We start from the raw sequence: 141497 nt of genomic DNA on the forward strand, positions 1-141497 counted from the left end.
CAGGGACAGCTCGTACATGCACTGCCAAAGCGACTGCCCTAAAGATCCCCATTCCGCGTGGCACATCTGGGATGTCTGAGGCCGAGCAAAACCCCGCCGAGGAGCCAGGTGTGGGAACGGCCGCTCCCGACTCAAGAAGTTGGCCAACGTCCCATCTTTACAGAGCTCGCCATCAGGGCTGGGGACGAATTAAAGACAATGTTTGATCTGTATTTGGGGACAACGGTTGCACACAACTGATACAGGGTTCAGGGAAAGACGGGATTTGAGCATAAGGTAAATTTAGCACAAGACCTAGCAAGTGGTAGGCAATCGAAAAACGTTTCTTCCAGCTTTCCCTGAATAAACTCAATATAGGAGTGTCCAAGGGGCTGCATTTTCTGAAGTGAGGTTAGACAAGTGTCCCACTTGATGGAGTACGTAAACGTATCTGGTGGCCCCTCCATCTGTTTGGTCCCCTGTTTCATTAAGATAAGACCACCTTGGGGCGCCTGGGTGGCTCAGGCAGTTGAGCGTCCGACTTCGGCTCAGGTCATGATCTCGCTGTTCGTGAGTTCGAGCCCCACGTCGGGCTCTGTGCTGACAGCTCAGAGCCTGGAGCCTGCTTCAGATTCTGTGTCTCCCTCTCTCTCTGCCCCTAACCCACTCGCATTCTGTCTCTGTCTCTCTCAAAAATAAATAAACATTAAAAAAAAATTTTTTTAAAGGAGGGTCTAACCAACATCACCAGACTCAGCAAAAGGAGACCAATGGGGTGGACCGGGTTCCAGACCCAAAGGTCTTTCTAGAAACATTTTAGACCTATTTATAAGGTAAAGAAAGGCAAAGAACATATTGAGCTTTACTGTCCTTCACATAAAGAAGAAATGACTTTACACCCTGAGCATTTCACAAGACCATCTGGAAAGTACTAAGAGAAAGATACAACGGTGCATGATTTCAAAGTCAACTTCCCTGATGTTTAGAGTCGGTAGCTAGCAGTAAGATACATCCAAGTTGTGCTACAGAACTCCAGGACCTTCCCATCGTGTAAAACTTAAACCCCGTACCCAGTGAGCAACTCCCAGACCCTTCCCCGCCCCTCCCCGGCCCCTGGCAACCACCTTTCCACTCTCCGCTTCTATGACTTCAACTCCTTTAGATACCTCAAAAACATAACCATACAGTATTTGTCTTTTTGCGACTGGATTATTTGACTTAACACAAGGTTCATCTACATCATGGCATGTGACAAGCTTCTCTCCTTTTTAAGGCTGAAGTAACACTCCATTGTATGCGTAGACCACATTTGGTCTATCGATTCTCTATGATGGACTCTCGGCTTGTTGCTCCCACCGCTCGGCTGTTGTGAATCTGGGGGCACGACTATCTCTTTGAGCCCCTGTTTTTAATTCTTTTGCACGTGTACCCAGACGTGGCGCTCCTGGATCATGTGGTAATTCTATTTTCGGTTTTTTTGAGTAGCTGCTGTACTCTCTCCATAGCAGGTGCGCCGTTTTACGAGGCTTTCCCTTCGTGCGCATCCTTGCCAACACTTCCCTGTCATCTTTGTGGTAACAGTCACCCCAACAGGTACAAAGGCATATCTCACTGTGGTTTTGGTCTGCATTTCTCTAATGATTCGTGATAGTGAGCATCTTTTCATAGACTTGTTGGCCATTTGTATGTCATCTTTAGGGCAATGTCTACTCAAGTCCTTTGCCCACTTCCTAATTGGGTTACGTGGGGTTTTGTTGGGCAGTTGTAGGAATTCTTAACCAGTTCTGGAGACGAGCTCCTTATCGCATATATGAGTCACAAACGTTTTCTCTCTTTCCATTGGTCGCCTTCTGACTCTGCCGATTGTATCCTTCGTGGTACAAAGGAGCTCGGTGTCATCCCATGTGTTTGTAACTGCTCTTGCTGCCTGTACTTTCGGCATTGCAGCCACGAAATCATTGTCAAAGCCAAAGTCATGAAACTTCTCCCCGTGTTTTGTGATAGAAATTTTGTAGTTTTAGGTCTTGTGTTGAGATCTTTAACCCATTTTGAGTTAATTTTTGTGTATGGTGTAAAAATAAGGGTCCAAGTTCATTCTCCTGTACGTGGATGTTCAGTTTTCCCAGCACCACTTGGGGAAGAGACTGTCCTTCCCTCATTGAACAGTCTTGGCTACCTGTTGGGAGTCATTTGGCCACAAACAGGAGGATTTATTTTTGGACTCTATCCTGTCCCATCGATCTATGTGATGGTCTTGAAGCCAGTATCACACTGTTTTTGTAAATCTGTAGTATGTTTTAAAACCAAGAAGTGTGAAAAAAAAAAAAACCAAGAAGTGTGAGTTCTCCAACTTTGTTCTTGAAGATTGTTCTGGCCATTCAGGGTCCCTTGTGATTCCACGTGAATTTTAGGATGGCTTCTCTATTTCTGCAAAAAAAAAACCCAAAAAACAAAACAAAACAAAACCCTGCTATTGGCATTTTGATAAGGATTTCATTTAACATATAGATCACTTTGGATAGTATTGACGTCTTAACAATTTTGAGCTCTAATCCGCGAACACAGGATATCTTTCTATTTACCTATGTCTCCTTTAACTTCCGTCAGGAAAATTTTATAGTTTCTAGTGTATAAATCCTTTACCCCTTTGGCTAAATTTGTTCCCCCCCAAAATGTTTTTAAAACTATGAAAAAAAAGCAAAAATTAAAAAAATAATAAAAAATAAAAAAAACAAAAATATGTGCTCACTTCATTCAGCAGCACATACACTAAAACTGAAATGACTCAGGGGCCCCCGGGTGGCTCAGTCAGTTGAGTGTTGGACCCTCGATTTCGGCTCAGGTCATGATCTCACAGTTCGTGGGATCGAGCCCCATGTCAGGCTCTGCCTGCACTGACAACATGAAGCCTGCTTGGGATTCTCTGTCTCCCTCTCTCTCTCTGCCACTCTCTCTCTCTCAAAATGAATGAAAATAACCATTTTTAAAACATTTAAATGATTCAGAGATTAGCGTGATCGCTGCATGAAGATAACACACAAATCAGTGCTTTTCCTTCCTTTTCTAGTGCAGACGGATGGGGAAACAGGCTCTGATAAGCCACACAACTTACCCAGTCGAGGGCCTTTGGGCTACAAACCCCACCCCAGCTGCCTCTCAAAACAAAACAAAAGTACGAGGGTGCTTTCTTCAGTCTTCTTTCCTCAGTCAGTGTTAATCTAAGTCACTTTCGGGTGGTCTTTAACTGTTCCTTTCCAAGGAACTGGATTCACAAGCCATGATAGCCGTAGTAATTGCATATTGTCAGCTCTCTTTGAAGGAGACCCCTTGCGGTCCCAGGCCAAGGGCAGGGCCACTGGGGACCCGGACGAACTTCCACTCTGAAGACCAGCCATGTGGTAACCAGACCCACTGATGCAGTGGAGATAAGGGGTCATATCTTCCTGGAATTTTCAAGCACAGATAAGGCAGCCGAGATTGTTAATTACAAGGAAATGGGCAGATAGCAGATAACCCCAACCCCTCATGACACCTGTCCCGGGAACAAAATAGGAGCAATTATATCTCAAGTAAGTCAGCCGCGGGGCAGGACCGACTCCTTGTGTGAGGCCAGATTCTTCCCGGCGTGTTGAGCGGCTCGTGGCCCATCATCTCTGCGAGGAGCAAGTGCAGGTCCGTGTATGTGCCTCGGGTCCGAGCCTGGGTGGCAGCTACGAATATCGGTGGACAGACGGCCACGGCCACACCCGCAAGAGCATCTTCACGCCTGATCCCCGAACTTGCTGAAGCCTGTACCCCAGCCTGACGCAGGCTCCATGAGTGTGCTCCACTCCACGAGGAGCGCCTTTCAAACTTGTGTGTGACGCCCCGACTCTCCCCGGGGCAGCTCAGCGGTCTGAGCGCTGTTACTGTCCCCACCCCGGGGACCTGTGCATAAGGGGAGAGGGTCGAGGGGGGTGGAGGAGGGTTTCGACTGTTTCCTCTTGGCACGTATTGAGTGACATTCTGGCCGAGCGACAAGAAGTCATCCCCCAGGACAGCCCAGGAGCCAACACAGAATACCCGGGGCCAGGTGTCACCACGTGCCCTGCAGGGACCCCGCACTGGGCGTGAGCGGAGCAGGCTGGCATCCCCAGTCCCTCGGGCCCCGCGAGGCTGCTGTCCTGAGGCAGCAGGTTGCATGGACGGGGGGGCCCTGCCCCACCTGCCTCCCCATGAGAGCAATCTGTCAGTTGGAAAACACCCCCTGGGAGATCTCCCCACCTCCCCAGACAGACTGACCCTCACGGGGTCACCCGTCACCCAGCATGCGGGAGAGGGGACTTACCAATGGACCGGGGGGCAGGTGCCTGGAAGACGGCCGGCAGCCGGGCAGGCCCCCCGCCCTCCAAAAGGGGTAAGCATCCAGGGGCTGCGGTGGTGGAGACTGGAGGGGACCCGCCAAGGAGGGGGAGCAGCCCGGCACGGGCGCCCCGAGTCGACGGGGGAGGCCTGGGCAAATGCTAGCACCTTCGTCACATAGCAGCCACACGTGGGTTCTGACTTGTGAAGGACGGACTCTGGGGGCGCAGGCAAGACGAGAAGCAAGCTGCAGAGAAGGACACGTGGCCCTGTCCCGCCCTGTCCCACCCAAGCTCTTGACTCTGACTTGGAAGTTGCCAGTGTGAGAGCTGTCCAAGATCCCAAGCAATTTATAAACCGTGTCTCTCAAATAAGGTACACACGTACCCAGGTAGGGAGCAAAGGCGAGTAAGGATTTTTTCCCACACGTGCCGTGCGCAGTATTTTCTGCGTCAGCCAGCCCACATTGACAAACCCTGGATTGGTGGGTCACAGCTAGCCACCGCTGCTCAGTTAGGTCACCACAAGTTAACTGTCCTGTGGAAGAAAGACGGTTATAACTAGACCCATGGGGCTCAGGGGAGCTGGGGTCCCCAGGGTGCTGTCCCTAGGATGTAAGGAAGGCCATGTAGACCGCAGCCCCTTGTAGCCGGGGGATAAGTGGATCAGCTCCGAGGGGGGCCGCCACCAGGAGCCGCTGGCCACGTGGAGCAGCAGCCCAGGGCGCAAGACGCAAAGCTGACGTCAGGGGCAACCTCAGGGTTCCGGGAAACTAGAACACGTGAGGACCCAGGTGGAGTCAGCCGGGGGGGGGGGGGGTGCTGCAGATGACAGCCCCCACCTGTAGCCCTCGGCCAGGCCAGCACGAGCTATCGGGGCAGCGAGCAGAGCGTGGGAGCTGGGGCTGCCCGTTGACATGGCCCTGGCCTCGGGTGGCTTTCTCAGCGAGGCTGCCCAGAGACGTGCTGATGGCGGGACCCAGGTTTCTGCTCCCACCCCGTGTCTCCCAGACCCCTGGGCTGCCTGTCGTGGCCTGCTTTGCCTCTAAGACCCCTCGTCCAAATGCAGTCCGCTCGTGGGGGACGGGGGGAACTTCCTCATTGGAGCACCTCCTCATCTGGGAGCGTCTCCCAGCCTGGAGCACTCCCTCATCTGGAGGACTTCCTTGTTGGAGTACTTTCTCATCTGGGAACACTTCCTCATCTGGGAGCATTTTCTCATCTGGGAGCACTTCCTCATCTGGGAGCACTTCCTCATCTGAAGGACTTCCTTGTCTGGGAGCACTTATTGTCTAGGAGCACCTACCAGTCTGGAGCTCTTCCTCATTGGAGGGCTTCCCAGCCTGGAGCATGTCCTCATCTGGGAGCACTTCCTCATCTGGGAACACCTCCAAGTCTGGAGCATTTCCTCATCTGGGAGCACGTCCTCATCTGGGAGCACTTCCTCATCTGGAGGACTTCCTTGTCTGGAGCACCTCCTCGTCTGGGAGCACCTACCAGTCTGGAGCTCTTCCTCATTGGAGGGCTTCCCAGTCTGGAGCATGTCCTCATCTGGGAGCACTTCGTCACCTGGGAGCACCTCCCAGTCTGAGGCATTTCTTCATCTGGGAGCATGTCCCCATCTGGGAGCACCTCCCAGTCTGGAGCACTTCCTCAAGAGGGTAATCCCGACTCCTGCCTGCTGGTTGCTTCTTCTCAGCACCCGGGCCTGGTGCTCCTCACCTCCCCAGCATCCTCTGTTGGAGAGCCTGGCCTCTGGCCCTAGGCCTTTCTTCTGATCCAGCTGTCCCCCACCGGCCCCCTGTGGCCCCACACCGTGTTGCGTCTTTGCAAACGACGCCTGCGTTCCATACTGACAGCCCCCAATCCAGCCCCTCCACCCGGATGTCCCCGAGCTGCCACAAACGTCACCAAGTGCCGGCTCACCTCCACCCGACCATCTGGCAGGTGCCTCCAGCTTCGCCCAGAACCCACCCCACACCCTCCTCCGTCTCTGGGAGCGTTGCCCCCCACCGCCCCATACAGGTGCACAGCCCTGGCCCCGGGATTCTTCCTAGGGACCCCTCCTCTCACACACCCCCGGGATCTGGGGGCTCCGCCTCCCAAAGACATCGGCACCTGCACTGTTGGCCCCCCGCCCGAGCCTCCATCGCGTCTTGTCCAAATTACCACACAGCCCGTCAGCACAGGCACCGGCACGATCCTTCTCAAAACCCTGCAGACCACCCCACCTGGGGTGACCACCCAGCCCTGACAGACCCTCGGGCCCGCATCCTGTGGACTCGGGGCTCCCCCTCCTCACTCATTCCACTTCAGCCTCACCAGCCCCGTGCTCTTCTAGGCACTGTCAGCCCCACCCCTGCCCCAGGGCTTTTGCACGGGCAGCTCCCTCTGCCCAAACGCACTGCCCCACAGCTCACTCCCTTACCTCCTTCAGTCTGTTCTCCCGTCACCTTAACGAGACCTTCCCTGATCCCCGAATCAAAAACTGTCATTCCCACATGGCCTCCCTGCTCTGTTGTCCTGTGACACTCTGCAGGACGTCACATTTGTCTCTCACCTGTGTCTGCCAGTCAGAGTAAGGCCCCTGAGGGCACGCACCGCTCACGCCTCCGTTCCACCTACTCTAGCCAGCCAGTGACCCCGAACCCCCAAAGCTCCCCATGCTTGCCATCTTGGGTGTGGCTCCCAGTGTTAGCCCTCCTGTCCGACTTCACACACACACACACCAAAGACTCAGCCAAGCCATCCCCTCCTCCGGAGAGCTTTCCATGACCAAGCCTCACCCATATGGAGCAGCACCCCTGCGTCTGAAAGCGCCCGGGGAACAATTCTACCTACGCTTACCACCTTGACTCCTGATTACCTTTCCCTCTTCCCATTGCCGCCCTGGGCCTGAAACCCACAGGTCAGGCAGGGTGCGATCGTCAGGGTCCCAGCACCCGGAACCCAGCAGCCTCAGTTAATGCTTACTGAATGACTCAGCTGGAGCTCGTTCATACTAGCATGTAAGGAACTGCTATCCGTCTTTTCCTGACAAAACTCGATGCGGGCAGACAGGGGAAAACCCCAGAGCCCTGTGTGCGTGCAAAGAAGGGGAGCAGCCCCCCCGGACAGGGACAGACCCTCCGCCCAGCTCTGCTCTGTGCACTCCCACTCGGCTCAGTCGGAGGGCAGGCGTGACTCGCAACCAAACACGGAAAAGGCACGTAGGACGGCTTCTAAATGAAAAACTCCCTGGGGACGGGGAAGCTGGGCAGCCTGGGAAGTCAGGCCACGCGAGGATGGAACCCCAGAAGTGACGGGGACATTGGAACTGCGGCCGCTTGGAGCCAGGCTCGCACCCCACGATGCTGGCGGCTTCACAGAGACCAAAGAACAAACATCAGGGCAATTACCTCCCGTGGCGGCGTTTTCTGACCCTGACCCTGACCGTGCCTGCAGCCGCCGTGGGGTACGGGGGCGAACCTCAGAAGGCGTCTGGGTCAGGTGAAGGCACCGCTCGCCCCAAAGGAAAGGCCCCCCGCCAATCCCGGCGCTGGTCCAGCCCGTGGAGACAAGACGGGGACACGCCGGCCGGCCCTCCCGGGGGAGGAGGGTGGACAGACGGTGGCCCGAGTCTGGTGTTCCAGAGCTTAAGGAGCCCGTCATGGCAATGACCTGAGGCCTTTGGGCTCAGAAGCCGGCTTCTCACTCTGTGAGCTAGAACCCCACAACAGCGTAGCAGCGAAACCACAAACGTCCACAAAGGACACAGCCTCGCTCGCTCGGGACACCCCCATGTGCCACAGGCCGTCCACGGGGTGTGGTGCACACTTCTTTCCGTCCCATTTCTGCCACTCTCTACTCAGGCAGCCAAGCTCCCCCAAACTCACCAGAACTGTTAGGATGGTTCGCAATAATCTGTCTCACGACGTTGCGTATCTTCAGTTTGATCAAAATCGGTCAAGACCCGAGAAAATCCCAGGAGGGGAAGGAGGAAAGAGTGACCCGGAAAATGTGGGCGGATCAGAGCAGTGGTTGTGACCACGATCGAAACACGGGGAGCCGTACCAACCGGAACTCATGTCTCTCAAAGCCAGCCTGGAGGGTTCTAGCACACCCACACGCACACGCGTGCACGCGATCACCTCACTCGGCCACCCGGTGACTTTCCTCTGAGGTGAAAACACTCCTTTGCACATTCGACCTCCTCCCCGGTTACATGTGAAACTTATTAATGTCACAAGATAAGCTCTTTCTTTTATGGAAATGGTCTTCTGCATGCGAGTCGTAATAACCTGCGTGGACGTCTTCCTGAGAATGGGAACGGAGGGGGACAGTCACTGGACGGACGCACGGGTGGTGTGTGGGGGGGAGCGAGGGGCTGCCCAGAGGGGGACAGGGTGCGCAGAGAGGGGCTCTTCCCGATGAGGGCAGCACGATCCTCACCCCGTCGGGTCCCTGCTTTCTACCAGAAGTATCCTCATGCAGAGGTGACCTCACTCAGCTCCAAGCAGACCCTGTCCCTCGAACGTACCCGCCACCAGGGTCTTTATGAGGTCGCCGTGAGTTAGACACACCGGCTTGGCAGAGGATGGCGCCCATCCCTGGAGCCCCTCGCCTGCCGGCGCGGGTCACGAGCCTCGCCAGACGCACCCCAGCCCACACCGACCTGCCCCTTAGGCCCCGTGTCACCAATGCGACCCGAGGCACTCGCTGAGGTCCGTGAGGGGCCACGCGCAGAACATCAGAAGGGCGCAGGCCGCATGCAAGGTTCAGTCCAAGTGTCCAGCTGAGACACTGGGGTTCATAGGCTGCGAGAGCGCCACGACCCCGCTTGTCTTCACCGGACAACCGGCCCGGAAAGTTCCCGTCTCTTCCTTTCGGAAGGCGGGTGGAAACCGTCATCTGAAGCCGGACGTGTGCTGCCCCTTCAGTAGCCCAGGTTGTGACGGGTGTGACGGCCGCCCACGCTTGAGCCGAGAGACCACGTGGAGGCTGCGCGTCCCCACGCGGCGCTCGGGCCGTAGCCTGCTGGGAGCTGCTATGCGGTCCGTGCTGCGTGTGCCTCGCCGCACGCGGGACACGGCAGGGCACTGCTCCCATCACTCACAGCAGTGCAACATCACTGTCCCGATTCTGCCTAAAACTCAGGGCACTTTGAGGGGGGCACAGTCGGGCCCCTACTTTCTAGGAGAGGATGGCACACGGTGGGACCTGGTGCTCCTGGCAAATGTGCTCCATCCGCACTCACGTCAGTCCCACCAGCACACGGCTCCTGGGCGGGGGTCCTGGAGTCCGCGTGCAAAGAAGTCCCGTGGGAGAGTCTGGGGCAAAGCAGACCGTGGTCTACGAGGTAAGCGCACACGGGGCCCTGCGTCAGACGTGCACAGACAGGCCGTCCTGGGTCACAGACAAGCTGCCCTCAGGCACAGAAAGGCCGTCCTGGGACACAGACAAGCTGCCCTCGGGCACAGACAGGCCGTCCTGGGACACAGGCCATCCCGGGACACAGACAAGCTGCCCTCAGGCACAGACAGGCCGTCCTGGGACACAGGCCATCCTGGGACGCAGAGAAGCTGCCCTCGGGCACAGACAGGCCGTCCTGGGACACAGACAAGCTGCCCTCAGGCACAGACAGGCTGTCCTGGGACACAGACAAGCTGCCCTCGGGCACAGAAAGGCCGTCCTGGGACACAGACAAGCTGCCCTCGGGCACAGACAGGCCGTCCTGGGACACAGGCCGTCCTGGGACACAGACAGGCCGTCCTGGGACACAGGCCATCCTGGGACGCAGAGAAGCTGCCCTCGGGCACAGACAGGCCGTTCTGGGACACAGACAAGCTGCCCTCGGGCACAGACAGGCCGTCGTGGGACACAGACAAGCTGCCCTCAGGCACAGACAGGCCGTCCTGGGACACAGGCCATCCTGGGACACAGACAAGCTGCCCTCGGGCACAGACAGCCCGTCCTGGGACACAGACAAGCTGCCCTCAGGTACAGACAGGCCGTCCTGGGACACAGGCCATCCTGGGACACAGACAAGCTGCCCTCAGGCACAGACAGGCCGTCCTGGAACACAGGCCATCCTGGGACACAGACAAGCTGCCCTCAGGCACAGACAGGCCGTCTTGGGACACAGGCCGTCCCGGGACGCAGAGAAGCTGCCCTCGGGCACAGACAGGCCGTCCTGGGACACAGACAAGCTGCCCTCGGGCACAGACAGGCCGTCCTGGGACACAGGCCATCCCGGGACACAGACAAGCTGCCCTCAGGCACAGACAGGCTGTCCTGGGACACAGACAAGCTGCCCTCGGGCACAGAAAGGCCGTCCTGGGACACAGACAAGCTGTCCTCGGGCACAGACAGGCCGTCCTGGGACACAGGCCGTCCTGGGACACAGACAGGCCGTCCTGGGACACAGGCCATCCTGGGACGCAGAGAAGCTGCCCTCGGGCACAGACAGGCCGTCCTGGGACACAGACAAGCTGCCCTCGGGCACAGACAGGCCGTCCTGGGACACAGGCCATCCTGGGACACAGACAAGCTGCCCTCAGGCACAGACAGGCCGTCCTGGGACACAGACAAGCTGCCCTCGGGCACAGACAGGCCGTCCTGGGACACAGACAAGCTGCCCTCGGGCACAGACAGGCCATCCTGGGACACAGACAAACTGCCCTCGGGCACAGACAGGCCGTCCTGGGACACAGGCCATCCTGGGACACAGACAAGCTGCCCTCGGGCACAGACAGGCCGTCCTGGAACACAGGCCATCCTGGGACACAGACAAGCTGCCCTCGGGCACAGACAGGCCGTCCTGGGACACAGACAAGCTGCCCTCGGGCACAGACAGGCTGTCCTGGGACACAGGCTGTCCTGGGACACAGACAAGCTGCCCTCGGGCACAGACAGGCCGTCCTGGGACACAGACAAGCTGCCCTCAGGCACAGACAGGCCGTCCTGGGACACAGACAAGCTGCCCTCAGGCACAGACAGGCCGTCCTGGAACACAGGCCATCCTGGGACACAGACAAGCTGCCCTCAGGCACAGACAGGCCGTCTTGGGACACAGGCCGTCCCGGGACGCAGAGAAGCTGCCCTCGGGCACAGACAGGCCGTCCTGGGACACAGGCCATCCTGGGACACAGACAAGCTGCCCTCAGGCACAGACAGGCCGTCCTGGGACACAGACAAGCTGCCCTCGGGCACAGACAGGCCATCCTGGGACACAGACAAACTGCCCTCGGGCACAGACAGGCCGTCCTGGGACACAGGCCATCCTGGGACACAGACAAGCTGCCCTCAGGCACAGACAGGCCGTCCTGGAACACAGGCCATCCTGGGACACAGACAAGCTGCCCTCGGGCACAGACAGGCTGTCCTGGGACACAGGCTGTCCTGGGACACAGACAAGCTGCCCTCGGGCACAGACAGGCCGTCCTGGGACACAGGCCGTCCTAGGACACAGACAAGCTGCCCTCAGGCACAGACAGGCCGTCCTGGGACACAGACAAGCTGCCCTCGGGCACAGACAGGCCGTCCTGGGACACAGACAAGCTGCCCTCAGGCACAGACAGGCCGTCCTGGAACACAGGCCATCCTGGGACACAGACAAGCTGCCCTCAGGCACAGACAGGCCGTCTTGGGACACAGGCCGTCCCGGGACGCAGAGAAGCTGCCCTCGGGCACAGACAGGCCGTCCTGGGACACAGGCCATCCTGGGACACAGACAAGCTGCCCTCAGGCACAGACAGGCCGTCCTGGGACACAGACAAGCTGCCCTCGGGCACAGACAGGCCATCCTGGGACACAGACAAACTGCCCTCGGGCACAGACAGGCCGTCCTGGGACACAGGCCATCCTGGGACACAGACAAGCTGCCCTCAGGCACAGACAGGCCGTCCTGGAACACAGGCCATCCTGGGACACAGACAAGCTGCCCTCGGGCACAGACAGGCTGTCCTGGGACACAGGCTGTCCTGGGACACAGACAAGCTGCCCTCGGGCACAGACAGGCCGTCCTGGGACACAGGCCGTCCTAGGACACAGACAAGCTGCCCTCAGGCACAGACAGGCCGTCCTGGGACACAGACAAGCTGCCCTCGGGCACAGACAGGCCGTCCTGGGACACAGACAAACTGCCCTCGGGCACAGACAGGCCGTCCTGGGACACAGACAAGCTGCCCTCGGGCACAGACAGGCTGTCCTCAGAGCGGTTGGTGGCAGGCCCTCCTCCCGGTCAGGAGGCCTGTGACGCAGGCAGACGGTCTTTGTTACACGGCAGGGTGAACGGGAGGAGGCAGACGCGTGTGGGGGGCTGGAAGCAAATATTTATTCCAGGAACTCTTGCCGCTGGCCCAGGAGCAGATAAGGTTAGCGTGACAAGCTACAGATAAATGAAGTCCAAAGTCACCTGCAGCCCTCGGGCCGTGCACACGCAGGAGTGGCCCCAGGCTGCAGGCCGAGCCCGGGAGGCCTCCTTGCCCCTTTGGACAGGCAAGCCCCCCTCCAGCCCCAGGGGGGCAGCCGCCAGCTGGGAAGGACGAGGAGGAAGCGAGGGCGGAAGGGGTGAGGTGAGGGAGCACACGCGGGGGGCCCTCCTCGCTCTGCCCCCTGGGGATCCCCTCCCCCATGAGCCTCGGAGCCCCAGCCTCCCCGCCTCGGCTCTGCCTTCCTGCGCCCACCGCCGGCCCGCGATGGAGCCTCTTTGCCTCCCTTCACTGTCCCCACCTGACCTCCTTGCCAGTCCCTCCCCGGTCACCCAGGAGCCCCCCCACCCGTCAAAGGTCTCTGACCGATGCCTTGTAGACGCGTCACACCCCCCGCGTCCCAGCCCTGCCCCCACCCCCAATGCAGTCTCTCCCTCCCATTTTCTGTGCCAGGGAAAGGTCCCTCCGTTCCGGCAGTGACCTGGAAGTTCTCAGGTCCCCGGCCGCGCTCCCGCCCTCACACCCAAATACACCGCAGCACCCCTACCTCGCCGAAGCTGCCTGCAGGCCAGCCCACCCGGCTCCACCGGCCGCCCCCTAACTGGTCTCCCCAACGTCAGTCCTGCCCCTTCCCCAGCCAAGCCCACCCCCCAGTTCATGCTGAATGCCCGTCAGAGGGGGTCCTTCTAAGCCGTGAACCAGGTGGGCTTCCCCACCCCCACCCTCACCTCTCTCACCCCAGACAGCCCAGAAAATGCAGAAGGCCCCTCCCCCTGCAAGATCCACCCACCCGGGTGCCAGCAGGGCTCAGGGCATCGCTTCACCCCTCCGCACAAGGACCCCCCCCGGGGCCCCTAAAACCCCAGCTTGGTGGGAGGAGCCGGGGCAGGGGGGTCTCGCTGGGGCTGATGCGCAGAAGAAGGAGGGAGGGGGTCCGCTGAGGAGCGCACGATCGCCTCTGTGTCATCACAGGTGCCCCTGACCGTTCTGCGGTTCCTAGGGCTGTGCGGGGTGGTGCCCATGGGTAGCCCAGGCCATCACGTGGGGGCTGCGGGGCCAGAGGGGACACGGATTTCCACTGGGTCTTGTAGATCGGGTACTTAAAAAAATGCTTTAGGGGCGCCTGGATGGCTCAGTCGGTTGAGCATCCAACTCTTGGTTTCAGCTCAGGTTGCGATCTCACTGTTCGCGGGATGGAGCCCACACCGGGCTCTGCACTGACAGCCTGCCTGGGATCCTCTCTCTCCCTCCCTCCCTCTCCGCCCCCCCCCCCCCCGCTCATGCTCACTCCCTCTCTCAAAATAAATAAATCAACTTAAAAAAATAAATAAATAACAATAAAAAGTGCTTTAGTTCTTTAGCTAAAATGCTTTTAAGAATGTGTTTGTGAATAGTGTCACCTCCGTACAATGGAACACCAGGGGGCCGAGGGGAGGAAGCACTCGGAAGGCTGGCTGGTGCTTCCTGTTAAGTCTACACGGAGTGTGGGGCGGTGGGCACGGCTTTGCCCCTTACGCTAAATGGTACAGGAGGTATATACAAATATACAATTAAGTTTTATAATAATATATATCATATGTGTAATACAGTGTATACCTCCAATAAACATATAGTTATATGTCTCTTTGACACTGCGGGCTATGTTGAAGGCATGTGTGTGTGTTTGTACACTCACTGAAGCCTCGTGGACAAGTAGACACCAAGTTTTGTGGGAAGGATGTGAAGGGAAGGAAAAGTTTTCAGCTTCTACTCTCTAGACGGTTGTTCTTTGCCACGAGAATGTATTTCATTAGTAGTTTGTAATCAATAAAATGTTTGGCCAATCTTATGCCAAACGATTGTATTGGTATTATTTCATATACATTATACAAAAGAAAAGCCAACAAGAAAAACCACGGCTGGCCGGAATAGAAGGGCCTAGAGTATTCATACGTGTTGAACGTGAGGCGGGAAAACCCTTTGAAGATCGTGTGTAGAAAACGTGTCTGGCTTTCCACCCAGCGATTCCAACCCTTGACTGACATCCTGGAAAAATTATCAATGTGCCCCAAATCATTGACCCAAACGTTCATCCCAGCACTTTCTGGAAACCCACACTTCACTAAGTTGAGAAGGATCCAGGAACACGGTAAATTCACACGGAGGAGCAAGCTCCAACGATGAGCCAGGCAACAAACAAACCTGAACCTGTGACCCAACGCAGGCAAATCTTAAAAACGGCATTGAAAGTGAGCTGAAGAATTTCAGGTCAGAACAGAATGATACCATCTACACAGAGTTTTGAGAACAGGCAAAATAATATTGCCCGTTAATTATAGAGGCAATGTTACCAGGTGAAGCTATAAAGGCGGCCAAGGGAACGTCACACACGAATTCAGAATGTGCTCTGAGCTCGGGGAGGGAGGGGTGCCTGGATACGTCAGTTGTACCTGTAAGGTGCACTTCCTGCAGCTGGGGACGATGCCCGTTGTATTTTTAGCTCTATGGGTCGTGTCTGAAAAATTCTAAATGTTAAAAGTCCATTCAAGAGCAGCCGTTGACACACTCATAGAGACGGGAGGTAGGACAGAGGGTGGCAGGTGGGGAGGGGGCGGGAGCCCCTGTGTCCCGGAATGGGGCTGATATTGGAGGTGGCAGGAAGTCCCGGGTAGAGGTGATGGCTGCACAGTACCGTGACCGTATCCAGTGCCGCCGAATTGTACGACTGCGATGGGAAAGATGGCAAATGCAACGCTGTGTTTTACCACCGTAACCCAAGGAGAGACAGATAGTCGCTGGATCCTCGCTGACCCAGGCTCTGGGGACATGAGGTGAGATGCCGTCCCCATTCTGGAGACACAAAAAGAAGTCTTCAAACCCACGCAGTCTTCCAGAAGCTGCCCAAGGCCAAGCCCAGACGGAGGACGTGCATGTGGTCACATCCAGAAATGCCCTGCCCAATACCAGCTCTGGGAAAGACACCAAGCAGTGGCCGAGCCCCCGTCCACGTGGTCCAGGGCAGAGGGGATACTGATGGCCAGTGCCTTCAAGGTCACTGCTGTGAGCCTCCCTCGGGCTCCCCGCCCAGAGCGATTCACCTGTGCAGAAAGGAGACCTTGGAGCAGTCAGGCCGCCGCTGGCAACAAGGACCTGGGAGGCCACCGATGTGTGGGGGGGCAGCGCGGGGGGGTGGCTGACACTGGCCTTGCTGCCTGGCGTGCTCCCTGTCCCTGAGCTGCCTCTGAGATCCAGGCGAGTGTCAGAACAGTCTGATGGGTAAGCAGGTGGTTTACTGCACAGTAGCCCGAAAGGTACCACCTAGAAGAACCGCCCCCCCCCCCACCGCCCGACATCATCCTCAGCAACCAGATCCCCTGATCATCCCCACCACGGCCGCAGGCCTTGGATGCCAGGCCATTACTGAACCCTAATTTTAAGTCTGCACCACGCTAAGCACTTTACCGGTGTGAATCCACTCACCCTCGGGCGTTCCATCTCCCCCACTTCACAGATGAGGAAACCAGCACACAGAGCTGAACAAACTGGCTGAGGCCACCCCCTGGTGCCCGGGGCACAGGGATTGGGGCACCAACTGCCCCGTGCCAGAGTCCGTGCCTTTGACTGCAGAGTCAAATGGGCGTCAAATTTTGCCCGTTTATATAAAAATGAATCTGGGGCGGGGGGAGGACACACATCAGTTCACTTTCCCTTGTAACTACCTCACCAGTGGGCAAATGACGCATGGTAGTCGGCGGATGGCCTCTCAGCAAAGCCCACGGGTTTGGGAAGGAAGGGGAAGGAATAGTCCTGAAGCAGGGAGGACTGCGAGGCCTCGTGACAACCCAAGCGCCCAAAACAAAGGAGCCGTTTTGTGCGAGGAAAACGAACTGCTCAGAGGGCGCCGGGAGTCAGACGGCAGAGGGGCGGCCGTGGAGGCTTGCAGCCCTGGGGGCATCGATGGGTACCCGCTGCACACGGTGCACACAGCGGTGTGTTGAGACTCACGTTTAGAAATTTACATTTCAGATCTGAGCACGGTCGTCACGAAAACACCGCTCAGCTAGTGACCAGAAGACTCGGTTTCCAGGCCTGGCTCTGCCAGTAACCGACAAGGACACCAGACGAGCTTCGTCACCGCAGGGCGCCAGGTGCCTCTTGTGGAGCCGTGGGTTGAGTGCGAGGCGCAGGAGGGACCCGTTGACCCGGATACTCTGCCTTCCTGTGAGTCACCCTGGGCTCCAGGGCTTTGTCACTGGGCTCACAGGGAACAATCAGAGTCAGAGGGTAGAGTCCATAGGGCAGGTGGGCTCACGGACCCTGGTGGCAGAAGGCACTGGGACACCGGTGAAGGAGTGACTCGGGGCAGTAGTTTTCCAGTATTTGGATGGAAAAGTCCGCCGGACGCCCTGTCCCCGGGATGTCACGGGGCTTAGATCTGCCCCAAATGTGAAAAGAGCTGACGTCCCTGCTCGGCGTTATCAGCATGAGGCTTTGGATTCCAGATCAAGTCTGGTCCTGCTTGGAGAGAGGAATCAGGACTCACTGGTTAATTTGGTTTGAGTCACCACCAGAACTCTGCACAGGTCGTGATTAATGCTCGTGCTATTTAGGGAAAGAGTCACAAAGCAACCAAAATGCTTCTTCCTCTTGCCCTGCCTCCAACCCCACTTGGCTGGCACTGGGCCTTTGTTTTACCAGAATAACGCAGACAGAGCTCGACCGTGTGGGCCACACAAACGGGAGCCTCAAGCAACCGGACCGTCTCCCTGCGGATTCCCTGCGACCAAGAGGCACTCGGCACAGAGCGGGCTTGGGCTACAGGTGCCGGGTTCCAGCTCTGTGCCTGGCGGAACAACAAAATGGTTCTTCAGCAGCCCCCACGGCTTGGCCAGATGCTCAGGATCTGACCCCAAGGTCAGGACCGACAGGCTCGGCCGCCTTCTCTGCCCTCCGTGATGATTATCTAGGACGACAGTCCCCTCCTCGTAACCAGGAGATCGCAAGCTGAGGCTGATCCTGCAAAGGCAAACAGCCACCAACTTCCAAAAGAAGGAGGTCTGAATGAACGTTTGAGGACAGACTCTCATAATTTTTGCCTGACTCCTTAAGGGCTCATTTTTTATTTTTTAAAGTGTTTGTTTCTTTTTGAGAGAGGGAGAAAGACAGCGTACGAGCCAGGGAGGGGCAGAGAGAGAGCGGGACACAGAATCCGAAGCAGGCTCCAGGCTCTGAGCTGTCAGCACAGAGCCTGATATGGGGCTCAAACCCACAAGCCGTGAGATCACGTCCTGAGCCAAAGTCGGATGCTCAACCGACTGAGCCACCCAGGCGCCCCGGGCTCATTTTTAATGAAATATGTCCACAAGTATCAAGCTGGGGTAAGAAACGAAGAAGATACCCTGACACTGAAAGTGCAGCATTTCTGTCTGAAAAACCTCCAGTCGCTCCCCTGCCACTCACACTGGGAGTCATGGCCTTCACCACGCCCCCACCACCTTCCCCTCTTCTCGGGAATGTGATCAAGAAACAGGCTGTAACCCAGCTGTCTCCCAAGCTGTACCCATCAGCAGTGTTTGGGGGACAGGGCCCCCAAGAGAAAGAGTCCCGAAGAACCATTCTTGTCCGCTTGTGAGGCCACATGAATGCAAGTATCTCTCTATCTGGCCACCAACTGGAGCAGAGATGAAACGTTCACCTTGGGACATCTTCTGTTTCACTTGGAGCAGCTTTTTTGATTTTTTTGGAGCCTGTCACTTGGGGCAGAGCTCAGCCCCACTCACCAGGTGCTGAAACATGAGTTTACTGAAGGCCGGTGCTACAGGGGGCTCAGATATTAGCACCTAAAACCCAGAATAACTACAGTGGGGTCATTTTCCATCACCCTTAGGTGTCCTCCTAGAAATAAAGAAAAAATGAATAGATGAAACACAAAAATATAAAACATCTGGGCAAAATCAGAGTCTTGAGAACATGCCTGCAGCACGTGTGGTAAGGAAAAGTGGGTATCCTCTGTGAGCCGCCGGTGGACGCAGAACTGACACGAGAGGAAGTCGAGCGGCCCGCAAACACCGACTTTGCAACCAGGCAGGTCTTGCACACGCAGCGAGCCCCGTGCGCTGTGTGTGCACACGCCCTGTGGGGCGGGGGTGAGTGTGCAGTGTAAACGTTTGTGCCTCCAATCTTCTGCAAGATGATTCCACGACACCCGCCATGCGGCCTTAAAACCATTCGTGTACTTCGGTCCACCAACTCTGCTTCTAGAAATCTATGCCGAGGACGCAACAAAATATTGCTAAGGAAACCATACAGCGTTGTTGGCAGATAAGAACCAAAACCTTGTTTGTAACAGATAAAATTCAAGGGGCCCCTGGGTGGCTCACTTCGGCTCAGGTCGCGATCTCGCAGTTCGTGAGCTGGAGCCCCACATTGGTCTCTGTGCTGACAGCTCAGAGACTGGAGCCTGCTTCATGTTCTGTGTCTCCCTTTCTTCCCCTCCCTGCTCCTGCTCTGTCTCTCTCTGTCTCTCAAAAATGAATAAACGTTAGAAAAATTTAATAGAAAAACATTCAAACCAAAAAAGCATACCCAAATCATAGCCCGTTATTCAACCATTAAGACAAATCCTATTTACAAAGAATCTTTAAGAGTCTAGAAAACATGTATGAAGTAAACATGGGAGAATGCTATGTTTTAATAGGCTGTATAGCTCAACCATTTAACATACGTATAAGAACAGAAAGGGAGGCAAACATAAAAGACTCTTAAATACAGAGAACAAACTGAGGGTATGCGGGGGTAAGGGGTTGGGGAAGGAATACATTAGCAAGTCAGAGTGGACATTACTGTGGTTTTCGTTTTCTTTCTTTTTCCCCCTTTTTAAGTTTCAATATTGTATAAATGTCTGTACTAGACATTTACAGTTCATAACATTTCTACTATTAGACATTGACCCCTATGACCTACACCCGTGTTTAGGTGGTGTCCCGGTAGTGGTGATGGCACGTGCCGTCTGGGTGTGGCAGGGCAAACCCGAGTTCGGGACACCTTGAGGATGCAGGTTACTGGGATCTCGACACAGCAACCCAGCAGCCGCCCCCTGCCCTCCCGCTGGCACGGGCCACCCCTCTGCCTCAGGCTCTTCTGGAACGCAGAAGCCACTAACCTGTTTGTGTCACTCCCCTCGACTAGACGCTGCAACTCTTGGGAAACAGGTCTTACCCGTCACCGTGCCTCCAGTCTAGCCTGCCTCCTGCAACGTAGTAAACACTCAACACATGCATGTTGAACAAATAATTGGCATGTGACAGGCATCAAATACCCCCTTGTCGAACACATAGGAGCAAGAACAAAACGGCACAAGAAGGGAGCAGGCGGGGGGCTGGGATAGTCAGCGAGCTGTCTCCAGGTCAGGAGTTGCCATCAATCACGCACCCCAGGAACCTCACAGCACCTCCAGCGGCAACCCTGGGGGGGGCAGGAACCCCCTCCTTCCAAGGCACCCCCCCCCCAAGCCCCGCACCCTCCCACCACTGCACATGCTTCGTTCTGGGAAGGAAGTGGAAAACACATTCCTTTCATCCCTCAAATGGTCAGGTCTCCACCTCCATCCCAGGGTGATAGATATCCTCGTGTCCCTGCGGGCACATCCCCCAGGCTGCCCCACGGAGCTCGTTTGGAGGAAAGCCTAGAAGGTGCAGGCTGGGGTGGGCACCCTGGGCAGCTCACACAAGCATGGAGAGCTGGAGGTCACCCAGCCACCTTTGGGCATCTGGTCACCTACTGCCACCTCAAATGAAGACTTCTTTACAGAAGGGCCCTTCTTGCCATGATAAGAAATGTAGACACACAGTCTGATGATATTTTAAACCTAGTCTATTCTAGGGGCACCTGGGTAGCTCAGTCGGTTGGGCGTCCGACTTCGGCTCAGGCCCTGGTCTCACATTCTGTGAGTTCGAGCCCCACATCAGGCTCTGTGCTGACAGCCCAGAGCCTGAAGCCTACTTGGGATTCTGTGTCTCCCCCTCTCTGCCCCTCCTATGCTCATGCTCTGTCTCTCTCTGTCTCTTGATAATAAATAAACGTTAAAAAAATTTTTTTAAATCTAGTCTATTCTAGAAAAACCAAGAGCATGGTTATTAAACTTGTGTAATAACCTGTAAAATGCAGAGACAAGAAATTAAAAAGTGAGCCCTTCATCTCCTTGGTTATTAGAGGGAGGAAAGATACTTGCAAGCAGTGGCCAAGGTCATTGCTGTAAGTCGCAAACTTCACAAAAATCTTGGAGCTGGTCTGCAGAATTACAGTAAGAAAATGTTCACCTTGTTGAGATCCCATAAGGTAGATTTTTCTCAGCAGGGTCAAGACGCCTCCACACCACAGCCCAGGGCTTGGTGGCTAACAGGCAGCTGCGTGAAGGCTCTGTTTGGGAGGAATATCCGGGCTCGTGTCTCAGATGGGAGGACGCGACTCGGGGGGACGTCTTCACTGTCATCAGAAAGGAACAGCGTCATTGCCACATACTAAGCAGCGGGTCACGGGCCTGACGCTCACCTCCGTTTTGTGGCAACATCTTCCAGTCCTGGTCCCCTGTGATGTACAAGCAGTGCCCTGCCCCCCCTCCCTCCCCCTGACCCTGCACGCCCTTCATCTGAACACCAGGAAGGTCCAGTGCCCAACGCGGGATATGCCAGGTCTGGGCAGATTCTGGACAACTCGGAGCCTCGGGAACAGCACAAGGCACAAGAAAGGCAACGTCGGCCCTACCCGTGAATTTCCTGAATTCTTCGGTTTGAGTGAGTTACCAAAAAAATCCCGGACAGAAGTACTTTTCAGTGCAAAAGAAGGAAAGCTGGGGAAAACCCAGATCTCCTCTCTTTGGAATTCCTGAAGCCTTCTCTGGATTCTTAGGGACATAGTTTGGCAGAGGGTCATGATCTGATTACTTCTGTGCTTCGAGAATGGTTTCCAGGTGACTTCATGTAAATCAAAGATGGTAACCCTTCTCTTGCAAAGAAGGAACATCCCTGACGCCCCACAGAGCACGCGTGATCTCCATCCTGCACGAACCAGCTGGTTCCGTGAAGACACAAGAGAAAACACAAGACACTGCTCCTGCCTTCAAGAATTTGCCAGAAACTAGAATTAAGAATTTTTTATAGGAAAAAGCTGGTCCTAGGACACCACATACACTCATGAAACACCCACGGGGGTGCCAGGTGCCGGATGCCGTAAGGAACCCCAAGCTCCCAGAGCCGGCACCTGCCTCCCAGCGTCACAGTGCGGCCTACGTGAGGGGACTGTCATGGTGCTTCCTTGTGGCCATGAAAGCACAACTCACATCCGAACAGAACAGCCACCTTACTGTCCTCTAAAACATAAGCTCCCCGAGGGAGGGGACATTGGTTTGCCACCTCAGCATCTCAGAGGGGCATCTGGCACAGCCTGGGTTCTTAGACAATACGTGTTGGATGAGTAAATGTATTGTCTCCTACAAATCATCAGGCCACTTGGGAAGGAATATTTTGGACCATGGGTCTATGCTTCTAGAAGGGAAATATCTAAAACCTTCTGTGCGACACATAACAGGAAGGCCAAAAACCGTCCGCTTATCCCCAGGGCGTCATAATCATTACGAAACTCCCCTCCAGAAGACACCCATATGTTTTTCTGTTTTCACGCCGGGGGCCATCCCTACCCTTTCTCTGTCTTTCCTTATTGAGGAACCGTACCTGAGACTACATCCAACCATTTAGGCCTTTTCACCGTAGGTGTTAACCCATAAAAGAAATCACAGTGGCTCCCCTACCCATCACCATTTAATACATCAGACGAGCCATCTCAGTGGCCTGATGTAATGGCATTTATGGGCACTGGCAAAGTCATGACCACTTAACCGGAGCAATTAAGCCGTGCCTTGCTCTTATTATAAGACATTGACTGGTGATAATTTATTTTTTCCAATGCGACTGACACAGAAAAGGTGATATGCATACCTACAGAACATTTGTATCAAAAAACCCCACTTCCTGCCATCATCGTTCATGGCTGCATTCTACCTGTCCTCTGGGACGATAGTGAAATACTGCTTTCACGTGGGCTTGAGCATATCTAGCGAGGCATCCCCAGAACCGGGCGCTATCATAGAACCCCAGAACTTTTCTAGAAATCAGAGCAGACCTCAGCCAAGCTTCTCACGGATCAGAATACCAAGATCCAAACACCTTGGTGGCCACCAGCCCCTGTTCCACCAGGAGAGGGAGGAGGGACAGGACCCCAAGTCTCCACCCGGAGGAAGAAGGCCAGTTGAGGACAGGGCTTTAGGACATCTTTCTGAAGCTGGGATCACTAGATCAAAAGCTGTGCACATTTTAAAATAGAGGTTTTTAAAATAATCTTAAGAGATTCAAGTCTACGCACGGTTTTGAATAGAGCTTTAAAATATCTGTCCCCCCAAAGGGGGGGGGGGAGCTAATTCATACTCGCCTCTACCTGTGCACCTTTCCCAAAGTCAAGTGTCAGCTTTAGACATCCGTTGCTGGTTTGATGGGCTGGTGGGCAGGTCTGTTCTTGGAGAGGAGCAAGCGGAGGAAGGAGATGCCGCGGTCAGGTGAGGACAGACCGTTCCAGAAGCCCACCCGGTGGTTAGGCCTCTGCCGTACGTCTCCTCGTCACAGCCCTGCTCATCAGAGCTATCCTGGACCCTGTCTGTCCCCGGTGCACGGGCCCTGGAGCTGGCATGGTCTCCTGTCATTGGACAGACCCCGGCCGGCCACCTAGGGCCCTGCTGTGTGTTAACCCCAAGGTAACGCGCAGATTCTCGTGTTTTCTGTGTGGGCCAGGATGGGAAAAAGTGAGCGACAGCCAGGCCAGACGACATGTAAATGCCCTGTACAGAGGCTATCAGCCGCTCTCTGCCTTTGGCCACTAACTGCCTGCAACACACACTAACTACCTCTTCTGGCTTCAGGTCACCTCTCCTGCTGCCCAGGGCCCCCTGTCGTCACCACCCAGAACCACACACGCGCATGCTCCACCGCCCCGAAGGAAAACCGCCATCACAGCACAGCTGCACTGGCCCCTTCTCCACCGGGGCCCCTCTCTGCCGGGTACAGTTGTTCAAGCAGAGAGACAGAGCATCGTCTGGTACTGTCTCTCCCGGGGAACGTTGGTACCGTGGCCATCTCAGGACCTCGGCCAGGCGGGACACCGTGGGATGGGGGCTTCGGGCCCTTCACCGGCCTGGCCTTGCAGAGCCCTGTCTGTGAGACTGTCCTCCTGGGCCGTGGGCCCCTTGCCCCAAGCCCAGCAGCCCCTTTCCTCTTCTGCACGCAGTCCCAGGGTTGGGGTCCGGCAGCCTTGCACCTGCTGCTTGTCCTCATCCTCTGTCCTCAGACAGCACCTCTAGGGCCATCTTGCTGAAGAGAAAATGTAGGCCCAGCCTAATGGTCATAGGCAGGAACAGCAGGACCCAAGCCCGTCTCCACAGCTCCCGGATGGAGGGCCTGGGTGCTTTATTAACCTCTCAGTGCTCAGTCTCACCTGTAACACGAGGATAAGGGCAGCACCATCTTTCCCAGGCTTCTGTGAGTTTTAAAAGAGTGAATATGTGTAAACGTTTAGGATGGTGGCTGGCTCAAGGTGACATTACGCAAGTGACAACAATAAGGCTGTTTGTGGCAATGGGGACACTACACAGTGGTAATGATGACGATGATGATGGTGAAGGTGGTGACGATGATGATGGTGATGGTGGTGATGGTGATGGTGGTGATGGTGGTGATGGTGGTGATGGTGATGGTGGTGATGATGGTGGTGATGATGGTGATGATGGTGATGATGGTGATGGTGGTGATGGTGATGATGATGATGGTGGTGATGATGGTGGTGATGGTGGTGATGATGGCGATGGTGGTGACGATGGTGGTGATGATGGTGGTGACAATGATGATGGTGATGATGGTGATGATAATGGTAATGGTGACAATGGTGATGATGGTGATGGTGATGGTAATGATAGTAATGGTGGTGATGGTGATGATGGTGAAGATGGTGATGGTGATGATGGTGGTGACAATGGTGATGGTGATGATGGTGGTGATGATGGTGATGGTGATGATGGTGGTGACAATGGTGATGGTGATGATGGTGGTGATGATGGTGATGGTGATGATGATGATGGTGGTGATGGTGGTGATGGTGGTGATGGTGATGATGGTGATGATGATGATGGTGGTGACGATGGTGATGGTGATGATGGTGGTGATGATGGTGATGGTGATGATGGTGAAGGTGGTGATGGTGGTGATGGTGATGATGGTGAAGATGGTGATGGTGATGATGGTGGTGACGATGGTGATGGTGATGATCGTTGTGATGATGGTGGTGATGGTGATGGTGGTGATGGTGGTGATGGTGGTGATGATGGTGGTGACAATGATGGTGATGATGGTGATGATAATGGTAATGGTGACAATGGTGGTGATGGTGATGGTGATGATGGTAATGGTGGTGATGGTGATGATGGTGAAGATGGTGATGGTGTTGATAATGGGGATGACAGTGATGGTGGTGCCACACAAGCAGTCACAATGATCACCATTGCCCTCATTTGCCAGGGTCACAATAGAACTGAGAATTTTAATGCAACTGCCTAGCTCCTTGTTCTCAACTCTTTCCATCACATCACAGGAAGAGTCAGCAGGCAGCCTAATACGAGAAAACTCTGTTTCTTGGCTTGTTGCCTTTTTTAATAAGCTGAAAATATTGAGAGTGATAACTCCAAGGCTTTGGATGGATTCTATCATAGGCCATTCGTTTGGTTTCATCTCCTAAAATAGACATTAGATTTGGTAGCCTCATCTCCAATAAATTGATCTGAAAGAGCAAAGCAAGCAATCCTTAAATCCAAATGATCTTACAAGCCACATAAAGAAAAAATCCACTTGATGGAAATCTTGCTTCCTTTTTCTTGTCTCCCCTGCAACTCATCTTGTGCTGGTGTCAGCAAAGTCCAAATGGGCGTATTACTGGAGGACGTAGGGCACCCGGGAAGGGCCCCAATCCCTGGTTCCTGCAAGGCCTGAGGAAGGACAAAGCCTTCTACCATCACCCCAGAGAGGAATACCTACACAACAAAGCCAGAAGACCCACGTATACACACGTGCACACACCTGCAGACGGGCACACACACGTGCTCACACCACCCTTCCTGCATATTCTGCACCTGAGCCCCAGGTCTCCTAGGAGCAGGCTGGGAGTGGAAGCACATGCCTAAGGCAGGAGGGGCCCACTGGGCAGAAGGCACAGAAAGTGGGCTTGGGGACCCCACCTGAATGCCTGCCTGCCATGCTGATGAAGAACTCTGCAAAGCCACCAGGCAGACGGACCAAGCCTTGCTTGCTTTCTGGGCATGCTTTCCTGAGAGCAGAATAAGAAACCGCTCCGAGACAAAAGCAGCTGATGGCCCAGCCCTCCACCCTTCCTTCCTGCCTCGGCCACGTCCAAGGTGAGACCCCCTCCCCACCAGCCGCCACCACGCAGCGTCAGCTGAGCTTCATATAGGCTGTTCCCACAGGGAGCTGCATCGGAGACGTGAGCACAGGCACAGCCCAACCTCACACCCGGAGAGGAAGCACGAGCTAGCCTGGGGCACGTGGCTGTCCTCCTAGCTGACAGATGGCCAGACCTCCAAGAAACAGTTCAGGCAGCCACGTGTCCAGCAGTTTCTCTTGGGGACCGGCATGTTGCCTGGCTCAGAACACGGGAAGGAAAGGCAGAGTGAGCCAGGGTGCACGAGGGAAAGAACTGGCCACGCTGCTGGGTGACCTGCGCCCAATGGCAACTTGGTCTGGTTTGTTTGATAACTTCGGGAATGACACTTAAGTCTTCCATGGCCTCAGTTTGCTCATCTGCAAAATGGGGCCATTAATAGTATGTGTATCACAGGGTTTCTGCAATGATTAAATGAAATAACGCATGTAAATGTGTTGCCTGAACAGTAGCATAAGGAAGGTACTCCTTAAGCATCTGCTACTGTTAATGATGTGTTTTTATAATGTTCCGAACAGCTTTCAACCCTGCCCATCTGCCCATCTTGCCTTTTCTGTTCTAGGAACGGGTGAAGAGTACGGATGGGAGATTTTAAATTTCATTCCACGGATGAACGGAGGCAAGTTCTGCCAGGAGGGTGACGAAGGAGTAGGGGGACATGAGCTGGATAGTGCTGGGCAGGGGGGTGAGGGGTCCAGACAGGCTCCATCTCTCTGAAGTGTACTCAAGGCAGATGGCCTGGGGAGGCTTGGCCACTCACACCCGGGTGAGCAGGACCACGTCTCCTCATCCATAAGGAGAAGCACGGTGGTCCTGCTTCACGGAGCTCTGGCACAGATTCACAGACACATGAAGCTTGAGAAGACGATATGCTGTGATCAGTGCTCGATTAATGCTGGCTTGTCCTCAGGAAGGGGCATCCCTGGAGACCGCAGCAAGGCAGGAGTGAGTGTGAGCATACAACGGCCCTATTCAGTTTTCCAAAAGCCCTTGGCATCTTTGTTTCAGACTCAGTCTTCCCTGTGACTAGGGCTGCCATATAAAGTTCAGGTTGTCAAGTGATTTCAGAGTAACAAGTTGTTTTGGTATAAGTATATCCCATGCAATATTTGGGTCATGCTTATACTAAAAAAACACCTTTGTTGTATCATCGAAATTTGAGTTTCAACTGAGCACCTTTTATTTTCGTATACTGAATATGGCAAACTTACCTGTGCTGGAAACAAGCTTGTGGCAGAAATGACCACAAAGCCAGGGCCCAAGCGATGGCGAACCACGCTCCCGGCACTGAAGTCCGTGCTGATCCCACAGAGCGATCGTGAACCACGCTCCCGATATTAATACAAGCTAAGGGGGAAGCAGGTTCTAAACAGAAGGTCATGAGCGATCAACTTTGTGCAGAGACACATCGTCCAAAAAGCATCTAGAAGGAGTGAATCAAACGTTCGTGGTGATTTCTTGGGTGGGTACCATTCCCAGTTCTCTTGGTTTTCTTCTTCCTCTCGCCGTGAACCTTCTGATTTTTAAAATGAGCGTCTAAGGTCCGCACAACAAGAGGAAAAGGTTTATTTAAAAATAAAACATCCTCAGCAGGCGCCCCACACTGTCGGATTCCCGCTTGGAGCCTGGCGATGGCACGGCCCTGTTCCCAACACACCCCCCCGTTCCCTTGCCCACCTTCACGTCCTTTCTCCTCGTCCTTTGTAGAGAAAGACAGGGACCAGCCACTACCCCAGTGCATCACTGCAGGGAGTGAGACGGATACGGTGCCTGTTCTCAGGAAAGTCAGCGTGCAGCTGGGGCAACAGCAAACAAGTCAGGAAAGGTCAGAGCTGTCTGTGTACAGATACCCAGCAAACCTGAGCACAGGGGAGGCAGCCTTGAGCACCACACCTTCATTTTTCCCTTTATTTCGTCTTCGTTTATAAGTACTTATTGAATCCAGGCACTGCTCTACGTCCGTGGGGAGCAGAAGCTACTTTACAGCAGGTGGCCAGGTGACAGCTGAGCCAAGAGGCAGCACTTGAGCAAAGGCGGTGACACTGAGCTGACACTTGGGCAAGGAACTCAGGTCTGTCCAAGAAATCACTGGAGGAAGAGGGCTCCAAACAAAGAGAACAGCAGATGCAAAAGCCCTGGGGCAACACTTAGGCTCAGCTTGTTCGTGGAACAGAAAGCTAATCAACAGGGCAGGAGCAGAGCAAGCGAAGCAGGAGTGAACCCAGGTGGTCTGGAGAGAGACAGCGAGAGTGGCCGGCTTATGCTAGTCACCAAGTCTATGTGTTCAATTGTCTTGAATGTTCCAGAATATGATATCCGAGTCTGAAAATCATTAGTATAATCTAACCCACTTACTGCACCGAGGAGGAAATCGAAGTCTAGAAAGGTTGAGATGCCCCCAAGATCACATAAGTCCCCGGCCTGGAGGGTGCAGTTCTCTTACTTGTGTTACCTCTTGTCATCCCACCTGCCATGTGACCGCCACCACGTGTCCTTCCTTGACCTGCAGCTCACACACAGTGCCTCATTGGCCCCATGTGTGCTGGCCCTCAGTCAGAAGAGAGCAGACCCCCCTCATTCCGCATGGAGGTTACCCTGTTACAGAGGACCTGACCTTTCCTGACCATATATGCCTCCTCTCCATCTGTTTCAGTGCAAGGCAAAATTAGAGTGACTGCCTTGGTAATGTTATGGAAGGTAACTATAATTTAAAAAACTCAAAAGTCAAATTTCCACAAATTAATCAGGTAATTTGTTTCTTCAAGGGCCCCCATCATGAATGATCCATGAAATAAAGATCTACTGCATTTAATGTTCTCAGGCACCATCCAAAGCCAAAACAGTAAATTGATGATAATTATACAGAAATACACTACAATTCCACAGCACTCTTATTCCCAGGGTCCGACATAATTTTCAAACTCCATTGAGATTAGTCAACCACACAAGACTCCCACCCATTTTCCTGACGGTAAAGTTGAGCACACAAGAATTATTCGTGTGAGAAACATGCCTTTTGAACTACTCATGATACCCAAATACTTTGCTCACATAAAAACACCAATGATGGGTGATGGGGACTAAGGGGGGTGCTTGTTATGACGAGCACGGTGTGACGCGTAAGTGATGAATCACTCAATTCGACTCCTGAAGCCAATACCACACTACACGTTAACTAACTAGAATTTAAATAAAAACCTGAAACAAACAAAAATACTAGCGTGCGCTTACTGTGCGCTCGAGTGAATGATCTGAGGGGTAAGCAAGGTCCTTGTCCTCTGCGGGATTCACAGCCCAGGCTCTTGATTTCCAATGATCATTCATCTTCGTTTACTTGGTTCAGAGAAAATGAAGAGGTTCGGGGGGGAAAACGCCATTGGGAAGGTCTTCGCTGGAAACCAGCGTCCTTTCTGAACTTCTATGACGTGAGCAGTCCCCAGGAGCTATTTCCAGAGGGGGAAGGAAATTTAGGAACAGTACAGAGAATGAAGATGGAAATAATTTTTCGAACCAAGCTGGAATGTTTAACGAGAAGGGAGAAAACCTTTTATTCTGCATTATATCTCATTGATTTAAGGCGCTAGGAAATTTTTTTCTCAGGAAGAAAAGCTATATTGTAAATGATTCAATGTTTGCAGTTAAATATATATATATGTATATATATATGTATATGTATATATGTATATACATACACATACATACATATATAGAAAATTGTCAAGTTAGCTAATGTTTATATATATATAAACAATTATATGTAAATAATATATATGTCTTATATATATATATAAATTATATATATGTATATAATCTATTGTCAAGTTGGCTAACATATGGTGTATACAGTGTGCTCTTGGCTTTGGGAGTAGATTCCCATGATTCATCACTTACATACAACACCCAGTGCTCATCCCAGTAAGTGCCCTCCTCAATGCCCATCACCCATTTTCCCCTCCCCCTCCACCGCCCCCCCCCCTCAGTTTTTTCTAATTAATTTAGATTTTTAGGACCACCTTCCTCAGAGCCAGCCTGGGACTTGGAGTCAGTCAAATGTGCTTTGACCCCTCAGCACTCCTCTGCTGGTGTGACTTTTGGTGAATTACCTAATATTTTCAGACTGTTATTCGATCTACAAAATGGGACCATAGCAGGCACCGTACGGGGATGTTATGAAGGATAAAAGGAGTGAACAGAACACATACAAGCCCTCAGGAATTGCCCCAGGCATTGCCAACTTAATGCATCTCCAAAGGGCCTAGAGAGAGAGTGGTTCTGATGTCCTCGGGTGCCATCTTGCTCCGTGACCCTACCTTCTGCAGCCATTATCCACAAATACGAGGAGCAGAAGGGGTCATAGGGGGATCTGAAACAGACGGGTTCCCACTCCCATGATCCAGAGGCGTATTTAAAAGGAGAAGAGGAAGCTTCTCTGGAGAACCATCGTGCACAGCTCTCCTTCAGCACCCAGGCAGCAAGCACAGCCTTCGGAGCGGAGGGCCTTGGAGAACCGGCGGCCGTGACTGTTCTGTGACGCGGTCTCGTTGCGACTGATGTTCGTTGAGAACTTGGAAAAAAGATTCTCTTACTTTAGTTCCCACGTCATGAGGAGAGGCCCCTTCCTGGAGGAAATGGCGGCGAGGCCCGCCTCCTCCCCGGTGCGAGAGCAGCGTGTCCGTGTTCGACCCGTCCCTTAATCGCTGCAGACTGTGGTTTTTAATCCATGAAATAGGGAAATTCACAAAACTGTTGCGAGGGATTGATGAGATAATATTTGTAAAGCGATCGGAGATAATCCAATGAAAAGCACATGTAAATACAGAGTATTACTATTAAGTCTCCCAGGAATAATAAACTGTGTAATGACGTGCCTGTGGTAATCTATACTTAATTATGTAATTGTCTACTACCCACAAGGTGTGCACATGCACAGATGAGTAAATTGCATTGTGTGGCATTCATTCCGTGAGGTCACTGGTCATTAAAATTTAATCATGTCCCATTAAAAAAATAAAGATTTCTGTTTTTACTCTTTCCCAATAATTGCTAATACGTGCATGCAGCAAGGTATGAAGTCATATCGATTTGTTTGTTTTTTTTTTTAATTTTTTTTTTCAACATTTATTTATTTTTGGGACAGAGAGAGACAGAGCATGAACGGGGGAGGGGCAGAGAGAGAGGGAGACACAGAATCGGAAACAGGCTCCAGGCTCCGAGCCATCAGCCCAGAGCCCGACGCGGGGCTCGAACTCACGGACCGCGAGATCGTGACCTGGCTGAAGTCGGACGCTTAACCAACTGCGCCACCCAGGCGCCCCTATATCGGTTTGTTTTAGGGAGAGAGAGGTTTCATAGGAGGCCTGCCCCACTGTCTCCGCCCGCCCATCCCTACTGGTACCTGTCGGAGCCCCGGAGAGACAGCAGGCGTGTCCCGACTCCAGGGGCCGACCCCCTAGCTGGGCAGACGTGACTAACCCGTGAAGAACACCGAATGACGTGAGACACGGCGCAATTAGCTGCTATCCTGCAGCGCTGGAACTTTGGGAGTCGGGACCAGGGAAATTGCAGACGTGGCTCGATGAGCTCAGAGACGTCACCTCTGCTCCTCGAGACCCAGAACCTCCGCCAGCTCCCGCAGCCTGTGAACATTTATGGACAAATGAGCTGGTGAAGGAATGAGCGAGGCCCCGAAGACCCAAAACTGTTTTATGGGGAACAGGGGACTCGCGTGATCCTGGGAGGAGGGGCGGGGGTGACAGACCCAATGAAGCCTCAAGGACCCCCGCGTGCAGGGCTCTGAGCAAGGAAACGGGTTTGGCCGCTTTGAAGACTGAGCTGGGGACACGCGGGTAGAGGCTGGTCTCATCCGTGCCTCCCTTCAAAGTCCTTTTGTCCCAAATTTCAGACCCGAGGAAAACAAAAGCTGCCCAGGAGCCCCTTAGCGCTGTGTCTGCTGCTCTCCCACTGGTTGCAGTGGCCCCAGTGCACAGGTGCACGCCGCCAGGCCCAGGAACCCCCAGAGCTTCCCAGTGGAGCCTTGTGGACGGGGCTCCCAGACGGCGGTTGCCTGCGAGTCGCCGAGAAAGGGACAGTCCAGGGGGCAGAGCACCTGAAGGAGGCCTCTCTGAGCAGATGAACAGACTGCGGGACTTCTGAGCTTTTCCACGGGCTCTCTGAGGGCCACGCCCCTTCGAGAACTGCTGAGGCCGGCAGGGAACGAATGCGTCTGGAGACCTGGATGTCGCCTGGCATCTGGCCCTAACCCTCAGTGGACCTCAGGTGAGCCGTCAACCAGGCCAGGTCTCCAGTGGGAGCAAGAAAACCTGTCTTATCTCCTCCCTGACCTCCCGCAGGATGCAGGAATATGAGGAATATGAGGAATCTGGAACAGGCTGCAAACACAAGCTGTCACAGAATTAAAGAACGACTCCAAGACGGCAAACACGGTGTTGGCCAACCTGCACAGCTCACGGAAATTCTCCACGCCTTAGTGTCTTCCTCCGCAAGACGGGATCGTTGGCCCAGGTGAGTGGCCTCCACCCCAGTCCATGAATCCAACCGGGGTATATCTCCTGAGCCTCTCGATTCCAGCGCTGAGGCAGATCTGCGGGGCCCGGAACCCACAACGGTGCCCCCGAAACTGATGCAGCCTGCCAGGTTGGCGACCACTGGCCAGCAGTGTCCAGAGGTCCTTCTGGCTCTGCAGCCGTGAGTCCTGCCGCGCAGTGACAGGTACAGCACTGAGTGCAGAGCTCTGTGGGCGGGAGGGTCGCAGCCACCCCCCACCCCTGGCTCGTGGGTCCCACGGCCCTAAATCGCCACCCCCCAGTTGTCCAGGCTATCTGCTGGCCTCCTCCCCACGGTGGTGGAGTTTGTGAGAGACCTTATCTGCTCTGCTCATGCCCACGTTCCCAGGGTGGCACAGGCCCAGCCTGCTCCAGGGACGATGCTGCTTCAAGTTTCAGAAAGAAGCGCCCGCTGCTTCCCCTAGAAAGTTAGTCCCTTCACTCGCCATCGTCCACTTTGGCTTCTGTTCCAGAAGTGGGTGAGGACAGCTGAAACCCGATTTTTCTCTCCAGAAGCGTGGCCCCCTCTTCTCTGGCTTTCCTCCGGCTTCTGCCAGTTCCCCAGTCTGGGCCGGTCATTCCTTCTGGCCCACGCCGCCGCGGACCTACTGTGTGCAGGCAAGATCAGACACACGCTTGGGGTGTGCAGCTTGGTCAAGCTCGAAGAGCGAAGTCTCTCAATATTCTGGTTCCTAAAATGCTGGCATGACCACGGTGGGCCGATTTAGATTCTTGGCTCCCTTAAGGAATGCAGAAAATCTTCTGGAACTCCCCAGGTCGAGGGGACACGTGGAATGATAGCAGCAAGATATCTTTTGATAATGAGAGCGTCCCGGGCACCGGAGAACACGGCTTTCTCTCCTCGCCTGCTGAAGCGGGACCGAATTAGGCCATCTGGGCATACGGAGTCTTCACCGAAAGCCCTCGCCCCACACGTTGAACCCTTGGCTTAACACGGGGTCAGACGTGCCTGTGGCTCCAGAGCCCAGGACAAAGGACGCGTCTGTCTGAGCCTCACCTTCCTCCAGGAAGAACATCACCGAAGACCCACCACACGCCCTTCACCACAGGAGCGAGTTTTGAGAGAAACGGAGGGTGGGTCTGAGCGTCACCCCACCGGAAACGGTTCTCTCTAGGGCCTCGGACCCTCAGCTAGAAACACCCAGTGTGAGACCCCAGTTCAGGGCCTTCTGCCTCTGACCTCAGGCCAGCCTTAAATGTGTTGGTTACAGGGGTGTTCGTTTTTATCATAACTCGTCTGCGGGCAGCCACCACCAACTACAGATGGGCACAGCTCCTCGTGCCCTTGACCGAGTGGGAGGGGCCTGGGGTGCATTTCTGGGATTTTCCCAGTTAAACAAGTCCTTTTCCAATAGTATGCATGGGCCCCTAACTCACAGCGGCAGCCTTGGCCCCACCTCCTGCGCTGAGCCGCGAGCGCTCGCAACATGCGCTGGTGGGTGGCGGTGTGGGACCTCCTCTCCCCGTCCCGCGCCAGGTGCCTCCAGGCCTCCGGGTCCTGCTCTGGGCCCCGCAGGCCGTCCCCCGGGGGCTGCACTGCCTCCTGGCCAGCGGGGAGCTCCGGCAGGACACCGGCAGGTGGAGGAGAGACGCGGTCAGGTGTTCCTGCTCTGGCGGCCGCGCCCTTGACGGGATGGTGCCACACGCGTGGCCCAGCCCTGGCCACTCTCCACAGCGCGAATCACGCCCACCATCGCCGCCAGCCCGGCCACCTCCCTGCCCACACTGGCTGTGTGAGCCCCGCACACACGCCTGCACCCAGCCCCCGCGTGTGCTGGTCCTCAGCTGCGAGGAAAGTTCTGTCTCCTGCTGGGCCCCCGCCTGACTCTGACACTCGTCACCACGCCTGCAGCCCCGCACCCCTCCAGCAAAGCCCTCCCGGGCTATCCAAGTGACAGTGGTGTTTCCCCCGTAAACTCTTAGTATGTCTGCATTGGGGGTTCATCAGAAGCCATCTGATGTTTAGAGTCACATGTCTGGTCTCCCACAGGGTCTTGTAAGGTCCCTTACACGGTGTGTGTAAGCCCCCCGAGTTCCGGAGCCGCCCCTGCTGCGGGGGCAGGAAGTTGGCCTCTGCCGCGTCTGCCCCGTTGTGTACCTCGAGCGCTGTGCCCCTCTGTGTCCCTGTCCCTTCCGTGTTGTCCCTGCTCCCCCTGCCCCCCCAGCTCCCCACCTTCCAAGGCCCAGCAGCCGGGATGACGGACTTAGAGCGGCCCAGTCCGGTGTTACCCCGAGTCCTAAGGAGACGGAACCCCATGTCCCCTAAACACGCCAGAGGCGACACGGCGCCTCCCCAACCCCCGGCTCCGGCAGAGTGCCTTCTGCCCGAAGCCAGGTCTGGAACGCAGCCGGGCGGACGGCAGGACCCCTCGGCCAGGGTGCTGCCCCACCCTCCCCGTCCTGCGAGTGCTCCCGTTCTGTGCCGTGTTCGTCCCGGAACCCCCACAGGTCGTCAGGCAGGTGTTGTGACTCAGCTGAGTCCCAGACACGGGGAGCAGCTGCCTGGTGCCGTCCGGTTAGAGAGTGACACTTGGGGACTGTCCCGTAAACCCCAGGAAGCGTGGAGCCCCGGGGTCAAACGGCAGCTGGCCCGTGGACCACACTGACCCCTCTGACGGTGAACACCGCGGGGCTCTGCCCTGCTCCCCCTGTAAGCCTCGTCCACAGAGCCTGCAAAGGGGCCTGGGCGGGTGTCCTCTTAGCTGGACAGCTGGGCCCAGGGAAGGGAGGGAACGTTCCCAAGGTCCCACGGCGAGGTGTGCCACGGCCGAGACGGGCACCGTGGCCCCGGTGTGGCAGCCCCAGGAGCCCCAGGCCTCTGACCAGCGTCCTGCTCCCACCCCCGAGCCCCACCCCCCTTGGATCTCACCACCGCCCCTGCTCCCCCTCTGTGTCACAGGAGCCCAGATGGTCACCCCGCAGCGAGCCGGGGCTTGGCTGGCAGACGGAACCGACAAGCACGGGGAGCGTCCCCACCAGCGTCGGTCACCGCACGCCTGCCCCAGCCCGCGGGGCTCCCTCCGGGCGCCCACGTGCTGGACACTGTGAACAGAGCAGGCCGTGGAGCGGGAACGGGAGGAGGAGGAGGGGAGGAGGAAGGAGAGGAGCGGTCAGTGCAAGAGAAGGAGCCCGGGGCTCTGTGTAAGGGGGAGGCCGGCTTCGGGGATCACACTCAGCCAGCAGCTCTGCACGGAGGCCCCGGGGGGCCGCAGGTGACTCCCGGCTCCAGGAGGGGCTCCGGTGACTCCCGAGTCGGCCAGCTGTCTGGGGAAAGGGCCAGGAATCCCAGTAAGAAGCGTGGCTCCCCCTCCCTGCCTCCCCGTAACCCTCCCCTCCCCTCCCCGCTTTATACTCCCCTCCCTTCCCTTCCTCCTCCTTCCCCTCCCCTTTACACGCCCTCCCTCTCCCTTCCCTCCCCTCCCCCCCCTCCCCCTTCCCCCTCTTCCCCCTGTCTCTAAAACACTCTAGCTCAAGGCAGAGAGAAGGGGTAAAACACCTTTGGGAAACCGTCTGGGTGAGAACAAGGGGTTAATTTTTTCAACATTCGAGAGGAGCAAAGTAGCCAGAGAAAATGTGCCCAGAACACTTCCTACCCTGCAAGGTCAGAGCCGGAGCCGGTCATTAAAGAACGTATTAATCTTGGTGTTGCTGCTTGACATCTTGTGGCACGTCAGGAAACTTCTGAGGAGCTATAATTGTACAATCCAATACTGCAAGAGAGGACGAGAAGACGCTCCTGTTCCTGGATCCGCCTCACGCCCGTCCGGATATTTTTATAAGTGACCGAGTCCCGGGCGGAAGGGCCGTGACTCAGGACCCGTGTGTCTGTGGACAGGTGGTGCGGGGAACTCTCCGGAATGGGGCCTCTGCTAGGAGTACATCATACACCTGGGATTCGCCCACGCAGGCACAGACAGGAAAAGGCAGGACCGCTGTCCCCCAGAAGGGACCCGGGTGGCAGGCAGTTGATGCTAAAGAGCCTAGAAGCCACCCACAGGTGGACCGGCCCCCACTTTGTCCTCACCCGGCTCATCACTCTGCTGTCACTGCCCCCACGGTGCCCCCAGTGTGGCGAGCACACTCACGCCCGGAGCGGGAGAAAGACGCAGCCACCAGGTAGAGCGCTGAGGCCGAGTCCTGCGCTGAGTGAGCCCCCGAGTGTCCGCGTCCGACGAGGGCTTGCCGTGCGGCCGCTGCGTCTGGGACCCGTGCGCCCACCCGGCGCAGGGACCCCACCGCTCCGACGACACCCCCGACTCTGAGTGGCCCAGGAATTCATCAGTTAATGACCGTGTGCCTCCCGTCCCAGGGCCCGGGCCCCCTGACGGAGAGATGGTGCTGCTCAGAGCCACTGTGGTCTGGAAAGGCACCGTCCCCTTTGGGGCCCCCTGCCCTTGCCATTTGGCTCTTGGTTTTCAATCCACACAGATGATTCCTCCGTTTACCCCTCCCTTATCCGCTGCCTGCTCCCCTCTTCTCCACAGCGGGCATCACCTTGGGTTGGCCCTAAGGTTCTGTTTACGTGTCGACCATTTGTCTCCTCTCACCAGACGTAAGAATTTTTGTCTATTCTGTGGACTTCCTGGGCCCCTGTTACCTATCACGAGCACAGAAGATGCTCGTAAATATCTCCATGAGAGAGAAAGAGGGTCCGTCAACCGACCAAAGAAACCATCCAAAGCCCCCTTTCCCGTCATTCTGCTTGAAGCAAAGGGCTTTCTGACCAAGCCTGGGTGGCAGGTGAAACAGGGATCTGCCCAATCCTGCTTCCTTCCCGACTTGCCAGCCGCTCCTCCCAAGCCTCCCCCACTGACCCCTCCACCCACACCCCTCCTGCACCCCCATCCCCCCCGCCACCCTCCGCCCACACCCACGCCCCCCTGCACGCCCTGCTCCCGCCCCGGTATCCCCGCCCCCGCCCCACTGGCCTGTGGTCTGCTGTCAACAGGTGAAGTCTAGTCACGATCCCACAGGTGTCACCGGTCACAGGCCTCAGTCGGCCGCCCCGGCCTTCAGGGACCCCACAGCCTGCCCAGCGCCACTCCCTGGAGGCCGGGCATCCTCTCCCTGCCCAAGGCCCCAGTCCCTCTTCGGTGCCCTCACGAGTGAGGACGGCCCTCAGCCACGAGCCCACGGCGGGAGCCCTGGACCGAGACTGGGTTTTCACTCAGCCCTGCCGCCCACGAGCTGAATGGAAAGCTATGTTTTCTCTGAGTTTTCTCTGAGTTTCCTGCTCAGGGAAATGGGCAGGGCACAGGTGGCCCGACTTGCAGGGTGACACTGAGAAGCAGAGGAGGCCACCGCTGTCCCACACGCGGCTGACCTGCCCCCAAATCACCTCATTGCTTATTTCCCTATAGCCACTAACAAGTCACAAAAGGTGTTTACAAGCCTGAAAGGCATTCCCCCGGGAACTGTCCGTTGTAAGCAGGCTCAAATCCTTGAGAGGCAGGAGGGTTCCGGCATCAGTCGGCAGAGGGAACGCACCTGGACAAGAACGTTTTCGGGGACGAGAGAACCAGGACTGAGCGGGACGAGGCAGCTGCGTCTGAAATCCTGAAACCACGACACCAGAATTGACACCCAGCTGTCGAGTGTCCTGTCCCAGAAGCCACTTTCCAGGCAACCGTGGTTACCCGGTGGCTTGGGAACAAGGGCCGTCCCCCTCAACTCCGACCCGTGCCTGCTGGGCACTCGGGACCCGGTAACTTGGGGGTGGAGACAGTTATTATTTGTCTGAGGGGGACAGAGCTCTTGCCCACACCGGCCGGGCCCCGCTGCCCGCGGGAGGCCAGCGCCCATCTCCCCATGGTGTTTCCAGCCCTCGCGGACCCAGGCGCCGACCTTCTCCACACGGGGGGTTCCCACCGCCCCACAGCTGTGTCGTCCTGGGCCCGGCAGGTGCCTTTCACGTCAGGGCTTCCACAGACAGAGCCACCAGGAAGGTCAGGGGCCAGGTCACCGCAGGCTCCCGGAAGCCGCAGCTCCCCGCAGGGGCACCGCCAATCGGTGGGGGGCCTCGCCCCAATCCCCGCACCCCCCTGACGCGTGCGAGGACCCTGAGGAGTGTGCCTCAGGGTCAGCAGAGCCGTCGGCCCGGCCGCTGCGCCCTCCCCACAGCACACGGCATTCTCCGCGTGGTCTGAAGGCCCGCTCGTTACGACACAGCACACTTCAGACTCCTACAGGCTTTGAACCGGACGGACAGCAAAGCCGGGTATTGAGAAAAGCTGGCACTTGGGGCCCCATTGTCCCCGGCGCGAGTGGGCCTCCGTGCCCAGACTTCCCTCTCCCGAAGGTCAGCGAGCAACGTGACCGAGCGGGGCAGGCGCGGGGTGAGCCAGCCTTTGGGAAATGAAAATCCTTTTGTTGTCCGGCCTGGAAGGTCAGAAGTTGCCATTTGAGACTGCCTGGACAGCAGGAAGTCCACCCCCGCGAAGGTGACAGCATCTGGGGCAGAAGTCAGCATCACGGCATCTACCAGCCACGTCCCGCCCAGCAAAGGCCCATTATCCCATCACAAACAAACGCCATTGTGATCCAGACGCGGTCGGCAATAAAGGGTGCTTGTTTGAAAGGCCAGCACACAGCGGGCCCGAGGAGAGGTGGCCCACAGCACAGGGCCAGGCACTCGCCTCGGGAGAGCTGCCCACCTCACCCGGCATCTCCGTGCCGTTCAAGCGTGGCCAGTTCTCACTGGCCGTGGTTCTTCTGTCCTGTAGAGTCGCACAGACACCGAATTCGCAGGCACGGAACCGTGGCTTCTAGCGGAAACACAGGGCTAGGTTCCCGCGAGCCTCCGCTCACGACGTTTGCGTCCACTGATCGATACAACACCCTTGTTTTACGTGTGTTTCTGTAGAGACGCCATAGCGAATATACATTCTTGACCCGTTAACATCGAACTCATGGCCCACAGCGCCGTAACTCATGCCCAACTGAACTTATTCGGCACAGGTGACTTGCCCGAGAGGCACGTCGGGGACACTGGACGGCACTTTGGCACCGTGCCTGGGGACACCTCACATGGAGAAAACACCGAGAAAAGGTGCGCAGATGCGGGAAAGACGGCGGTAGGTGCGCCACGAAGAGGTCATTTGTTTACAGCATGACGGGCGGTGCCTTGTTCAGCCCCAGCTGGGAACGTGCACGTCGGGCACCCAAATCTGTCACCTGTTGCTCTGTTCATGTCCACAAATGACCACCAAAGCGCCCGGAATATTGATTTTAGGGTTATAAATGCACGTTGGCGGGGAGCCTGATTTGCACACAGAGAAAAGGTTGCGTGTGCAAAGGTCCACTGCTCAGCATGAAGGCCCGGGTCCTTCCCGGGCGTCCCACCCAAACTCATCGCTGCTCAAGAATCATTAAGACCTTACAAACAGCCTCGCCTACACCCAAGCGGCCTCAGGAGGGTCCTGCGCCCGCGACAGCACCAGGCTCTGCTGGTGTCCCCGTGGGGACGTCACCAGGGTGTGGCGGGAAGACCAGGTTGCCCAGCAGAAGACCGCTCCCTCAGCTCTCAGACGGCTGGGCCTCTCTCCGTCGGCCTCTGGAGTCTCAGAGTAAACTACGCATCTGCCTCTTGCACGTCGGCCGGACCCGACCGCGTGATTTTGTGGAAAAGTCTCCAATCTGGCTGCATCTCTCATCTACTCTTGTTTTCCTCTTCTCTCTGGACAGCTGTCCTCTGGGCAGCGGGAAAGAGAATTCCTGAGAATTAGCGTCAGCCTCCAATCTGTTTCGGAAGAGGCGGAAGAGGGAGACAGTGAGCAAATCAGTGCAGCAGGAGAATCTCCGACACGGCCACCCGACCTTTATCAGCCCGGAGAGGACGGCCGCTGGGCTCAGCGTCCTTGCCATGCGAGTGGGGAACGGCCATCCAGAGGCTTCCGAGAGAAGGAAAGTGCTGGAAGCAAAGCGCTTTACCCGCTGGTTTACCCACGTCGTTCGTTAACACCTTGATGGCAAGAGCAGAAATGACAAAAGAGAAGCTCTGGGGGTGTGGGAAGAGGGGTTCGGAGATCGTGCCGGGGACAGGGGAGAAGTGATGCACAGCCAGGTGGAGCCCACCAGGAGGGGTAGTGGTTCCCCAAAGGCGAGTTCCACCAGCTTCACATTGTTCTTAGGACAGACCGTGGCGCACAGCATCCAGGCAGTTCAAACCACGCCTTCAGAATCACCTAGAACGTCCACCGAGGGAGGCAGCGGCAGTTGCCAAACCCCAGACCCTGCCCCAGTTGGGATCTCGCTCCTAATGTTTGCCTGTAATGGTTTGAGAGTGATTCCCTCCGTCAACCCCAAGTACGGCTAAAACTCTTTCCTCTCTGGAGGGAACCGGGGTAGCCACCCCAGCAGAAACCGAGTTCGTCTCAGCGTTGATGGAGCGACGGCCACCTGCCAGAGTCCTGCCGGCCGCCGGGGCTCAGGGGTGAACGCGAGGCGGCCCCGTGCGCAGGCCCAGCAGCGGCAAACACTGCACAAATGGCTTTAAGAAGAAAAGTAGAAAAGTCGTTATCATAATTGACATTGAGGACTTTCTTGGATTAAAAAAAAAACAAAAAAACAAGATGTAGGTGTCCAAACTGCTACCCTCTTAAGAACGAAGGGGGATGGGCTAGATGGGTGACGGGCTCTAAGGAGGGCACTTTCGGGATGAGCCCTGGGGGTCGTATGTAAGAGACGAGTCACTGGGTTCTACTCCTGAAGCCGAAACCACACTGTATGTTAGCTAACTTCAATCTACATAAGATATATATATATATTATATGGGGGGGGGAAGAACCAAGATCTGGGACTATTCCTTGGAGCCTGTCACCTCCTGTCTCCTGGCTGCAGGTGCCCGTCACCCCGGTCCCGCTCCGGTGCCCCCAGCCCTTCCTCTGGCAATCCCGGAGGACTGCAGGGAGGGGAGGTCAGGGGGAGCCTCTGAAGCCCTGGACAGACCCAGCCGGAGCCGGCCCACGCTCAGTGAACCCCTGTGGCAGAGCCGGGAACTCCAGGATCAAGAGGTGGCCTTGTTCCTCATTATCCTTGTGGCTCGGTCGGTTGTCACTGTCCCTGGTCGGGGACGGGCTGTCACCGGCCCTGCTGGTCCCAACTCAGCAGCCTGTCCAGCCTGCACGGCCACGCCTGTTCCCTCCTCTGGCTGCCCACCACCACGAACCCCGTCTCCCGGAGAGGAAGCTGGACGTGTCGGGCCTTCCCCTGCCCTAGAGCTTTCTCCCGGGAGCCAAACAGCAGACACGCTGACCAGGAGGAGGTGGGGATGGGCCCTGGTGACGTCTGGCCTTGGGACACATCAGGAAGCGTCCCTCCCAGAGGCCTCCTCAAGGGGCCTCCTTCCAGCCCCGGGGTCTCTGCTCCTGTGCCCACCTGGGCCTCAAGCCCTCCCTCACTCCCCTCGCGGCCTGGCCCACGGCCACACGGAAGTGGGGAAGGTGGAGTGGACACCTCGGTTTATGGGGCACCGCGTGCTGGTAAAATGGACTCTGTTAGAACAGCCCCCCCGCCCGAGAAATCAGCGAGGGGCCCCGTCCGCCCAAACACAGCCGTGACGGCAAGTTCTCTGTTCGAGACCCTCTGGGGCCGGACGCCTCCCTCTGGGAGGGACCTGATGAGAAGCGGAGACGAAGCGACACGTCCCCCTCTCGGAAGGCGAGGCTGGAAAGGGTGAGTGTCCAGGCTTCACCCATCACGGCGAGTCTGTGCACCTCCCTGTCACCTCCACAGGGCGCGGGCACAGGGCGCGGGCACCTGCAGGCAGGCAGCTTCTGCGTTTCTCAGCCCGGAAGGAATAAGTGTGGACTGCACGCAGACCGAGAATAAAGACACAAGCCGAGCGGGGAGAAGGACACCTGCTTACGCGGCTTCGGCTGCACAACACCCCGGGGGACGGTTCGGATACCGCGTGACCAGGATGGGGCGCGGGGTCCCTCACGTACCCATGGGAGAGGTTGGCCCTCTAGGAGGGAGCTGAGCGCTGGACGTGATGAAGGGGCTCTCGTGCGTTCAGACCCCCTCCTAGGAACAGGGCCACCCCAGGCCATGTGACGTGGGGGGCACCTGGGGAGGGAGGCAAGCTCTTCCCTACTGCTCACAAGGGCTTGGGGCACAGATGCCCTCACGCTGCCCGCTGCCCCACTCGGGGAGCACGGGGCAAGACCCACAGGCCAGCCGCGCACGGTGCATTTGACACGGGGCGTGGGGTCCACGCCGGGCTCCAACCCATCGACTCTGCACCCGGGCCGTCTTCGATTTCCTGCAAAGGGCATGACACACGGCCGGGGTGGGAACCGCGAAGACAGTCTGTGGGAAGGCGTTGGACAGAGCGGCTCCCGGCAGCACCGGGTGCAGACGCTTCGCGGTGCACAGACCGCGATTTCGAGCCCCAGCCTGCCCTCGAACGCCGTGGGGCCGTCGGCGCTGGAGGCAGAGGGATTTTCCCGGATCCGGGACTTCCGTGCAAAAACCAGGAGCACCCGGCGGACGGCGGAGTTAGGTGGTCATTTGAGTTTGCGAGCGCCCACATCACCCCCTGGAAAGTGGACACGTACCATCTGACTCGGAGCGCCAGAGTCCTTTCTTGTCCATCACGTGCGGCCCCCACGAAGACACGCATTGTCCTCCTCACGGAGTGGCCGGGGCCGCCCGGAGCAGTCCCACGGCCCGCACGGCCCACCCGCCGGCCCCCACCGAGGAAGGCTGCGCGCAAGAGAGCCGAGACTCGAGCCAGCAGGACTTGGAGACGCAGGGGCGGAGGGAGGGAGGACACACTGGCCGGAGGGCAATGGCGAGCACCGGTCCCGCACGGCTCACAGCCTTACCCAGAGTATGTAAAGCCACAGCACGCCTTCTCTGGGTATTCCGAGAAACGGGGTGCAGGGGGGAGGCCAACATCCTGCATGCTTGTCAGATACAGGCTTTAGGCCAGGAAATACACATGCTGACGATCCCTCCTTCTTTCAAGTGCAAGTGACTATATATAAAGACTTGCTTTCAAAAACTATAAAGGTGCAAGAAGAAAGGAAGGAAGGAGAGAGGGAGGAAGGAAGGAAGGAAGGAAGGAGAGAGAAAGGAAGGAAGGAAGGGAGGAAGGGAGGAAGGAGAGAGGGAGGGAGGGAGGGAAAACAAAGGCTCTCAGGGCACACCCTGAAAGCCACACTGTGAATTTCAAGTATTTTCCCTCTGAGGAGGTACTGTCTCTGGAGCCTCAGGGCCGTGTTCTCTCCGGTCACTGGCAGGTGGAGCTGCCCGTGGGGCAGCTCCGAACCTGGGAAAGCCAGCCAGTTGGCAGAGGGGAAGGTGGCCGTGCTCCAGCAGCAAAGAGTCTGGTCGTCGTCCAGTCTAGGGGCGGGGGGAGCGGCAAGCAGTGAGAACATATGGACCCACATGCAGATCGACAGAGTCGAGAGCCCAGAAAGAAACACTCACATCTGTGGTCAGGTTAACTCCGACCAAGGTGACCAGAAGTCGGATGGGAGAGGAATAGTGTTCCCAAGGAAAGGTTCTGAAAAAGTGATGTCCGCACGAAAGCAGGGATCCAAACTCCTTGTTTTCCTGTGGACATCAGTATGTATAATAAATAAATATATATATACATATGCATGTAAATAGATAATGCCAAAAGTACCAGCAACCAAAAAACGAGATACCCTGGATTTCTTCCACTTAAAAACTTCTGTGCATCAAAGGTCATTCCAAAGAGAGAAGACCCCACTTTCTCATGAATGGGCTGGGAAAATAGGAGGAAATACCTGATAATGATCTAGTATCCACGAAGGCAAACAACCCAGGTTTTTAAATTTTTTTTAATATTTATTTATTTTCAGAGAGACAGAGAGGGAGACAGAGCATGCGAGCGGGGGAGGGGCAGAGAGGGAGGGAGACACAGAATCCGAAGCAGGCTCCGGGCTCTGAGCTGTCGGCACAGAGCCCGACTCGGGGCTTGAACCCATGGACCATGAGATCGTGACCTGAGCTGACGTCGGATGCCCCACCAACTGAGCCACCCAAGTGCTCTAAACGACCCAATTTTAAAATGGGCAAAACAGGGGCACCTGGGTGGCTCAGTGGGTTCAGCATCCGACTTCGGCTCAGGTCGTAATCTCATGGTCCCTGAGATTGAGCCTTGCGTCGGGCTCTGTGCTCACAGCTCGGAGCCTGGAGCCTGCTTTGGATTCTGTGTCTCCTCCCCTCTCTGCCCCTCCCCTGCTCACACTCTCTCTCTCTCTCTCTCTCAAAAATAAATAAACAATAAAAATGTTTTAAATAAATAAAGTTAAAAAAATTTACTGAGTCGCGTGCATTAAGATGGTGAATTTTATGGTAAGTGGATTTTGTCTCAATTTACAAATAAAATGCAAAGGAAAACCAACAAGGGCCAGAGCGATCTGGGCCTGGGAGGACGGGGCGGTGGCGGGGCGGGGGGGGGGGGGGGGCGGGGGTGTCTCCTGTCCATGCACACCACGGCTCCCAAGGAGGCGGCTGCAGTGGCCATGGGGACCAGCACTGGCTGCACAGATTCCCACAGCACCCGGCCACCAGCGGGGTCCCCAGGCACAGACCGTTGTTCCCTCCCGCGACCGCAGCACTCACTCTGGCTGGACGGGAGGCGAGAAGGAAGTGAGCCGTCTGGACAGCTGTCCAGGGTAAGAGGGGCCGCGGGGAGAGGCCAAAGGAGCTTTGACAGAAGCTGAATGGCTTCCAGAGCTGGGGGTCCTGGCCGCCCGAGGGAGGGGGCGGTGGCCGCGCTCCGTGTGGCCTGCGGGCAGCGGGGCCCAGAGTGGGTCCAGGGGCCCGCCCTCACTCCCCGGACAGTCAGAGTGGCTGTGCCTTCTGCTGAGAGCGGGTGCTGTCCCCCAGACTTCCTTCAGTCCTTCCAACTCACAGGGCGAGCGCGTCTGCCCGTCTTGGCTCCCTTCCTTCTGGGGGAGAAATTGAGGCAGAGAAGAGTCTCGTGAGACTTCTTTCAGCCTTGGCCAGCCCAGCTGGGCCACTGTCAGCAGGACATCCCCGAGACGGGGCCCCAGCAGGCACAACAGGGGCACTGAACCGGGAAGAAGTCAGGCTCCCGAAAAGCCCCGGTTGGTAAGAACAGGAGGGTCTCTCTCAGGTGCCTTTCTTCCCCCCTGCCCCTCCCCCAGGGACCCAGCTCACTCCTCGTAGTCCTCGGGGCCAGGCAACGAGCCAGTAGATGGCCCAGCTCACTGTGTACGCCCTCTCTGCGATCTCACTCAAAACCACGCTGTCCTTCCAGAGCGCTTCTGCGTCTGTTCATATCCCTGCCAGGCCTTGAGATCCATGATGGCCGGTGGTTTTGCTCACAGTGCCTTAGACCATGCTGCTCAATAAATATCACTGAGGGAAAGAAAGAGAGAGGGAGGGAGGGAGGGAGGGAGGGAGGGAGGAAGGAGGGAGGGAGGGAGGGAGGAAGGAAGGAAGGAAGGAAGGAAGGGAGGGAGGAAGGAAAGGGAGGGTCAGGAATTCGATGTTACTCCTCTCTAAAGAATGTTTACCATGAAAGAGATTCTTGGCGTCTCAGCAAGAGAAGGTCACTCAGTCGGGTCTTCTCCCCAGAACCAGAGCCCCTCGCTGGCCACCCAGCTCCTACCTTCCCAGGCAGCCCAGCCCCCTACCTGCAGGCCATCTTCCTGGACACCCATCCATCTCTCGCCCCCACTGGCCTTCGCAGGTCACACCCTCTCTGTTCAGGATCGGGGACCCTCCTCCAGGGATGCTCATAAGATAAGCCTCCCTGCTCACTGCCCCCGTCACCTCCTCCGACACCAAAGAGAAGGAGGAGGAGGAGGAGGAAGGGGAGGGAGGAGGGGAGTCCATGGGGAAATACAGACCTCATGGCCCAGTGTCCTTGGCCACGGATCTGGGGGCCGGGTGAGCTCACGGCTCCTGGAAGGGGAGGGAAGGGCTGCCCGGTCAGCAGTGACTCAGGCCGCTGCTTTTTGTTCTTGGTCGACAAAGGGGGGACAGTGGGCAGGCTCGGGGCAGAACAAAGAGGTTCTGTGGGGCAGTACCACACAGAGGGCAGAGCTGCTGAGCGGACACTCGGGAAAGAAAGAAACCCCTTAGCCGTGGGCTGGGGACCGAGCGGAAGTGCAGAGTCACCCGTGAGTTTCCCAAAAGGCAAACGCACGCTCCCAGGGGGGGCGGAGGACACAGAGGCCTCGCGGGGGAAGGTGTACGGGCGGCTCTCTGTTCCACCAAGGGGGAGGGCCAGGAAGCCACGGCTCGTCCTCTGCCTGCCCCCTCTGGCCCGGCCTGGCCCCCTTCTCTCCAGGGCCCCCAGAGCTGTCCCGTGTCTCTGCAGGTCGGCCTGCCCTCTGCCCCGGGGATCGGTCTGGACCGGAGAGGGGGACGGCCTCTGAGGACAGCCGATGCCCAGGCTGCCTCCGGGTGGCACCCACGTCGCCACAGGTGCTGCTGGGTCCACCCGGGCCCCTGCCCTGCGGACCAGCGGCCCCCCGAGTGGGTGGCCAGCTCGCTCCCGCTGCTAGTGTGTGGCATCTCTCATCACAGACTGTGTCCTGGGCAGGGAGTGAGCTCACCGCCACCTGCCTGAGGCCCAAGGGACGGAGGGGTCCTGAAGACCCCAGCCCGATCGCATGCCTTGATTTGACTAAGACAATAATGGCTACTATCAACATCGCGTCTCCCGTGTGACGTCTTGCTGTCCTCGACGACAGCCGGGCGAGCTGGATACTGCCAAGGTCCCTCGCCGTGCAGATGGAGAGAGGGGGTCATGGGAGGTGAACAAACCCTCAAGGCCACGCAGCTTGTCATCAGTCAGTTTGGACTCAAACTCAGCCCTCCAGACAGAGGGACACTAGGTGCAGAGAGGCTTGGTGACCCGTCCAGGTGCACGTCTCGCACTGGCGAGAGGCAGAGCCGACAGAGAATGCAGGGTCTGGAATGTTCCCCAGAAGAGCTAAGCTAGCCCCAGCGCCCCTTCTCCAGTGTCCCTTGCTCAATCCCAGCCGTCCCCTCTCTGCCCCGTGGCCCGTCTCCTGGTGCTAACCATGTGCCCCTGGCTGCCACCACCTCCCAGCCAGACCAGGAAGGGGCAGCCGCTCAGAGACGAGTCTGAGTCGCTTACCCCGCTGTCCACACCAAAGACCTCACTCCTTCTCTCCGAGGTGTGGCCAGCTCGGGGACACAGGGCGAGGTGATGGTGGACCCTTCTCCGGGATCCTGGGGGACAATGCGGCGATCACGACAATGCTGATTTTCTTAACGTGATTGGACCTAACTTCAAGTGAACTGGGACTTTCCACAACGATACCTTCGAGAAGGCGTCAGAGCACGTTGTTTGCATGAAAAAGACGGTCTGCAGGAGCCTGCGCACGGCGTCGCCTGGGGTGCTCCGGGGTGAGGGGCGCCCGGAGCCGCCTTGCGTGACCTGCACACAGCCCGCAGGCAGAGTTCTCAGTGCAGGCACGTTGGGAACTGTAAAGGTTCTCTTTGCAAAGCACTTCCTTCCTCTGGAGCTGAGCAGACGGTGGCTGACATGGCCACACGAGACTCGCGGTCTTGGACACGCACGGGCGGTGAGGACGTGCCGAGCCCACACCTCTCAGGGACGCCACACGGGAGTCGAAGCGCTTTGGCCACGACAGCTTGCGGACAAAGCTTGGGTAGAACCGAGAATTCTCCTGTGAGCTAATAGCCCATCGAGAACATTCCTCCCTGCCTGGGATTCTGTCCCGGAGGGTGGCATTGTTTCCGAGGGGGTGAAAACCAAATACGTTTTCAAAGTAAGAGACCAGAGCAGAGATCCTGAGACCAAACGCCTCCCGCGTTCATCTGCCTGGTTGCTTCTGTCCCCAACCGTTGCTGGTCTCTCCCCCCCCACCCCCGCCCCAGACATGACCCATCTGGAGCCATCACCTGGGGGTGGGGGTTCTGACAAGTTGTAGGTGAGTGGGGCGCCTGGAAGAACAGAATAAAGTTACATGCTAAGGCGACCTGGTTCCTAAAACGACCCGGTTCCAGATCTTAGCCCCTGAAACTGCCTTGCTCCCGGGGTGACTGATGGAGCTTCCAAAGGTCAGGAAGACAGAGGGGAGTTATTGGACACCAGCATTTTACGGACTACTTACCAGGCGATCGTTACTTTTAGGTCACTCCTTAGAAGTTATCCCAACGGACAGTCTTGTCAGTTTGTGGATAAACTCAAACGTACGTGACACATCACTCCCGCGTCATGGGGACAGTTTCAAGGGCTTCGAGAGTCCGTCCTGTTGCTCCGCCATCGTGCCCAGGCACGTAATTTGTGCGCAAGTGTGCGGGGCTGTTGTGTGAAGACACAGTGCGCTGCCGGCTCCCTGGGAAGCATCTGTCTGCGCCGTGGCTGAGTGGCATCCCGTGACCCCGTGGATGCCTGACGTGAGCTTGCGGACAAGAGAAAGCACCCCCAGGACCGAGAGCCAACGATAAAGGCCACAGAAGCTCCCAGAGCAGGAGGGACGGCCTCGAGAGTCCCCGAGCGGCCCTGGGTGCGGGTTCCTGCACACGACGCTCGGGACCAGGGTTCATCTCACACCCTTTCCTTATCCTTGTGCTACGAGAAGCCGAGAAATGCCAGAAAGAAATTCATGGCGGATGGCTTTCAACGGCGCCCCTTCCAGGGTAGCCACAGACGGACGCAGCCACGTCCCAGGACGGTCCAGTAGACGGGAGGCGGCCACGGGCGGAGCCGAGCGGTGTCGACGGGCTCATTTCTCGGGGATCGGGGCCTCTGCAGACACCAGCCTCCACCCCGAGGGCCATGCTCCTCGACACCCATCCACACAGTAGAACAGCTAACAGGCGGGAGGCGGCACAAGCTTGAAGATACAGCTAATGTTCAAGTGACCCGATCAAAGTTCTTTTCGAAACCAGATAAGGAGTCCAGATATAACAGCAAAACTAAGCAGATGGAGTGTCTCTGGCAAGAGTCAGGGAGACCTAAGAACCCGAAACCTTTTTGGGTACCGGACGCCCCTCCTAGAGTTTCCCTTGTCCAGTTCGATCTGTAGAGTCCTTCCTTGCCTCGTAATAGCCCCCTCTTCTCTCTGATCCTGAAAGTATGCACGCTCACCGTCTGCAGTTTGGAACCTACAGAGAGGTAGCTCGTAATCTGCCTCAGGTCTATCAAGGGAAGTCAGCAACGACTATTCTCTGTACTTAATATGTATATCAAGCATTTACTTTGCAACGTTGGGCTTGCGAGATTTCTTACAAGTGGCCCCCTTTCTGCCCCTTGTTTTCCAATCCTCCATCTCATTAGCTCCCCTTCAAACTTGTGCGTGTGGTATCCCGCTACACAAATAGGGCGAACTTTAGTGGACAGGAGCCCCCCACTTTGCCGTTTCCGTGGTCTCCAATCTGTTGGTTTGATCAACAGCAATGAAATGAAAAGTACTACGTGTATTTTTTTTTTTTTTTTATTCTTTCTTTAGGAGAAATTCCTACAACAGGTGTATCGCCAGGTTTAAGCCGTTAGAATCTTGACAGAAAGTAATACAATTACTTCCAAAAAATTCTACTAATTTTCTCAGAGCTGCACAGGACAGCATTTGAATCACTCAGATTTTTCTGCCAGCCCTGGGATGATTGTGCTGTCACCTTGTCATTTTACCTCTGCTAATCTGACCACTAATTTTTTTTTTTTTTTTTTTTTTTTTTTTAACTTCACCGTAAATTATTTGACTACCAGTGGGGTTGGACAGTTTGCTTATTTTTACCGGCCACTTGTCGGACTCCTGGAAATTGTCTACTAATGACATTTGCTTATTTTTCTCTTTAGACGCTCAACTTTTCTGTGCTGAACCTTAGGAACATTTATACAGTTAAGAAATTTCACCGTTGTCTGTCCTGTGTGAATAGTCTCCCCAGTATATTTTGTTTACATTTTAACTTGAGATACTACTTTTAATTTGCAAACATTTTAAATGTAATATAGTCAAACATAAATATTGACCTTCTCCATTCTAAGATCAGACAACTGTTGCTCCGTTTTTTCCCCTCTGATTCTGTTTCTCACGTGGGATTATTTAATCACCATGAAATCTATTTTGCTGTCCGATAGAAAGAACCCCAACTTTTCCAGGCAGGAACCCCGTGCCCCAGGGGGTTATTCACTGAATAATCGATTCTCTCTCATTAATGTGATTCTGTTTAATATGTCTCCATATCTTTGACCTGCTACAACAAAGACACCATTAATTTTCTTTTCTGAAAATGTTTGTTTATTTCCACCTAGTATTTCTCTAACTTAGAATCACTTGGTCAAGTTTCAAAAATATCCTGACATGATTTTGATTGGTGTTACATGATATTTTTTTTTTAATTTTTTTTTCAACGTTTTTTATTTATTTTTGGGACAGAGAGAGACAGAGCATGAACGGGGGAGGGGCAGAGAGAGAGGGAGACACAGAATCGGAAACAGGCTCCAGGCTCCGAGCCATCAGCCCAGGGCTTGACGCGGGGCTCGAACTCACGGACCGCAAGATCGTGACCTGGCTGAAGTCGGACGCTTAACCGACTGCGCCACCCAGGCGCCCCGTTACATGATATTTTTTAATTAGTTACAGGAAAACTCTCCTTTATAATATTAAGCCTTTACAGTTGGGAACATGGCATGTATTTTCATTCAGTTAGATGAAACTAACGTTTGTTATTTGCATTCCGTGTATTTCTTACATTTATTTCCAGATACTTTATATACTGTAATGAATATGATCTTCTCTCCAAACTAGTCATTGCCAACATGCAGAACACTTGTTGGTTAGTATTTTTATACTGGAACTAGCCAATTTAGTACAAATCGTTTTAACAATTCAAATAGTATTTTCAACTTATTCTCAAGGTTTTTTAGGTGGACAATAAAATCATCAATAAGTTATAATAATCTTTAAAATTTGTCTTCTGCGGATGTGTATTATTTCTTTTTTTTCCAATTTTTTTATGTTTCATTTATTTTTGAGAGCAAGAGAGACAGAGCACGAGCGGGGAAGGGGCAGAGAGAGAGGGAGACACAGAATCAGAAGCAGGCTCCAGGCTCTGAGCCATCAGCACAGAGTCGGATGCGGGGCTCGAACTCACGAACTGAGAGATTATGACCTGAGCCGAAGTTGGACGCTTCGCCGACTGAGCCACCCAGGCACCCTGAAGATATGTATTATTTCTTATGTTTTTTTTTTAATCTAATTGCGTTGTTTAAAAGTTGTAGATCAACGTTACAGTAGGAAATTTAGCTCTCTTGATTCCTTCTTAAGTTTAACAGAGATTTCTTGATTGTTTTACTCTGATGTCTGATGTTAAGTTTGAGTTTAAAAGACAAAATATTGGGGCACGAGGGAGGCTCAGTCAGTTAAGTGGCTCTTGGTATCAGTGCAGCTCATTATCTCACGGTTCGTGAGTTTGAGCCCCGCATTGGGCTCTGCGCTGACAGTGTGGAGCCTGCTTGGGATTCTCTCTCTCCCTCTCTCTCTGCTCGCACTCTCTGTCTCTCTCTCAAAAATAACCATTAAAAAAAACTTAAAAGACAAAATATTAACCAAGCTAAGGGAGAGGCATTCCATTCTTAATTTGCTAGAACATTTTTTCAAGTTTATTTATTTTGAGAGGGACAGAGAGCATGAGCGGGGGAGGGGCAGAGAGAGGAAGAGAGAGAATCCCAAGCAGGCTCCATGCTATCCGCACAGAGCCAACACGGGGCTCAATTTCACAAGCCACAAGATCACGACCTGGGCTGAGATCAAGACTCCAATGCTCAAACAACTGAGCCACCCAGGCACCCCTAGAACCTTTTTTTTTTTTTTTTTTGGATCATTAATAGAGTCTCTTAGAAACTTACCAAGATGAACTTTTTTTTTAATCTTTAGGCCTATTGATGTCATTAATTACATTAATAGTATCCTTTACTAAGCCATCATCTCATTTCTGAAATCAGAATGTAGTATTCTTTCCATATTCTGCTGGCTTTGATGAGGCCATATTTTGTTTACAAAATAATGTGTCTGTGTGCATAAGCGACATTGGTTCGTAATTTTTCATGCTATTTTGGTCAAATATTTCATACTAATTTGGTCAAATCATCACGCTAATAATTCTTGAACAAAAATCACATGAACTTAATGAAATGAATTGGGAGATTTTTAATTTCGCGTGTGGGTGAACACACGTGAAACAACATGAAAACGATCTCTTCTACAACGAGTCCACGGTGCACCTACGGGAATGGCCAAAGTGCGGAAGGCTGCCAACGCCGAGCGCTGGCCAGCACGCGCAACACTCACCCGCGGCTGGTGGGGTGCAGAATGGTGCAGCCACTTGGGAGAGCAGTTTGGCAGTTTCTTATAAAACGGAATATATTCATTCTCACCGTAAGATCCAGGAATGATGCTTCGTGGTCCTCGCCTGAACGTGGTATTTACCTGAAAACTTATATGCATACAAAACCCTGCAAACACAGATGTTTATAGCAGTGTCCCTCTTAACTGACAAAACCTGTAAGCATCCAAGAGGTCCTTCAATCGGTGAGCGGCTACGTAAACCGTGGAACGCTGAGGCAATAGAATAGTATTAACACTAAAACTAAAGGAGTTATCAAACCATACAGAGAACGGAGGGAACTTAAAGGCATGTTACCAAGTGAAAGACGCCAACTGAAGAAGCTACACGCTGTATGATTCCAGTTCTGTGACATTCTGGAAAAGGTAGAGCTATGGGGACAGTAAATGAATGGGGTTACCAGAGGTTGGGGGGGAGGGAGGAATAGGAAGAACACCGAGGACTTTTAGGGCAGTGAGAGTGCAGACGCCGTAACCGTGGCTGCGTGTCCTTGCAATATTTGTTCAAGCCCACAGGACGCCCGCCAAGAGTGACCGCAAAATTGCGGACTTTCCGTGATGATGACGCACCCGTGTAGGCTCATCAGGTCTAACAGGTACACCATCTGGGAGAGGGGCCGATGGTGGGGAGGCTGTGTGTGTGCACAGGTGGGGGGTCCGTGGGAAGCCTCTGTAGTTTCCTCTCTGTCAACCTAAAACTGCTCTGAAAAAGGCTACAAAAAATTATCCCTAAAAACCTATCTCTTCCCTTTTGCCACTAAAATTGTCTGTACCCTAGACTTGTGTTTTCTGTTTGGGAGGTAATCACGTGACAACATTCACATTCATTCCAAGAACAGCAGTGTCCACACTTGAAACATCTTATCAGGTCAGTTTGGCTGGTCTCTATTTTCCCAGAAAATAATGCGATTTATCAAAATCTAGAAGCTTACAAGGATTATGACCATTTTCACATTCACTCTGATAACCTCATCTCACTTTCGTACCTCCTCTCCCATTTCCGACGTTTTGCATCTGTGTTTTCTCTCTTTTGTTTGGCTGTTTGGATGTCTTTTATCTCAATTTTCCAAACAGCCCGTTCATGGATCTATAATCCCTTTGGCTTTTCCTGTTTTCTAAAGAATTCATGGGGCTCCTGGGTGGCTCAGTCGGTTGAGTATCCAACTTCGGCTCAGGTCGTGATCTCATGGTCCGTGAGTTCTAGCCTTGCGTCGGGCTCTGTGCTGACAGCTCAGAGCCTGGAGCTGCTTCAGATTCTGTGTCTCCCTCTCTCTCTGCCCCTCCCCTGTTCATGCTCTGTCTCTGTCTCAAAAATAAATAAACGTTAAAAAAAAAAAAAGAATTCATTTCTGCACCTATCATGTGCTTTTCCTGTTCTTACTTTGCGTTTGTGCGTATTGTCTTTACCCCTTTCTTAACTTCCTGAGTGTCTAATGTATTTAATTACATTTTCTCCTGGATGGGAATGAATGAACTGAACACCCTAAATGTTCGTGAATCGTGCTTCGAACACCCCCATAAGGCTTGATACGTGGGGTTCCATCAATACAAACTAAACGTGTGTCACCGTTATTCCCTCTTTAATGCAACTTATTTTGCTGAGCGGTTTTTAACTTACAAAAGGTTTAGGGTCGGGGCTGCAACTTCTGGTCAAGCTGTAGGTAACGTTTGATCCTGATCTCAGTGGACAGAGATGAAGAGAAGGCAGTGGGCGGCACGCATGAGGAAACAGACAGGAGCTGTCAGAGCGTGCACACAACCCAGTGTGCCTTAGTGTTGGTCCACGACTGTGGGCACTGGGTGTCCAGACACATTTTCGAGGGTCCCTACCAGCACTCATGGAGAGCTCTGTCTTTTCTCTGTCTCCCCCTCTCCCTCTCTATATCTATCTCCTCCGAAAAAATAAAATAAATGCAAAACTCTCTTTAAAAAAAGAATAAAGCACTGTTTTAAAAATCCCAAAGCAAACTCTAATCATGGAGATTCCCAGTAAGAACCTCACCGTCCTCTGCAGAAACATGTCCTCGAGTGTCTCAGAATCATTTTCTCAGCCCACACGCGGACGGAAAGCACAGACTCAGGGATCGAGGGCAGCTGTCCCTCCACGTCTGCCGTCATCGGCTGCCTGCCCGCCACCCCGCCAATGGTGGGAATGCCGGCACCCTGCACAGGAGCCATCCTGGAGTTAAAGGCATTTTGCAACAGAGCACATCTCAAAGACTTCTTTGGGGAAACTTCTCAGTCCAAATGAGCTTTCGCTTCAGGATATGCCCCTTCCACACGCCCGCCTGTGACGGGTGAACAACAGCCACGTACACCCAGGCTCTTTGGAGAGGAGGAGGAAGTCAAGGGCATCGCCCACGAAGCAAGCGCTTGCCTGGGAGCTGACGAGAAGACGCTCCTGCGCCATTGACCCTGACCCACACCTGCGCCGCGGCCAGGACGCCAAGGCTAAGGCTTGAGTCTTCCCAAGACATCCTGCATTCCACATAACACCATCCACCAGAGTCCTACCCCCGGGCAGTTTAATCATTTCTTGAAAACAATGCAAACGAAAAACAAAGTTATTTTGACCAGCTCGGAGGCCCAACGGCCTTGGCTGCTTCGTGGCAGACAATAGAAGAAAGACTGCGCACAGATAGGAAAGAAAACATGATTAAATCACAGAGGTGACGTTAAATCAATAGAAGCAGAGGGAGATCGATGCGCCCTCGCTCTGGGTAACGGCGGTGGGCTCGTGCATACTTTCAGATTGCTCTAAGATTGCTTCCTATTTGAATTGTGCAAAGAAAGAGTTTGGGGGGCCGTGGGGGGACTGCCGTTTTCCTAAACGTCTGACTCGATTCTTCAAGTACGGTCCTACGCTTCTCCCGTGATCCCGCAGCACGGCCACTCAGTTCCAGCCCTGTGCACGGACGAGACGCCGAGACCAGTAATAATAGCACGGGCAGCTGGGCAATTACCAGATACAAGTTGCTCTGAGCTAGCCAAAAGGAAAATGAAGGAGCTGTCGTTCGCCACCGTAAAGGCCAGGCCGGTGGAAATTCAGGCCCTGCCAACAGCTCCCTCCCAGCACGCTGGCCCTGCACCACTGAACATCAACAGTGGACCGGGGCCCCCGGAACCGACTCGGAAGGTTGAGAGCGGCGAGCTCGATGAATCCCTGTGCTCACCGAGGAAGCATCTGCACAGAGCAGAGGGTGCCTGGCTTCCGGCTCCAACTCTGCTACCCAGCTGATGACCCTGAGCCTCCTAAGCTCTCTGGGCCTTAGTTCTTTGCGTCTGTACCACGAGGCAGCCGGAGCCGATGATCTTAACATCTTCTTTAACCTCCAAAATGCCCATTCTAGGACAACTGCGCTAAAATTCCCGTGAATCATCTTTGCTCGGTGGTAACCAAACTAGGGCCGCAAAAGCTGTTGGGAAAGTTTTCAAGCACTCTGGGCGAATCATACCTAAACAGTGTTAAACATGCCTAAATAGAATGTTCTATCAGTAAAGAAAATACACACACAGCATAAGCTGTATCCTGCCATCGATCTGAGCACAGGACAGTGGCAGGATATGGCCACGGGCTTGCATTTGTTATTAATAGGAAGGCTGAATTTTCAGGACAAAAATAACATTATCCTCTGAACTAAGGAAATGGGAAGCTGTAAATAAAACATATCCAATTGCCAGCTGAGAGGACAGCGTATCTGACTTGCTCTTCCGAAGATTTGACCCCTCAGGAATCGGCGACCGTGCTGGACAAAAGCACTCCCGACTCCAGTCTGGAGACCCGGAATCTGGCAACGTGAGGCCAGGAAACAGAAAAGAGATTGCCAGAGGTGCCCGGCTGGGAGGGGTGGGAAGAGACAACGCGGGGCAGCACCCGTGAGCCTCTCCCTGGTGGCAAAGGATGGGGGCCGGGCAAGGACATGGGGCGTCTCCCGCCCGGGCACCGTGAGATCTGCAGCCTTCGGCCCGAATCCTCCCAGGCACCTGATGTGCTCACCTGCTCCCCGGCTGCTGGAGCCCAGAGTCCCAGAAAGGGCGCCGGGAGGTCGACCGCCTCCACCCGGTCAGCTCAGATCACTCTTGTGCCCATCCTCGCCTGGTTTTAAACCTTTCTGGCGCTCTACGTGCTCTAGGCCAAGGTGTCCACGGGCACCACGTGGATCAGTTTTCCACTTGTAATAATTCTCAAAAATGCGGTATTTTGTGAATGACGAGCTAGCGTCCATCTGAGTGATTCTTTTACTTATTTGCTTTAAAGAGGTCTCTTCAAATAATAGTTCCAATTTCACATTTCTTTTTAGGGTCTGTTATGGGCTGAGCTGTGTCCTATCAAATCCATGTGCTGAAGTCTCAACCCCAGGACCTCAAGACGTGACTGTGTTTGCCAGGGGTCTTTACACAGGTAGTTAAGGTCAAACGGCGCCAGGGGGTGGCCCTGATCCACGGTGGCCGGTGTCCTTATAAGAAGAGGCGTCAGGATACAGACACACAGAGTGACGACCATGTGAGAATACGGGGAGAAGACAGGAGAGAGGTCTCAGGAGGAACCAGCTCTGTGAGACCGTGATCTTGGACTCACAGCCTCCAGGACTAGGACAATCACCTCCTGTTGTTTATGTGCCCCCCCCCCACTTTGTGGTGGCCCCAAGAAGCCAACACAGGGAAAGCAAATAAAACCGAAGCATTCAGGAAAGAGGAACAGGGCTAAGCGATGGACCGTCAGGTGCCTGGGCACAGGTAAGGCAGTTTATTCTCCCCGAGGGTGGGAGCCCGGAGCCCCACCGGCCAGGCAGCCTCCTGCCCGGGAAAGCAAGCCCCCAAAACGCTCTCTGTGCAGCTCGGCCGGGACATGCTTGGCATCCCACATGCTCCAAGGAGAGGATAGCGTGGCAGGCGGGGGACGGCGTCGTGAAGGAATTGGCCGTGTGCTGCGTCTGCAACCTGCGGGATGGGACAGAGACAGACACCCAGGGAACGGCACTCCAGGCCACAGACACAGGCTGCCATGTTGAGGCGCACAGGAGAGGCAGGTCTGGGGCACAGAGGGTGCCTGGGTCCACCGAGGGGCACAGGAGAAGGCCGCGCTGGGAAAGATGGCCAGAGACACCTCTGGAAACAGAGGCTATACATTCAGAAAGCACTTCGCTGGGCAGAAAGTGTTCTCAAAACTGTCCGTCTCTATCTGGAGACCAGATCTCTCTCCCCTTCGCTCCTGTCAAGAGAAGACACGGCCTGAATCAATACAGAGTTTTATTAAATTCAAAGATGTCTTGTAGGGTCCCTCAACGTACTTTCAAGGGAAAAGAGAGGTCTGGGGAGCCCCGAGCTCAGGAAGATGGACCCACTCCTGGACTGCCTCTGGCCGTGCGTGGAGGCAGGACCCCACGGGCAAGGTCGCCAGCCCCCTGGAGTGGCCCCGCTCCGGACCGGGGGACCCGGCCCACCCACTCTGTGACCTCACCGAACCCCGATAAGATCACAGCCCTCAGGCGCACCTTCTCGGAACTTTCCCTGCAAAACCAGAGTTAATGAATACAGCGCGGAGGGACAGAGGCCAACAATGGCGGTCTATTCTCCCCCAGCTGTGCATGAACAACTCTGTGGAACATCTAGAAAACAAGTCATGCCTGTGCAGCAAGGGGGGCTAAGGCCTGCGGGCTCTTTTGCTGGTTCTTTCCATGAGCTCAGGGGCCCTATAGTAGGTGTGAGACTGCCTGGGACCCACGAACCACCGCATCCAGCAAACTCTGGGCCTCTGAGACCCTCAGAGGAGACTTTGACCCACGACACCCCCAGGGGTGAGGCTCCTCTTGGAAATGGAGAAAGGTTTCACATCAAGCTAAACTCACTCTATAGTTCAAAACAGAGAGCCTGGGGGCCCCTCGCCCAGATAACGGTCCAGCCTTGAGTCAGAAGCGCCTGGAAGGCTTAGTTCACGCTCTCCCTGAGGGCAGGCAACACAACTTTCTCATCTTTGTGCGTATATTGTCTCACAAAGAAAATGTTAATGACACACCTGCTGGTTGAATGAGTGAATGAATGAATGAATGAACCTTGGTGTGAATGGGGAGGGCCAAACAGGTGCTCGCCCCCAAAGCGCATGGAGGGCAAGGACTGGAGAGCTTTTCCTGGGAAGGGCACATGGTGAGTATCTCAGGCTTTGGGGGCCACGAAGCGACTACTCACTAAGCCACTAAGTGACTCGGCCACAGTCACTATGGAAACACACGAGCATGGCTATGTTCCAATAAAACTTTATTTCTGAACACTGGCATTTGCACTTTGTATAATTTTCACACGTCGTGGAACAGCGTTCACCTTTTAATATTTTTTTTCAATCATTTAAAAGTGTAAAAACTGTTCTTAGCTCAACAGTCGCAAAAAGGCAAGGGTCTAGCCGGGTCTGCGAACCTCTGATCTAGGGTGTGCATGGAGGAGACATCACGAGATCCGAGGTGCCCCGCAGAAGAAGGGGTTCTGCGTCGCACTTTTTATTCCACAAATTCCTGTGAGCAACACAGAGCCTGGACCCAAGCTGCAGCCTGAGGCCACCTCTGGGGCCAAAGCCACTGCCGGGGGCCCAGGACCACCCCCCGTAGTGCACACGAGTGAGAGATAAGCTTCATTGTATCACATTACTGAGATGTTTGAGGTTGTTTGTTACGCAGAATAGCCTTGTCTATCCTAGCTGATACAAGCTCCGGTTTTCAAGTTTTCAGCTTCAGAAACGATTGCTGACGGACTGAACACCATGGAAAGGAGGCTGACCACACTCACACTGCTTCCCATCACTCCTGAGCGACATCCGACAAAGGTGTTGCTGTCTTCAGCTCTTCTTCCTCGCCTTTGTGAATTTGTTTTTCCACCAACTCTAGAAGCGTTTCTTGATTTTCCACCGTATGACCAGAGTAGCAGCCAATGCATCTATCCCTTCCCTCTCCTCTGCTCTCCCTATCACTTTTACCAATTACGATTTTATTTTTACACGGTGAGGAACACTGACATCGGCATTCCGTCTTGAAGCCATAATTAAGTCTTCTGGGCTTTATTCCTAGGTTGATTCTAGAAGATAAATAAAAGTTCTTAAAACATTAAGTGCATTTATGGGATTATGACTGTATGAAGATCGCTAACTCAGATAAGTGGTGTGGCTCCGTTTTATTCTCTGAGGGTCCTCTGCCGCCCGCGGGAGAATGTTCTAGCCTCGAGGCTGCAGGCCAGAATGGAAAGTCATTATTCTGAATTTCTGTGAGAAGTCCATCCAATTGTGAAGGCCCCCTCTCTTGTGAGCCTGCTGCCTGTGTTCCCCATATTCTCCCGCAGGGCTGGCACGGGGTAAGATGATGGGTTTTCCCAGGACAGACTGACGAATTAGCCCCGCTTCCCAGCTCTGCTCTCCCGCCGTCCGCATCTGGCCCACCCCGAGCTCTGCCAGACTTACTTTAGATCTTACAGAGATTTGTTGAAACATCTTATCTCCTGTCATTCCCCCTTCTGATCTCTTCATAAGGGCTGATTCCTTCTGTTTTTCTCCTTCTCCCCTCTTTCAGCAGCGTCTGATGCTGGCGGGGAGAAGCGAGCACCCAGCTGGCTAGTCTTAGACATCAGTTTCTCTCGCTAAAACAAGTTCCACTTAACTACTAAAACATAACTGTATACACGAACGCAGGGAAAATGAAACACAAAACGTGTCGGTGACATAACCCAGAGAGCAAACCCGACAGATCATCTCGGCTGGTGTGAATTTATACAGGAAGACTCCCCACCCGGGTGTGCAGGAAACACATTCGGGGCTGGGCATGTTCCTCTGGGCCACCGCCTCCCTCCCAGCCGTGCTGGACAGCTCCACGCCCCTGGCCGGCCTCCTCCAGCACCTTCCAGGCTTCCCCTCTTTTCCCTGAAAGCCAGGGGGTATCAGCTGCCCTGTACCCACAGGGGAAGCCAGCGGTAGACAAATGCCCACCTCCCTCCCTGCCAAGGGGCAGCTCTGGGGTCATTCCCACCCTTTTAGGGTGGAGCCCTTACTGACCACCAGTAATGCCCCACAGACTCTCCCGTCTCCCCTGTACACGGGGAGCACTCCTGGTTCCAGGGACCACTTTCCAAGTGAAAACTTTCTCCCAGATTCTCATCCCAGGCTCTGCTCTGATGACAGGCGCACCAGACAGGGTGAACCGTGCCCGCTGGGGGACGGAGCATCTGTTTATCCAGAGGTGCTGACACTGTCAGATGGCTGAGGTCAAGAGTGCAGACGGCCTTTGGAGCTGGGGGAATAGTCCTGGGGGGGCGGTCAGAACAACTGGTTGTGGGGACCCTCGGGAGAGGCCCCAGAGGGTGGGCAGTGAAGAGAGCAGTGAACATGAGGAGGGGGGGCCTGGCCCTTGCTGGGACCTAACACAGCCATCGATCTCCAAGCATCCAAAACATAGCCTGGGAGAGACATCGCCCTTTGAAACCATTGGTGAGTGCCTGAGGTCAAAGGCACAGTCAGAGCCCCTGTGCTGAGACCCCAGGAGGAGGGGGTGGGCAGCGAGGGTGGGGCTGAGAGGTGAGGGGTGGCTTTCCCCTGAATGTCTACAAATTCGTGGGGTCTCCTACGCGTGGACCTCCCAGGACGGCCGGGGGATGGGGCCAGACTGTGTCCTGAGGATCGTGCGACAGCCTGAGAGGTCCAACAGCAAGGAGGTGGAGAGAACTGGAGAAGGCCACCCACCAAAACGAGTGGGCGAGTGGAGAGGCCTTCTGATGGTCTGTGCAGCTCGCCGCTGGGACGGCAGCGTCGGCCTGGGTCTGTGCGGGTCGCGTCCCTCTGAGGAGCAGAGCCCAGAGCCGTGGCCGTTCCCGATAAGGATAAAAAGCTGAGGACTGACTTTGACATATCTGGGGTTGCTTGCTCAAAGCTTTTAAAAAGTGTTTTCTCTCCTGAAAAGGCCCCAAGGTACGGAAGGCAGCATTTTAAAGACAGGTGTATGCCGAACCCCCAAGGTCAGTGCGCCCCAGGAGCAGTGGGCCTGTGTGTCATCACACACGAGCATCCGGGGGTTCAGGCTCCCGTCACCGACGGGGAGGGGCCACCGGGCGAGCACTAGCCGGGTGCCAGGTGGCCCGTCTCATAAACGTCCAGCCGCCCTGCAGGGTTCGCGCCGATGGGCCCGCTTTTCAGAGGACGAAACCCACACTCGGGCAGCACAGATCCTAAGTGTTGGGCTGGAATTCAAGCATGTTGGCCCCGGGACACGGTCAGAATGGAGTCCCTGAAATCTGAATTTGAAAAAGCCACGTCCCTGCGGCTTGCCAGGATGACCCCCAGAGGGTGGAGAGTTGTGTGCACGGAGCCGTCCATGCAGGAAGGACCCCCGGGGGCTCTGGGGAGGGACACCATCGGACGATGGCTGAGGCAGAGCCGTCCGAACGCAGGGCCAGCCCCCCACACGGAGCTGGCAGAGACCCCGGCCGGGCCGCCATTGGGAAACCGCACGGGCCTCTGGCGGCCTTCCAGAAGGGCAGGGCCGCGCCCTTTGGGTATCATCATGGCGCTCAACCCAAGAGTCATTTTCAAGCTGAAGTTTGCCTTGTAGCCTTTTTTAATCTGCAAACAGAAGCTTACGGTGCAGCGGTACGTAGCCCCGTACATCGTCACGAGAAGGCCCCCAAAGCGGAACAATGACAAGGAGAGTGATCGACGGACACATACCGAGAACGAGAAGTTTACGCGGGGCTGAGACCGTGGCAACAGCAAAGCAAATGTCCGCGTTCTTGAGAATAGCATCCTCATTTATAAAGTATGAGTAATAAAATCAATACCGCGAGATTGCGCGAGAGCAGGGTGACAGCATGGCCTCCTGGCCCGGGGACAGGTGACCAGATAAGAATGTTCTGTATTCTTTCCACTAAGTAAATACATGCCCCCCGGGCTCCCACATCCCCCCAGCGATGGCCGTGGGGGATGTTTTCTCTAAGTGAAGGTGACGAGAACGATCGCAAAGAGGTGAGAATAATGCCTCCTCACTAATCACCCAGTGTCGTGGCTGCTCAACGTTCAGTGTTTGTGGCCTGGTTGATGATTGCCTTTCCTTTAAGGACACCTGAGCTCGAGTACGTGAGCAGGAAGCCCGTGACCCAGCGAAGTAATGAACGAGGCGGGAAGGGTTCTCTCCCCCCGGGATGGGACGCGGGGAGCCCCCCACGCACCTGAGGAACGTGGTGCTGATGATGCCATTGCCGTGCTGACGGTGGCCGCGTGAGCCGACGAGGGAGACCTGGACGTGTGCGGTGGCCCCCTGTTCACCGTGTGCGTTGGGGATACACCTGCGGGCGACAGAGACAGAGAAACGTGTTGAATAACTCATTCCCTGCAGGGAGGGCCAGCAGAGGGGCAGCTCTGGGTCCTGCAGGGGCGACGCACTTACAGAATCGGAACCATCACTCGGAGCACAGGCTGTACCGTAACCTCCCACTGGTGGCCGGGACGACACTGGGGCTCGGGTCCCTGCCTTGCCTCTCCCGGCCCGGAGACCCAGAGCCCCGCCATCCACACATCGGCGACCCCTGTGCCTCCCGCCCCCCCATCCCCGTCCGGCCTCCTCACTGCAACCTGTGCCAGGGCCTCTGTGCCCAGGGCACACGACCCCGATCCCAGCTTCTCTACCGGGCCTGTGTGGCGGGGAGCCCCCGAGGGCCCTGCTGATGATTGGAGAAGGCCCATCAGTCTGCTGCTTCTCCACAGCTTTGGGGGGTGGCACCAGCTGCCACTCTCAGGGCACCTTGAGGAACCCGGCGCCCATCGGAGCCACCCCGGGGGGGCCCTCGTCCAGGCCACTCCCCCGCCGCCCCTCGGTGGGCGCATAAGACATAGTCTCAGTGATGGAGCTGTGCCTTGGCAGGCCCGCGACGGGGCTGGCTGCCAAATGCTCTCCCAGCAGAAGGAGCCGTTTTGCAGGAAAGAGGAGAAAAGATTGCAAATATGAGCTGACGTCAGCTCTGTCTTTGGAGACTCAAAGTTGGGAGGAGGATGAGGTCATCCATCCTTCTGAATTCTTTCCCTTCCCTGGGACAGGAGGAGCCCTAACCCAGGGCCCGTGTCCCAGGTTTCCTGAGCCGGGAGTGCCGGCAGGCCCCGGGGTCTCGGGTGGGGAGGGGCTGCCCCTGGACGCGGAGCGGCCGCTCTGGACCTCCCGTGGCCGTGTGCCGCCTAAAAACAGAAGCCTTCGAAACAGGCTGCCTCCTGGCGGGGCTGAGCGGATGGACCGGCTCGGAGGGCCCGCGGAGACCCCCACAGCCCGGCCACCCAGCCGGGCTCCCTTGCCGCTGGTGTCCCATCCGCCACACCGGGGACACGGGGACAAGCCGCGCAATCTTCCCGGTTTCCCCGTGAGGAAGCTGAGCCCCTGAGAGAAGAAGGCTCCCACACTCAGAATCAGCAGCAAAGACATCAAACCACAGACGGGTCACCCCAGGGGAGAGCAAGGGGAGCCCACTGTCTGCACGGGGCGGGGGGGGGGGGGCACGGGGTCAGCGCTCCAGGCGCTCAGAGACAGAAGCAGGCAAGCCGGCGAGCCAGGGTCGGTGCAGCGGCATGGAGGGGGCCAGCGTGAGAGGCAGACCCGAGTGCCAATCCCCAGTCCTCCTCTTCCTCCGTGTGTGACCTCGGGGACAACACTACCCTCTCTGAGCCTGCTGGGCCTCACCCATGACATGGAGATAATGGTAACTCCTTCAGAGCCGCTTGAAGCCTCCAATGACCACGGCGACGCTAACACTCAGCTGAGAGGCTCTGGGGGCTCTTTACGCACCGCCCACAGGAGGCCTCCCATCCCGGCAGCGGGAAACCGAACAGAGAGGCCAACTGGCCCCAGACAGAGGCCGCCCCAGGGCCCGCACCCTTCCGCTGACCCAGTGACCAGTCTGACCCAAGCCCGGCCTCGGGGCCAAACCTCAACAGCAGAGGACGCTCGTGACTGATGGAAAATGTCCAGGGGACATTTGGTTTGTGATCCGCGCACACGCAGCACCTGGGGCATCGTCCCGACGCGGCAGGTTCAGGGCGATGAGTCCTCGGTGGGCACCGAGGAGGAGTTCGTAGAACATGCAGGTGAGCCCAGACCCACAGACTGTGCACTCGGGGAGCACAGAGCTTCAGTGTGGACACACTCTTGGGACCAAGCGTTTCCAGTGCTAACACGTGGGCTCGCTCACCAAAACCCCCACAAAGCCAGGCACAGGCACCGTAGCAAGAAGGGACTTGGCTGATCCGTGAGCGCCTTACCCTTACTGCCGGGATGGGGGGTGCGGCCCAGAGAGGCCGTGGGGTGGCCCAGGGTCACACAGCAATCAGCGGCCAAGCCCGTCCCTCAAGCTCCTTCCTCCATCCCACTGCCGTGGGGGTCAGGACCCCGCTGGATCTTCCCCCTTGGAACTGAAGGCTGGCGGGCAATCTCTTCCTTGCCCTGTCTCTCCAGGCTCTACGGGAATGAGAGTCCAACAGGCATGGCATGTTTCCAACCTGGGCATCGGATGCACCTGAGTGCAGTCCCGACCAAGCGGAGCCAGGTGGACGGGCCGAGAGGGGGCCTCGAGGGGCAGGTCGCCGCTGGGCCGCAGGTGTGCCCCCGCAGGTGTCTGTGCGGGTGCCCGACCCCTGCTCAGATAGACACTCAGGCGGCCAGAGGCTCAGGGGGGACCAGCCCCAGGCTGGAAGCCACACCCCCATTGCCTTCCGTCCCAGAAGTTTCAATGATGAGGTTTTCTACTTTATCAAAGGATGATCCACAGGACTGGCTTGGATCATAAGGGCCCTCAAATCTGTTAGGGCCGTCACTCGATTTATTTAAAACCGCCTCACAGGTGACTTTGCAGGAAGCTGAAAGTCGGCCAAGTGAGGCAGGTGATGAGAGCCGTGCATTCTGCCCTCCCGTGTCTGCTTCCAAAAACCATGCTCACGCTCTGCGTTGTCCCCCAGGCTCCGAAAGCCGGGGGGAGGGGTGCTGGGTGTCACTTGTTAATGCAGGGGCCACATCCGAGCGTCTGGTACGTCCTTAAGAAGTCGCCAGACATACAAATTCTGTGTCTGCTCCGCACAGAGCTGCAAAGCGGTAGGTGCCTTCATTGGAGGTCGTGAAGCCGGGTCTGCGGTCTCAGGGAGCGCACGGCCCAGCAGGAAGGACAAACACGCAGGGCCCCACCATGAGGAGGGTGTCGCGCTTCGCACGTGCGGCCCCTGGCCCTGGGTGACGCTCTTCAGGACGCCCTGAGTGGGGAGCAGACCTCCCAGGGCATCCGGTCCAGCGCCGATGTGGACGCGGATGGAGTGTCACGAAACGGCATGGGGACAGTGCCACGCGGCTGCAGCCGGGGAAAATAGCCAAGGCAGAAAGTGGCCAAGTCCGCGTCCTCAGTGGAGGGGACAGATGTTTCCTCCCAAAGTCCCGAGGCTCTGAGCCCAGCAAGGGCAGCAGGCAGAACCCCCGGCTGGAACGTCACAGAGTTTCTAGGCAAGTCTTCCTGGAACAGAGCTGACGGAAGCTCTGTGTGCCCAGGCTGAAGTCCATCCGTCCCCCTCCTAATCTGTCAGTCGGCTTGGGATGTCAACGGCTTTAAAGGCCCACCTCCTGCCAAGGACAGGCAGCGCCGGCCTCACATCCACACCCACCACTTCCCCAGACCTGCCGTGAGAGGAGGCTGGAGAAAGCACTGGGTCCTTCGGACGGGTCCCCAGGCCTGGCCGATGCCCCCGAACATGGGGCAGAACAGAGCGGGAAGGGAGGGCCCCAGGGGCACCCAGTCCGCCAGGCTGACACCCACTGGACAAGACCTGGGGCAGCTCTCGTGGGGACCCGGGGAGGGAGACAGAGGGAGAAGGGGGACGGTCGGGGAGAGGGCAAGGTGAGCCCCAGGCTTAGTGGCTGCTAGGGTCACGTAAGTGACAGAGCCGTCCTCTGAGAAGAGCCTGGGCTTCCTGCCCAGCTGGGCTGCGGTTTAAACCCTGGGCACCCCCCGCGGGAGGCCGGGCAGTTAGGGTTCCCCGGGCCCAGCATCATTAGTTATAAAGTGAACAGAGCAATAACGGCCAGCTAGGGTATGAAGATAATGCACACAGAAAGTCGTGACAACAGTCATTCCCTCAAAGGGGAGGCCGTTCGCTCGCAGGGGCAAGTATCTGTGTCCAAGGAGCCTTCAGAACAAACCAGAACAGACCGTCCCCCGAGACACCGTCCCCCACAGGTGCGTGCAGGGGGGGTGCTGGGGTCTCCAGCCACCCCGAGCCTTTGATGTAAGCGCTTTACAGGGTCGCGCATCGCGCGTCTACGAGAGCAGGCCTCGCCCGGCTTGTTGGGTCTCAGAAGTGGAGTCACGCTGGAGGACACGGTTAGGTGACTTCCTTCAGAGGTCCTCAGACTCACAGAAGGGAGAAAGCGGAGGCAGGCCCCGCGCTGTGTCCTTCCGGGCCGCGTGCGCCCCCAGCACGGAGGTGGGCCCACGGTGCGGGCGCGGGACGCCCGGGACCCTGCGGTTAATCATTGACAGGAGCATGCGGCCCGGGGACCGTGCCCGGGCCTGTCTCCGTGTGTTCAAGGAAGTGGCCAGGAGGAAGCTGTGGGCCCAGGGAGGGACAGTAGCGGGAACTCAAAAATAGTTTTCATTCCTCCGCACACACAACAGCCGCCGGGTGAGTGGCCTACAGCACATTCCTCGCGCTGGCCGGGCCGCCAGGGCCCAGGGGCGAGGGAGCCAAGGGAGGGGGCCGTGTGCCTCCCAGCGGCCCTCCCTCCGGCCCTGCCACTTCCGAGTCCCCCCCCCCCCGAAGCGTGGCCAGTGCCACTGGGGGGCGGCCGCGGCAGCCGGCTCCCCGGCCTTCCCGGCGGGCCAGGTGCAGGGAGCGGGCAGGTGACGGAGGGGCACCAGCACGGGGCAGGCCAGCGCACAGGCCCTCCCTCGCCCAGCCCCTCCGGGGCCTCGTCCTGGCTCTGGATCTTTCCTCTCACATTCCCCACGGCGCTGACCCCCAGCCGGGTTTCCTCTCCTGGGCAAATTAGAGGGGCTGAGTCACAGCCACTCAGCACTGCCCTACAGGTGCCACACGCCCTCAGCCTACGACCATGCCAGACGTACCGCGACAGCCCGTTTATGTCCCTCGAATCAAGGCCTTCATTCAACACCCGTGGACTGAGCACCAACCCAGGACGGGGCTCCAGACGAAGGCCTGACAGAGGAAGCAGGCCTGGGCCCCGCCCCGCCTTGGGGCACAAGGCTCGGCGTAGACGAACAGCCACCTGTGTGGGACACAGAGCCCCTCACGCGTGGTCCCTGCGCCCTGCGGACCCTGGGCTGCCGTTCACCCGCGGTCCCTGCAGCACGGAGGTGCGTGCCTGGGGAACAGGGGGGACCCGAACAAGCCCAGTGACTGTGCCCTCTGGACACGCGTCATTATTTCCCCTCCCAGGAAATCTCTCGTGTGCCACCACCGTCTCTCGAGTGGGATTCCAAACATCGGCTCCACGGACAGCAGACGTGTGGCCAACCCTCTGTCCCACTGCCAGCGAGCCTGGGCACCGCGTGACCCACCCACACGGGAGGGGCCGGTGCGGCCACCGCACCCGTGCTCTCGCTCCCTCTCTTCCAGCACCTTCTCCCTGCGGCCTCCACTCAGCTCGAGTTGGTCAACCTTCCTGCTGCTCTGACATCCGGCCCTCTGACATCCTGACTCCCCTCACGGCTGGCGCAGCTCCGGCCCTGTTCCCGAAGCAGAGGGAGAGCCCTGCGCCCCACACCCACCCCTGCATCTCCTGCGTCCTACACCGCGGCACAGACACGGAGCCGGTGCTCGGTAAACACTCGTGATGGGGGAGGAAAGGGCTGAGGTGTGACCGGTTTCCTGACACGCCACATCACCTGGGAGAGAAAGGACATTATTCGGAGAGGTTTGTAGACACAAAGATAAGGGAGAAGGGAAAGGCCCTGCATCCATATTTCCCCATCTTATTGCAGATGATTTCACATCAAAATGGTGGTAAGGAAGGGACAGAGCGTAACCTTGATGGGACCGGCTGGAATCCGAGCACATCGCCGAAACTCACCCCTTCGCTCTCAAGGTGGAGTTCTTCAGGGAACACAATTAAAGGGTTTTCTCAAGATTGAAGGGAAGGGTCAGTCCCCACCCGCGAGTGGCAGGTGCAGGGGAGCGTCTCTCCAGGGGCCGGGGGCTGCTAGTGAGCCAAGGGGTCGTGGACACACAGCGCTTGGCTCTAGAGACAGAAGCGAAAACCAGACCAGTCCAAGTCCCTATCACACCCCTTAGTGACACGGCCAGGGGGAGGGGGCCCATCACACACCTTGCGGTCCACCGCCCCAAATGGACCAAGCAGCAAAAATCCGAAGTAATTTCAGGCAGAAGCCAGCTTGCCAGACCTGACAGAAGAGAGTGCAAATGGGAGGCGATTCTGTGCCGGTACCTGGTCAAGAGGGCAGAACATTTCAGCATGAGAAGAGCCCAGAAGGAGGCCAAGAATGATCCTTGGCCGGCAGGTGGCCATGTGACGTACATCCCGTTCCGGAGGCCCCGGGCTCCTGCCACCGAAGAGGAACGGGCACCCACATGGGCGAAGATGGACGACAAAACGTGGGCCTTGCCTCTAGTGCCCGTGACCAGGGCCCGGACCTCCCAACGGGGTCTGCCCCTGCCCCGGGCTCCCCCTCCCACTGTGCATTAACATGGCTTTGCTCCGAACTTGAAACACAGTTTTCAGATGTCCTCACAAGTGACCTGTGTGTGTCCTTTAGGGGTGAATTTCATTTTTGGAAAAACCAGAAGCCAAGTGTGTGACGGGGGCCAGAAGGGCCGGGCTTCCCGGGACCGCAGCTTAGAAGGAGAGGCACCCGTCAGTACGTAAGCAGCCGAACGTGCCGAATGAAGAAAAATCTGTGTTCTTTCCCTGCTGAGGGTGTGTGTGGGCGTGTGCACGCGTGTGTCCGCGCACCTGTGCGTGTGTGTGCGTGTGCGTCGCACGTTGAGGCCTGGCCGGGTTAATCGACTCCCAAGCGAAGGCACTTGGGAATCTCACTGTTTCAACGTACCTCGTAGCCCATCACTTTGAGGAGCGAATACACTTCCAAATGAGTAAATCTCAGCTCTGCTTAAATTAGATCTTACCTGAGTCGGGCCGAAATGCACGTGCGTCTAAAACGCACTTGGAGAATCTGTGGCCTCTAAGTGGGACACTGGTCACAAGTTCCAGTAAGCATCCAGGTTCATAAGACCCAACGGGAAGCGGGCACAAGCCTCTGCGAGGTCAGAGGGTGGGTGGCAGTCGGGCTCCTGAAGACTTCGCGATTCCTTCCGACATCACACGGCCTGCCAGGGACGCCCCACGCGCCGAGGGCAGATTTACCCTGTGGGCCCCGCCATACTTGGGGGTTAGAAGCCAGTGCGTGTCTCCAGATGGACTTTATCTGAGTTCAGGGAGCAGCCCCCATGTGAACAGGCACGTTGGCCAAGTGGAAATCCCAGCCCTTTGTATATTTAGTCAATGAGTGCAGATACGATTTCCTCCTTAACAGCACAACGGATGCCATCATCAAAACAGTCCTGCTGCGGTGACAGCGGATGCCCGAAGGGCAGGCCAGACGCGGTGCTGGGCACCTGTCGGGCCGAAAGTCGGCCGGTGGGTCTGGCTCTGCCGAAGCCGACAGAGCAGCGGAGTTAATGACTCGGTTTCACGTATTTGCATAGCTTCGTCCAGATTACTGCCATTTAGATACACTCAGCACAGAAATGCTGACTCTGGAGAAGTCTGAGCCACACTTGGGGTTTCCCGTATCTTCACTGTAATTTTATAATAAACCATCCATACTGTGTCTTAGAGTTTGACTCCCAGAACGGCAGTGAGACGTAGCCCTGCGTCTGACCCGACATCCCGGACCTCAGAACATATAGGGGAGCCTCTCTGCCTCTCGGGGACATGGAGATTCAAGGCCAAGGCCCCCACCTCCCAGCCAGTTTCGCAGCCTCACGCCAAAGAGCTGGGGCCCAAGCCTTCTGGTGTTTTTTTTTTTTGTTTTTTTTTTAATTTTTTTTTTCAACGTTTATTTTTGGGACAGAGAGAGACAGAGCATGAACGGGGGAGGGGCAGAGAGAGAGGGAGACACAGAATCGGAAACAGGCTCCAGGCTCTGAGCCATCAGCCCAGAGCCCGACGCGGGGCTCGAACTCACAGACCGCGAGATCGTGACCTGGCTGAAGTCGGACGCTTAACCGACTGCGCCACCCAGGCGCCCCAAGCCTTCTGGTTTTTAAGACTATGTCGAAGTGTTATGTACGTGGCACAATCACAAGAATGAAAATGGTTTACTCGTTGAAACGCGACTTTGTAAATTCACAGATCTATAACGGTTTCCACACGCACCCATGGCCACAAAACCCAAATCACTGAACCAAACAATTATCCCCAAAAACGTTCTCACTCGATACCAAATCATCGCTATCGTATGCGCTCACTTACTTTCGCCATCTGACCTCACTCGGCAGGGGTGCTAGAGGCTTAAGAGACTTTCACGGGACGTAAGTTTAACATCCAGGGATAGATCCATATTATGTTATATGTAATATATATTACGTCCATTAAGCAATGGTTTTCTCATTCAGGTCATTGAACTTCAAACCTTTATTACAGCTAACAGTTCAGAAAACAGCCAGAGTCAGTCTAGTTCCAGCCCCAGCATCTGCCAGCTCGGTTCCTAGAACAGCCGTTTGTGCAGAAGCATGGCTGTGAGATGAACCCCAGTCTCCCCTCTCAGCCTCCAACTCCCGGACGCCCTGATGCCTTCCTTGTAACCGAGTTCACCCCACTGTGGACGACAAAGGACAGGCGGGAGTTCAGGGAGGTCTTGTGTGAGAACGTCCGTCAGAAACAGGCCAGTGGTCACCGTATCACCAGAACGGGCACCGAGCGGCCTCGGTTTTCCGACCAAGTCTCCTATATGATGACTGTCTCACTGACACCCGTCCCCACACACGATCGATGCGCGTACGGCCCCGGGGGTAGTGAAAATACATCCGTCTCACCCCAGCGGCAACCTATCATGACTCCATGGGGCCCCCCACGCTGCTTGCCGGCCCCCGTCCCTGTCTCAGGCACGACTAACCTAACGCACGGCCCCTTTAAACACCGCCTGTGTTTTCTGCAGCCGGGGCCTAGGGGTACCTGCCTCTGAATCAGTGCCCCGAGCCACCTGCCGACGTCTGTCTCCAGCTCGTCCCCGCCCAGCTCTGGCTAAGAAGCCTGGTCACCATGCGGTGTCCCCGAGAGCCCTGGAAGGGGCTGGGACGTCAGTGCCCACACGCCGGGGTGGGGGGGTACACCGCCTTGCAGGGAACTCAGGACTGATCTTCACCTCCGTGTCAAACCGCTTCTCAATTCACCGCGTTGGATGGAAATGTTTCTTAAAAGCATCACGTTTCCCTGCTCTCTTGAAGGCAGCCTGGAACAAAATGCACCTTCTCCGGGAGGCCGAATCCCACTTTGCTGAGCTAACGGCACGGCTGGAGCGCTTCCGGCTGCGGGCTCCCCTCAGGGGTCCCCCGAGCCGTGCACCCCCAGCCCTGCGCCTGGCCCAAGCACCTCGCTTCTCCACGTCCTCCTGTGCCGCCCTGGCGTCTGGCCCCTCGGGACGCCAGCCCTCAGGAATTGCTCCCCTGCCTTTCGATGTCTTATTTCTAAACGTGCTGCATGCTTCCAGCCGGAGAGCCAAGCGAGCGGGACATTCGAGAGCGAGCAGGCTGCAGACTCGGAGCCCGTGTCCCTGTAGCGTTGAGCACGGACCGATGGCTTCTGTGTTGGGGGGCGGAGTCCTTTTTCCCTCCTCTCGCGGTTGCCGGATGTGCTGTGAATGAACGGAGCTGCCATGTCGGCTGGTTCTGCACAGGCAAACACTTGATGTGTTTGGGAAAGGCCGAAACTGTGAGAAATTGCATCCGATTATTTTAATCTCCATGGGTGGAGAGGAGCTGCGGACCAGGGAGTAGAAATCCCTGCTCAGCCAAAATAAAAAGCAAACCGCGACACTCCTGTCCCGACAGACTCGCCTCCCCGAGTCTCCGGTCGTGGGTTACCAGGGCTCCGGGCAGGGATCTGGAACCTTCTAACTCACAGGGGGAGGGTGACCAGCGTCGCACAGCCGGCCCCGTCTCCCCGCCCGTGTGTCCGCGAGGTTCCAGGCTGAGTGCGGGGGCCCATGGCGTCTGGGGAGGCTCAGGGGTTACGAAGCCAGCGGGCCCCGCCAGCACCTCAGAAGAGCCCCTCCGAACCAGCCGTGCGTGCGGACTCCAAGGGCCCGACGGCTCGCTCCTGCCGGCCGAGGCAGCGGCCTGGGCGGCAGAAGGAAGGTGCCAGCGCACGCCAGACAGCGAGCGGCCAGCAGCCTCTGCTCTGTCGCAGCCGGCTTCCTCCTGACCGCCCCCAGGCTCGGTTTGCTGCTCTGGGAAATGGGACTGCCAGTGGCCTCCCTCACTCCGTTCGCAGGAAGCCCCACCTGGGCGAAGGAGGTGCCCCGAGAAGCCACAGGCCCCCACACGAGCCGGTGGGGGGCACCTCCCTTCTCAAGCAGGGGGAGCCCTCACGTTGGGCCAGCATGGCACTTGGCACCTGGGCCGTCCCTCTGGCGGTGACTCAGGGCGGAGCGAGCGGCCAAACTGGCTCAGCGCAGAGCCTCCGAGGCCCTGACATCCTGGCCAGGCCGGGTCTCCTTTCCTCCCTCCCCGCCCAGCGCCTGGATCCCCAGAGGCACTTAAGAGACGACACTCTCGGGCCAGCACACTTCAGACCGCTTCCTCGCCTCGGCTCCGGCTCCGCCTCACACCCAGTTCCCCGTGCCACCTGCGTGCTCGGCCGGCACACCCAAGATCTGGGATTGGTGGAGCCCCAGGCGTGCCACTCAGCAGCCCCGGGTCACCCTGTCCCTCGCGCGCCAGCTGTCTCAGCCCCTCCGCGGGGACTCGATTCCAGATTTACATCCACTGACCTTTTTCCTGACTGTATCCGGTGCACACACGGTCTCACCCTGAGGACCCTCCCGGCTTCCCCTCGATAGACACCCGTTCATAGCAGCACGTGGGGGGTGGAGCGAGACCCGGGTGACAGAACCATGGACAGCTACGACGGGAGCGTGATGTCATTGGACAAGGCAAACTCTGGGCTCCCACCCCCAGACACAGCCGCCCTGGCTCACCGCTGGCCATCGCCACCCGTCCCAGGGGAACGAGAGGCCAGAGGCCAGCGGGAAGGTGAAAGCCAGGCGGGGGCAGGGCTAGACTAAGACGGTAACTTGGACCCCATCCCATGGCACCTCTCCATCGATGGCATTTCTATCTGTCATGCTGTGAGTCAGGCCTTCCAAGTGATGAACATCCCAGGAGAGAGTGCCAGGTGCTGCTGCTGACCACGCTGAAAGCTCCATGACAGCATCCACCTGCTTGGTGCCCCACCCGGGTCACTGCCGGGGGCGGTGGTGGGGAGGTGCATGGCCCGGCTTGCTCTCCCATCTCTCCGGGGGGCTGGAAAGAAGCCGCCTCCAGCCCCGCCGAGGGTGACCGAACCAGGTGGCGGCATCGGAAGATGAGGCAGGCTGGGAAGAGATCCAGCGTGGGTCCCTTCTCACCTGGAGGCAGGATGGCACCTGGCAGCCGGAGGTGAGCGTTTGCAGTGCGTGCTCGACGTCCTTAGGAGATTCTGGAGTGCGAGACGAGGCCCCACGCTCAAGGCCTCCAGAAGACACCATTCCCGGTGAGTCGAGATTACTGCAGTATTGAACAGACGAGGCACAGTGCTGTCTCCTGTCCAAATGGCCGTCCCCGTCCAGCAGCTGTAAGGCCCCTCTCTGCCTCACACTCTCTGGTAGGACTATCGACCAAAGGGGTCCTCCCGGATAGGCATCCTAGGCAGGCTGGCAATCCGAACAGCCTTCCCCCTGCATACAGTCGTTGGCCCGGGGGTGGGTGGGGGGCCAGGAAAGCCAGCCCTTCAGGGAGATCGCTGGGAATGCGGGGGACCCTCCAGGCCAGCTCTGCCTGGCACCCTCCCTGCCACCAAATGGAGAGCCACCTGGCAAGGAAGTCAACCAAGTTCCAACTGCAACAACACGGTGGATGGAGCTGGGCTGGGCCCACACACACCTGCCACAAACATTCCAGACCCTGAGTAATTGTTTAAAGGTCCAAAACATATCTGGAAAGGAAATAAAAATAAATCCTCAGGTCACTAGAAAGAAGAAACTTCAAGCCAGAGCCTTACTCTTGTAAAGTGATGTTGCAAGAGCCCCAGGGGCCACCGGGCCGGTCGTGGGCCCTCGGTTGCTGGGTTCTAACGATGGCTGGGAGGGACTGGAGGGCTGGCCAACGCCGGGATGGAGAGGCAGCCTTGACCCTGACCTGTGGAGGGGCTTCTCTCGTAGTGGAGAAGCTGGAAGGAGATGAGAAACTGATCCACTGACTCAGAGGCGAGAGGGGAATTTGGCTCAGCCCAGTACTCTGGGTCAGGAAACACCCACCGCCCCCAGGAGAAACTGGGGGCACAGGCCTACCACACAGGCATGCGGTCCCCCGGCTGAGAAATTCACACCAACCCCCAGGGTGCAGAAGCTTTCCTCTCCTGGGGTCTCCGCCCTTGTTTTTGGTTCTAAGATGGGACTCACTGCCTTTCATTATTTCTTGGACCACATCTCTTCCCCAGACCAAGCCTTCTGAGGCCAGAGGCTGGGTCTTCTGTTTGCACCAAAAGGCATACCTAGCATGGTCTTAGCACACTGTTGAAGCCAACCACACCCGTACAGAATGAGTGGCCATAAGCAAACCAGTGACCAAGCTTTTCCTGATGTGTTCGGCATCCAGAAACCCCCGGGACATGAGGTCCTGAATTCCAGGGCTGGCTCACAGAGTCCGTAACAGACCGACATGAAGAGAGAGCTGGGCGTGTCCTAGTTCCGGCTTGGCCGCCTCTCCAGCCGTCGGACAAGAGCAGGGCACTGGAATTACATCAGCCTCAGTTTCCTCATCTATACCATCAGGGACTGGATTGATTTCTCACCTTCCTTCTAAAGTTCCAAACTTCGATGATGCTCTCCAGAGATGACATCACACGAGACTTTTTTTTTTGATGAGTCAGAAACTCAGAGGTTTCCCGGGATGCCTGTGGACCATGCACGGCTCAGAGATGGGGATAATTTTCTAGACCACATTCTGTGCCTTCTTTTAAGGCAGCTCTCTGAACACTCTGTGTTTGTTTTGATTTTTCATCTTTGCTCTCTGAATGATGATTTATCTGCCTTTCAGAATAGAAGTCTAAAAGGCCTAATTGTGTGTGTGGCTTCTGGGGTTGTTTCGATTTATAAATATTTTAATAGGATTTTTATTCCTTCACAATAAATATCTTAGAAACCTTTGTACCAGGAGCAAACTCTGTGTGTGTGTGGTTTTTTTTTTTTTTTCCTTACAAAGCCTGACTTAAGGGAGAGAGGAGAAAAGACTCAAGAACACTGAGTCACAAGAGTCCCCCAAGAGATCGTGGCCGTCACATCTGCCCTCAACCTGCATTCTAACACTCCGATGGCATCACGTGTCCACGGTTCCTGCAGAGCTCTGCCCCTGCCCAAAACCTAAGGGGACGGCAAGGAACAGATATGCCTCCTATTAACTGGACTTCTTAAGGGACGTGTTATTGAATAAATAAGATACACCAGATACATAAGCCTCCAACTGGAGAGATGATGAGGCCAAGGTAGACAACAGAAAATCCCATAGTTGATGACCTAACAGCCCAAACCTTCCAGGAGGATATGCCAAGACCGGGGAAGGGAGAGGAGTCCAGTTCTAGTGGGACGAGGGGGCCAAAGGTGAAAGTGGTTAGCACAGAGGGACAGCGGTCCTTGACTTGCCCTTGACCCCACACCCGTTTGCACTAGTTTTCCTCCGTCCTGCACAACTTGGCCACACGGATGTGGGCGCAGGTTGGAAAGTGCTTTGCGTAGGATTCTGGGTTTACCTCTGACCTCACCTCCAACCAGCCTCTGTCACTCCATCCTTCTTCTTGGGCTCAGCGTAAGGCCTTCTAAGACCTTCCCCAGAGAAACCGCGTCGACAATCCCAGGGGTGTCTACACGGCACCCAACAGCTCTCTGAAAACTAGGAAAGACGATCCACTCCACCGACTCAGACGTTCGACGTGCTGGGGACCGGACCCAGGTGCCAACGCGCATCTGTCTTCCGTGTGGTGGGGACGGGGGTGGGGAATGAAATGTGGAGGCGCACGCTGCACATTAACCTAATGGGTATGCACAAGAATAAATACTGTCTGGCCTTGAACACCATGATAGTAAAATGCATTATTGCTGTTCAGATGATGTTATGATGCTAGAAGCCAGAAGATGACAGCAGAATTGAACTATTGCCCAAAAGCAATTACTGATGAGAATTGATTATTTCTGCAAAGGAAGGTGACCGATGGATTCGTTGTCACATCGCAGCAGATTTGGGCAAAACCTGCTGTGCTTGTGAAAGGGGCAGAGCTACCCACAGAGACCGTTAAGATCCGAGGGTGTCTCCGGATGCTGGTCCATCAGCTCGACCAGGATGCCAGGGCAGCCGCCGGGGCTCCAGGCTCGTCCCTGAAAGACGCCACACCAGTCCTCTCCCTCCGTCAGGCGACGTTACGCTGTCATCACGCTCCGAGGTGGGGATCGGTGATGCTTCGTTCTAACGGGATCATAAGCCTACAGTCCTCGTTCGAACGCACAGTACGCACCTACGTGGTTGCAAGTTGTTACCCGGGCCTTATTTGATTCGCCCAAGGGCAGGTTCCGCTGCCTCCTCTCCCCCACGCTTGCCTGCAGTATCCGTAGGCTTTATACCCGCTTCTTCGCTAACGGCTGAGTCAGAATGCCACGTGATCGCACGGGCGTGCCATTTTCAGATTGCTTCCGAGTCCATCGACGGGCGCGTCTCGGAGAGGGACGGCCCTACCAGCCTTTCTGTGGTGGCATTTTGAGAACTGGAGGTGAGCATCTGAAACAAAAGGCTCCCCCCACCACTCCACCCCCCCCACCCCATCCCTCCTCCACCCAAACAAAGCCCAACAAAACTGGGGCATAAATACATCAGGCTAAGAAAGAACACACGTACACAGCATCCAATACCCTCAGAGAGGCTGAGACAATCAAGCACATACTTGGCCTGCTCCCATGGCCCAGTGAATTCAGCGGTTACCATGGCGGGATGGGGCCGGAGGGAGGACTCCAGAGGGCAGGCTTTGTCTGGGCGCTGCTGAAACAGAGAGCCGGGATTCAGTCTGTTGGTTTGTGTACTTTGGGGCAAGCCGTCCTCGCACTGAAAAGGCCTGGATGAGAGGTGTTGAGTTTGACTTGGTCTCATACCTTTGGGTTTCTCTTGGCATCCTGCCCCCCCACCCCCAGGCCGCCCAACCCCCTCCAGGCCTCCTCGGCACCCCCACCCCCGGGGCCGTGGAAACGCACGGCACGGAGCACTCTCAGGGGGAGACGCCAGTTGGGGGTCTTCCTTCTCCGTGGATAAACTGCCGGTAGGAACATCCCAGATCCCACGGGGATGAGTCAGAGCAGAGACCGAAGGAATGCCCTTCACACGGAAAAGGAAACTAGTTCTAGTGCAGTACAAGACCCGGCCCCCGAGACACTCTGGCAGCTGAAGCTTTAAGGTTAAGAGAGTTCGGTCCACGGCGATCGGGCGCAAACACACGCAAGTCCTCAGCCACAAGGGGAGAGAGGGCGAGAACAATGGACTGAGTGTCAGAGACTTACCCCCGTAATTCTGAGCACAGTCATCTAATCTCTCTTTAGACCTCAATTTCCTCATCTGTCAAATGGAGATAATAATATGCGGCCTGCCCGCACCTCAAAGTATGACTGCACGGATTAGACACCCTTTGAACACACATCATTATTAGTGACGCATCTCTCTGGAGCCACTGCGGATTGCTGCACAAATCCGTCCGCGTTTGGAGCCGGAGTGCAGCTACGGGGAGTTTCCACGCGAAAGAGAACAACGCAGGAAGCTGTCTCTGAGAGCCAGGCACTCGCGTGCACTGGGGGATCCGACCCGAGCGGATCCCATCAGGGTCCCCGCGTGATGGGGTTCACTTTGCTTCTCCCCCGCTTGCCATTTGGAAGAGGCCGGGGGGAATTATTATTTAAAGCCACTCAGTTGGATTGAATGTCCTTCTCGTCAGATGAAAGAAGTGGCCCGCTTCAGCCCCCCTCTGCTTAAAAACAGTTGAATTCTTTTACACCCAACTGCCTTTGGCCTCTCTAGGCGTAATCGTACCAGCACAAGCGCAAAGTCCCAAAGAAAAGGGTGTAGCGGCACCGTCGGTGGCTCGAAACACAAAACCGCTTTCGTCCAGACATGAGCACCTCGTCACCCCGTCCCTACGACACCACGACCTAAGCATCTGCCCATTTTACAGACGTGGAAATGCGTTCGGGGGCGTTTAGAGGTTTTCCCAAGCTCACACAAGTGGGCGTCGAGGAGGGACGCGCAGCCCTGCCCACCTTGGTATCACGCTCGGGCCCCAGACTGCGAGAGCACATCCCGTGTTTGAAGGACAGAGAGGCGCTTTGTCACACGGGCCCCCCCGGGAAATCAGTCCGCAGCTGAGCGGTGACCCGACCCAGGACAGAAGCACACGCACATTCGACCGCCCAAGGGCAGAGAGCCCTCAGAGACTCACAGACGAGCCGTCCCGTCTGACATGACGGGCGCTGCCCGCCCCCAAGGGGACAAAGCCACCCGAAGACCCCGGGCTGGACTTGACTTTGGGGAAACCGGGTTGTGTCCCTGGATGTGCATGTCACAAAGGCTGTTGGAGCCAACAGCCTGTCTGAAACATAAAACTGACATCAGCCAGAGCCGCGATCTAGCAACGAGAAAATAAACGAGAGGCAGGTCACCCCAGGCGATGGTCAGCGCACCTGCCCACCTGTGTTCTTCATGTGGAGACAGGCACATGTGAGAAGCTGGGGATGCTCGCTCCCATGGGGGCTGGTCGATGTCCCTGGAGACTCCGCACCGTCACGTGATGCAAAGAGCCCTGAGTCGCCACAAAGGGGACCTGTACACGCGGCAGTTTGGGAAGCCCTGTGCCTGAGAGCCTCTGTCACTCCTGAGGCAGCGGTGGCCCCTCCAGGCTCCTGCCACGAACGTCCCCCGCGTCCTAAAAGACGCACATCTCACTCAAAGACCAGCCAAAGACTGTCGTGCTAAAAGGTTTCTTTCAAGGTACACCGTGCTTCTTTCCACGGTAAACAGAAATCGGTGCTTCGAGGGTTCATAGAAGCTATATCCTTGAGCACACCTGGCCTGAAACCCACGTCAGTGGCTGATACCACTTAGCTTAGAAACACAGCCTTGCTGACTGTCTCTCCCAGAACTCAGGAGTGCAGAACGCATCCATGCTGAGCACTCACCGCTAAGCGGCCTGGGGTGTCGTCATGTCGTCACCCGCTTGCCCCCGTGTGCCAGACATTATGCAGGCCTCCCGCTGGTGCTTTTCTGCCACCCGTGCTGCAAGTGCCTCGCAGAGGAAAGGACTCACGGGAGGCCCGTAGCAAAGCAGCACCTCCCAGGGCTGGGCGCCGCTTTCCCAAGCCCAAGAACTTGATATCCGTTACCCGCCGTGGCCCTGCGAGGGGGTGACGCGGCCTCAGGTTTGAGCCTCAGCTCTCTGCATAAAGCAGGACACACGCCTGCCTCCCCCAGAGTGGGGGTCGGTCCTGCCATCCGGGGGGGCCAATGCGGGAGCTGTCCCCGGAGCCGCGGTTCAGAGCAGGACGAGGGAGGCCGCCCCGGCCCCCGCACCCATCTGCCCCGCGTGGGGACACCGTCTTCCCGCCCCTCCCAGAGGTCCCGCCCTGAGCGGTGCTTCCTGCTTCACGCCGAGCACAACAGAGAAACTTCAGGAACGCGACCACCAGTGAAGATGTTCCGAGGGCAAGCTCTCGGGCCGGATCATCCCGGCCGGACTCCGGGCTGCGCTGCGGGTCAGACGCGTGACCTCGAACGGGAGCCTTCGCCTCTCTGTGCCTCTGCGTCCCCACCTGCACAAAGGCCGGGGTGTCTGCGCTGACGGGTTGGACTTCGTGCAATCGCACTGCAAGGCTGGACTCCTCACCAAACGCAACTCTTGGGGGAGGTGCTCAGCAAACACACAGGGGACCCCGGGAAGCAAGGCTCCTGCGCCACATGCTCCCCCTGGCCGTGAACGCTGGCTGTGAGAAGAGCTTCTCTGGAGGGAGTCCTGCTCCTCTGTCCGAGCCGGCATTCCAGTCTCCCCGCCTGGCTGGAGCCATCCTGCCCCGGGGTTCGCGCTCTGCAGGGACACGGCACCCCCACCCCCCGCGGTGAGGCTTCTGTCTCCCTCCAGAAACTCCTGCCCCGGCCCCAGAGCAGGAAGTGAGGACAGGCGACCAGCAGCCCACTCAGCTTTTCCTAGTAAACATCCCCCAAATATTAAGGCCATGTGAAAAACACGAGAGAGACGCCGTTGACCTACTCAAGCCCGAGCGGCTTTTGCCAAGGCCGCCAAGTCCAAAAGTGAGCCCACATCCTCAGTCCCCTCAGCGCAGCCCCCGCCAGCTCCTGAAACCAGCCCCCGCCTCCTCGCCCCTTTGCCGCCCAGTGTTTTGTGCACATGGGGGGAGGTGTCACTGTCCCCTCCCCAAGAAGGGTCGGGCTGGGGGGCAGGCCACTGGCTGAGGCTGCCCAGCCTGTCTCGGGGGCTGGCTGAACGGGCCCCGGGGGGCAGCAAGTGCCCGACGGAGCCCAAAGTCCCCGGGGAAGCCCAGTGCCTCCGAAGCGGGGGCCCGTCACCACGGTGGGGCGGGGACCCCGATGGACACGCCCAGGGGGCAAGGAACACACGGGGCAGGAGTAGCGAATTCGGTTCTCCGTCCCCTCACTGTAGACAGACCGTTGGGTCAGCTCCCCTGACCCTTCCGAGGCTACGACCGAGGAGTCAGGGGGTCGAGGGCTGCGGGACTGGAGGCACCTTCGCTTCAGCCCCCTCAGCAGACGGGAGACGGAGGGCAGGAGCACGCAAGTGACCGGCTCGGCGGGACAGCACGGAGATGGCCTGCTGGGGACACGGGAGGAGCCTTCGGGACTGACATTCAGTGGAGCTGGAGAGAGACGGCCTGTGTTCACGTGCTCCTTCCCTCCCTCCTTCCTTCCTTTCTTTCCTTCCTTCCTTCCTTCCTTCTTTCTTTTTTCTAGAAGGAGAAGGTGCGGGGACAGGAGTTGCCCCGAGGATGTAAGCAGCGAGCTGGCTGCCGGGAAGGCCCGGGCCCCCTCAGAGCGCAGGGGGGCCAGACACGGGGCTCTGCCAGCAGCTCGTGGAAGCAGGAAGAAACGGCCTCCGGCCTCCCTGGACAGGGGCCACGAGGGGACGTGGACACCACAGAGCCCTCTCTTCCAGGGTCCCCACACCGAGGCAGGGCCAGGCCGGGTCCGCCTCCAAACCCACCTCCGGGCTCTCTGCTGAGAGGCCAGCCAGCGCCGATTCCCGCCTCCCGGGTCTGTGCCCTCACTGCTCTGAGGACCCGCCGTCCCGGCCTCACACGTGCACCCTCCCGTGGTCTCTCACACGTGCACACGCACACATGCACGCTCGTGTAGTCTCACGCGTGTGCACACTCACATGTGCATGCTCACACACAATCACACCCCCCCCTCGCTTCCCCCCCCACATCCGCTCTCCAGAAAGGGTCAGAGACTCATACACCCTCCGGCCCCCGGCCTACGAGGCTCTGTGGCCGCTCACCAGGTCCCGCCGGGGCAGACGGGGTGCGGACATGGAAGGTCCCGAGGACAGGGCCCGCGCCCGCGCCCCCACCCCACCCCCCCAGGAGCTTCCAGGATCCCCATCGGGGAAGTCGGCAGAGCAGAGACTCTGAGAGGACTGCCCGGGGGTGCAGCCAGCCACCGCTGGTCGGCCCTGCCTTTTCCTGCTCGCGTTCCCAGGTGACCCTGACGTGCAGCGAGGGCCTCCTGTCCTAACTTCTCCAGGCGCACTTGTGTCTTCGCTAGGTCCGGAGGTCCGAGGAACGCCCCTCTCGTGGAAGGACCCCAAGACGGCTCTGGGCCCGCGGACGGCGCGCCAGAGCTGGGATCGGAACCACCAGGCCCGGGCAGGTGAGGGACCGCTGTCTGCCTGGCCGTCCGTAGTCCCACGCGCACGGGTGGCCTGTGGGCCGGCAGTGGCCAGGACACCCCTCTGACCCTGGAAGGGCGCCCGACACCCAAGGCCTCGTGTAGACCCAGGGAGGAGCCCCCCTGCTCAAAGCAAAGGGTGGGCGACTCCAGATGGGAGCACGGTCTGGACAGAGGCCATCGCACCAACTCGGAGAGCAGCACGCTTCAGGCCGAGCGTGCCCGCGGCAGCACGCCCGCTCCCGGCCCCTCCGCCCGATGCCCTCTGCCTGTTCTGCTCTGCTGAGGAACGCTGCCGGCAGGCGTCAGCCCACACGGGAGCCTGGCCCCGAGCCGGCCCTCGCGCGGGCGGGCAGCGCGGGCCTTCGGTGGCCGGGTGGCCTCCTCCCCGGCCGCGGCCGCTGGCCTGCGCACAGGAGAAGCTTGTGCTCGTCGGCGTCTGGACTCCAGTCCCGGGCCAGGAAGCTGGGGACGCAGACGCCCCACGTGCAGGGATCGGGTAAGGGCCGCGGGGTTAGGAGAACGGGGCTGACAGGTGCACCCCTCCAAAACTCAGAGGGAGGCCCTGGCGGGAGCACCAGAAACCCGATTTGCCAAAGCTGGAATAAAACCAGCGAGAAATTGAGACGGACGGTAAGACGGGACGGCAAGAGACTGGGCAGAAGCCCTACGGGGAGAAGTCAAAGGGGAAGGGGTTCAGGAGGAGGAAACCGTAAGGTTACAGATCTAACCAGGTTGTGGGCGCCCGGGAGGGAGCCGTGCGTGGGCTTCCTGGGGAGGTCAGAGCTCCAGCTGAGGCCCAGTGGGTACCAGTCTGAGGAGGGGGAGATGGGGAGGGGGGCGTGGACACTGGCGAGGGGGAGGGGGAGGGGGAGGGGCCAAGCTGGCCAGACCCCTTCCAGGGGCCTCTCCACCTAGTCAGCGGGATCTTCCACACTGGCTGAGCCAGGGCCTGAAGGCAGAGTGAGGAGGCCATCTAGCGGCGGGGGCCGGTGGGGAGGCGGGGGGCCGGGCCGGGAGGCGCCTCCTGGGGGGTGGGGGCAGAAGACAGACAGCCACCTGTCCTCAGCGGGGATGCTGGTGAGGGCCGGAGGGATGAGAGGGATGGGAGGGGGAGGGGCGGGGGAGGGAAGGGAGGAGGGACAGAAAGAGGGGCGGAGGGGGCGGAGGGATGGTTGAGAGGGCACCCGAAGGAAGGGCAGAGCCCAGACCGGGCGGAAGCGGATCCTGAGATTACCTGGGACGCAGGGCCAGGCCGGGCAGAGCCTGGGGTTTGGAACCTCTGACCTGCGTGGGGAGGGGCCCGAGTCGTCTGGAGGGGGAAAGGCAAAGAGAGGGAGCCATCTGGTGTCTGGAGGTGGAAGACGGAGAGTGTCTGGTGTCTGGGAAGTGGGGAGGGGGCGGGACGAGCGGAAGGGAAAGTGGGGGGCTCGCTGGCGCCCTTGCTTCTACGGCAGTAAATACAAACTGCACGTGAGTTTGGTCCAGACTCTCGCCCCCCCACCCCGCCCCCCGCAACCCACAGCAGGGAGCAGATGCTGGGAAGTAGGCATCGGGGGCGTTTCACAGGCCACCCTTATCTCATCCCTGAGGATGGCCAGTCCCGGGGGCGGGGCGGGCGGCCCCCCCCCCCCGCCCCGGCAGGCTCTGGGGTGTCCGGGCGGGCGGCAAATGGAGGGGGACCCTGGAGTGAGGAGGCCAGCAGGCCTGGGGACCTCCCGGTGGCCTGACGAGGGCAGGGCCCAGAGGGGGGCCGACAGCTCCCTGCAGCTCCGGCTTTGGCCTCCAAGGTGCAAGGTGCGAGCTGTGCACCAGCGGGCGGCCAGGCTGGGACCCCCGTGCCTCCGGGAACCGTGTGTTGTGGGTGCCCGCCACCAGGCTGGCCCTGGCTCCACACGGGGGTCCAGGCCTCCTGGGGCACTGGGGCCCTTTCTCCCTCGCCCAGTTTGCAAGGAGGGGAGAGGGAAGGAGCCTGCAAGGCGGGAAAGGGAGAACAGAGCTGTGGCGTCCCCGGGGCTCAAGGCCCGCACCACCCAGCAGTGTCACATCCACACCCTGCATGGTCACCGCCTGGGACAGACAGGCCAACCCTCCAGGCACAGACGCTGTGACGTCTCCCGGTCTGTTTGCACCGTGAGCACAGACGCACAGACAGGCCCTGTCACCTGAGTGGAGACCCTCCTTCCCCCGCTGGCCTGGACAAAGTTGGGAGCTGCTTTCCCGCCTGGCCCAGAGGCAGGCAGCCTCCTGAGATTGGTGGCTATTCACAAATCACAGGACGGGGTTGGGGGGGGGGGGCGCAGGTGGGTTCCATCTCTGGGGGCCTCAACTGGCTGGGCCCCAATATTCTTCAGCATCTTGGAGGCCCAGCTCGATGGTTCTCAGGGTGCTCGCCTCCCCCGCCGTGCCCGCCAGAGGCTTGCCTAGGCCGCTGGGAACACCCCATTGTCTTAGCGTCGAGCTTTCACCTCCCAGGCTGGGCTGGGGTCCAGGGAGACACTCCACTTCACAGAGGGACACTCCAGGGTCTGACTCTCCCCGGGGCCGGTACTTCCATTCTCCACAGAGAACCTTCCCTCCCTCCCTTCCTTCTAGAGCAATTCCTACATATGGGTGAGGTGGGGGTGGGGGGCGAGAAGGCGAGGGTACGTTCTGCAAAGTGGGGGATTTCGGATTTTATTTTTCTGGTCCAAACAGGACTCTTTTGGGGGTTATTTTTTTAATTCTGAAGGAAGCCCAGGGACTGAGGACTCCAGGGTGGCTGGCTCTGAGCACGGAGCCCTCCTTGACCAAAACAGGCTCCCCCCAGGACCCTGCCCCCTCCCGGGCTGCAGCCCCCAGGCCCCTGACGGCTGGCTGGCAGAGCCCCATGGAAAGCCGGCTAGGCACGACGTGGAAGGAGCCTGAATCCCACATTAAGCTCATCCCTGGCCTGCACTTTGCTCCGATCGATTGATCGTGGGGGCGGTGTACGCTCAGCCTTGCCCACTCACCACTGCCCCCAGGCACAATGGGCCTCCGCCCACCACGCAGGCCCCAGCACCCGCTCCCTTCTCCAAGCTGGGGTGCGGCCCCCACACTCGCTTGGCCCAGCCAGCCGGACAGCCCCTCGGGTCGCCCTGTCCCAGCCCCTGAGCACGCCTGCATCCCATATTTTGGAGGGTTAAAAATAATGCATTCACTGAATCCCCATAAAAGAGCAGTAGTTTCATATTTTTCTAAGGCGCTTAAGGCACTTCAAATAGCAATGCTTTAAGTTGTGGTCAGTGAGAATTATCATCAGAGGATGTTGAATATTCAGGAGGAGGCTCGGACCCTCTGTCTTTAAAATGCAGGGAGACCTGGCCTGCACGATAAAGTCTCCCGAAAACAACATTTAAATATAGGACCCGGGTAGCTTTGCCCCTCAAACATTTGGGAGACTATCTTTTTGATGATCAAAGCGGGGAGTGGGGGGGGGGTCTAGACTGTCCTTTAAAACTTAAGTTGGTTTTAACTGAAGCACCTACCATTCTGGAGAAAGGGAAGGGGGAACGCGGTGCTGTGCACAAAGCGGGGGGTAACCGGTGTTATCCCGAGGAGCGTGCCTCCTCCCCTCCCGCCCACCTTTGTCTCAGTAAAGATTTTTTTTTTTTAAACTCAAAGGCTTCAGGTGAAAATAAAGCCCCGGCAGCAGCAGAAAAAAAAATTTAGTCTTTTTTAGGGTTAAACATCAGAAGACAAGCTTGTGCTGCTGTGGCCAATCAGATACGCCCCTGCCAGCTATAATATAGCACCAAGGGCAGCCTGTCTCGCAAGCTCTCCAGGCTTGCTACCATTTAAAATCAGACTCTTTTTGTCTTTTGATTGCTGTCTCTAGCCCCAACTCCGATGTGTTCCGTTATCAGCGACCAGCAGCCTGCCGCTCCAGCCCCCGTCTGGGTGGGGATCGGTGGCCAGTCTCCCGCAGCCGCGGCGGGCAAGGTTATATAGGAAGAGAAAGGCAGGCAGAGAGCGAGGGAGCCAGGAGCAAGCCGGAGCGCACGGGCACACACTCGCGCACACAGACCCGCACGGGGACAGCGGGAAGGCGCTGGGCTCCGGACGAGATGCTGCTGGCGAGATGCATGCTGGCGGTGTTCGTCTCCGCACTGCTGATGTGCTCGGGGCTGGGGTGCGGACCCGGCAGGGGATTTGGGAAGAGGCGGCACCCCAAAAAGCTGACCCCTTTAGCCTACAAGCAGTTCATCCCCAACGTGGCCGAGAAGACCCTAGGGGCCAGCGGACGATACGAAGGGAAGATCTCGAGAAACTCGGAGCGATTCAAGGAACTCACCCCCAATTACAACCCCGACATCATCTTTAAGGATGAAGAAAATACGGGAGCAGATCGCCTGATGACTCAGGTAGAAACCCGGCGCTGGGGCGTGGAATGTGCTGCTTTCACGGGGGTTCTGTGTAACCAGCGGCTCCAGACGGAGTCTGTTTGCTCTTCAGGCCGATAGCGAGGCGACTTCACCCTCTCCTTCCCCACCCACCTGCCTCCTTACCACCCCTTCCTCTCCTTGGAGGGGGAAAGGAGGCGAAGGGTCCAGCCGCAGAAGTTTAAGGTGGGGGTGGGCGGGGAGGATGGCAGATGTGGTCCACGGCTGTGGCCCTGATTTGATCTGTCCTGCTGGGACGGCCCTTCCCATCCTGCCTCAGCTCTGGCTTGCAACTTGGGGAGACCCTCCCTCCGGGGGCCTCTGTCCTTCCCAAGTCGGGGATGCACACGGAGGGAGGGGGCAGAAGTTCACCCCCTGAACGTGAAGTGGCTTCCAGGTCACCCTAGAAATGCAGCCTGGGGCATTAGACAGGGGCGCTCGCTGGCTCCCCTTCTGCACGGGGCTCCTCCTTCCCACGGCCACCCCCACCCCGCCGCCCCCAGGGGCCAAGGGCCCCCGCATGGGGAAAGCCAGCAGGCAGAGCCCACAAGAGGCAAGGGCTCCAGAGGCGCCGCCTGGTCCCTGAGTGTATCACCCGGCCGGCCACGCTGCCATTTCACCGTGGGCACTTGTGCCCGGCAGAGTGTGAATGTATTGATATTTCTTTAAGGATGCGCGTCCGTTCTCCCGAGCCCGCGGTCCTTGAGGGGAGGGACTTAGAACTTCTGGCATTGCATCACTCCGGTCCACCTGCCGGCACAGGAACTGGGGACTAGATATTAGCGGGAGGGGGCTAGGACGGAACAGCAAAGCAAACCAGCCGTGCCCTCCCTCCGGGCCTCCGTCTGAGACTTCTGGCTGCCACCCTCCCCGCCAACCGTAGACTTTCTGAAACTCCATGCACGTATCACCGAAGCTGGAAATGGCTTTCCTGGCAAATATAGGTCAACATCCTTTTTATTGCCCTATTAAAATCTCCAAGTCCTACCTTTCGGGCTAGGAGCGCACCACCGCTGGCGGGGCGCAAGCACGGGGGAGGGCGGGCGGGGAAGGCGCCCAGGGGGAGCCCCTCCGGGCCGCTCGCTTCCCCGGCCCGATTCGGGCGGCCAGGCCGGACGGAGGGAGGAGAGGGGCCGCGGGCTGGAGCGGACGGAAGGGGCGGGAGGGAGCCTCGCTCTCGCATCTGCACGCGACCACCTTAAATCTGGACCGCGAGTGTGGACGCGCGCGCCTGTGCCCGGGAGCGGCGCGAGCCACAATGAACTCCGCGCAGGCCGCGGGGCGCCGGGGGCGCGGCCGGCTGCGGGGAGACCCCGACCCCGGTCACCTCGCGCCCCGAGGGTGGGAGGGGGCCTTCCCGGAGCCCCCCTCCCCCCGGAACCCGGGGAGAGGGGTGGCGCGGCCGGGGGAGGCGGCGGGGGCGGGGACGCGGAGGTCCCGAGCCGGCGGGGTCGCCGTGCGCCCGCGTGCGCGCGGGGCCGCCGCCGGAGAGGGGCCCCCGGAGCCCCCGCCGCGGGTCGCAGAGCCCCGAGCGCGCGGCCGCGCCTCGGCCCCCGTCCCTCCGGGGTGAGCGGTCGCCGCGGCCCGGGGCTCCGGTGCCGTGCGCGGGGCCGGGCCGGGCCGGGGACCGCAGCGGGGCTCCGACGGCCGGGACGGTCGGGCCCGGAGGGGGCGCGGCGCGGGCTCCGACGCCCCCCAGGCCGAGCCCCGCACCCCCTGCCCCTCTACTGGCCACTCGCCGGGGACCCACGGCCGAGCCCGGCGCCCGACCACTCTCGCCGCCGCGCGCGCTGGCAGCATTTGAACTTCTGACCTTCTGTCAACTTCCCTCCGACGAACGGAACGAAAACAAATACTTTTTTTCCTTAGGCTAGTGGCCATGCCCGTTCCCAGCACAAAAGGACGGGGGAGGGGCAGCCAAGTGGGGGCGGGGTGCGGAGAGCCGGGCCGGGATTGCAGCCTGGACCCCACGAGTGTCCCCTGCAGCCGCAGATGGCCGCTGGGCAGTGCCGGAGGGTGTCCCTGGCGTACCGTGTCCTGCTCTTCCTTCTTCTCCCCTCCGAGAGCCGCGGAGGGGGCGGAGGCCGGGGTGGTGAGGGGCAGGGCCGGGGCCGAAGGGGTGAAGCCGGACGCCTCCCAGGCCGCAGGGGCCGAGCCCTCCTCGAGGACCTGTTCGCCCGCCGGCCCCGCGCTTCAAACAGCCTCCCGGATTCTGTCCTCAGGCGCGCGGGTCCCTCCTCCCCCGGGGCGGGCCGGCCCTCCGCGGCTCTGTGTGTCTCTGTCCCCCTAATGTGACTGCCGCCCAAGTCCCTCAACCATGGCAAGACCGTCCCCAGTGGAACTTTCAGAGCAGTTCTGGAACGCATGAGCTCCTGGTTAATATTAACTCGGAGAGGGGGAAGCGCAGACAGACGCGCTCGCCCCGCAGGCGCGGGTGCCAGGCGCGGGTGCGGCGGCCGGGGGGCTCCGGGGGCAGGAGGCGGCCTCCGGGGCAGGGCCCGAGGGCCGCGCTAGGGACGGCCTGGGACGGACGCCACGCTGAACGGATTTGTGTGTGCGTGGCGGCCCGGCCCGGCGCGCAGGTGTGGGTTTGAGGAGGGTCCCCCTGTTTGGATAGGAGGGGGTCTGTTTTCCCGGAGGGGGGGGGGAGGGCGTGGAGACAGGTGTGTGGGGACTGAGGGGGGGGTCCCTTTTGAAGCGGGGACACCCCTCCCCCGCACTGGGGAAGCCGGGCGGCCCTGCTCGGGCTTCTGGGCACCGAGCGGCTGCGCAGACTGGAGAGGTGGCGGGGGCTCGGGCGCGGGGACCGACTCGGCCTCCGCCCACACAAAGCCCGGCCCGGCGGCCCCGCTGGGCTTCACGGTGGCTGCACCGAGCCGGGCTGGATTCGCGGCCCACGACCCAGCGAATCGCTCCCCGGCCAGGGCTTCCCGGCTCCGCCTGCGCCCGGCCCGCCGGCCGGGTGCACAGCGTCCCGCAGGCGCGCGCCTAGGCCTCGCGGCGCCCGGGGGAGGGCGCGTGCGGAGCGGGGGGCCAGCCGGGCCTGGCTCGGCCTGGGGCTCCTCGCCGGGGGCCCTCCGCCTCGCGCCCGACTGGCGCAGCCCCGGGCGCTGGGGGGGTGGGGGGGGAGGGGGGCGCTGGCCCGCGGCCTCCCCATCCCGCCAGCCCCTCGCCAGCTGCCCAGTGGGGAGCTGCGACAGCTCCGTCTGCCCCCCAGGAGGAGGGAGCCGGGGCGGCTCGGGGCCGGGGTGCGGGCCGTGTGCGTGTGCGTGCGGGTGCTGTGCGCCTGCGCAGCCGGCCTGCCAGCCCGGCTCCAAACTGACCCTGGTTTACTGATTGATTTTCATGTAAAATGCGTTCAATCCTCAGGATGACCTCACTCAAACTCTGCCCTTCCGACTTTTTTTTTTTTTTTTTTTTTTAAGAAAACCGCTGTGACCTGTTACCGGGGCCGCCCCAGCACCGCTCCCCCCCCCCCCGCCCCCCCCCCGCCAATTTGTTGCATGTTTAAGTCCACAAGCATATTACTGGGTGTTATTACTGTCCGACACTCAGGACTTCTCCTGTTGCGCAACCTTCACCTCCCCCGGAGGCGCGGGCAGAAGACAGAAGTCCGCGCACGTCCCTGCCCGGCTCGGTAGGGGAACCGTCCCCACGCGGCCCACAGGACCCCCGAGCGGTCTTCTGTCCACCTCGCTCGCCGGGGTCCACAGCCTAGCCGGCGCCGCCTCGCTCTGCGGGAGGTCAACTTGAAATTGCCCTGCGTCCCCAGCGTCCGCGTGTCTTGGGGACGCCCCTTGGCGATCCTGTCACCACCGGTTCCCCTCCTTCGAGCCCCTCGCCCCACCATCAGCAGGAACGTCTGGGCAGGGAGGGAGTCCACACACAGGGCCACCGCTCTGCTGTTCCTCGCATCCTTAGCTGAGTGTGACCGGAGAGATCCGCGGGGGCTCCCCGAAACCCCAGCTCCTCGTCACCCCGGCTCAGGTCACGCCTCTTCGGCGTCTCTCCGCTCCCGCAGCTTCCTCGCGGGTGGGGTGGGGGGGAGACGCCCCGAGGGCTCCCAGGCCTCGGGCCTTTCCGCCTCCCCATCCCCCACCCCTCAGGCCCCACCTCCTCCCTCCACCTCTTAAGTTTGCTCTTCAAACTTGCAGGACGCCATTCTGCTCTGGGGCCAAGAAAACAAGAGGGGGGAAGGGAACAGGTTAAGGAAAACAAGAGACACCATCAGACCGCAGAAAAGCCGGAGAAAGGAGTTGTGTGGAGAAAAGGAATGCGGCTGTCCTGATAAAGAGTGTTTGTCGTCGGCCCGCCCGCACTGAAAATTATAGCTCACCTGCTTGCCCTTCAGTCGGCTCCCTCCTGCCCGTCCGGGCTATGGGCTCCCCGCCCCCCTCCCTGTCTCCCTTTGGCTGGATTCACGTCTCAGATAGGCACAGGGTAGGAGGGAGGGCCCCGAGATAACCCAGGGCTCTCCATTCTTAAGAAGCACACCGCATAGGTTCTGTTTCTACAAAGTTGCGCCCTGGGCCTCTCTCCAGCCTCCTGGGGAGGGGGAGTCCGGCCAGGGAGAAGGGTGGAGCCTGGCGCAGGTGTGGAGAAACGGGGCCACCGAAGGGGAGCTGGGGAGCAGAGGGCGCCTGGGGGGTGGGGGGAGTGGGCCACTGCCTTGGGGGCCTGGCCGGTCCTGCCGGTCCTTGTGTGAAACACGCAGTTCACTTGGTTCAAAAAGACTTCACCTTCTCAGGCCCATGGGCGCTGCGCTATGTCAGATTGTCGGGGCGAGGCCCTCGGTTCATCTGCAAAGAGGACCAGCCCCTCAGGCAGAGCCCCCCCCCCCCCCCGCCCGCCCACCGCATTGCCACGGCCGCCCAGGCCCCCCCCCCCCCCCCGCGTCTCCACAGGGCCCTGATCCGCAGGCCCCGGGGCCGGGCAGGCCCTGCGGGGGGCCAGGACGGGTGGTGGGCCCAGACACTCACGTCTACGGGGTCCCCCTTCTCTCGGCAGCGCTGTAAGGACAAACTGAACGCGTTGGCCATCTCGGTGATGAACCAGTGGCCCGGAGTGAAACTGCGGGTGACCGAGGGCTGGGACGAAGACGGCCACCACTCGGAGGAGTCGCTGCACTATGAGGGCCGCGCGGTGGACATCACCACGTCAGACCGAGACCGCAGCAAGTACGGCATGCTGGCGCGCCTGGCCGTCGAGGCCGGCTTCGACTGGGTTTACTATGAGTCCAAGGCGCACATCCACTGCTCCGTGAAAGCAGGTGAGGCTGCCGGCGGGGCCTGCTCCAGAGCCCCCGCCCCCCTCCCACCCACCCAGCAGCTCCAGATCTGCCCACGAGATGTCCCCGCTGCGCCCTGCAGCCTGACTGGAGGGAGGGAGACGCAGGGGGGGCGGGGAGGCAGCGTGGCAACGGCTCGGGTTGCTATTGTGGGAACGGACCCTGTAGAGGTGCGTCCCGCCAGCCAGGAATCGCCCCTGCTTTGAGGCCACCGAGGCCCGGGGGGTCTCCAAGCCCAGATGCAGAGGGCACAGGGCTTCCGGAGCCTCCCCCCACCCTGCTTCCGGAGCCCCCTCTGCAGGTGGCGAGACAGGGAGGGTGGGGGAGGGGACTCTCCCGGTGAGAGACTGAGCCCTGCAAGGTGAGCCAGCTCTGGCCTACATTCTTCCTCTCCTTCAGGGCTCCGGAATCAGGCGGCCCCCATCCAGCTCCCCAGCACAGGAGGGGCGCCTGGGGTGGGAGCCTCGGGCCTCTCCCCTCCCTGCTGAGCAGCTTGGATCCTAAACTAAGGCAACTCACTGGCTAAGCCTTTGGGGAGAGGCCTGGTGGGAGGTAATAAATCCAGTGGTTACCACTTCCAACATCTGGAGGCCGCAAGCCCAGAAGCATTCCCCCCCCCCCCCCTTATTAGGAGGCAGCTGGGTGTCCCTGAGCCACAGGCAGGGCCAGGAACACCGATGGGAGCCTGCAGCTGTAGCCGGCCCTGGCTGTGAGGGGGACTTTCCTGGGCCTACAACGCCACACTCTGTCGCTGGCGAGGAACAGCCACGCCAGCAAGGCACTGTTCCCGCGGCAAACAGCCCAACCCGGAGGCTATTTATGCAGATGTCTGCATCTCAGCCTAAGGTGGTGCATTTAGCAGAGCAGTTCGCCGTAAATTTCGGAGGACCTGTGTCTTCCCCGTGCCGTCCCCCCCCCCCGCCCAGTTTTGCCCGTTTGTCTCCTACACCGTATTTTAACAGCATGTGTTAGCAGAAAAACGCTCTCGAAGTGTCAAGACGCACTTCGTAGCTAAGGGAAATAGTGGCTTCTTATCACAACAGAAGGAAAAGGTGTGGAGGGGGCGGGGGGGGGGGGGTGCGGTGCGGGACGAACGGCCAGAGAGGGAGGACGAGCAGGCGGCGCCCCCACTCCGCGGGACGACTCCCCGGGGAAGGTCGCGGCGGCGCTCGCGGCGGGCCAAGCCTGTCCGCGGGGTCCCCCTGGCGGGGGTCCCTAGAGGTCTCCTCGCAAGTGAGCGGTGGTAATCCCGCCCCAGGATCCCGCCCGGGGAGGGCAGACCCCCGGGGCGCGGAGAGCCGCTCATTGGCATTCGGCGCACACGGGCCGGGGCGCGGGGCGCTGCGTGTCAAGCAGGGTCGTGCGACTCGACGACTCGGGCTCGCCTGCGCCCCGGGTCGCATTCCGGGGGGCGACGGCGGGCCTCCAACGGCCAGGCCCGCACTTCATGCCGCAGAAACCGATGAGAAGATTAAAAACCCTGTGTAATTCCAGCAGGAAGATTCTTTCTCGCGATCTCTATTTGCAAAACGCATGATCCCGGAGATTGGAATGCAAAAGACACCAGGCCCTCCCCGCCCCTCCCCCGCGGCCCCCTGCGCGCCGCCCGGGCTCCGCGCATTGTCCTCGGGACAGTGAGCCTCAGAGAGCGACGGAGGGCTCGGGAAAGCGGGTAGTCACGGGGCCTTGAGAACCGGCCGCTTCCAGCGCTCGAGCAGGCCCCGCCATTTAAAATTCAAATACACATCTTGAGCGCTTGGAAGAGGGAGGCCTGGCTGTGCAAATAGTGCTTGTGAGGCCCGGCTTCTGGAGAGCCCGCGTGTGAATCGCAGGGGGGCGGGGGGTGGGGGTGCACCTGAGCAAATAGGGAGGGGGCGGCCGAGAGAGGGGATGAGGGAAATGGAAGTGGCCCCTCTTGCCAGAGTGCCTCCCAGTTATGACCACAAGGACAATGCCGGGCCCTTTATTGGATTTTAATTAGAAAATCCACACAAGCCCCGGATTTTCACACCTCGGCCAATTCCCTGGAATGTTTGTCCAGTTGCTACAACTACTACAGCTATTTTGCACTCCCTGGCCACCCCCCTGCAACACAACCCCCCCCCCCACAACCGGCCGGCACCGAGGCCCCCGGCTGGGCGCTGGGGGGCGGGCAGGCGAGGGGGTCCCCGCGGCGCAGCGCGGGTGCGGAGCGCACGAGGGGGCGCCGCACCCCGCGCCGGGGGCGGGAGGAGGAGGAGGTGCACCCCGGCGCCCGAGGGAGCTCGAGGAGGCTTCCTGAGGAATCTGAGTGGAGAGCAAATACCCCGCGAATTCAGGGCGAGGCCGGGTGTGTGCTGAGCCGGGGGATGGGGTGGGAGGAAGGCGGAAGGGAAGGAGTGTAACCGGCCTCCCGCCGGAGACGCCAGCCGACCTTTGTCACCTCCAGTCCAATCTTAAGAGAGCCGTTGAGGAATGTATCTGCAGCTGAACTTTGTCACCGAGACGGCGGGGCCGAGGGAGACGGGTCCGCGCCGGACCCGCCTGGACTCTCTCCCCGGAGCTGCGCGCGTCCCGAGTCTGGGGCGCGGGACCGCAGGCGGGGGCCCCTCCCCTCCCCCACCCTCCCCACCCCCCACCCCCAGCCACCCCCCCCCGCCGCTCGGGCCTCCCTGCAGGCGCTCACCACCCTGTCCCCTCTTGTCTCCCTTCTCCTCCCCCCGCAGAGAATTCGGTGGCGGCCAAATCCGGCGGCTGCTTCCCGGGCTCGGCCACGGTGCACCTGGAGCAGGGCGGCACCAAGCTGGTGAAAGACCTGCGTCCCGGGGACCGCGTGCTGGCGGCCGACGACCAGGGCCGACTGCTCTACAGCGACTTCCTCACCTTCCTGGACCGCGACGACGGCGCCAAGAAGGTCTTCTACGTGATCGAGACGCGGGAGCCGCGCGAGCGCCTGCTGCTCACCGCCGCGCACCTGCTCTTCGTGGCGCCGCACAACGACTCGGCGGCCGGGGAGCTGGAGGCGCCGTCGGGCGCGGGGCCGCCGCCGGGGGGCGCGCCGGGGCGCCGGGCGCTCTTTGCCAGCCGCGTGCGCCCGGGCCAGCGCGTGTACGTGGTGGCAGAGCGCGGCGGGGATCGCCGGCTGCTTCCGGCCGCCGTGCACAGCGTGACGCTGCGCGAGGAGGCCACGGGCGCGTACGCGCCGCTCACGGCGCAGGGCACCATCCTCATCAACCGGGTGCTGGCGTCGTGCTACGCGGTCATCGAGGAGCACGGCTGGGCCCATCGGGCCTTCGCGCCCTTCCGCCTGGCGCACGCGCTCCTGGCCGTGCTGGCGCCCGCGCGCACGGACCGCGGCGGGGACGGCGACGGCGGGGGCGGCGGCCACCTGCCCCCGCCCGCGCCGGCTGCGCCCGAGGCGCCGGCTGCGGGAGACGCGCCGGGTGCCGCGGGCATCCACTGGTACTCGCAGCTGCTCTACCAAATAGGCACCTGGCTGTTGGACAGCGAGGCCCTGCACCCGCTGGGCATGGCGGTCAAGTCTAGCTGAAGGCCGGGGAGCCGGGGCGGGCGCGGGGGTGGGGGCCGGGGGGGGGGGGGGAGGGTGGGGGGGAGCGACAGCAAGGAACAGCAACAGACACGCGGAAAAGCGCACGGAATGAGACTTTAATTATAATAATAATTAATAATAATAATAATAAAGTAGGACAGTCCAAAGTAGACTATAAGGAAACAGAGACCCTGGGAAGTTTTGTCATTGTGTTTAGTTTATATATATATATTTTTGAATTTTTTTTGGTTGTTGTTTTATTTTGTTTTTTGGTTTTTTGTTTTTTTTTTTTTTTTCACCTCTCCTGGCTATTTATTTGTTTGGTATGAATAGATGTTTTAAATAATATGAACCGGACCTTCAAGAGCCTTAAATAGTTTGTTTCTTGGATAATTTATTATTATCATGTGAACTGTACTCACGGGGGTGAAAGATTATTTTGTGAGGCCAAGCGACCTGCTCAGAGTCTATTTTTCTACATGTCCCTCGCCCTGACTTTCAGAAAGCCAACCTGCACACTCCATATCCCCTCCTTCGCCACGCGCCTGCTTTTCGGCAAATGTAAACTGAAACATGCTTCGTGGGGGTCCACAAATTATATTTTTATACACAGAATTGTAAATTAGATTTTTTGAGAGATCAATACTTAACTGAATTACATTTCATTTTTGAAATAGTGTAAAATATGAAAATATATTATTTTAATTTAACTAGTTTGCAGCGTAGCGGCCACCTGGCGGGCTGCCTTCATGGCTTAATATTTGGTTCTCATCACCATTTTGGCCACATCCTTGGAAGTTGAGACTGTTACACGCACACGCACACACACACACACACGCACACACGCACTGGTTTTGTTCTGTTTTTGTTTTTGTTTTGGACAAACTGGAAGAACTCTGTTATTTTTAACTTCAAAGAAATTTATTAGAAAATAATATTTTTAAAAAGCGCACATAGTGATGAGCCCACAAGGACGGAGGCTGTAGTTTGTACAGAGAAAAACAAAGGATGTTTTTGCATTAATGACTTGAGAATCCACTGCTGTAAATTTACTAAAATGTATTTTTGAATATTTTGTAATAGTTTTATAGAAATAAAATGTACCACGCACAGACTGGTTAGTATATCCTAACTGAGAATTCCTGTCGCAGCTCCTCTTCTCTTTTCGTTTTTGGCTTCTCTGTCCGGGAACCTGGTGCTGACAGGAGTCCCCAGCGTTATATTTTTAGATGTGTTGCTTATACTGTGAATTCAGATCAGCTTAAGTAGGAAACCAAACCGACCCGTCTATTGTCATCGCTGGAGAAGCCTCAGCTCTGTTTGTATCTTGGTGCGCCCCCCCAGGCCGGGGGTGCTGTGTGGGGGTGCCGCTCCGCCCCCACCGCCAGCCCCTTCACCGCCACCGCCCCGCCCTGCGGGCCCGGAGGAGGCGGCCCCGGCGGCATCGCCCAGAACCTTCTCCCCAGGCTCTGGGTAGCTGTGGGCAGGCCTCGTGCATACATGCCACGGGGAGGGCCGGGTCCCCCGGCCTGGAGGGAAGGAGGGCTCTAGCTGCTTTCTAAAGTACTGGGGGACGCCTTCCGGAAGGGCCCCCGAGGAGAGGGCCAAGTGTGGGTCTTCTGTGAGCCCCCAGGCCCTTCGTGGCAGAGCCCCTGAGGCACGCACACTGTCCACCCGCTCTGGGTGGGGGGGCACCCTCCCTCCTCCCCCGTCACAGCTGCTCGCGTCAGGGCTTGCTGGGGTCCTCGGGCCTCGCTGAAGCTGTCAAATCCAAGCTGTCTGTCTGGAGTGGTTGTTAGGTGTAGACCCTTGTCCCGAGGGCGTGGTCCTCCTCTGGCGGGCACCCTGTGGTTGGTGTCCCGTGTCGGTGGGTCTGGGGGAAGGGGCCTTGGCCGTCACCCTCCGTGCTGTGGCGTACGGAAGGCCACGGTCGTGTCCGTGCCCTGGGCCAGGCGTCTAAGCCGGGTGCGCTAGGCGGGCACAGGGCCTCTCGGCAACGCAAGCCTGTCCAGAGGCCGGCCTGGGTCTGGGGAGCAGAACCGAGCCTGACAGCTCGGGGCAGGCCTCGGTCCGGCCGGGGCAGGGTGTGGACACACAGCTCCCAGAGGCAGGCCTGGCGTGGTGTCCGCGGCCAGAAACGCGGGTCCCTGTGCCTCTTCCAGAAGGCCGGGGGCCTGGATGGACGGCACCAGGGACAGGGGCCCGGCGTGCGGCCCGGGGCTTGCCTGCTGTGGGCTTCCCAGGGGTCGGGCCGTCCGGGCAGGCGTGTCCTTGCTTTTTCTCTGTAAAAGACTTTTCTTTGGCCTTCTGGGTAGTTAGCAGGTGCAAGGCTTAGCACCCCTGGTGGAATGTGGTGGTTTGTGTTCCGTTGACTGTTCTGAGTATGACCGGCGAGAGAGAACCAGACACACTGGCGGCGTGAAAGCTCCGACTTCGTTGACCGACTGACCGATTAGCGGTGCGGCCGGACGGGCCCGCGAGAGGACCCGAGCGCCGGCCGGGCCCCCAGGCCCCCCCACCCCCGGTGACCGCCAGCGCCGGGGCGCCGGGGCCCTGAGCTGCCGCCCGCCCTGGCCAGGCCTGGGGGCGCCCTCTCACTGCTCCCCGCCTCCCCGTGCCACATCTCAAGCCCCTTGCCCACCTCTGCGTTCAGAATAGTCTCTCGTGGCCAAGGAAAGGGAGCCACGTCGGAGAGGAGCACCACACAGGGCGTCAGGACGGCGCCGCGGCGCCCCCACCCGACCAGGCGGCCGCTCCGTCTTCAGGGCCCACGGCGTGGAAAGTCTGTGCGAAGTGCCCGCAGGCTGTCGCCGCCAGCCTCGCTCCCGACGAAACGCGTATCTATTCCTGTCGAAAGCGTGTATCACAATGTACTTGAAACCGTTATCTTTGTGCTCTATTGTTTGAACAATTAAAGAAGTTACAGAGACCGTCTGCGATGTCTGCTCTGTGGCCGGATCCCTGTCTCGTGCTGTCACCTGCGCTCCCCCCCCCCTCGTACTTCCCTGAGCTTGTGAAGATGCGACCGAAAAGGTCTCATTGAGCGCAGACCGCAGACCCCCTCGGTGGGCGGGTGTCGGGCCATGGGGACTTCCCTTGCGGGGTGGGCACGTGACTCATACGTTTGGGGGAGCCCCTGGGGCTGGGGCGGGGGGGGGGGGTGGAGAGACAGGGCTGGCCTGTCCTGGGGGAGGCCCTCGGCTGTCAGCATCACACCCACATGGCAGACCGTGGCCAGACTCGCAAAGAGTGCCAGTTGGTTGCCAGACGTGACCGGGAAGTGACGAAGGGCCTGCGGTGCGGGGCTGGCTCTCCGGCAGCGATCTGGGCTCTCTGACGACACATCCTTCAAAAGCACAGTTTCCTCAAAGGGGTTGAGAGGCCCTGGAAATGGACTTCCACGTGGCCTCCTATGAGCGGTCTCAGAACACGCCCACGCGCTCCGCTGGAGGTATGTGTTTCGTCAGGGTGGGGGGCGGGGGGAGGTTGGTTGGCAAATTATGGCCCCGGAGACAGATCCGGCCCTTGGCCTGTTTTTATTACAGCCCGTGAGCTGAGATTGGTTTTCCCCTATTGTTTTCATCGTCGAAAACGAAAAACCTCAAAGAGTATTTCATGACAGGTAAAATTAGGTGAAGTTCAGATTGCCGTGTCCATCCATCACCTTCTAGAACTGCCCCCACTCATTCCTTTACACGCTGTCTGTGGGAGCCCCTGGGCCCACACGTTGCATCAGAGACCACACGGCCGCAGAGCCTGAGATAGTCACTAGCTGGGTCTTTACCGAAAGAGTCTGCCTCGTGTGGTCCATGATGGGGACACGTAGGGTGTCGGGGAAAGCAGCCACACCGCGGGGACGGGAGGCCGGGGCTGGCACAGAGGAGGGCGTAAGCCATCGGGGCACAATCTGTCGCGATTCAGGTGATGACCCCACTCAGTTCCGCCCCTTACTCAGAGCCACAGGGAGGATGACAAATCCGGGGAGACCCGCCAACAGCCACTCGGACCCGGTGGTGTTAACGGGCAAACCTTAACGCTCGTCGGTGTGAGCAAAACCGCAAGGTCCGCGTAAGGTAGGGAAGGGGCGGGACTGAGAAGAGGAAGACGTCCGCGTCTGTCTCCCGACCCCACAGTGAGGAAACAGTAAGTCTGGATTTGAAGATAATCTTGTTGTTCTCCAATTAAGAAGAAAATACCAGGCATTCGCATTTTCCTCTGTAACACGCTCTGGGGCCTGCCCCACGAGGCGGGGAATGCGGTTCGGAGCGTCACCTTTTCAGTGGGGATCTGTGGTTTCCGCGATGGGGGCGGCTGTGTTCCCAGAAAGGGGCAAGCTGGCTTAAAAGGGGGTGAAAACTCTGAAGACTGGAGGTAAAGCTCTGTTCTGCCCAGAACCCCAGGAAAGCATTGCCCGGAACAACAGGATGCTGGATTTCTGCATGCAGTCCTATTTATGCCGGCTCGGGGCCTCGCGACCGCTTCCAGGGGAAAGTGACACCCTCTCCCCAGACGCCACCCCTCGTCCCAGCCGGGAACCCCTCCTCCCGCCCCAGGAGAGCTCAAGGCCTCCCGCTGGGAACCCTGGCCCTTAAGGGCAGCGAAACAAACCCAGTGTCTCTGAAGGGAGCCTAGTGCTCCCGGGTCCCTGTGTCCACCGCATGGGGCAGGTGCCTCCACCAGACAGCACCCAGGCCCCTGGCTCAGCGCTGGGCCACCCACCAGGCAGGCCACGTGGTGGGGGGGGAGGGGCGCCAAACTTGGCCTTGGCAGAGTGTTCGCATCAACACGGGGGCCGCTCACCTCGCCCTTCTGATGGCCGCGCCGGCCGCCCCCCGCGTGCTCCCGGGGAGGGCTCCTTGAAGCCCGCCCCCCCGCGCCCTCCGCTTTTCAGGAGGCAGGAGGCCGGGGGGGGGGCACGGGGTGCTGGGTCAGGTGGCCCGCTGCCGGCGGCGCGGTCCTCCCCGCGGGTCCAGGACGGCGGGCCTTGAGCAGCGTCCCGCACCTGCAGCCTCCGGTCCCTGAGTGGAGTCGCAGCGCCCTCTGCGGGCCGCGGCGGGAGACGGTGGGCGCGCACCTGCCCGCGAACCCGCCGGTTTGAGCGGGCGGTGGTGCCGGGTCCTGTGCCTCCCTCCCCACCTGCGGGGACCCAACTCACAGCTCGGCGCCCCCCACCCGCACCCGGCGGGCCAGGCCGGGTCGGTCCTCGCTCTGTGGACCGCTGTATTCTCAGCGAGCAGCGGCCACCAAGGAAGCACGGAGGCGACTGTCCTGGAGACGGGCAGTGTGACCTCTCCACCGGATGCTGGGGGGGGGTACCTCGTTCCCCCCCCTCGGTGTTACCCGAGACCTGTCCCCCCCACCCAAGGCTGACCCCGCGGGGCCTCTGTGCCCTCACAGGGTGGGGAGGAGGTGACTCAAGGTCCGTGAGGCCCAGAAACACTCCTGTTTGAAGGCCGGCCGGTTGGGGTGTCCCACAGTCAGGCTCCACCCGGATCCAGGTGACACTGAGCAAGTCCGTGTACACGCGGAGGAAAAAGACAGCCTTACAGTCTGAAGGTTCTGGAGATAAAGGCACCCGATTCCCTGGGAACAGGTCCTCGAGGCCCACCTCGGTGGGGTGGATGCCATGAGACGCAGCTGCCCCCCGAGAGCCCGCGGCCCAGCCCGTGGTCCTCCGGGGGGGGGGGGGGAGGGGATCGCGCATCCCCAACAGGGAGGAGAACCTTCCGCCAGCACAGGGGTCCCGCCCGGCTCCGCTGTGAGGAAAGCGCCCTCTCCCTGGAATCCAGGGCTGGCTGGCGCTTCTGCGGACTGGGACCGGGGACGGAGGGAAGGGCCGCCGTCCAGACCCTCTCTCCGAGCGTCCTCTCTGCCACAGAGCACGTTCTTCCGGGGCGCCCCCGATCAGAGCCCAGCGACCGGTCACTTAGACGCGGATCTAAGGCCACCACAAACCTCAGCGCCGCCCCTGGGCCTGGGTATCAGGAAACGCGTCCTTCTCAATTCTTCCTCTTTCTTAAGGAAGAGGTTTGGGGGGGAAACTTCTAATAGACCAGTGCGCACATCGAATGTCCGGCATCCTTTCCGTGCCGGAGTCGGCTGTACCTGTGTTAGACTGACCCACATATCACACCCACTGTCAGCAGCACAGCCTCAACCTACATACAGGCGTGTCCCCGAAGCGTAGTCTCTGACCAGGTGACTGATCTCAGGGCCCGCCCACGGGCCCTTCCGAGGTCTCCCCTCTGCGTCCACGCAGGGCTGTACCAGAGTGGGAGGAGGAAACCGGGGTGGGGGGAAGGGCCTCCCACGGCAGCAGGCAGGGCTCCGGGTCCTCGGGTCCTCGCGGGGCAGCCCCGGGGGGAGGGGCACGCTGTGTCGCAGACCCTTCCCCTCCCTGCCCCGGATTTCCCCTTCTCCCCCAGGGCTGAGGCTGGAGGGGCCAGGAGGAAGGGGGGTACCCAGCACGGGTGAGAGCCAACAGGGAAACTGAGCCAGCGTGCCCCGCGCCTGGGGACGCACATCATCAGGCAACAGCCACCGCCGTGGGAACATAAACACAAGAGCCACACTCCAAGGCGACATGTCAGCCAAGAGGTCGAAGCGGAGTCGGGACGCTTCCCCACCAGGGTCCCGGCCGTTCTGGACGTCGGCGGCGGCCCCCTGGCACAGGTGCACTGGGATCTGAGGGATTTGGATACATACGGGTTGGTTGTATTGTCTAGACTTTCCCAGCTCAACACACGGAGCACGCTTTCATTGCTCAAAAGAATAAACTTATTTTTAAATTCGGGGGGCCGAGATCCTGCCGCCGTCTTCACGCCGCTGTGCCCCCCCCCCCGCCCCTCTCCTGCAGCTACTCACCTCTGCAGTCGGGATGCCCGCTCCCGTCCGTGCCCCCTGCACCTGCCCCGAGGGGGCAGGACGGGCGGCAGTGGGGGGGACCCGGGGGCGACCGATGCCGGACCCCGATGAGCCCGGCCCCAGCCCCGTCTCATCTCCTCCCGGTTCTGCCATTTTAAACAACCCAGTGAGGCGCCCCACGCCCGGACCCCCGCCCCCTGGGCCCCTGGACGCCTGCAGAGGCCTGAGCTGTGTCCCCAACGCCCGGCGGTGGCCACAACCGCCAGCCCAGCTGGAGTGCTGAGCTATTTATAGGCAGTGCTCCCGTGTCGGTCCTAAAGACTAGGTGTTCAGTCAGAAAAGAACCTTTTTAGGTCAGGGAAATTAGTTTAAAAATACTTCTGTCTGCCCGTGAGTGTCCCAGGCAGAGGGACACACACTCTGCTGTCTCGAGCCGCCAAGGGGTGGCTTTCTCCCGGGGGACGTCCTAAAGGGGCAGCCCCGGGCGGCTCGCCTGTCCCTGTCGCTCCCCTCCAGCCGGCGGGCCAGCCGGCACACAGCCCCCGGCTCCTGGGGGCTGGGAGGCCTCCTCATCTCGCCCCACCTGCCCCTCCCACCACCCGTGACCTCCACTTTCCTCTGCGACAGGTGGGGGCCGGGGCGCTCGCTCCCGCTGCTTCCCTTCCCACACACAGCTTCCTGGTGTGTGGACACACACACACCTGGATAGTGTTTTCGGGTGTGGCTGTGTGCACCTGTGAGAGTGTACGTGTTGTGTGCGCGTGAGCAAGTGTATGAGGTAAGTGTGTGTGTGATGCACGAGGGGTGTGGATAGAGTGTGCCAGCATGCGTGTGTGTGTGCGTGTGTGTGCGCGTGTGCATGCAAGGACCAGCCTTCCCGAGTTAGAAGGGCGTTCCCGACCATGCCGGATGTCAAGGGCACCCAAACTCAGTAGGTGGGGGATAAAGCCGCCTTTCCTCCTGTAAGGAGAGAGCTTCGGCTATAAATACTACAGCCCTGGGGAATCAGACATCAAAGTCACTTCTTAAATATCAAATCCTTGTCTGAGAATAGGATTTGGGAGGAACGGAATGGGGAGGGGGGCAGCACGGGACAGGTAGCGTGGGGCTGGGGGCCCAGGAGAGGCAGGGGTGGAGGCAGAGGGGCACCCACAACTCCCGCGGGTGCAAACACAGCTAGGAGCGCCGGCAAGTGGTTCCATTCCTGCCCCTGTGTGACTGTCGGGGAAAAATGGGGTGTGGACAGAGACGGCACTCCGGGTTTTTACTTGGGGTCAACAGATAGGTTTGGAACTGACAAGGCTGCTGTAGGGGCTGCGGAAGGTCCAAGAGAGCTCACGCTCTTCAAGTTCCCTAGCACGATAGGGAAAACCCACATTAGGACACACGGCACACTTAGAGAGAGGTTTCTCCCTCCCATCTTCATCACCAATAGGCATTCGTCTCTGCACGTTCCAGGGGACAAAAGGAAACCTTAAGGAAGCAAATGGTTTTTCCCAGATTGCACAGCCAAGGGGCGGAGCCAGGATTCGATCAATCGGCTTTGGAGCTCATGGCCGGTGTTGCCTCATCCACCCACCCAGCGCCAGGGGTGAGGGGGAGGGCGTCATTCTCCTACGTGGGGGTAGGACCGCAGTGGAATTAATGTCGCTTCCGCACCACTCGGCCATAAGTCATCAAAGCCTCAGAATGTTATGTCTCCATCGGCTCGGTAATTCTACGGCATTAGAACTTATACCAAGGAAATGGCCAGGATTTCCGTGTGCCGTGGGTTCCAGCATGCTTTCCGCAGGGGGGGTCTGTGACTGTGCAAATTTGGGCTGCAGGTTCAATGCCCAACACTAAGGAATTGGGTGAATAAATTTGGGGGTAACATACAACTGAATGGGTTACCGTTACGACTACGCAAGAAGATGCAAAAAATATTCAACCTCACGGGAAGATAGTGACAACATATTATACGGTGAAAATCAGCTGGTTCCCAAACATTACGTACACTTTGGTCCCATTTGTGTGTGTGTATGTGTGTGGGGGGGGGGTGTGCATGTGTGTGCGTGCGCATGTGTGTGTATCAGAAAAAAGTTCAGCAGGATACACACTGAAATCTTACCAATGATGGTCTCTGGGTGCTGGAGTTACAAGTGACCTCCTTTTCTCTCTTTTATTACCTATATTTTCCACATTTGTCTCAGTGACAATTTACCACTTTGTAAGCAAAACAAACCATTTTAATTTGAAAACATTTAAGAAATTTTTTGTTCTATTTCCTCTCTAACTGCGTCCTAGTGACACTCGGTCACCAGTAAATCCTGGAACAGCCACCAAGATGCTGCCCCGGGGGGAAATCCTAGAGATTTGGGCGCCTGTGCATTTACTATTGCTTCTGGAATGTTCTAAATGATCAGGAGTCGTTCAGAGAAGCATCTTGTGGAGTTGGGGATGAAAACAAATGAGGCCACACATCCGTGAAGAGACGAGGCTCATATTACCAGGCTCAAGGCCAAGGCCCCCCAAAAAAGGTGTTTCCAAAATACTCTAATTGGTGGGAAAGTGCTTTTCCCCAGGAATAGGGCCACCCCCGCGGATGAGCACGGGGAGACTGGAGAGCCGGGCTCTGCTCTCAGCTCTGCACAGAGCAGGCCGCACAAGCCACCGTGGTTCCCGGGGCTCAGGGTCCCCGTGTGGGGTGAGGTCCAGTCCAGCTCCCGCCCTCTGCACCTGCTGTCATCAGTATGGGGGCAGCGCTGGGACTGTCTCGCTCAAGGGTCTGTCCTCCGTGCCCATCACCGTGGGGAGGCCATGGGCAGGTATTCCGGAAGCGGTGAATTAATGAGTGAGCGAGTGAGTGAGTGAGCCAACAAATGAACGAAGGCGGGACCGCATCCCCGGGGACTGCGCGCTCGCCCGGCTTCAGGCCTTCCCCGGTAGGAGAGCGCCATCTGCTGGGCAGCCGGGACGCGCCAGAGGAGCGGGGAAGGCAGGATGCGGTTGCCATGGAGACGCGCTGTGCCCGCAGCGGCTTCATTGTCTGGGGGAGGAGACAGGGAGACCAGGAGGCCGCTGCGAGGACCCCCGACCCCAGGACGCCGGGCGGAGGAAGGGTGGCGCAGAAGCATCGCCCCGGAAGTGGGAAGACCCCCTTCTTCCAGCCGGACCACAGGTGCACTGAGACTGTGCTCATGGGAGGGCAGTTTTCTGGGAGTCCCCACTGAATATAATTCCACGTTTCCCAAAGAGAAGGGGGGTTCAAAACACGGATTCACCACGAATTGGGGTTGTTTCTTCCTAAGACTCTTCATGACTAACTTCACAAATCAACACACCTGCCCACCCTGCTCGCGGATCAGGCGGGGAAACTGAGGGTGGAGGAGGGGCAGGGTCGGCCTCCAAAGTTTCCTTTTCCACCTGCAGAATGAGAGGTTGGCCTAGAATGATCTAGAGGCTTGCTCCCAAGACCCCAGGGCTCCAAATGCTGGTCTTGGGCCACCGTGCTGCGTGTCTGTCCCTGATTAGGAAAGGCTGTCACTTCTCACCTGGGTGCCCCTGACCTCAACACCAGGAGTGTCACAGGCATGCTGGGGGCACGGACCTGGGACAACACACTTCAATCCCATCGGCCCTTCCAGTCAGTCAGGGTCACGCTCAGCACCACCTGTCTGTCACTGGCAGACGCGCGGCAGGCAGCAAGGGACACCGGCTCTCACCTAGGACGCTCCTAGAGCGACCGTTCTGGAAGGCTCTAGCTTTTCTCCACAGCCGAGTCCTGCCACCACTGTGGGCAAGTCCTCTGTGCTCTTGTGCAGGGTCTCAGAGAAAACTCTGCCTCTCACAACCGGGGCAGCAAGTGGGGGGTGTCCAGCATCGTGGTGGGAGTGCGGTCGGGGACAACCATACGACCATTTTCAGAGTTGAAGACAAAACGTAGCAAAAGAGAAAAACACGTGAGACCTTGACTCAGCAATTCGAGCATCCGGAGCCCCTGTGAGGCTGGACAAGAGTGTTTATGGCAACACGACATATACCTAACTGGACGTAACCTGTATGTCCACCAACACGGATTCGGCTAATTACCTGGTTAATTAAACCCCGTGGAATATTTTGCAGCAACGGAGAGCAGGAGCCTCAATCGGTACTTGTTACCATGGAACCGGGCGTCCTACAGAGTGAAGGAAACAGTCATGAAAGTCCCGACATGCTCCCGCTTCTCAGGTACAGAAGTGGAGCTTTCCTAGGCTTCAACCTAATATATGCGTACGAACCCATCTGGAGCGGCTGTCGTGAAAGTCCTCCTCAGTGGTACGCTTTCTGGTGACTTTTACTGTCTTTGTGTAGCAGAAAAGTTAAGGCACAGCCTGTGGGGTCAGCCAGACTTGGAGATCCTGTACGGACCGCCGTGACCCTCTCGAGGCTCCAGAAGGGCACGCAAACAGCTCATGACGCACAGGATCGTTCCATGCTAAACGCGTAGGAGGAACGCACGTGTGTTGCACGGCCCGGTGCTCGTGAGTGTCCGGTAAATGGTGGCTTTTCTATCTTTTACCCAAAGACGCCTGACCGAACCAGCAATGGCTCTGACAGCGTGGACCCCCGCCAACAGTCCTCACGTGGCCGTTTGCCGATCCGCCGAGGCACTGAAGTCATCGGGAGGCCTCCCAGAATAACCACAAAATGTATACAACCGTCACAAGTGCCTGCGGGCCGATGGTGACTGTCAGAGGCACCGCGTCTCGGAGAAGGTCCAGGGAGGAAAGAAGGTGCCCTCTCAGATTCGGTGAGACGCAATACATTGTAGATGGAGCCGATCCATCCAAATCCCTTTTCTAGAGAATTCTGTACCTGTTTTATAAAGAACAAGCAGAGGCACCTGGGTGGCTCAGAGGTTGAGCGACAGAGTCTTGGTCTGCCTCAGGTCGTGATCTCAGGACTGTGGGATCAAGCCCCACAGCGGGCTCTGCACCGAACACGGAGGCTGCTCGGAATTCTCTCTCTCTCTCTCTCTGCCCCTTCCCCTCCCCACTCTGTGCTTTCAAAGCTCTCTCTCTCTCTCTCTAAAAAAGAAAGGAAGAAAGAAAGAAAGAAAGAAAGAAAAGAGGGAAAGAAGGAAAGAAAGAAGAGAAAGAAAAGAAAGAAGGAAAGAAAGAAGAGAAAGAAAAAGAAAGAAAAGAAAGAAGGAAAGAAAGAAAGAAGAGAAAGAAAAAGAAAGAAGGGAAATAAGGAAAGAAAGAAAGAAAGAAAGAAAGAAAGAAAGAAAGAAGAGAAAGAAAAAAGAAGAGAAAGAAAAAGAAAGAAGAGAAAGAAGGAAAGAAAGAGAAACAAAAAAAGAAGAGAAAAAGAAAAGAAAGAGAAAGAGAGAAGAGAAAGAAAGAGAGAAAGAAAGAAAGAGGAAAGAAGGGAGGAGGGAGGAAAGGAAGGAGGACCAGGAACCATAATGCCATATCTTATAAAGTCGATGTGAACATTTATTTATTTACATACAGAGATTCAAAATATGTACGGGGGGTGCCTGGGTGGCTCCGTCGGTTAAGCATCTGACTCTTGATTTCTACTCAGGTCTCGCAGTTCGTGGGTTCGAGCCCCGCCCTGGGCTCTGTGCCGACCGTGCAGAGCCCGCTTGGGACTCTCTTTTCTGCTCCTTCTCCGCTCACGCGTACCCTCACGCCTTCTTTTTCTCTCTCTCGGAATAAAAAAATAAACTTCAGGATTTTTCTCAAAAAGACGCGTGTATCTTGTGATCCACAGCCTGGGTAAAGCCTGGGGCTGACAGTTGAGCCACCAAGAAATCCAGCAGAGCCGCGTGAGGCTGGAGGTCCCGGCCCGCCTCCCCCCCACCCCACCGGGGTCACCAGACACAGCTGCTTTCTGTGGAAGGAGCCACAGCTGGGCGGCCGGCCTCCAGCCACGTCGGTTTCTGGACCCCTCCATCCGCTTGGCGCCCCGGGCGGACCAGGTGGCCCGCGGTGGGGACACAGCTCGGGTTCTGTCCCTTGTCGTCACGCGTGCCCCATCCGTGTGCTGCTCACTGCTGCGGGGTCTGTGACAGCTGGATTCCAAGGAGCCCCGAAGCTTCTCCCCTCACCCGATGCTCAGCACCCCCACCCCCAGCAGACCGGACAAAAAAGTCTTTCCCGGGGGTCTGTGGTCCCCAGGTGGGGCGTGGCCCACGGGCAGGTGGAAACCGCTCTTGCAGCAGCGCGTGGGGAGCCGGGGCTGACCTGAGTCAGCGGGCAGTGACCCGAGTGCCCCTGGGCGCCACACACAGCTCCGGGCCCCTGGACACAGCAGGAAAAATACAACAGGCACAGTTAATTCCCTTCCCGCCCCCGGTTTACTTACTTACAGGGTGAAGGGAGGCATGATCCACAAAATGGATAAATGACCGTGTGGCAGGTTGTAGTGAAGCCTATGGAGGCCACAGGACAGGCCAGGACGTCCACTTCCAGCCACGACACGGTGACCGCGCCCAGGGAGCCCACCTCCGCCTTCCTCTGGGAACAGGTGCGGCTGCCATCGCACACTGCCAGCTCCAGGGTCACCCGGGCCACGTGCCCAGAGGAACGTTCCGGAGCTCAGTGCTCGAGGATGGGGCCCAAGTGGAGGGCGGCGGGCTTCTGGGGCCGCGGGAGCGGCTGGGGCCACACGCGGAGGGGACCCCAGAAACTCGCAGAGAGTGCCCGGAAATCTCGGCTTTCCACGAAGCTGCGTGTGTCCGGGGCCTGGCGCCATGGGGACGGCCGGCGGGGCGTTAGGAGAGGTGGCCAGCCACGGGGGCCACTCGCTGGACACCCGGGTGGTCAGGACACCAGAGCAAGGCCTTCCCAAGAGCTGGCCAAACCGGGCTGAGAATCAAGTGTCGGAAGTGCCAGGCTAACCCTTCAAGCTAACGCTTCCTGCTTGCAGGACTCGCGAAATGAGGCGTCCAAAACGTCCTGTCCAGCCCCAAATTACCGGACGTTCTGAGAAGCGAGCAACCAGGATGAGCCCCAGTGGAGGCGGCCAGGCAGGCGGCTTGGTTCCTCGGGAGGGAGTGGGAGCAGGCGAGGAGGGCAGCACAGAGAGAGTCCTGTCCCACCCCGGAGTCGGGGGGATGCAGGGGGAGGGGGGGTGGTGGGCGCCAGGGGGTGCAGGGGGACTACGGTTCATCAGCTGCTGCAGTCCAGGGGACAGCGGGCTAGGCCGGCCCCGGGCACCCCCAGCAGCCCCCGGACAAGCCTGCACCTTGCGACCTGCTCCTCGCACGGGCACCTGCCGCCACCGGCGCCCCTGCGGTGCCGTCGATGGCGGTCCCCGTGCTGTGCCTTTTAGGCATTTTTAGTTTATCCAAGTGAGACGAGAGGCCCCCGGAGCACCCCAAACGCAGTGATCTTGTATTTTACGGGATCCTTCCGGCTGGCGTCTGGTGCCTGAGAGCAGGAGGGCAGGGCGGACACGGGAAGCCCCGTGGAGGCCGGCTCAGCCCCCGCGTGGGAGGCTTTGGTGGCTTTCGCCGGGGTGGTCTCGGCAGAGCCGGGAGATTCTAGACGCTCTTGGAAGACCGGGATGGCCCGGCAACCGGTGTGCTTGTTAGTAGGAGGTGCCGCTGACCCCGAAGCCTGGGGCTGGGGTGTCCTTAAGGAAGGGGCTGCCATCTACTGAAATGGGGGGAGACTGAGGGAAGGACCCGGGGCTCGGGGCTCGGCAGGGAGTCCGAAACGCCTGCTACGCACCCAAGCAGAAAGGGAGGTTGGAGCCCCGTTCAGGGGAGGGGAGGTGCGGGGCAGGGTCGAGTGGGGGACTCGCCGGCCTGTAGCTGACCTTTAGAGCCCCGGGACCGCCTGGGGTCCTGTCGGGAGTGACCAGGGGGGGAGGAACGCAGCCACCTGACCTGGGCTGACAGAGGACGTGTACCCTGACCACCTCTCAGTCTGGCAACACGGAGCCCGCTCACTCTCGGCAAAAGAGGTTTCGGGGAGATGTTGGGTTCAAAAGCCAGGCTGGTGTGGATTCAAGAGAGATTTTATTTTTTTTAATTCTTTTTAAATGTTTATTTTTGAGAGAGAGAGAGAGAGAGAGAGAGAGATGGGGCGGGGAGGGGCAGACAGAGAGGGAGACACAGAATCCGAAGCAGGCTCCAGGCTCCGAGCTGTCAGCACAGAGCCCGACGCGGGGCTCCAACCCATGAACCGTGAGATCATGACCCGTCGTAAGTTGGACGCTTAACCGACTGAGCCACCCAGGCGCCCCTCAAGAGAGATGTTAGAGAAGAGAAGAAAAGAAAGACCGCTTTTTCAGTGAGTTTCGCACAAAGCGGGACAGCATCGTGCAAGCAGCTGAAGGTGGTCACGAAGCGCAGGGAGGCTCTGACCGCATGTTGGTTCGCACGCGGGACAGGTCCACCTCGGAAGGAAACCTTCAGGAGAAGAGACGTCTGGGGAGCCGGTGTTCAGCAGGCGGGGGAAGGGGGTGCAGTACCGGTGGGGGGGGCCGGCCTGCGGTGGCGGGGACGCCCTTCCCCGAGCTCTCCTGTTGGGAGTAACGCGTGGGGAGGCCACGGGGTGTCTGAGAAAGAGCAGAGGGGTCGCCGTCGACAGTGTGGACAGAGGACAGGAAACACTCCCCGGGAGCCTGACGGCAACGGAGGATCTCCCGGCAGCCCTCGGGGCCATCAGAGCTCAAAGCAGGCCAGGCCGCACGGTTGCCTATGTGTCAACTCTGGCCTCCAGCTGCAACGCGAGCCCAGGATCACGGGGACTCAGAGTTTTCGGACGAGCACCAGTTCCAGGGGAAAAGAAAATGGAAGGCCATCAAGGAGATGGTGAGCAGTGACCCCAGAAGACGGATCTTGGGCGAGAAGGGCGAGGGGGTGCTGAAGGGGGGGGCCCTGCAGAGGGAGAAGGATCGCGGGCCTCGAGCCTGGGGACGGCTGGGGTCCTAGGAGGTGCGCAGCCCTGAGACGCACGGCCACCCACCGGGCTGCTTCCTGGCAATGACAATGTCAGCAGGGGGGCCTGGGCCTGGACAGCTCACAAGGGGGAGGGGGAGAGGGGGTCCCCATCTCGCAGGGACCCCATTGCAGGGGTGCCTTGAGTGGCTCAGTTGGTTGAGCGTCCGACCCGATTTCAGCTCAGCTCAAGATCGCAGGGTTGTGAGATCGAGGTCCACGTCGGGCTCCATGCTAGGCGTGGAGCCTGCTTGAGAGCCTCTCTCTCTTGCTCTCTCTCCCGCTGCCCCCCTCCCCGATCATGCACTTTCGCTAAAATCAAAAATGTACAAAAGTATATTTTTAAAAAAAAGACCATATTGCGGAAATGACACAAGTAATGGAGAAGGAAGCGAGCCAGGTCAGCCAGTGGGGAGGCCTGAGCCTCCAGACGGCAGCCCGGGTGGGGAGCGGGGTGCTACCGTCTCACCTCCGCTTCCCGCAGGGATGTGGGGGCTCAGGCCAGGTTCCCGGAGGACAGAGGAGGGCCACCTCTGGGTCACCCCAGAGCCCGAGGCCATCGGGCGGCAAGGGCGAAAGGCAGCCCTGTTCCCGGCCTGCGGACCCTCCGGCTGGGCAAGCAGGCCGAGGGGCCTCCTCGGGAGCGGCGGGGGTCTCCGAGCCGGCTGCTGGCCCAGGAGCCCGGCACCATCGGGGCCTCGCGGGCGGAGGGTGCGGGCCCAGCACAGCCCCTCCCGCGGCACCACCTCCCGAGCTCAGGTGGGGTTTCTCTGTGCAGCCCCCCGGGGACGGCCTCTCATCCCCTGACCGCATCCCCGCTGCACCGCCCCCCCCCCCAGTTCCCCTCCCCAGCGCCCCCTGCACCAACGCTGGTCCCCCACTGCCGACCCCCCTGTCCCGTCCACCTGCTGACCCCGGTTCCATCACTCCTTCGGCCCACAGCCGCCCCCGGGCCCCCAACCCCAGGCCCGCTGGCACTCCCCATGCACTCTAAATTCCAGACGTCGGTGACACCCCGCCCGCGGTCCCTCACCCCGGCACAAACACCCTCCCCGGACGACCAAGCGTGGAGCCGGAAACTTTCTCGGGAGGAGCGCCCTTTTGCCCGGCGTCTCCCGGGTCCGGGGAGCCCACCGCCCACCCGCGCCTAGAGGTTTCCAGCCAGCTCCTGCAGGGCTCCCGCCCCTCACAGCAAATGCCAGCTTTTAGACAAAGAACGTACCCACGGGATACGAATTAAAATGGAAGAAAAAATGGTTTTTGCCTCCTCAGATTCTGATTTGGGCTTAAAAATTCCAGGAAGTCAGATCTGAGAAATTAACCAAACACGTGGACCTGTGGTGTCCCTTCCTCCTGTTTCCCGCAAGTTAGCCTCTTCGCTTACCTTTCCTTTTCCCCCAGAACCAAACTCGGGCCTCCTCCCACGCATCCCTCCCATCCGGGAGAACGGTGATCAAGTCCGTCCCTAGAGGTCTTCAGAGGGAACACTTCTGTCAGCGAGGCCTGGCCGGTGCTCGGGCAGGAGCCAAGGCCCTTCCACCGCCTTCCCCCCCCCTCCAACCCCGGCCCCCCGTTGCCCACCTACCCCCGCACCTGCCTGTGGGGACACCGCGTCCACCCGTTCCGTGTCTGGCCTTCGTCACTGGAACTCGAGCAGGTCCCACGCGGAGGGGAAACGGGAGAACGGACCTAGACCTGAAGTCCCGCAGCAGGTGGTCCCGGCTGGAGAGGGACGGTCCCTCTAAGAGGGACACAGGCCGTTTTCTTGTGTCCCAGGAAGGGCACGAAGACCTCGGCCAGCTTGAGGGGCTGACAGGGCCGGCACGGTGTCGCGGGTCACCGGTACCATTTTGCTCCTTCATCCCAAGGTAAGCCCCCTCCCCACAGACCAGAAAGGTGGGTCTCGACAGGCGAGGAGTGGTGCCAGTGCCACCCGGCTGAATCCCACGCAGACTCCAGTGCAGGGCCCCCGCCAGGGAGAGCCTGGCCTGTCCCAGCCCGGCCGGGGGCGGGGACGGGGGGCGGAGGGGGCGGGGGAGGTGTTCCTTCTCCAAACCGGCCGGGTGGGGGGATATTTTACAAGTACCCCGTTTTCAGACCAGGAATTCGGAGCAATTTGCAGCAACATGGAAAACTCGGATGATGCATTCGATGGAAAATGGATGTCCAACAATGTGCACTGGGGGACCCCAAACCAGACCCGTGCCTGTACAACAGGGTGTCACGGGCATCATCCTGGGGGTGACCGGTAACATCCACCCTGGGTGTTAATGATTAGCATCAGAGCACCAATGTTGAAGAGATGTAAAAATCATTCATAATGGTTTAAAAAATGTAAAAAGAAGGGGGGGGGGTGGCTCAGTTGGTTGGGCATCCAACTCTGGCGCAGGTCATGACCTCACGGTTTGTGGGTTTGAGCCCCGCGTCGGTCGGGCTCCGTGCTGACAGCTCGGAGCCTGGAGCCCGCTTCGGATTCGTGCGTGTGTGTGTGTGTGTGTGTGTCTCTGCCCCTCCCCTGTTTGTGCTCTATCTCGGTCTCTCAAAAATAAATAAACGTTAAAAATTTTTTTGAAAAACGTAAAAAGAAAATACCCCCCCTTCCAAACTTCCAATAGAGCCAAACAAGCTGTTTGTTTTTGTCGAGTCTGTTCCAACTCCTGCGGACCATAGAGTGTGGGTGAGGACAAGCCGGACCCTCGGACCCTCCTGTGGGTCCGCTGGCAAGATCCTGTTTCCCAGCTGATGCCTGCAGCAGAGGGGGCGCACGTGGCGGGGGGGGGGGGGGCGCTGGGGACACCCCCAGTCCTCGGGGGAAACACCAGCCCGGTCTCCTGCGGGCGGCGAGGCAAAGGAGACACCGGAGCACCAAAGCAGAGGCCGCAAGGCAGTTTATTAACACATCTTTCAAATTACAACACAGTTCGAGACACGCCTCCGTACGGAGTCACACAAATGATACACACAATACATTTTTCCAACCATGTCACCAGTGTTCCTCACACAGATTCCTGATAAAGCGTCACAGTGATCAGCGCACAGCGAGACGGGGCAAAGCGAGGCGACGTCCTTCCCCACAAGGGCAAGTGCAGTGTTGGGCAGAACACGTGAGGCAGGCCAACCCACAGGGAAGCAACTCGGTCGCGTGCCGGTCTCTGAACTCCCAACGCACTCCCAACAGACACAGCGTCAGGCTCCACCCGGGAGCTGGCGCGGGCCAGCTCGGCAGCGCGCTGCCGTGCGCATTACGGTTAGGAAGGATCACAGCGGGAGCAGTGACACGGGGTCAAACGGGCCGCCGCTTCCAGTGGAAAAACGGGTGTGCTACAACTAACACTGACTCATGCACAAGAGGTCCTGTAAAAGCAGGGGTGAAAACAAAGGGGCGGTTAATCGCACACTCCCCGCGGGCGGCAGGACGCCGGCCGGCATCGCGGGGCACCACACGCTCCCGCAAGGTCACACTGCAAAGTAACAGAATCCGGACGTTATTCTCTCCAGCAGAGACCTGCAGGAACAAAGCGGGAGTGAAAACCTGTCAAAGCAAAGGGGGTGACGCAGTCGAATGCAAACGCCGTGCAAAAATGTTCACGGCCGCCTCGCACCCCCACCCCCAAGGAGGAATTCTAAATGTTAAGAGCAGACAGAGGAGTAAGAATAGAGCACCATCAGCAAAGGACAGGTCCGTGGCCAAAGGCAGGTGGGTAGGAGGAGGGTGAGGACATCCAGAGAGGAGGAAGGGGGAGAAAGTGATTTTCCAGAATGGGGAAGAAGCTCCCTGTGGTGGCTGCTAGATGGGTTTGGGCGAGGAAGGTGCAAGAGAACAGGAAAGGGGGGGGGGGGGCAGGCAGGAGGCCGCTGCTCCGGAGCCCCCGGGGAGGGGGTGGGGGGCGGCAACGCCACAAAAGGAAGGAGACGCCCCACACAGGAAACCCGCTCGGAATGCAAAGGCTGCGGGGCTGGGCTGCTGTCGAACCTGAAAATTAAACGGTGGGATTAAAGGCGAAGACGGAGAGTTAGAATCCTCACAGAGGAAAAGCACTCCTGGCCCCCATGCCTGTGAAAAGCAAAGACGAATTACAAAAAAACCAAACGATCCTAGCTGTTCGGCTGAGGGTGTGAGTGGGCTGTGTGTTGTTAGAAACCCCTAAATCGTAGGGTCTAAGACAACGCTGCAGAGTGTATAAAATGTAAACAGACCTTTAAAAATCAGCTTCCACTACGTGTGCCCTTAAGATAAAAAGTAGTTGAAAAGAAACCATGCTACAAGAACGTCAAGGTCTACTCTCTAGAGTATATGAAACTACTAAATACAGAATATATTAAAAAATAGCGTACCTGTCCAGTCTGTGCAACGTACTCAGAATTTAAAGGCTACGTTGTTTCTTTTTAAAGGGCCTGTATTTTTCTAGGTACGTTTTAAAATTAGTAAAATAAAACACAGCAAAACACCAACACGGTCTTTTTACATTTTAGTTGGTCAGAAATAAAAGGGAAAAAAGTCCTCACTGAAGACGCCTGCTCTACCTGCCTGTCCTGACGAGAAGCCTTCCTACCAAAACCCGGCACAGGGGAGAGAGAGTTAAGAGTTTTAAAAACATTCTCTAGAAAAGGCAGGTTACAGCGTGTAAAACCAATGATCCTTCCCAACCATACGCTACCAGAAGAAGGTATACCTGGGATCCAATATGAATCAGCGAGTTCTGCTTTGGTTCTAGGACACAAAACCACGGGCGCTTTAAATGATGAAGATTAAATAGGTTGCAAAAAAACCTTACACAATAATCCTTAGGATTTAGCAGTAAATCAAGGCTAACCGCCTTTGGAGAGTTCATATTTACCAATGTCCAAAATAACACTCCATTCACAAGTTTTAAAAATAGGTGAAAAGGTTAATTGAAATGCTCATTAAATACAGTAAAATACCTACACTTTCCCCTAAGCGATCTCAGCTCCTGTGGCTTCCTTCACGGGGGGACAGGGCTGTCTCCCCACCCCGCGGCGATCATCTGCCCCACCCGTCAGGGATTCCCTTTTAGAATAAGGTCTCTTAAAAATTGGTAAAGAACCAAGGCGACCTTTCACAAGCCCCCCCACCCCCAACACCAAATAAACAGACAAGGCGGGGGGTGGGGGGGGGGCACTCCACCTGACTACAGGGAAATAAAATCAGGTCTAACAGTGAATGTGTGAAGCCAGAACAATCCTACAAGCAGGGAGGGAGGGGAGATTAAAAATGACTCTGAGCAGGCCAGTATGACAGCAAAGGAGCCCAGAGCCATCTGCTGAGGGCAGCACCGGCCCGACTGGGGATGCATTTCTTGACAGCCGGACACGCGGGCTCTCTAGGGAACCGAGCGGGGAGCGCGCCGGGCATTCGGCACCAGACCTCCACCAGAACCCAACCGCCCGCGACAGGGTCCCTGTCAGTCCAGTGGTCTAGAAGCGCGTGGAGCTTACCTTCAATTAAGTAACAAAGAAATTAAAAACAACGACAGCAAAAAAAGAAAAAAAGAAAAAAAAGAAAAGAACAAAACAAAAAACCACAACAAGCCGAAAGAAAATTTAAGAAAACAAGAACGGAAGTGACAGGTTCTGCAAACAGCCCCTCTGAGCCAGGCCCTGCCTCGGGGCATCTCTGTACCTCTGCAGGGCCCCTCCGGAGGAAGGGCTCAAGGCCCTCCCGCGGAAAGGTGACCTCCCTGTGGGGCGGGTGCCCTCCGGTCCCCCGGCGAGAGCCGTCCACGAGCCCACCCTCCCGCATGCTTCTCGGCTCGACCAGCTGACTCCTCTGAAAAGAGTCAGTGTGTGAGAAGTTCATTATACTGAGCACACCTCCTTCATTCTGCAAAATTCTCCTCTCCCCCGTCCCAGGCCCCCCTGCTCCCCTCTCCCCGAGACACCTCTCCCAATCTCCTCCAGCAACAGTCTTCCGTTTACAAATTAAGCAAAACGCTCTTTGAAAAAAGCCCCCTGGGCGCAGGATCCAAGCTCTGTCACAACTTAGCAACGCTACAGAACCAGGCGTAAACAATGGTTTATCCAGGGCTGTTACAAATCGAGAGAAGAACGACTCAAATAAAAAGTAGTTATGATGAAGCCCCTCCCCCCCGCCACCCTGCCCGCTCCCCACTGGGAAGGGCACAGACACCTACATAGGACGCTGCCTGTCCAGAAAGAGGGGGGACCCTCAACATTTGTTCTGGTAAAAAGAGACAGGGTTTCTCCCTTAGAATTATCAGTATAAGGACTTAACAAAAGTGGGCAGACCAACGGTAATGCAAGGTTATGCTCAGATAAGCGGCTAAGTGATCTTATATTACAGCACAAAATCAAAACAAGACAATGTAAAAAGAAAAGGTACCTTGGCTCCACACAATCACCTGTTATATTTACCTCACGCGATATATCGGTATTTCCTGACTTTAAGCTTCCTGAATTTGGAAACAAATAATACACAGGTCAGGATACATGTATTGACTTAACTACCATCTTTATAAAAATCGGATTTACACACAGACACATCAACAATTATGGAACGGAATCCATTTAACTTCGATAAGACAACACAAAAGAACTAACAAATAGCTAAGATTGTTGCTGAATTGAAAGCGTTTCCAATTAACATTTTAATTTTAAAAGGTCCATATTTACATAGTATGTTAAATGCTTCTGCATGTCATTTTAAATGCATGATAAATAAAGAACAAAGATAATGGTTGCAACAGATCTTCCAAAAGGGTTCGGCTTACGGTGGTCTGATTTCACCGCGAAAAGCGCACCGAGAATGGAAATAACGTTACTTTCTAATTCTGCTTCTTTCCCTTCCGCAGCTCCCTTTAAGGAAACCAAGCCTCTGCTCCGGGCCGGCCGGCACTAACTGCGGCCACTGCCAACGGCCGGGCACACGGGGCCATTCTAACCAGGGCTTTACGAAGGCCCAGCTCCCCGTGGCCAAAGGCTTTCAAGAACACCACATCAAGAGAAGGCTCACGTGTGTAGACAGTTAACAGACACACGTCCCATGGCGCCCGTATCGTCCTCGGACAAGGCCGAAAGCAGACCTTAATGTCACCACCAGGTCTTGAACAGCGGTGCCCACGCAGGACTGATGACTTCTCATCACTAACTAGGGAAAAAGCTCTTTGTTATGTGCCTACTTTCCAGAGACAATACGGCACACTCAGACTATTTCAGAAAATGGTAAAAAATTTTTAAGCTCATTTTATTGCATCAGTTGGTTCTTGGTGATAAAAAGCAAGTCCGTCAACTGAAAGCCTTCCCACTGCCCGGCACCGGCAAGGGGTCTGGATGTGTCGTAACTAGCAGGCTGTCAAGCTCGTTGCTTCAACGCAGCTCTCTGTGGACTGAGCCGAGTAAACTACGCTTTTAAACACACGAACACATCCGTCTCTCCCTGTGACAACAGCGGACAGGACGTGCGTGTCGACCGAGGGTAGGGACAGGGCACGGACTGTGCGGACCCTCCCCTGGAGCACCACGGCAGGCCTGGCGCAGCTGAGTCAGGGGCTTTCTGGAACAAGGCGGCCAGGCGCCTCAGCTGGGGGGTGCACCCTGGGAGTGCCCGTTCGCTTCCTGGCACCTACACCTTCTGAAAAGCAGCCGCCAACACCCACCTTCATCCTCCAGGCCTCCTCCTACCGCGGGATGCCACTTAGAACCCTCGCCACAGAAAGCCTCACGGGGTCTGAACGCTCCCCTCCAGTTCGGACAACTGAAGTTGCAAAAATATAAAATTTCACCTGTGCAAACACGACACAGGCTCACGCGGCCTGGGTCCCAGCCCCCGCGCGAAGGCTCGGAGGAGGGAGGGTGCCTGGCGGCGGGGGCTCTGGGGCTTCGAGCTGGTCCCCGCAGGGCTGGCCGGTGGCATCTGGAGGCGGCAGGCTCCTGTTTTCCTCTAATTCTACTAGTAAACCTGCCGTGAAATCTCAGGTATAAAACACAGCTAAAAAGTCTGAGTGTGCCTTGGTAGCTGTTACTTGCTCAAACAGTTCAGGTCCACGTTAGTATAAACCCGTTCTTGAGCAGAAATACAATAAGGCACTTTTTTAAAGACTTGACCGGAATGAACTGTACTAAACGTTGCTTTACGGGAAGGAAAAGTCTCACCTAAACGAGCCTACCCAGAACTCCTCAAGCAGGTTCGGGGCCACATGAACACATTTCAATTTCACTTTGGGCTGCACGGTCTGGGGAGGACAGCCATCCCTCACACCACACCCCACGAGGGGCAACTCGCCAGCACATAGGCCACCTTGCTCCTGGCTCTGCTCAAGGGCAGCACAGCCCTACTCAAAAGGCCTTCAAAAAAAAAAAAAAAAAAAAAATTAATCAGAGCAATGATAACCAAGTTCCCGAAGAATGTTGTATGTCACAGAGCCAGGGACACGAATATGCTGCTTCGGGCCACATTTACAAAGAGGAACAAACCACACGGGGCCGGGCCGAGTCCCCCTGCCTCTGCCTCGCGGGGTAGATGTGCAACACGACCCACCTGGCAGGGCTCCGAAGGGCTGCAGGGTGACGGCGCCACAGGCGCCCTCTCTAGGCCCAGGGAGACACGGCGGGGCCTGCCAGGACTGGTGCCTTACTGGGGAAGAGTGGAGGGGTGCGGAGTCCCCTCCGCAACTAGGAACACGCAGCTGGTGCTTCTGGAGTATTTACAAGAAGCAGAATCCGCCACACAATGGGCATCGCTCCCAACCGCCCTCACGTCCTGCTTGCCAGGACACGCGGCTGCCCGTCACCATCACCCAAATTTTAATCTACGTGCTTCCAAGAGCCTCGTGAGGGCTTTCTGAGAGGACAGCGCGGTTCCGCTCGGCTGGGAAGACCCTTGTCTAGCCTGCACTGAAGATGGGTGCAACCATTATCAAGTGTTCTTTGCTGTGGAAACTACTCAGAATTTGTGGCGCTAACGTCCCTTCCTGAACCTAAGTCACTGTGATCGGTCACACAGCACGATCACGAAGAACAAGGGCTACATGCATCGTAAGCACTTTGAAAACAAAAGAAACCGGAAAGTGTAGTTCTCTGTGGTGACAACAGAACGGGGAGCGTGTAACACCGGAGCCCAGGCCGCCACGTCCCCAAGTCCGGCTCTGCTGGAGTCCACGCCGGGCCGGCCGCTCTCCGGACAACAGTTACGCAAGACTGTGCGCGGAGAGGCCGTGCTCGTGGGGGTGTGAGCCGCGGCTTCCCTGAAGAAATCCCACAGCGAGTGTTCCGTGTCGGGTCAGCGTCTCCTGCTAGAGATCACTCAACAATCAGGGCCACGTTTATGTGGGACAAATCTATCATGTGCCTGCGGAGAGGGAAAGAAATAGTCAACGCCGACCGAACTCCACAGATGAGCGGTCAGGTCACCAAGGTATGGGAAAACTACGATGGTAGGTCCCGACGGATGACAACTCCATAAAAATGCAGACAGAGATCAACGCAAAACCCGGGAGCCAATGCCCCACACTGCACGAGGGGAAGGGCACGCTGTCTGCGCTCGGCACGCATTACTGGCGCGTTTCTACCACGGCAGGTGGGCGCGCACACGTGTGAAACCACGGCTGCTTTGCTGGAGAGCAAACCACAGCGGGGAGGCTCTCCCGCCCGCTCCCACCGTCACCCCGACCACGGAATATACAGGCTACCTGTGGAATTTCTGTTGAAATGCTAACGCATGAGCCGGTTCCTTGAACTTAGCTATGGCTTTCCGTTGCTGGGGAAGCATCTGTAAACTCTAGAGGGAAGAAAACAGAGAAATATTTAAATTTTTTTTTTTCAACGTTTTTTATTTTTTTTGGGACAGAGAGAGACAGAGCATGAACGGGGGAGGGGCAGAGAGAGAGGGAGACACAGAATCGGAAACAGGCTCCAGGCTCTGAGCCATCAGCCCAGAGCTTGACGCGGGGCTCGAACTCACGGACCGCGAGATCGTGACCTGGCTGAAGTCGGACGCTTAACCAACTGCGCCACTCAGGCGCCCCAACAGAGAAATATTTAAAAAAAAAATTTTTTTTTTTTTTAATTTTAGAGAGTGAGAGGGGGGAGAGGGGCAGAGGGAGAAAGAATCTTGAGCAGACTCCACGCTCGGCACAAAGCCAGAGGCGGGACCTGATCCCACAGCCCTGAGATCATGAACTGAACCCAAATCAAGATAGATGCTCAACCCGCTGAGCCACCCAGGCGCCCTGAGAAACACTTCGATATCATGTTGTATACGCTTAAAACAAAACCCAGCATATTTATACATCAGCTTGAATACAAAATACGAGTCCAGGCTGACACTTGGATCACTAAAGGAAACTATCTCCCCAGCAATTTTTCCTCCCTGATCCAGAGAATCTGTCCCCAAAAGCCATTCCCATGAGTGTAACCCCCCGCCACCCCCCAGCCTGGTGTCAGGATCTGGCATCATCTGGCCACACGAGTCACTCAATCTCCTCCCTCAACCCTCCCTGTGAGGCCCAATGACACACACTTCTGGAGAGTCACCCCCCGTTTGCACACCTTCCTGCCACACAATTTTCTATGGGACCCTCACTGATTTTTTTTTTTAAAAAGCAGTATTACATCACACAGGAGGAAACTGCTGTTTTGCAGGGGGACCCCACAATTACCACTGGGGTAAACCAAGGAGGCTTTCACACCTCCAGCTACCCACAGCAAGGGACAGCTTCGCCAGTGGCAGCTGTCAGCACAGTCTGATCACATTTTGTGCTTAGACACTCGATTACTAAGTGACATCTTAAATGAAACCTTTGGAGCCAAGGCAACCATTCCAGAGGCCACTACTCTTTGCGCTGAAAACCACACCCTTTCGTGAAGAAGACAGACAGAAAGGATCCATCAAGTGAAGAGAGAATCTTACACGTCTGAAAGGAAGGTGCTGGACAGAGGGGACTCACACGTGGTCCCCCAGCTTGCCCTGAGGCCTTGGGGTTTGGGATCTGAGGATCCGGGAGGCCCAGGTCAGAGGAGGAGACCTGTGTGGTCTCTCAGCCGGTCCCACTCTCAAGGGCCCGATCGTTCTCAAGCCTGCGGTGCCGCACGCAGTCCTGCGCACTGTCCGGGCGCCGTGCAGGCGGCAGCCTCTGCCGAGAGGGAGGCGCGTAGCGGCCAAGGCGGGACCCCGCTCACAGCAGGACACGACGCGGGGGCCGCCACCCACCGTGTCTAGATGCTGTCTAGCGAAGTAGGACAGCCGGAAAACACAGCTGATGGAGGCACGGGACCCTGAAAAGTGGCGGCATATGTGGCTGTTTAATTGTAAAGCATTTATCAAAGATCTACGGTGGGAACACAAAAATACTCAAAAAGGTATACCGTACGCAAAGTGAGAAGTCTCCGTTTTAATACCCACAAGACATCTATCAGTCAACACAACTAGGAGAGCTCTATGGAACACCCACTTTCCCAAAAGTCACCTTTCAGTGTTTACAAAGAAATGAACGGTCTCAAGTCTCCAAATGACATGGTGGGAAGGTGAGCATGCGGACCACTCGGCCAAGGAGCAGCAAGCGGGTGGTGGGGACCCCCAACCCAGCAGGAGCACAGGCGGCAAGCTCGGGACAACACGAGACTGCTCTCACCTGGGGTATAAAAGCAGAAGCAGGGTTTGCTAGAGGGTTCCACCTAGGGTTAAGAGCACTGGCAAAACGCCGTAGTTGGTCTGGAATGAACGCAGGTGACTTCTCTTCCCTGGAGACGCGCTCGGCACTGTGGCCCCTCTGGCCCGGGGGACTCCCTACAAGTCCTGCACAGACCCACTTTCTCTCCTGAGCTGCCAGCCTCCTCCACCCGCTCGTGCCTGTTCTGTGCCGCACCCTGCAATGGGTTCCAAAGCATCCGCTCAGAGCACAGGCAGCCCTGGGCACCTGCAGGGGGCCCGCTGCCAGGCCCGGCTCTCTGGTCCTGTCTGCGCCCCCACCCCCGCTGCAGCCACGCCGCTCACTGGTGCGTGCCCCCTGGTGGCTGCTGCCGGCACCGCGGCGGACCTCAGGCAAGAATCCCAACAACTTCCCCAAATCTACCTTGTCTAAAAATACGACGTGTTCCTTAGGAACAGACAGGAAAAAACTAATTGCTGATGCTACCGCAGATAATTATTCATACCGTACAATTCACAGATGGAATCTGGGTTTCTGAAAATACCACGGTTTTGTTTGTTTGTTTTCAGAAAAACAGGTTTCCAGGTATCTAGGGCGATTTCCTCTGGGTGACTTCGCAATGTGAAATGAAGGCACGATGCTTCATTTTTACCACTTACCACATAAAATGGTAAAACGCCTGATGCAACAGAACTTACTGGGACCTAAGCAGTTTAGACCTCGGTCTGAGGAGGTGCCGGACGAGACGGCAACTCCTCACGGGGAAACTTCCCCGTGCCAATTCCTCACAGGGAAAGGCCTGGAGCTCAAGCAGTCAACACCAGCGATGAGAACACGCTCCTAAAATCTTCCTGGTTATGTCCTTCATTTACATTTTCGTACCTTCTTCCAAAAACCAAACGATGTCTTCTAGGCAGAAGACTGAATTGCAGAAACTATCCCTACCCTGCCATTTCTGACCTACGAAAACGAGAGCTCCAGGATTTCGTTACTGGGAGCAGAGGGGTGGGCACTGTGCGCCGGAAGCTGGAAGCCGGAAGCCTCGTGCTCCCCGGCTTCCACGGTGCAGAGCCTCACTCGCACGAGCTAGCGGCACAGCCCCGCACAGACACCGGCTGGGCCAGAGCAAACCGGAAGCTGCACCGCGTCTCCGGGCCTGCGCTCGCTCTGCTGCCGCGGCTGCCTCTCCCGCAGGCGCCCCCCCTGGCACGCAGGGGGCAAGGCCAAGGCACCAACTTCCGGCCTGACGCGCTTCCGTTTTCAGAGGGGAGACACCCGCACGTCCTGACGGTGAGTGACCGCGCTCCTCCACGTAGCAAAACGCAAGACGAAACCCTCGGCTGCGAGCCGCCTGCTCGGACGCCCTGCAGCCCCCTCCGGCCCGGCCTCCGACAGCCTGCGGTCTCATCCCGGGAGGATGTCCGTGTGCACGGCACCCTGCCTCTTCTCCCACAGGCTCAGATCAACTACCACGTCGCGGGGACGCCAACTCAGATCAACCAAAATGTCACGGGGACGCCAACAGGGTTGCGTAGCCCCGAAGATCTGTGTTGGCGTCCCGCCCCTCCGGCCGGTCGCTCTTAGCACCCGCGGGAAGTGCCTTCTGCCAAGAACAGGACGGTCAATTTTAGACACAGTGGTGCTATCTGAGAGCAGCCCCACCGACAGGTCACGAGGAGCGCGTCCCCACAGGCCCCACCATAGCCGTGACTCACACGGCCGGGGTGGCCCCACTGAGGCAGGTCCCAGAGCCCCCGGTCGGCGGCAGACCGGTGTCCCCACAAGGCACAGGGGCCCCAAGAGGCAAAAGGCAGCAAGGATGGAAGCGTGTGCCACACGGCAGGCCCGACACCCAGCTCCTCGCAGGACCCTCTCGCAGCTGCACCTGCCGCCACGGGTTCGGTCCAGTGCCCGCGCTGCGCTTTTCCCCAGGGCCCCGCGTGCCCACTCTCCGTGCTGAGACCCCCGCCGCTCCCCGCACTGGCCGGCTTCCCTCCCGCTGCCCCCCCCCCCGGGGAGCCCCAGTGCCGTCACACTGCCATCCCGAAGTCCTCTTTCCGTGGGCGTTACTGCCGGCTGCGTTCTCTGGACCTAGTTCTCTGCGTTCTCTGGCCCCTAGTAAGCAGTCTTTCCATCGAGGCTTCAGATCACGTGGTCACACCCGTGTCTTCTCCCCCGATGTCCTGAACTTCAGAACCACCGACCTGAGATTCCAACTCTGTTGGCTACACCAGCCGGGCCTTGCGGCCGGGTCGGAACAGGACGCTCCTTCACAGCGGCTCACGCTCTCGCACGACCGCCCACGGGGGCTCAACCACGCCAGCCTGCGACACCCGCCGCCCCGAAGTGCAGCGTCTGGGGGCAGGCAGACACCCCTCGCACCTGCCACCCCGTGGGGGACGAGGAGGCCATGCGTCTCCTCCAGCCTGCTCAGGCCGGGCACCGGGAGAGTTACAAGGCGGCGGGTGGGGAGAGCCCGACAGAAAAGCCTAGACTCGAGACGAAGAAGAGAGCCCGGCTAACAGCCCGGCTGTGCCGCAAAGGACACCCATGGCTCGCGCTCCCCCTCTGGCCCCAGCCGGGGCACGGGACACGGGAGTGACGGAGGCGGTGGAGACAGCGCGGTGCCGGGTATGTGTGGGCACGAGCCAGCGCTGGCCGGCCTCATCCTCAGGGAGGGTCACAACAGGGGACAGTCATACTCTCACTGAGCGATCTCAAACCTCGTGCCTTTGTGAGGAAACTGCTTTTGTGTTTTTACACCATGACGTTTATTTACGGAGTAATGAATCTTTCTTCTTAGCACAATTTGAGGCACAATCTAGCAAACGGGGAACTAAAAGCAATTACACAAAAAAGCCACGGAGGTCCTAACTACCCTACTTCCTGATCTAAGAGCTACCTTGGCTTCCGTTTCTCAGGACAGAGTGGGAGGTCAGGGTCACTGCTGCAGGAACGTGTGTCCGCCAGCCCACAGGGCACGCGTGCCTGGCAGTGACCGGGCTCCCTTCTCGCGGGGGCTGGGGTCCAGGCAGACGCGTCTCTCGGACCCGCTCACGAGTGGAATGCTGCGGCTGTGCCTGCCACGCGCCACCTCCCCCAAGATTCTGGGACCCGCTACCGCACTTCCCACGCCACTGCTGCCTTCCGGTTGTCACGCTTCTACAAGATCTGCACGTTGTTCCTCATTCTGGAAATAGCGAGTTGATTAAGGTCTTTAAAACGGACTTTCTAGAGAGCCTTGTGAGTACCATTGAAGGGAATAACATGCTAATCCGAGAGCCACACTGAGAAAGCCTCTCGGATTCCACAGCTTAAGGAGCAGAGGTCACATGCGGTTAGGAGTCTAATTTAAAAGCCCAGAGAAACAGGGGACCTTCCTACTCTAGACAGCACCACCTGCTATTACACCGAGTGGACGCGAGGTGGAGCCACAGTCCACCGCACACAGAAGCTTCTCCCGTCAGGACCACAGGAGGCCGGGGCTACCTGGCACCATCCCACCCAAGTTTAAACCATAACCAGTTCTCGTTACAAACATCTTCTTAAAACGTATACTTATCGGTATCGTTCTTTAGCTTCCAAACACCGGCAGATGCTCGTTATAGTAGTTTTCAGTAAGAAACTTGGCATTCTGTGAACGTGGTATCTAAACACCGTACAGGCCCACTCAAAAGCATCCTCTGGGATAGAGACGAGCCAGAGGAGGGCACCCGGCTTTGGTCCCCAGAGGAAGGGATGGGCCTCATGCGGGTGCGAAGCCCGGCCTGCCACAGCCAGTTCCCAGGGGCACCGGGGGCTTCACCTTCCGGAGACCCCACTGTAAGAGTGACTGACGTAACCTAGAAAGTTCACTCTCATCTTCCTACTTCTCTAACTTTCGAATTAAAACAAGGCATCAAATAATCCAACGCCGTTTTGGTCTGGCTTTACTTCCCACAATCAAACTTCGTAACATAATCATCTCGAATCCTTTTCAGAACAGAAAAAAAAATCCATTCGAGAGACTATAAGCCCCAAATGCAGATCAGCTCCAAGCTGATTTTTGTGGTGCAGCCACCGCCCCCCCCCCCCCCCTTCAGCGTGAGGAGAGGCAAATAGCACCACTGCTCAGACATGGGTCCTGAAAACCACATCCTAGTCAAGGACACTCCAGAGAACGATCGAGACTCCGTGTGAGGAAGCAAAGCCACAAATGCTGACAGGCACACGTGGAGAGCACAGTGCCATCACTCCCGGCCCACGCGGAGACCGGGGCAGTGAGACCACAGCTCGAGCCTCCCGGACAACGCCGGCCCTCAGATCCCACAGGTTAGGCTCTGCTCTGTTACATCTGGACGCCCTGCCTGACCCTGCACCTGGACCCCAAATTCTCAACCACCATTGGTGGGAGAGCCTCACACCAGCTTAAGCACATTTTCATGCATCTGAACTCTCCGGTCACTCTGTTCCTGCAAATTAGTCATTAACGGTCTGGAAGGACCATCCATGAGCGCAGTGCTGACGCCTCCGGTAAGTGACAAGGGTCTCTGGCCACACTGCGGAGTAAGGACGGCACTGAAAACAGAAGCCTGAGTTTCTGGCTCACGTTCCACTACGACACACAAATAAACACTAGAAATCCCAAACTGACGGTGGAAGTCATGATACCTCGAGAACAGGGAGCTTTCCGGAAGGGCTTTCACCTACTCCTCACGTTTAATATTTCTCAACATCAGACACTTAAGACCTGTTGAAAATTATTTGTATCACCTCTAGTCTGAAAACATCCCCTTGCTTGCTCACGCAGCAAGAGACTGGAACATATCCTGAAAGCAAGTACGCAGAAACCCGACATTCACGCCCTACATCCTGCCTGCACGGGGTCTGACGTGGTGCCAATGGCGCCTGTTGGGGGGAGGGGAGGCGCCGGTGGGAAAGGTCCGATACAGGGCTCTGGAAACCCTCGGCCGAAGGAAAACCAGGTCAACCCACTTCTCCGCTGGTTTACCTGCAGGCCTCGAGTAGAAGCAGCAGAGATCAGGGATCTGAATGGAGAATTCGGTTTACAGCACAACATACAGGAGACCTATGTGCAACCGGCTCAGCAGGAACTTTGAAGCATTTAGAACCGACTTACTTTAAAGAGACTGGGGCACCCGGGTGACTCAGTCTGTTGAGCATCCGACTCTTGATCTCAGCTCAGGTCACGATCTCATGGTTTGTGAGGTCAAGCCCCGCATCAGGGCTCTGTGCTGACAGGGTGGAGCCTGCTTGGGATCCTCTCTCGCCCTCTCTCTCTGTCCCCCCACCCCCAATCTTTCTAAATAAACAAACGATTAAAAAAATATAAAATAACGAGATCAAAATATAGTCTACATTATCTCATGTTCATAAAATCTAAAACAAGTTTCACAGCTGTTAACACGTGCGCTGTTTCTGGAAATCAAGGTCAGGAAGGTTAAATGCTTTAAAAATTTCTAAATATCATAAACACAAGTGTGTGACAGAACAAAAAGTATGTATGTTCAGGAGCGTACGTGAACGCGAGGACAGTAGAAGAATTCCAGAAGATAATTTGTTCAGCTGGCAAAATTATTTCCTAAATTCCATGACGGAGCACCTGAAAACTGCCAAATAATCTACGGCAGAAGTTCCGATCTCAAGTATGCAAAATGGATAAAACAGGTGCATGTCTTTTCAAACGTATTATCTTGACACGAAGTAACCAACACAAAGGGAATCGGGGTCCTGGGAGAGGCCCCAGGACACCCACCTGGATGGGTCCGACTGACATCAGTAGGTTCTTCAGCTGGGCGTCGGTGGTGGACGAAGAGAGCCCTTCAACGGACACGACGCAGGGCTGCGGCTTACACTCCACCACCCGGAGGTTCTGCTTGTTTGGCATCAGGCGGCCCCGGCCCACGGCCCCCGCCACTCCTCGGCCTCTCCCATGCGTGACCACCTGCCAACGACAAGAGTTAACTGTTCGACTTCTAAGCTCTGGTCTGTTGGTTTTAATAGCTACTGGGGTCATAAAAGTGAGCAAACGGCTCGGAATCCATTAAAATACACCACGAGCTACAGGATTTTCCGTGGTTTGCATCCACTGTCCGCAGGGTTCCGTGTCCAGCTGAAAGAGCGCCCAGCAGACCTGGAGGGAGGCAAAGGAAGAAAGCGGGAGCGTCTCAGTCCAACCCCCACCTTGGCAGCGAGCACGGATGGGTAGCTTCCCGTGTAGCCGCCGTGCTGCAGACAAAGCGGCAAGGTCGCAGGGGCTGAGACACTTATTTGGGCCTAGTCGTAACAGCCCGAGAGCCCAAATTTCTCCCAGCGCACTCCAGGCCACGCCAGTGGGGGCTGGTGCCACCACAGGCCACGTTATGCCCCCCAGGTCCCCTCGGGACGACGTGTGGCACCCCGAGAACCCGAAAGGCGGGTTCTGTGGCAGGGGGCCAGCGAGAGCCAGCGGGGGTCGCTTCCCAGCTGCTGCACATCACAATCGTCTACACGGCTTTTACGACAGACACCAAAAGAAATCCAAGCCACAGCAATGCCCGTGCGCTCACTCCCACCCACGTTAAGTCATCACACGTCTACAGAAGGGCCCAGGCCTTAGCAGTTTTTTAAGTTGCCAAAGGTTCAAAACCACTATTCCAACGATTCCAAGGCCTTTTAAGTAAGAGGACGCAGCCGATCTTTCTGGTATTTTCTTTTTCATTTTTTTTTTTAAATGTTTATTTCTGAAAGAGAGAAAGAGCACGAACAGGGGGAGGGGCAGAGAGAAAAGGAGACAAAGGATCCCAAGCAGGATCCAGGCTCCGAGCTGTCAGTACAGAGCCCGACGCGGGGCTTGAACCCACGAACCACGAGATCACGAGCTGAGCTGAAGTCAGACGCTCAACCGACTGAGCCCCCCAGGCGCCCCTCTGCTGTTTTCCAGCTAGAGAATTCGATGAAGCGTCTCCTGTTCAGGGCAGCAGTGAAATGCAGGCGGCTGGGTGGGAGTGAACAGTACCAGGGTTTCCAGACAGCCTCCCCAAATTCTGCCCTAGAGTCTGGGTACAAAGGAGCAAAAATGACCCCCTGTTCCATCATAGAAAAGGCCAGAGAAGAAGGTAAATGCATCCAAAACCACATTTCTTAACACTCTGCAGACGGTGGCAAACGTCCTCCCGTGAAGTGAGTGTTTGAAAAGTACAAAAGGATATTTCAGAGTCACACTGGAAAACACACATCGAAGGCTGCACGTAAATCACACCAACAAGAGAAAGGATGCAAACCATACGATCACTTCAACAGATGCAGACAAAGCATGTGACAAAGTACAGCATCCATTCACGATAAAAACCCTCAACACAACCCTGTTTAGGGTATGTTTAGAGGGAACAAACCTCAACATAATAAACGCCTTATATCAAACAAAACCCCACAGCTGACATCACCGTCAACAGGGAATTGGTGGGAGCCTTTCCCCCAAGGTCAAGAACAAGACAGGGATGTCCACTCTCCACTGTTATTCAACACAGTACTGGAGGTCCTGGCCACAGCTATCAGACAACACAAATAAAAGGCATCCAAATCGGTTGAGAGAGAAGTCAAACTCACTATCTGCAGATGACATGACACTCTCCATGGAAAACCCGAAAGACTCCACCAAAAAACTGCTGGACCTGATAAATGAGTTCGGCAAAGTCGACGGATACAAAATCAACGTGCAGAAATCTGCTGCATTTCTGTACACCAATAATGAAGCGGAATCAGAAAGAGAAAGAGAAGAAAGAGAAGGCAGAAAGAGAAATGAAGGAATCAGTCCCATTTACAGCTGCGCCAGAAATGATGACCCAGGAATAAAGTTAACAAAGAGATGAAGGACACGTGGTCTGAAAACCTTAAAACTGATGAAGAAACCAGAGACACAAAGAAACAAGATATCCCACGCTCAGGGGCCGGAAGGACAAGCGTGGTTCAAGACTCTGCACCACCCAAAGCAATCTACACAGTTAATGCAATCCCTGTGGAAAAACCAACAGCATCTGTCACAGAACTAGGACAAACAATCCTAAAATCTGTACAGAACCTCCAAAGACCCCCAGCCAAAGCAACCTTGAGAAGGAAAAGCAAAGCTGGAGGAGGTATCAAAAGCCCAGATTGCAAGATTCACTCCAAAGCTGCAGTCATCAAAACACCGAAGCACTGGCACAAAAACAGACACACAGATCAATGGAACAGAAAAGAAAATCCAGAAATAAACCCGCAAGTATGTGGTCAACTCATCTTCGACAAAGCAGGAAAGAAAATACAATGGGGAAAAGACAGTCTCTTCAACAAATGGCGCTGGGAAAACCGGACAGCCACATGCAGAAGATTGAAACTGGACCATGTTCTTATTACACCACACACGACAATAAACTCCAAACGGACTAAGGACCTGAACGTGAGACCCGAAACCATAAAAATCCTTCAAGAGAGCGCAGACAGTAATTCTCGGACATCGGCCATAACAACATCTTTCTAGATAGGTCTCCTGAGTCAAGGGAAACAAACGAAAAATAAACTATTGGGACTACATCAAAATACAATTTTTCTGCACAGCGAAGGAAACAATCAATAAAACTAAAAAGGCAACCTACAGAATGGGAGAAGATATTTGCAAATGACTTACCTGATAAAGGGTTAGCATCCAAAATATATAAGGAACTGATACAACTCAACACCCAAAAAACAAATCACACAATTAAAAAAGACACAAGACACGAACAGACGTTTCTCCAAAGACGACATACACACAAAAAGATGCTCAATGTCACTCACCATCAGGGAAATACAAATCAAACCCACAATGAGACGCGACCTCACACCTGTCCGGTGGCTAAAGAAAAAAACCTCAAGAAACAACGGGTGTTGGCGAGGACGCGGAGTAAAAGAAACCCTCGTGCACTGTCGGTGGGCATGCAAACCGCTGCAGCCACCGTGGAGAGCAGTACGGAAGGTCCTCAAGAAGTTAAAGTAGAACGACTTTAGGATTTAGCACTACTGGGTATTTACCCAAAGAACACAAAAACACTAACTCGAGGGGATACACGCACCCCAATGTTTATTACTGCAGCCTTGTTCACAACAGCTGGACTGTGGCAGCAGCCCAAGTGACGGGTAAAGAACGTGTGGTGTGTATACATACCACGGAATATTACTCGGGCATCAAAAGGAATGAAACCTTGCCATCTGCAACAACATGGATGGAGCTAGAGAGTATTCTGCTAAGTGAAGCAAGTCAAAGAAAGACAAACACCATTCAATTTCATTCAGATGTGGAATTTAAAAAACAAGTCGAAACAAAGAAAAAAAAGAGACCAAATACCCCCAGACTCTTAACTATGGAGAACAAACTGGTGGTCCGACTCCTGACTTCGGCTCGTGCCGTGATCTCACGCTTCGTGGTATCGAGCCCCGAGTCACACCATGCGCCGAGCGTGAAGTCTGCTCGGGATTCTCTCTCTCTCTGCTGCTCCCCTGCTCGCATACCCCTGTGTGCTCTCTCAAAATAAATAAACATTTTAAAAAATAATAAATTATAACATCAGCAAAATATCCTTTACCAAACGCTTACTGATCCACCAGGCACCATACTTTTTACATGCAACTTCTCATGAAATCCACCCAAGAGCCCAAATGAGCCAGGAAACGCTACTGTCCTCCCTTCATAGCAGAGCAGACAGAGGTTTCAGACAAAGAAACTCGAGGGCTCACTCAAGCGCACGCGTACGTGGGGGACGGGGCCTCTAAGGCCCCTCTCCTCCTGTATCCAGGGACTGCACCTGACCGAAGCCAGTTTAGACTGGAGCGACCTTCCAAGACCGAAGAGAAGACTTCATGTCTGCACACGTCTTCTGTTGCAAAGGGAATAATCTTATTTGCTCCTACATCACAAGGTCTTACGAGATAATGCAGACAAGGTAACAGACCCAGAACGGCCTTCATGTTGATACTATTACTACCTGGGTCAGCAGCAAGACAAACAGATAGATGAGCTAGTGGACTCTGGAGCTTTCTAGAAGAAACCCAAAGCAGGTGTTGCTGCCCTGCTTCCTCCCTCACATAACTTCATCATTCGAGGGGCATCTGGCTTATGCACCAAAAGGGAGGAGAGAGGGGACTTTACTGTCAGGCTTTGGGGAAGCTAGAGACAGCTCCCCTACCATCCAAGGGAGGGCACCCTACCATGGGGACAGGACAGGACAGGACAAGGCGGACACTCTTCTCCTAGGGAAGATTTTAGACTCGGTGCACAAAAGGAGAACATGCACTCCCACCCCTGCCCCGAAGGCGTATCGGATGTCCTCATCTCCTGTCCAACAGTGTGTGTCAGAACCAGGGTCAGGGCCACCTTCTTCAGGTCGGGTCCCCTCCCCCCCCCCCCACCCCCCCACCCCCCCAGCCGAGGCCTCACTTTCCCACTCATGCACTGGGCTAATGAGAAGGAGGTGTGTGAGCAGATGCCTGGCTCTCTGTCTGCGGAGTGTGGAGAGCCGGTAAGAGGGGAAGGAATCGTACTGGACTGGGGTCTGCGGACACAGGGGTCAGAGCCACAGAAAACCATGCCCCCGGCTGCAGGGACTTTCCCCAAGCTGTCCCCTTAAAGTCAGAAGAGGAAAAGTGCTCCTGTGAACACATGAGCTTTCAAAGCCAGAACGAAGGAAATGACGGCTCGCTTACTGATGTATCTGCACCCCCCTCCCGTGCACCGGGCACCCCTATCTGAGAACCGTCCAAACGGGAACCGTTCGAACCAGCAGGACGGCCACGCTCCCGGGGCGCAGCCTAGGTCACAGGCAGTACCTTCTTGGCAGGATGGACTCCCTGGATGCTCTTGATGCCCGGAGGGCCGGACAGGTGCATGTGGGCCCCCACCGGTGGGTGCTGGGGCTGCTGGGGGGCCCCCTTGGTCAGCGTCACCTTGCGGGCGGGCGGCTGTCTGGCTTCTGGGGGCTGCGGGAGCCGCTGGGGCTGGCCCTCGGGGTGAAAAAAGCCGTCGCTCTCTCCTCCCTGCTGAAACAAGGCAGTGTGCTGGTCAGTACGTGTGTGGCCAGGAGGCCCTCCCCAGCGGCGGGGAAGTCCGTCTCTGCTAGCCTCAACCGAGAGCAAAACCGTTTCAGACAAGCAGGAAACCAAACCTGTCATTTCACTACAGCCACTGAGGAAATTTCTCATCTGACAGTGTTTGGGTTTTAATCATATTTTTGAAATTTATAACACGCAGGTCTTTAATTACCGTATGCACTCAAGAGGTCTGTGATTACACTATGTGCTGTTTCATTCAGCACAATAGTGCTTAACCTTAAAAATACCTCATACTCAACATACATTTACCATTTCCAAAAGCATTGTTATTAAAATATGGGCAGTCTGCCCAGGCAGTGGTTTTAAACTTTTACTCTGTCTTTAAACCAAAGACAAGTGGACCGTCCCCTGTCCTTGGGACGTACCTCACTGGCTGTGGCCCAGCGCCCACCCTCCCCTGGGGACAGAGCACTGGCCCCCGGTCACCCCCCCCCAACACCCGCACCTCCCCTGGCCTCGCACACAGAGGGACGCGCGGGCCCTAGTGAGAGCTTCACAAGAACCAGAAATCTAACCTTTTGAGTTTTACTAATGCTCCCTCGTTTCTTGACCTTCAAAATGGTGATATTTGTTAAAAAAGAAAACCACAGGCCCAAAACGGTGTCACTCACACCGAGTTCCCAAACCAGGGCTCACTCCCTAATCTAACTGCAGTTTCAACCTTCTTGAGAAATGTAGTTTTAACTGGTGCATCAGGAATTTTCCATCAGGGCTAAAGAGCAGGCCACAAGGGCCCCTCTCCCCCAGAGGAAGGTGAGGTCACTGGCACGGGAAGACTCCTAAGGGAAAGCCACCAGCCTGAGCAGTAACCCTCTTGCTCCACCCTCCTCCTGAGAAGACCTTCCCTCTTGTACACCCCGTGGGAGCCTCTCTGCTTTGCCGGATGAGGCGCTGCCCAACTCACGAGTCGTTTAACGAAGCCCATTAGAGCTTTAAAGCGGTCTCAGTCGAATATTTGCTATTTAACACATTTACGCTGCAGTACTTACGTTCAGGATACCACCCGGCGGCATAAAAAATACCTCTGGATGGTGCCTATCAGCTACGCTCAGTATTAAGTGCAGCGTGTCTCCTACAGAGTGGCTGGTGGCCAGGAAGGGAAGTGTGGACGGCAAGGAAACCCCACCTTGAGCTGCTCAATGACGGAATCTTAGCAGAAATGGACGCTCGAATGTGAAAAGTAGAATTCAGACTTCTATCGGTGCAAGGCTCTACCACTCCGATCAACGGGGGCGCAGTGGCCTGTGGCCAGCACACCTGCCCCCGTACACTGCTTGGCCACCCGGTGCTTCCGGAAGGACCTGGGAAGTCAGCTCAGCTGCAGTCCCTGTGTTCTACGTCTCTCTCTCTCTCCCTCTCTCTCTCTCTCTCTCCCCCCCCCCTCTAAACTTATCTTTGGGGCGCCTGGGTGGCTCAGTCAGGTAGGCATCCGACTCTGGTTTCGGCTCAGGTCATGATCTCACAGTTTCACGGGTTCGACCCCTGCGTCAGGCTCTGTGCTGGCGGCACAGAACCTGCTTGGGATTCTCTCTCTCTCCCTCTCTCTCCGCCCCTCCCCCACTCACGCTAGCTCACTCTCATAATAAATAATTAAAAAAAAAAAATGTTGAACTTCTCTCTTAGGGCCAGTTGAATGGAATAAAGTGAAGGGACAGGGGCTAGAGCGAGATAGGTGCAGATGAGATTTTGTAAAAACTGCCCAAGGTAATCGGGCCCCATGAAAGACGAAAGGAGAAATGTCACACGTGGCAGGGCTTCTAGCTGTGGCAGCACGAAGACACTGGCCAACCTCCTTCCCCAAGATAAATCTGTAACTGGACAAAACCGCCCAGAACAAGCACCTCAGGTCCATGGAATTGACGAAAGTGAAACAAGACAGAGTGGGGCCCGGCAGTCTTTGCTCGGTGACAGTGACAGGACCTCCCCCCCCCCCTCCAGCCTACAGGGCAGACGTGGAGCGGCCTGTAGGCCGGGGAACCACAGCAGCACAATCAGCAAAACTTGGGAGGGAAGGGAATGGGGCACGCCCACCAATCTGTCAGCCCTGGTCCCTTGTGGAATGACAGCAGACCAGCCAGTAGTCGGAGAGATGTAACGAGAGATCCCGGAGACGCAAGGGCTCTTGAAGGCCTAGGTCGGTGCGCTCCGAGGGCGCCGGGGCCCGAGAGGCGGGCAGGAAGGACGATCTGACGTGGGCTCGGGCAAGTGCCGCCCCCACTCATGGCCCACTGGCCAATCTCTTCCTGAATGACTGGCCGGCCGACCACGAAGCTATGCGACAACAGGGTTGACCCCTGGGAAGCCAGGCTGAGAAATGAAATAGGAATAAAAAACTGATCCAAAAAAATCCTGAATAAAAATACAGTGCAACTAAAGCAGTTACATCAGAAAGGAAAAGAAATCTGAAATCAATAACCCGAGCTTTTATCTCAAGAAGCTAGAGGAAAAAAGGAAATCAAGTCCAAAATACAATGAAGAAAACGGTGAGCTCAGAGCAAAAAGCAATGGCATAAAACACAAAAAAACAATAGAGAAAAATCACTGAAACCAAAAGTTGCATTTTTGAGATCAACGAAACTGATGGCTGATCAAGACGGGAGACAGGGCACAAACCACCAAACTCAGGAGCAGAGAGCCACTCACCTCACTGGCCCGGCAGAAGCGAAGGCGGACATCATGAACACCTTTACACCAAGTCAGGCCACTGAGGCGAGACGGACGGATGGCGTCAGAAACGCCGAAAACGGATTCAAGAAGCGAGACGACCCAAAAGTCCGAGGCGACATGGAACTGGTAATGCCAACCCTCCCGCACAGGAAAATCCACAGGCACTCACCGGTGAGCCCGGTCCCTACCTCAGGAAGAAGGCAGCCCGTGACACTGCCTCTCCCGGAAGAGAGGGGAGGACGAGGCACCTTCCCGCGCGCCTCCTTGGAGGCTGGCACGTCCCCGAGAGAAAAGCCGAAGGCACCGGGGGAGAAGAGAGCCGCAGGAGACCCCACGCGCGTGCGCGAGGACCCCACCAGACGTCAGCGGACCGGATGCGCCCACACAGAAAGGGGACCGGGCGCCACGACCAAGCAGCTCTCGCCCCAGGAACGCGAGGCCGGCTGTCCCGGCGGAAGGCGGTAACGTGCGGGGCGCACGGGCGGGAGACGCGACAGTGATGGAGACCCGAGACCCGTGCGACACGCTGGGGCCGGCCGGACGCGCTGTCGGCCTGGGACGGGCGTCCGCTACAGGCGGGCAGCGCACGTCGTGCCTGCTGATGAGGACACGGCGCGCCTTCTCCTCGGGGCTTCTGCTCACGCTGCCGCAGACCAGTCGGGGACACGCAGTTTCCGTACTCGTCACCTGGGGACAGTTCAAATCTGGGCCATCTCGGGCTTTAGTCCAGAACCATCCAACCGGACCCCGCGGAGCTGGGACCCAGACGCCGGCCTATTTTAAGGGCTCCTGGGTGACGACGGCTGTCCGGCTAAGGCTGGGGAAGGCTGAACCAGAGGGGTGCTCCCGACGTTCTGCAACCCTGTACCTCTACCAAGTGCACTGCCAGTGCCAGCTGAGGGTCACGCCGACCTTGCAGAGGAACGTCCCCAAGTGAAAAAAATGGAAGCCGTGCGCAGAAGGCAGGCCATTTTGCAAGACCACGATCCACACAGACATTTAAGCTGCTGGTCTGCATTTCCTAGAGCTTCTCCACAGGCCTTCCAGCCAAGGAGCGGGCCGGTGCCCCAGCCGGGGGACTGGGCGTGACCTAGCCCACGCGCGCAGTGTCTCAGTCTCTGCCTTAAAGAGCTATGTGACCTCTCTCTAGTTTCGTAGGTGTTGGAATTTTTCTATAGTAAAACGCTGAGAGTCTCATAAGGATACATACGTACCACATCCTCATCTCTCGTAAGAGCCAATGGTCCATCATTTACTAATTTCTCTGACGTCCTGGAATTGTGTTAGCGCAAGACTTGTGTATCTCCTACGCGTGTGTTCAGCTGTAGGGGCCTCACGGACATCTCTCCCTGTCACACGAGCAGACGCTTCACGCGGAGCCCAGGCCCCACAAGAGGCTGCGTGCTGGGTGCACACGGGGCCGGCCCGCCAGATCCTCCACACGGCTCAGCGGCACCACGGTCTACCGGCCGAGTCCCCCCCTCCCACCCGTTTGGCCGCGTGCAGAAGCGGACCGGTACCGGCCAGCTGTACGCGACAGCCTTCCGCCGCACGGACTTCAGGGAACTGAATAAGTTCCCCGTAAGTTCACCCGGCAAGGTAAAAGTTCGAGGATGCCCAGAGCACCCTCACAAGCATCTGAAGAAACCGGGGGTTTAGACCCCGTAAGTCTGCTTTGCTCACCAAGCCGAATGTCTTGTGCGCGCTGAAGGTACCGAGATGGCTACTGAATAAATCAATAAACGGCAAATCATACTTTACCATGCGGTTCTCAACGTGCTACGTAAAAAGGATGATGACACCAGAATGCGAGGCTACAGCTGCTGTCGATCACAGGCACTGACCACATGTCACTACAATACCAAAAGGCCAGCCTTCAGGTCAGTAGTACTATTTTTGTGCATCGGGAAATATTACGCCACATTGGAGACTAGATAGTGAGCCGGTACACGTGGCCTAAAAGGAACGATGTCCATATATACGATGGACAAAAAGAATGAATAGTGTCGTAATTTTTTTCTTTAGCAATCCAAAGCTTAAAAACAAGACCATCCAGATAGTAAACTTTAAATTAAAAAGAGAAGCTTACACTGAAAGCAAGATATTATAATTGCCTATTTTAAGATAGATGGTATGTGTAAGTATTTGGATGATAAATACAGAATGCTAGTGATCTGGTGATTTTTAAACTGGGAACTGAGAACATAAACACTTAATCAAGAAACACTCCAAATAATCAAAATTATTTTCATTGCTACTTTGGCTGAGAGAATGGTGGCAATGTCAGATAAAACCCCTGAAAACCAAAGTTGTAAACTTTCATTTTCAAGAGAAGTTTACATTTTAAAGCAGGTTTGACCCCAAAGCTGCGAGAAAACAGGGATCACAAAAGCCTCTCCTCTCCTCATCTGCAAGCAGAAAACTCTCCTCTATAGAGTGGAGAACGACGGCTTCCGACGTAAAGAAAAGGGGTGCCATGTGGTGTAAAGACCTCATTTCGGGTCTTCTAAGAAATCACCTGAGAAGAGGGACGCCTTTTCTGTGGGTCTGCACCTCACCTGCGGCTCTGGCCCCAGGACACAAACTCACAGGCACAGGCACGGGGTCTCTGTCCTTCTCCCTGCTTGGAGCACCCCGCTCCCCCGCCCCGCACTCCCCAGGCCAGACACTGCTCCGTGCTTCTTCACAGCAGTAGTGGCCACTGCTGTCCTGATCGCGGTCACTGGAACCGGGGCCCCATGGCAGCCTCCAAGAGGGGACAGAGCGGGTAGACACAATCACTTGCTCAGTCAACGAAGCACACGGAAGGGGGCATGCTCAGGCAGGGATCATGACGACTGCCCGGCTTTTCAGAAACACTGCTCCCATCAACCGTTTACTGGAAAGTTGGAGGAAGCCCCGGGTCAGCTCTGGAGTCGCTCATATTCAGGGCAATTCTGCACACCTTCGGTAGCCACCAATGGCACCATACACTTTATAACAGAAACTTGCAAGGCGTTACCACGTCCCCCTCTCGGGAGGGTCTGCGATGCGACAAGCGGACTAGGGTCTGTACGCGGTTTTCCATCAATCCTCCCTCCAAGGTAACTATGATCCTCATTTTGTAAAGGGAAACCCCGAGACCCCTGGTCACACAGTAATCGCTGGGACTTCCTGTCTCCGAGGTCCTACGCCGCTTCCCAGGAGGCGGCCTTTACCTGTAACTGTTCTCAGTAAACAGACTAACCGTCACCCAAAAGGAAAAGGTCCCTGCGCTGGTGTCCTAAAAACCATACTGAGCCCTGAAGGCCAAAATCTAAGTTATGCAATTGTTCCCTTCTATAAGAAAAATGGAGAGGTTTCATTTTGTCGATGGAGAGATCAACTACTCTCTTTCAAATCAGCACAATGAAAAGCTAATTCTGGGGAGAAATTCTAAGTTCCAGAATTATTCCAAGTAACCTGTGAAAACCAGTTAATGTAGTAATTACTAGGCGGTGGCCAGGAGCATCGTTTCATACCTAACACTTGCACACAGACACGGACGAAGGTGAATGAGGATCACATACCACACCAAACCCCCCACCTGGAGGTCTTCCGTAACTCACACAGTTACAGCACTCAAAGAGGCCCTAAAATTCTTAGCGCTCACACATGCAAACTTAAAAACCCCGTTGTTCAAATTAGGATTTTCAGAAACCTGTTACATTAACGT

The 141497-nt window shown here is 57.1% G+C and overlaps 2 protein-coding genes and 1 long non-coding RNA gene across 7 annotated transcripts in view; 1 reads left to right on the plus strand and 2 right to left on the minus strand.

The window, feature by feature from the left end:
* Nucleotides 1–35775: 35775 nt before the first annotated feature.
* On the minus strand, nt 35776–93103 carry LOC147582917 (uncharacterized). The gene is made up of 4 exons (XR_015243615.1): nt 92795–93103; nt 63384–63500; nt 36435–36551; nt 35776–36105 (listed from the first exon to the last, which is right to left on the minus strand). It is a non-coding gene; the product is annotated as an uncharacterized LOC147582917 (long non-coding RNA).
* On the plus strand, nt 87383–96643 carry SHH (sonic hedgehog signaling molecule). The gene is made up of 3 exons (XM_086685456.1): nt 87383–87797; nt 92823–93084; nt 95808–96643. The coding sequence occupies exons 1-3, from the start codon at nt 87501–87503 to the stop codon at nt 96629–96631; spliced, it is 1383 nt and encodes a 460-aa protein (XP_086541582.1). The 5' UTR covers nt 87383–87500; the 3' UTR covers nt 96632–96643.
* An 18639-nt stretch (nt 96644–115282) lies between these two features.
* Nucleotides 115283–141497, minus strand: part of RBM33 (RNA binding motif protein 33) — a 139908-nt gene continuing 113693 nt past the window's right edge. For 2 of the 5 annotated variants that reach the window (XM_086685457.1, XM_086685474.1), the window contains 5 exons: nt 134855–135064; nt 133377–133553; nt 129792–129980; nt 122078–122166; nt 115283–121737 (listed from right to left, as the gene is read on the minus strand). In XM_086685457.1, the coding sequence (XP_086541583.1) occupies nt 121689–121737; nt 122078–122166; nt 129792–129980; nt 133377–133553; nt 134855–135064 (714 nt within the window). In that variant the 3' untranslated portion in view covers nt 115283–121688. The remainder of the gene's footprint in view (nt 121738–122077; nt 122167–129791; nt 129981–133376; nt 133554–134854; nt 135065–141497) is intronic. The other 3 variants (XM_086685466.1, XM_086685462.1, XM_086685482.1) reach the window with 2 other exon arrangements.

Source organism: Puma concolor, chromosome A2 (assembly GCF_028749965.1).
Source record: "Puma concolor isolate L17-30 chromosome A2, mPumCon1.1.hap2, whole genome shotgun sequence".
Classification (NCBI taxonomy): domain Eukaryota; kingdom Metazoa; phylum Chordata; class Mammalia; order Carnivora; family Felidae; genus Puma; species Puma concolor.

Excerpts from the sequence above, each read along its gene's own strand:
- SHH (XM_086685456.1), top strand. The coding sequence starts at position 87,501 with ATGCTGCTGGCGAGATGCATGCTGGCGGTGTTCGTCTCCGCACTGCTG. Across the intron at positions 87,798-92,822 it reads CAGATCGCCTGATGACTCAG|CGCTGTAAGGACAAACTGAA; the intron begins GTAGAAACCCGG and ends TTCTCTCGGCAG. Across the intron at positions 93,085-95,807 it reads CCACTGCTCCGTGAAAGCAG|AGAATTCGGTGGCGGCCAAA; the intron begins GTGAGGCTGCCG and ends CTCCCCCCGCAG.